The following is a 144,179-nucleotide window of genomic DNA, read 5'->3' on the forward strand; positions in this document are numbered from 1 at the left end:
GAGCGGGGAGGGTTTGGGGTGCCGGATTTTCACCTTTATTATTTGGTGGCACAGTGCTCATATGCGCACTCCTGGTTTCACCCCGACGCCAGAGTCCCTTACCTGCGGCTTGAAGCCAATACGGCACTCCCGGTGCCACTCCCCTCTGTTCTACCCAAGGGGCTTCCCCGAGACCCGCAGGACATACAGCCGATGTCCACTACGAGCTGGGCCTGGGATAAGTTGCGGAGACTGCTTCGCTTGGATAGGTTGTACTCTACTGCGCTTCCCCTCCCCAACCCTCACTGGCTCCCCATCACTGGAGAGGCGATAGTTGGCCGCACGCTGTCCAAATTTCAATTACACACGATTGGTGACCTGTTCCCAGAGGGGCATGCTTTTTCCTTGACGGAGGACACCCGCTTCGCTGACCGCACATTTATGGACGCCTTCACCCTGACCAGACTCTGATCCATGCTGCGCGCTGAGTTCCCCACGTTCCCATTGCCTCCAACTGAGGACCCTGCACTCACGTTTATTATACAAAATCAAACGGGTACTCACGTGGTGTCAAGGCTGTATAAACTATGCATGACATCTCTCCCCTCCTTTGACACCGCGGTGCGCGCTGCGTGGGAAGGGGACTTGGGCATTCAGATAACGGACGATCAGTGGGAGGCGTGCTGCGCTGTCACCAAAGACGTGTCCATGAATAGTAGGCACAAACTTCTTCACTTCAAGTTCCTACGGAGGATGTACCACACCCCTGCGCTTGCTCACAAGATAGACGCTAGCAGGCCACACTGTTGTCCCAGGTGCGCCGCTTCACATGCTGACTTCTCCCATTTGTCATGGACATGTCCGCGGATACATACATATTGGCTGGGAGTTCACAGGGTCCTGGGTGACATACTGGGCATGACTCTGCAGCCTACCCCCGAAATTGCGTTGTTGGGCTACATTGTTAACTTCCCACGCCGTCTCCGTAGACTGGCATCCCTGTGCTTCCTTCTGGCCAAGAGGGAAATTGCGCTGCTCTGGTGCGCTCGTCGCGCTCCGAAGGTCGGCGCATGGCTAAGGAGTGTGGCCTACTGCAATGTTAACAGCGTGGAATTTTCGACCGTGCTCCCGCCGGCTTCCCGTCCAACAGACATATGGGGTCCATACCGAAGCTATGTTGAAAAACTGACTCAGAAGGCGCAGTCCCAATCCCTTCATTCCATTGTTCCGGAGGGGGTGGGTTAGGGAGTGTGCGGCCCCGCCGCATGCCCGACACCATCTAACATGAACACTCATCAATTTGGGCTCTAAACTGCGGTCTGCTGTGAGTGGAGGAGTTGGGCGTGGGCGTGGAGGCCGGTGTGTTTCCGTGTGTAATGCTTGCCTCCTGTGGAGACTCGCTCCTTTTGAGTGGTGCACTAGACTAGCAGATCCGTGCCAAGTTGTGTGGGCTACGTTTATCACCGCGACATTCTAATGTTATGCCTGCTCCTGTGCTGCCCGACTTGCCTTCTTGATTCTCGCGCACTTATTGATTTTATTTCCTTTGGTGTAATGTGTTCCTTATTTTTCATTGCAGTTCGTTGATTTTTGTCTTTATGATTTTACTGTATTGAAAAATGGCACTCTGTATCTTTGCTTGAACCGGCCAGAACTTCTACACGCCTGCATTAATCTCCTTAGTTTGTTAAGTATTGTATCGCCACCTGGTACACATCTGCTGTTCTGGTTCGTTGATGACTACTGTGAACTGTATTTGGTGCTGAATAAAGTCTTTATAAAAAAAAAAAAGTCTAGGGATACTTTAATATCAAGTAGGATAGCCACCCACCTATCGGCATACTTCTCCTGCAGACAAGATTTTATGATTTACCTTAAGGAGCACTCATCTGCTCTAAAAAGATCAAGCCAGGAGTTAAGGAGCTGTTGTTTGTACTTAGATAGTACACTAGTGAGACCCAATTCTAACCTCCGGGCTCCATTTACAGTTCCTCTTGGTAGGCCAAGTTATTTCTTCCAGACATTCATTGTAATGATTTGCACCCTCCTCACATATATTATGGGCAACACCTCACACTCGTACAATAGCAAACAATTTTAGCATTGTATGTTTCTCTTAGTACTTCAATGGATTACAACTAATTAAGTCCATAAACTTAGATACCTCAAATAATATTAGTAACAGAAAATACGTAAAACTTATAAAGCCCATTAACATTTTTAATAGCAGGGGATATGAATGTATTTCAACAAAGGCAATTCCACTTTGATAAAAAGCTAGGCAACGATAGACGAGGTGATTCATGAAGGAACAGACAAAAAATGGTTCTATTCAAATGAGGCCAAAGTATCTTGAACGAATGCCCTGATCAAGGAAGGTCTGCCCCTCCCGGTTCAGCTAAAACCATCGTCAACCCTGATGTACCCTTTTCTTTCATTGCATTTTATCATACTTAATTGGCTAATTGTTGTACTTGGCCCTTTTTGCAGGGTCATCCCTAAACGTTTTGCCTTTCTCCTACCCTTTTTTCTGACATGGTGTTGGTGGTTTTAGGACTCTGGGAACTTTAGCACTGCTGTCCAGTGTAAAGTGTGTGTGCTCTCTGTGATAAACATGGTAAGATTGGTCTACACATGTTTGGCCTATTTAATTTACCTGTCAGTCCCTTGTAAAGTGGTATCTCATATACCCAGAGCTGGTAAATTAAATGCTACTTGCGGGCCTGCAGCGCTGATTGCGCCAACCACCAAAGTAGCCTTTCAAACCTATCCCAGGCCTCTTCCATTGCCTAAAGTGTGTGCCATGTCTGTGACCCCCCTTTTACTGCATGTCAGTCACCCCTAACGGTAGGCCCTAGCTAGCCCTATGGGAAAGGTGCATTGTAGGTAGAAGATAGGACATGTATCTTAAGTGTGTGACATGTCCTGGTAGTGACAAACTGCCATTTTGGCTTCTCACTGCTGTGAGGCTGCCCTCCCATAGGAATGTATTAGGGATTTCCTGATAAGTGTTTCAGTGGTAATTCCTGATATGAGAGGAGCAGCGTGGTCAAGTTTAGTATGGTTGGAATAGTAATAATAAATGCTACGCAATGGTGCGCGCAGATTTATTATAACTATTTTAGAAATGCAACTTTTAGAAGTTGGCATTTCTGTGTGCTATGTGTCTGCCTGCCTGATGTGGATTGCGTGTCTGGCTTTGGAGTGACAGGGGTTGGTGAGGTGTGTGTGGCTCCAGGAGGGGCAGGGTGAGTCAGCGCTAGGCTGAATAGGGCTTCTGCATTTGGAGTAGTGGGAGGAGTAGTCCCCTGACTTTGAATAGGGCTGTGCCTGCCTATGTAAATGCTGGCTCTGCCCCCTATGGTGTGTCTGATGACGAGCCCCCACCTGACAAAGGGGAAAAGGAGCCTTGTCAACAAAGTGCTCCCAAAAAACCCAGAACAAGTTAGGCCTAGTTTCCCCGAACCCTGTACCAGCGCAGACAAAGGAGAAATGTAATATAAATATAGGGGCTGTGACCCCATGGAGGTGTGCTGTTTTTGTGACGGGGGGCTTGTTGCTGCTGCTGGGCTCCACGAGGAATGAAGGACTGCCTCCCTGCTGGAGGGCCCTTTGTGCTGGCCTGCCTGGGCCTAGTCTTTGCCCCCTGGACTTCGGACTCTAGCGCCTTGTGATCACTTTACTTTTATTCTGAAGAGTGCGATCTTTCGATGGCTAAGAGGAGCTGGCGTCTGGCAACGCGCTGCTGAAGTCCCTGCCGAGGGAATCCAGAGCGTAGGGATTCCCCCCCCCCCGAAGAGCGCGATCTTTCGATGGCTAAGAGGAGCTGGCGTCTGGCAACGCGCTGCTGAAGTCCCTGCCGAGGGAATCCCGAGCGTAGGGATCCCCCCCCGCGCTGCTGATCAAGCAGGAGCCTAACACACATTTGCCTTTACTTTTGCGGGTGCCCACCCCGCATTTATGCAAATTATTGAGCGGGTGCCCTCCCCGTACTTATGCTTATTTACTAGCGGGAACCCACCCCACGTTTGTGGTCCTTTGGAGCGGTAGCCTACCCCGCAGTAATGCCACTTTTGGCAGGAGCCCACCTAGCAATGGTGTGAGTAGAGGAGGACTCCGGCTGCGATTAATCCAGAGCACATGGTGAGCGCTCGCACTACTGCTGCCTGGCCCGAAGGCAACCTTGGGGGCTCCGTCTGAGATTTCGCTCCGTACAGTGCCATCCTCGGAAGCCAGGCAAGTTGCCTGGTGCAAGGAGGGGGAAGCTGACGGCCGGCCGCGGCAGCCAATCGCAGCACGGCCAAAGAGGAAGCCAGGCAATCCAGTGCCTGTGAGGAGGGGCTCCCATATGGCTAAGACTTGAGCTGTTGGGGGGTGGTTTGAGGCACATTGTCAGTGCCTGCTCCCTCCATTGTGCCTTGTGAGTGCTCCCTGAGGCACCGTGGAGCCAGTGCTTGCTTGTGGCATCTTCACAGCTGCGCCGCCATTGCAGGCAGCTGCAACATTTGGGGGTTGAGTTTGGGAGCATGTTTAGTGTTCTCCAGGCACAGTGAGTGTCAGTACCGGATTCTCAGCTGCCCTGCGACAGCGCGAGCAGCAGCAGCGTTTTTGGGAGCCAGATTCTTTGTGATGAGAAAGGAGTGAGATACACTCCTGCCCTGCCCCAGCGCACTGCACCTCTTTGCTGTGCTGCTTTGGCAGCCCTATGGCTAATTGAGAAGCCCTGTCTACAAGCCCTGACCTTTCTCGACATAGGACATTTGAGCCCCAGTGGAAGGTCAGTTGGCCTGGGGTCATAGGTGTGATGGTGAAAGGGTGCATAGCCCTAAGGTGATGTATGCATCTTGCAGTAGTGTTACTGTGGTGCACTACTGAGTTCCTTCCTAATATGTTTATGCACCATGACTGAAGCGTAATGTGTTTATGCTTATGAGGTGTTGCATAATGTGTTTTTGCTGGTGATACCTAATGCATAATGTGTTTATGATAATGAGGTTTGGGCCTAATGTGTTTATGTCTAATGTCATGCTATGATATTTTAGGATGGTGTCCAACGCTAATGTGATAATGCTGAGGTCATTATGGTACCAGTAGTTACTGGTTATGTTTTATATTTACTTACCTGTTCTGATGGTTCTGACAGGTGCCCGATTGGCCCAGTCCTGTATATAATCCCAAGTAAATTTCTACCTGGTGCCAGTTGGAACAGTGTTTTGTTTGATTATGATTCTAATGCGTTTATGATAATAAAAAGCCTATTTTTTTATCTTACCTTGTGTGGAGTTTCTTTTGTGGTGTGCCTAGTGTGCTGCTGATGTGTGTGTTGCGCAAACGCTTTACACATTGCCTCTGGGATAAGCCTGACTGTTCGTGCCAAGCTACCAAGGGGGTGAGCAGGGGTTATCTTCAGCATGTAACTCCCTTGCCCGGACTAGAGTGGTGGTTTCTGCCTGCCTTAGGCGCATGCCCTAGCCAACCAGAAATTCCGTTTCTAACACTAATGCTGTACTATCTGTTTTAATTGGAGGGTTAGGTCTCGCCTACGCAGCGTGCATGCGCTGATAGGAGGAGACCTTTAGCCATTGGCCCCCTTTTTAAGCCACAACAGTGCACGTGTTCCATCGCCTTCAATGGCAACGCGTGCACCTGTGGCTATTCCCTTGCGGGCTCGAGCGCTGACACCATATGTTTGTAATTAAATTGCAAACATATGATGTCAGCCTTCGTTCCCGTAAGGGAAGCAGGCGCAGGCCCCCTCCTCTCTCCCTCCCCCCTGCTGCCAGCGCGAGGCACAACGCTCTTGTTTTTTTATGCCAGTCCCCCCGGGGCACAAGCAGGCATCCACTTCTGTCTTTTTTGCTGCGATCAGCTGTAATGACAGAAGTGGATGCCTGCTTGTGCCCCGGGGGAACTGCAGGACTTCAGACACAGCTCAAGTGAATCAAGAATGTATTTGCTGGAGAACAATGACAGTACAATAAATATTAAATATTTGTGATTATAATGTTGCCCACGACACTCCGCTGCCCCCAATAACCTTCCCTGAGGCCTGCAGTTATCCTCTTCCATGAAGGAATATCTGTCAAAGAGTGTCCAAAGTGTACATTGGACAAAGCCCCTTCCGGGGGTACATACAAGACGCCCCTGAACTCCCAGGACCTCAGGGTCCGCAGCTAAACTGGTCACTGGCCCCGGGTGCCCGGGAGGCTGAGGGCAGGAGGCCTGAGGGGGGACAGGAAGGGTCAGTTCTCAGAGTCAGGGGGGGCCTGGTGTCCGGAGATCCAGTGTCTGCCTTCCGCTGGCATGGGCTGGATAATATGAGGCCTGCTTCTGGTGATAGTAAAGGTTCTGATCCTGGTGCGGGTCCTGGTGCTGCTCCTGATACTGATCCTGGTGTTTGTCCTGGTCCTGGCCCAGTTGCCGGTGCTGCTGCCGCCGCTGCTCTTGACTCACAGATTTTTTTTCGGGTTTGAGTAAGTGGCGCGCTCTGTGGTTCTGGAACCAGACCTGTGTCCGAAGGGAAAACAGAGAACAGAGGGTGAGGGGTGGACAGACGGGAGCATCTAAAGAGAACTACAGACTCTAACCCCCCCCTCTGAACTCCTGCACCCCTTGACCTTGGACCTCGGGACTCCCCTCTGCTTCCTCTTTATCCTCTGCCCCACCTTCCCTCACCCTTCCCCACCAGGGCCTGTCTCTTTCTGTCCATTCTGGTTCGGTGCAGAATTAAACTCACCGTTAAATACCTCAGAGAGGCAGGGAGGCTGTGACAGAGAAACAAAGGAACAACCTTCTCTGGTATAAAAAGTTAGATTTTTCCGAAAATAGCTCGAAGAAGAGAGGAAGCGGAGAGAGAAGAAAGAGACACAGAGAGACGAACGATGCCACATATCAAAAAGAACAGGTCGTGTTAGGGGGTGTTCGCAGTTACATAACTGGAGAGAAAGACGTTTAGGGGAGCAGAGCCATCAAAAGTACAGATAACGAGAGAGATGTTAAATACAGTTCAGAAGCGATGCTGCCCCGGTTCAGACACCCGACCCAGGGGCCTGTGCGCCCCACTCACGTGACCCACCTGGACCGGGGACCCCGGTCACCTTGGAGATGTGTGTCCTGCTGCTGAAGTCAGGGTAGGGGTTGAGGTGAAAAGCTGCCCTCAGGAGGGCGAGCTTGTCTGTGCTGAAGCTGGTCCTCCTCCTGTAGCCCCCATCCAGAGGAGGGCAGAGAGGGCTCTGGAGAGGGCAGAGAGGGCCCGGTCATCTTGAGGGCATTGCCAGGAGACATCGAGGGCTCAAGAGAGGGCAGAGGGGGCCCGGTCATCTTAAGAGCTCCGCCAGGAGACATTGAGGGCTCTGGAGAGAGCATACAATGCCTGGCACTCTTGAGGGCACCGCCAGGAGACACCGAGGGCTCTTCAGAGGGCACAGCGGGCCTGGCCCTCTTGCGGGCACTGTCAGGAGACATCAAGGGCACTTCCAAGGGCACAGCGGGCCCGGTCATCTTGAGGGCACCGCCAGGAGACATTGAGGGTTCTTCTGAGGGCACAGCAGGCCTGGCACTCTTGAGTGTGAGTTGTAAAGGGGTATGCCCTGAAACTCCTAGACCTGGGTCAATAGATCAGTTAAAAAAAGAAGTGGTCCGAGTTAGAAATCAATTAATTTTCAGGTTATTCTGTATTGCTCCATACAGACAAATACCCCACATTTGTTTCGCTAAATATAACTGAACAATTTAAAGGATGAAATGTACAATGTTCAAATTCAAATTGCATTTATTTCTGCAATCGAATATTTCTGTGGTTTGTTCAAGATATTGGATCACATATATTCAACAATATTCAAAGTAATTGTAAATTCATTACATTTAAAGTGCTCTCAGTGAAAAAGGGAAGGGAAGTGCACGAGGTTGTGAGGGACTGGGTAAAGGTGGTGTGACATTAGCAACATCGCGTTAAAATCAGAAACGCCTTTACACTCAAAATATTGTCAATGTTCCCAAATTACATCACGCATAGGTTAAGTACATTTTTTCTTTAAATCCTATGGTGTGTGTCGGTTGGCGTAGTCTACGTTTCGACCCCCATGTGCTCTTAAGGGTTATTCATGCCTCATGTTGGGGTCTTCGTCAGGACAGCAAATAGAGAGCATCAAATGACAGTCAACGTCTGTACCGTCGTGTCTTGGGCCTGTGCGCGCTCCTTGAAATTTTGGAGAGTATCCTTTATCCGAGGATTGAAAACAGCATGTCACGTGTGTTGTTCGTGATCATTCTTCGGGTTCGGTGCACAGTACGCACCGTTCTGTACTGCGTTAATCAGCAGCCGTCAGTACACATAGCTGCACAATATTTTGAGTGTAAAGGCGTTTCTGATTTTAACGCGATGTTGCTAATGTCACACCACCTTTACCCAGTCCCTCACAACCTCATGCACTTCCCTTCCCTTTTTCACTGAGAGCACTTTAAATTTTATGAATTTACAATTACTTTGAATATTGTTGAATATATGTGATCCAATATCTTGAACAAACCACAGAAATAATCGATTGCAGAAATAAATGCAATTTGAATTTGAACATTGTACATTTCATCCTTTAAATTGTTCAGTTATATTTAGCAAAACAAATGTGGGGTATTTGTCTGTATGGAGCAATAAGAATAACCTGTAAATTAATTGATTTCTAACTCGGACCACTTCTTTTTTTGAACTGGCACTCTTGAGGGCACCACCAGGAGACATCCAGGGCTCTTCCAAGGGCACAGCAGGCCTGGCCCTCTTGAGGGTACCCCCATCCTCCAGCTCATGAGATGCTCTTGCAGGGTGGAGACAGAAGGGCTGTTAGAAACACTCCTCGTCTCTTATAAACAATAACAGACACCAATGATACAGCCCGGGGCAGGCTGCTGGGCCAGGACCAGTCCAGACACTCGCCTGTCAGGGTTGCTGGGGGCTCTGTCTGCTGCTGGGGGGTCTCCCGTGCCCTCTTGGAGGGGTAGGCTCGAGGGTAGTCATTCTCCAGAGACAGCACCTCACAGATCACCAGCTCGGTGTCTCTCTCCATCCTCCTTTCAGCTCCTGATTCTGTTCTGAGAGGCCAACCTCAGCCCCCGGTTATAGCTGCTCCTGGAGCAGAGGCTCATGGGAAGGGGCCACCGGCACGTGTATTCCAGGTATGGTTCAAAGGGTGCCAGGTGGGCAGTGCCAGTGTTTGATGCACCTGAAGTTGCCACAGCTTTCAAGTCTGGGTCAGAACTGAGCCCTGGCACCGGACCCGCCCCGCCCACTTTTCACACCTCTTCGGCACAGCCCAGCTTCAAAGAGATCACAGAGGGGCCGGACATTGAAGCGGTGTATGTGAGTCCTTCTTTGCTGTCAATACACTAATGGTCCCAACACGCATCCCTTCCCCTGTCCACGTGCTGGAGGGGAACAATAGCTAAATGTATTGTTGTTTTTGTCCTATTAAACTTATTACATATGCTGCCAGTAAAATACTAGAATTATTCCACAGATTGCGGATGAAGAACTTTCATCACTAGACAGTGAAATGAATGTGATACTGTCTGTGTGCTAGAACCCTGCGCAGAACGGGCGCAGCGTTGGCTTAAATGAACTATCTATTCCGAATATACTGTAGATTTAAGCCGATTGTAAAGGCAGGTCTTTTATTACACCAACTGGAGTGATGTGAGTATAACACGATCGCTCCCATTAGTGCAATAAAAAATTGCCTTTAGCATTAAGTACATATTTGCAATGTGTTCATAACTGTATGCCTGTATCTGCAGATGTGTGCTGAAGCGTTTAGGCCAGTAAAATAATATTTGTTTTTGTGTTGACATTTTTTATTAAAAGGTTTTAGATGAAAATACAGAAATACATACAGATGCAAATATATAAAAGATATTGATAAATGAATCACAATACAGATATGAAAATGATATAATTATACATAGGATATAATGGATGTGGAAAAGCAAACGTAGCAAATATGCTGTAAATTATAAAGCAAAGAAAAGAAAAAAGGAAAAAAAATGGCAGAAAAGAAGGAAGCGAAAGAATGAAAGGAAAAGAGAGAAGGAAAGGGAGAGAGAGAAGGAAAGGAAAGGAAAAAGAACAGAGAAAAGAATCCCAGAGTAACAAGGGAAAGGAAAAAAGGATGAGTCCGAGACATATGGAAAGGATTAAGTACATAAAAACAAAATAAAAATAATTAAGGAGAAATACCAGACGTTGTAGAAGAAGGAATGGAAACAGAGTCACTGCCCACCGTGGCTGCTAGGAATGAGGACCATGTTTGAAGAAAAACAGAAGCCTGATCTTGCAAATTATAAATTACACGTTCATAAGAGGCTGTTTGTACCATAGCCACCAGCCACTCTTCCTGAGAAGGAGATAAAGAGGACTTCCAATGACGTAATAGACAGATTTTGGCCGTAGCCAAAGCAGTATGAAGAAGACGAGTCTGTGGTTTAGACAATGTCGGGAGACCGCGAAAATCATGCAAAATAATATTTGCAGAAGTAAAGGGTAATGGTAATGACATAGTAGATGCCAAAGTCTTTCTTATAAAAAGCCAAAATGATCTAGTACAGGGACATTCACAAATAATGTGGGTAATATCACAAGCAGAACATCTCCAGCACAAAGAGTGTGTTATCAATTTAGCATGATGTAGTTTAGATGGAGACCAGTGCCAGTCATGTATGATTTTGAAAATGCAAAATTTGAGACGAGCCTCTCGGACACCTTTATGTAAACCTTCCAGAATTTGATCCCATTGGGTAATGGAATACGTAACTGATAAGCGAGATTGCCATTTTAATTGAAGGGCTTTCGAGAGGGGTTGCGAAAAAAGAGGATGCAGGAAAGTTTTATAAAGACCGGAAGTCACACCTTTAAAATTCCCCCACAACTATAAATACGACAAAATTGGAGATGCGGCCAACAATTCAGGTGGAGAACCTAAATGTTTCGTGATGGCTTGTTGAAGTTGAGTATATTGACGGGAGTGTGTGGATGGTAAATGGAATTCGTCACTAATTTGAGAGAAAGATTTAAAGTTGTTGTCATGGAACAGTTGTTCCAAAGAATGAACACCAGCCTCCTGCCACAGAGGCCATGATAACATGCGGCCATGAACACGAATAGCCGAGTTGGACCATAAAGGAGCTTTGACATGAAGCCGCGGATTAGATTTAAGTAAACGATGACTTCTTTGCCAAGATTTATACATAGCAGATAGGATAGGATTTTTAGGGTCGGAAGAGCTGGAACCCTTACCATACAAAAGGGACAAGCCAAGACTAGAAGATAATAAATGACGTTCAAGTAGGACCCATTGAGGTATGTCTTTAGACTTGGGCAAAAAGAAGGAAAGTTGTGAAAGATGGAGGGCGAGTGAGTAATGCTCAATAGAGGGAAGACCCAAGCCGCCGCATAATTGATGGGATTTTAATTTGGCCAATGTAAGACGTGGTTTAGCCGTACCCCAGATAAAAAGTTTAATTTTGGAGTCAATGGACCGAAGAATAGTCAGGGGGATGTGTAGAGGGAGCATACCTAGAACATAAAGAAATCGTGGTAGAGTGACCATCTTAACCGCCTGAACCCGTCCCCAAAGAGATAAGCCGAGGGCTTTCCATTTATCAAAATCTCTTTGCATTTGTGCAATCAGCGGTGTTAAATTGTCCATAACTATGTTATCCAATCCTCTGTTAACCAATACTCCTAAATATTTAAGGCGGGAAGGTTGCCAATGAAATGGAAAACCAGAAATTGCAGCTTTGGTAGTACCAATGGACATGGGCAATACTTCACTCTTGTCCCAGTTAATCTTATAACCGGAAAAAGAAGAGAAATCATTTATAATACGAAGGAGAGCAGGGAGAGAGCGGGAAAGATCAGTAAGTGTGAGAAGAATATCATCTGCGTATAAATAAATTTTTGAATGACCAATCGGAAGAGGAACTCCAACCACTGCGGGTGATTGACGTATTGCAGCATCCAGAGGTTCCATTACCAAAAAAAAAAGAAGAGGGGAAAGAGGACAGCCTTGACGAGTACCCCGTCTGATCTGAAATGGAGAAGAAAGGAAACCGCCACAATTAACTTGAGCTGAAGGACTATCATATAACAGACGCACTTTAGCTATAAATTGGTCTCCTAAACCAAATCGTTGCATTATGGTAAAAAGATACTCCCACTCAATACGGTGGAATGCTTTTTCGGCATCCAAAGAAAGGAGTAAAGCATCGCTAGCGAGAGTTTTAGCTGACCATAAAGCATGAGAGAGAGTACGTAAATGATTTCGAGAGGAACGACCAGGAACAAAGCCTACCTGCGAATTGTGAATTAAAGAAGGTAAAACCTTACGAAGACGTGATGCAAGGATACTGGCAAGAATCTTAACATCAGAGTTTAAAAGAGATATGGGGCGGTAACTACCACACAGCAAAGGATCTTTACCAGGTTTTGGTAAAACAGCTATGATGGCCTTGTTGGAGATAGAACCAAGAGAGGATTCCTCCGTGGCTTCCGCAAATGCGGCATGTAGAGTATCAACCATACTCTGACCAGTCCATTTGAAAAATTCAGGGGGAAAACCATCCTCACCCGGTGCTTTATTGTACGGTAAGGCAGCAATAGCTGAGGAAATAACCTCCTTCGTAAGAGCTCCATCAAGTAGAGCTCTACCATCATCAGAGAGTCGTGGAAGATGTACCGTATTCAGAAAAGTGGACATCTCTGAAGTGTCAATGTGAGTGCTTGGCGAGTAGAGAGATCTATAAAATGAAGCAAATTCATCTACTATTTCTTGCGGTCGAGTAAGCATATCGCCAGAACTTGATTTAATAGCGGGAATTGCCATAGCAGCCTCCCTCTGGCGTAGTTGCGCATCCAATAGCCGGCCAGCTTTTTCACCCTGCTCATAGTGACGTCATTTCATCTTTTGTAAGGCATATTCGGCCTTAGAAGTAAAAAGACTATTAAGAGACATACGTGCCTGCTCTAACAATTTACGGTTTTGAAGGGAAGGTTTTGAAACATATAATTGGGAAAGTCGACAAATGTCCTTTTCCAAATCAGCCTGTTTGGCAGCGTTTTTCTTGTTATATAGAGCAGCGTCCCGCATAAGTTGGCCTCTGATAGTTGCCTTAGCAGCTGCCCATACCGTACGTTTAGAGGAAATGGAGTCCTCATTATTCATAAGGTAGTCACGCATGTGCGACTGTAGAAGAAGTTTGCCTGTTGGTGTTTTATATTTATTGATGTTTAAACGCCAGGACTTGCGTCCCGGACTGGAAAGTCCCAAATCAAGAGACAAGAAAACAGGGGAATGATCAGAAATGGCTGCTTCTAGAATTTACGAGTCTGTAACTAGCCGGACTGTATGTTGCGAAAGAAGAAAGTAGTCAAGACGGGAGAATGTACCGTGAGTAGAAGAAAAGAATGTATATTCTTTATCTTGAGGGTGACTGAGTCTCCAATGATCCACAAGACCAGTATCAGAAAGAATGTCACGCAAAATGGCTCTATCGGATGCATTGACAGTATCAAGAGTACCTGTTCTGTCAAGGGCAGGATCTGGAGCCAAGTTCCAGTCACCGCCAATAAGAAATTGGGTAGCATTTATTTCTGTGATGAGGCGATTGAGTCGAAGGAAAAATTGCTTTTTAGAACCTAATGGAGCATAGACAGAGCCAAGACAAATGAAAGAATTTCCAAGTTTCAACTTAACAAAGACATACCGACCATCCGGGTCAGTCCAAGTCTTGATAATCGTAAAAGGAAGTGACTTTCGAAAGAGAATGGAAACCCCACATTTACGAACAGGGCTGGGATTAGTGGGGTCCGATTTAGAAACACTGCTATGAATGACTTTACCAACCCAATCCCTGCTAAGTTTACTAGACTCAATATCGTCCAAATGGGTTTCCTGTAGTAAGGCAACATCTACATGTTCAGAATGTAAATAAGAAAGAACCTTCTTTCGTTTAATATAATGGGTGAGGCCATGAACATTCCAGGAAATCACTGACAACGGATGGGTAGAAGACATGACAGTAAAATTGGACAAGAAGATGAAAAAGAAAAGGGAAAAATAAATAAATAGGGAGAAGAGAAGAAGTTTGTTACTCTGGGCAAGGAGGAAGAAAAGAGAAGGAAAAGAAGAGGGGAAAGTAGATTATAAAGGCAGAGTGGAGAGTAAAACAGGCACAGCAAATATGAATAGAGAGAGAAAAAGTATGAAAGGTGCAAGTAAGAGAATGAAAGAGAAAGAAAAGAAAAAAGAAACCTAGACTGTTAGCTACGGGTCTGGGTGCACCTACAGCAGCACCAAGGGAGAGACCGGACCCCCTCCAAGCAAGTAAGAATGGGGAGTCTGGGAACAAGTAAGAAAACTGAATCTGGAAAACGCATTTAGAGTATAATTACAACAAGAAAAATACAGAAGACCATATACCAGCATCATGAAATATAGGCAGTAAAAAGATAACAGGAGGAGAGAAATAAAAACAAGTGAAATGGAATAGAAACAAGACATATTACATCACGAAAAAAGGTGCAAAAGATAGAATGAAAGAAATATGAAAGAGAGGATTAGAGAAATCCAGCACCATTAGAAAGAAAGTGAGAGAAGAGAATAGAGAGTGCAGATAATAATGCATGAGAATAAAAGCACAAGAGAATACCAGAACCTTTTTTAAGAAATATATGAAAGTATCCAAAGCGGACTGACCACTGAAGGAAACGAATAACGCCACGTTAAATTATTATTATTATTATTATGCGTTCTTATATAGCGCTCGATTACCCGTAGGCATCTCGGCGCTTGCCTTAGGAACCCGTCCTGGTTTTTCCCTGTGAGATACCCGTACTGGGCTTCCCCAAGGTGAAAGCCAGGCATCCCGCCGCGGGGGGGCCGTAGTGGAGATTATGCAAGCTGATGCCCAGAGCTGCAGAGTGTGAACCCATGATTCGAGTAGGCACCGAAACGAGAATAATCGAGTCCGTGGATATTTGGGCTCAAGACCCTGCCGCGTCGGGAATTGAACCCTGGTCCCGGGTCTGACCTCTGCTTCAGGTCTGCCGCCTCTAACCAGTGAGCCACACTTCTCCACAAATAAATAAATAACGAGTACAATATCATAGAGAAGGAATGCATTGGAAAAATGACCACCATAGGTAAGGTGACAATTTTGAGTCAAACCTACAAACGAAGATATACTCAGATGAGACCGAACGGGGAGTGTAAAACCATGAGAGAACAGGGAGATAAAAAACACAATAGAAAACAAAGAACAGAAGTTATCATATCACAAAAAGAGAGACGACGTTATAATAAGACCTAGACGAGAATATTAGGGTAAGGAAAAGAAGAAAACCATGAAAAGGAGACAAACAACAATGGCACATAAAAAGAGGGAAAGGGATAGCATGTAAAAACAAGGAGTGAAGACCAGAAAACCATACAATGGAAGAGAAACAAAAGACAGTGATCAGAAACAAGCGAAACATAGAAAACAATTAAACAAATAGACATCATTCAAAAGCGAACTAGTTAATAAATGAAATATTGAGTGATTACTTGAACAATAACAATATCACTATAACAGGGAGAATGTATAGGATGAAAGGAAAACAACCTGCAGGAAGATAACATCCTTATAGCATATAATAAGCAGAACCTGAAAATGATTAAATGACTGCAAAACTGAAAATCACATATTAGAGCGAATATAGAATAACAATAGGTCATAAGGCATAATACAGAGCCCTAAGTAGAAGGAACCATATTGTACCATGCAGAAAAAGTCTCAGTGGAATAAACAACAACAAAGAACAAAAGTATTATGAACAACAAACACTGCTAGAAACTTAGAGAAAATATTACAGCATAAAAGAGAATTCGGTCAGCATCAGAAGGCGTCTTAAGAGGCGATCTAGACTTGTCTCTTTGCTGCGTGTTGGTATGAGAGGAGACAGAGTGTAGAGCTGAATCCCTGTCCTCCTGAGAGCGAGACAGACGAGTAAGATCCCTACCACGTTGTCTAGATTCAGGAGAGGTGTATAATTGAGATGTTGGTAGATTCTTAGAGGAGGAATTGGACTGATGAGGTTGGGCAGAGGGAGGAGACTGAGTGTCCATATCAGTGGATTTGATATCGTCCAGGAACTGTTGTAGAAGTGTCGGATCATAAAAGTCTTTGGATTCTCCATTCCTGGTAATACGAAAGCACGCAGGTTCGAATAAACCATATTTGATGTCCATTTGACGTAACTGGGTCGCATAGAAAGAAACGCTTTCCGCCGCTCATTCGTTTCTTTAGAAAAGTCTGCGGCCATTTGGATGGTATGACCTTGAAACAGGAAGGAGCCATGAGTGCGAGCCAATGTTAAAATCTGTCTGGTTTGCTCATGGCGGAGAAAACAAGCAATAATTGGCCTGGGCCTTGCCGAAGGACCGGTGCGTGGTGGGCCCAGTCTATGAGCACGTTGGAGCTCAATAGGAGGAGTAAAAGAAATTCCAGTCAAAGTGGGAAGAGCATTACAAAGAAAGGACTTCATATCTTGCTTTTCAATATTTTCGGGAAAACCAAAAAAGCGGATATTGTCTCTACGACTGCGATCTTCCAAATTGATGATCTTACTGTGTAGAAAGAGCAGATCTTGATCTGAACCCTGAACAGAATCCAGTCGGCTTTCTATAGCCACTATTTTAGAGTCCATGACGTCAATCCTTGTATGGAAAGTAGTGAGTTCTGCGCTGATATACTTGGTTTCTGCAGTTAAGGAAGTCATGGCAATATCCAGACCCTCTAGACGTCGGTTAACTCCAGAGAGTTCTTGCAGAATGCGTTGCATGGTGTCAGATAAGGATTTGTCACTTTGAGATGATGTAGCTGGCGGTGAAGGAGGTGACGCAGATCCATTACCTTTAGCTGTCGAAGTAGAGGATTGTTTAACCACATCAGTAAAAAGTGTTTGTTTAGGCCCACGACCACCATTTCTATTATTAGACATCTTCGAGTACTGCCGTAGTGATGGTCTGCAATAGCGAATAGAGGAAATATTGGAATATGAGGCAATGATGAAATATATCAAATAATAGGAAAGGAGGAAAATATGAGCAGCAAGTGAATGTCCAAAACGAACAGCATACAATTAATGCCTGAAATTTGAAAACATTATTACAGCTTTGTCACAAAATAACAAATAGCATGCTACTAAACCAAAGTAGTGCTGAAGTGTCAAATCATGCGTGCGAAAAGTACCACAGAAACAAAGCATGGAAATACAATAAATGAGTGCTACAGTGGATTAGCAATGTAAGAATGACAAAGTGATGGTACATATTATGAGAGTAGACTCTGAATTTGAAAGTAAAGCGCTTCTCAAATGGAGGTTAGTATATGAGAGACTAGAAATATTATACATTCAGGGCTACCACAAAGAAAACATGAGATGATGGGGCTGGCATACAAAGCAATGCACATGAGCTAATAACATATGATGGCGATCATAACTGAAAATTCAGCCCTTGTCCTATTACCCTCTATCTGCCTCCACCTGTTAAAGCAAAACTAACAGACCTAGGAAAGCGTCACAGTAGAGGAAGAGGGTGACATATTAAAAGAAATGATAGTCAAGTAACTCTGACCCAAATGACATATGTCTCGTAAAACGGCTGAATAAAAGTGCCAAAGTCAGGTGAGAGATGGAGCAGTACTATTACAAGTAAATCTGCCTGTACCGATGAATACTGACTCTTCAAAGGATATTCATAGCTGCAGCCGTGCAAGTTGTGCCATTTCACCTGGTCATTAGAACATATGTGACAAGAACGGCCTTCAGTAGAGTGACAAATGTGCCAGTCGTTCAAATGACTTTTCCTTATTTTTTTTTTACCCTTCACGGTGCCTATTCCAAGTAAATTTGCTGGTAGCTGCTAAATAAACTAAATAGCAAAATCCTGAGGAGGGCGCCGTGTGCTCTAAAATGCAGCCAAAGGCATTTAGGAAGGCAGTCCGTGGCCTCGGTGAAGCGCGCCCCCACCGCCTCAGGGGGCGCGGCCTACAACATGGAGAGGCGCGGCCCTGTGGTATGGAGAACGCCGCCCTCGCTGAGGAGAGGTGCGGCGTGAGAAGCGCGCGAACCTCGCAGTGCACGTCGCAGAAGCAGCCGTCTCACCGTCTCCCTGCAATCTCTGGAATGGAAGCCGCCAGTCGGGAAGGGAAAGCACCGCAGCACTCCCCATGAGCCTCCGAGTGCAGTAATCGCCCCAGAGACGACCCACACGAGCAGGTGAGAAAAGGAAGCTCGTCGGGGGTCCATCCCTCGGCGGAGCTGTGCTAGCAGGCGGCCATCTTCCTGCGTGGCCAGACCACGCCCCCCCCAGTAAAATAATATTAATCGACTAACAGGTTCTCCGTGTTCTGACCGTCCTCCAGCTCCTCACACAAGGCCCATAATGACATTTACAGCCTTCTGTGCAATCAGGCGGGCACGTGGGCGTCCTTTCATTTATGCAAAGATTTTATATAGCGCCTATATGATCCAAGGTCGCAAGGGCGCCTTACATGAATTGTTTAATCTATGTACAAATAATGCAGTGACAGGATCAATATACCATTGTCAGGAATCGACTGGAAGTTTCGCAGTCATACCAAGGAAGTGATGGAAAGATGTATACATATGATGCAAGTCCTCTTGTGACCAGCGGACATGTATCACTGAGTGATGTCGCACGGGTGTCAGTGACTTGGCGCTTCGGGGCACTCGGGAGCTTTAAATGAGAATAATGTGTGCACGAGGGCATCGACCAGGGCTCCGCGTGCAGTGAGAGGGCAGCGGGCCCTGATGTGGAATACAAGCCGCACAGGAGCCCAGTGACCCCGGCACAGCACCAGCTGAACACGAGAAGCGCCCAGCGGTGCCCCCCACCCCCCCAAGGGGCCTCAAGGCGCTTGTGAATGGCGAGAGGGAGGGGTCTCCGGACAAACAGCAGACTGTACATCGAGGCTGCTGCCCCCTGGGCTGCTGGGGGTCACAGGTGGGCTGCTGTGGGTGGCTGCTGTCTCTCATGGATGCCAGAGGCCGGGGTACCAGGAAGCAGAGTGTCACACCTCGCAGCTGTGCCATGATGTGCGGTGAGAGGGCTGGGAAGTTACTGTAAGGAAACTCGGTCCAGGCGGAATCTGAACATCCCCACAAGGGTCTGTTTCTTGGAAAGAACCTCTGTTTCGTTTCCAAACATTTCCTATTCCTTGAGTGGGCATTTAAAGCACGCGCACCCACACCACAGGGCAGATCCAGACCACCAGTGGACCCTCTTGAAAAACAAGCATTGGCATAGCCAATCGGTCTCACCTTTGGGACCTTATAAGTGTTTAGCCATTCAAAAGTTGATGTTGTTTCACCAAGGATATTGTGCTGCACAACTAAATATTTATAAGGTCCCAAAGGCGAGACCTATTGGCTATGCCAATGCTTGTTTATTTTGGTTACCATAAATTGCCTGGTTAAGTGATAATTATTCCTCAATTTTAAAGTGATGCACATTTTACTCAAAATAAATATCTGATGATGATGTTTTTAATTCCTTCAAGGGGCCCACCTGTTTTTTCACTTTGTTTAATGAACGTGATGCTTATGGTGCACCTTCCCCTTATGGCTCGTCGTTTAACTGCAGGAAAAGCTCTCGTCATTAATTGAGGGGAAAAACATGCTAAACTTTGCTTTTCGGTTCCTCTGTAGATTATTAATTGACAAATAACATTTCACTTCAGGGGACAAGCCAGTGGAACACTGATGGGAGTGGCTTGTTCTGGTGAGAGAAGGCAGTGAAAGGAATAGTGGCTGTACTGTTAGTGCAGTGATATTTATTTTGAGTTATCTTCTGCCATCAACTAGGAGCACGCAGAGACATTTTAAGGCATGGGCAAAGTGGGATCTGGCCCAGGGCTCCAGCCTTTCAGGATCCCTTGACGGAGCCAGCTCTGTTCTGCCCTGATGACCATTAATAATTGGGTGATGTTTGAGCGTCTATCTATTACACGATATTTTGCAGAGAAAATGTATGTTTCATGCAACATCCATTAAAAAGTTTCTTCAAGTTTAAAACAGGACGTCACATATGAGAAATGGGAGGGTGTCACAGAGATTATCTGTAGTAATATTAGTGAGCTGCTCCTTGCAGAGAAAATGAATGCTTCATGCAACATCCATTAAAAAAGTTTCTTTTAGATTAAAACAGAACCTCACATACCACCCAATTACGAAAACGCAGTCATCTCTTTCTTCAAAGATTTCACTTAAGCCGTACAAAAACAGAGACGATCCTTCCTTGCTGTCAAGAAGAGACTCAGAGATAAAGGACTGAAGTATGCAATGCTCTTCCCGGCTCGGCTGCGGGTTGAGGCGGATGGAAAGGTCTGGTTTTTCGATCACCCGGAGGCAGTGGCAGATTGGTTGGAGGGATGGAGAAACGCGAAGGAACGCAATGCCCGCTGAAACTTGACCAATATGAAACTTTGACTATGAGACAATTCCTGGCCTGATGAGCTCTTGTGCCTGTGTCACCCTTTGCCAAGTGCTGAAACGAGAGAGAACAGTTGGTGGTGACAGATGTCCTGGGGAACTCTGACTGGTCGAGTTGTATCACATTTCCTGTTTTCAAAGACACTGGTGACTGTCCCACTCGGGGAATAACTCTGGTTTGTTTGGGAAAATGGTGGTGGGGCGGGGGATAGACTGCCTTTCCCTACATTTAGCTACTTTTAGTTCATAAGTTGGGCGACAGGCACTCTGCAAAGTTGATCTCATGGGTAATTTTAGACCCAGAGTGCAGGGGAGCAGGGAGGGGGGTGGTCGGGCTTGGGGTTTGGGAGGGTGTTCACTTGTTACAGTACATTCGGCAGCAACAATTATAATGGCGTTTGAAGGCAAGATCACAACTGAAAACTTTAATGGGCACACGCTGGCATAAGAGCTTTTCTATACTAAACTGGAACGTTAATGGGCTCGGAGATAAGGTGAAACGCACCTTATAATACCTCAAACGCCACTTCCCTGATGTGGTTTTCCTCCAGGAGTTGCACTTGGTTGGTAATACATGTAAAGCACTAAACAGATGGGTATGCAGGCTAATGGCCCATTCTGGTTTCAGTTCCGGGTCCAGGGGTGTGTGCATCATGATCAAAAACTCCTTCCCCTTCTCTATGCAGTCAACGCGCTCCGACGAGTGGGGCAGATACATCGCTATCACGGGGCAGCGGGAGGGCAACACGCTTACCTTAATGTCGGTCTATGTCCCGCCTGGGTTACAGAACCAAACTTTCACTGATATGGGTTCCCAGCTGCTCTTGCTTCCTGAAGGTCTTTTACTGGTGGGAGGAGATTTCAATGCGGTGGCCTCCAGCTCCCTGGATCGTCAACCCCCGTGACATTGGCCCCACTTGTCGCTGGCTTCCTGACTTCCTGGAGGCCCTCGGCCTCTTGGTTGTATGGACGGCGTTTCATTCTAACAGCATTCAGCATACCTTATTCTTAGGGGCACATCACAGACTTTCCCATATTGACTACATCCTTATCCCAGTGTCTCAACCAACCCACATTCAAGAGATAAGCCATTTGACACTGGGTCCTGGGAGACACATGGGTGGTAATGGTCGCACCCATCAGCCCCTGGTTCCTCCGCAATTCAATTCAATTCAATTAATTTATATAGCGCGCTACATACCCAGAGGGTCTCAAGGCGCAACCCTGTGGTTCGCAAAGAACTCTTGCTCGCCATAGCCCACTACTTTCAGGAAAATCAGGATTCGGTCGAATCCCCCCAAATATTGTGGGAGGCGTTCAATTCGGTAATCCGGGGTAAGGCTCTCTCGCTTATTGCAGGAGTCAAGAAAGAAAAACAAAAAGATCTTGAAAACATCGAGGATGAGGGCTGTCTCGTTGAGGAAATGAGTCCAGAAAAAATTCACCTCCTGAAACTAAAGAGAGACGAGTATAAAGGTATTGCCACTGACAGGGCTAGAACTTGGGGGAGCGAGAGAGATGGTAGAGTGTATGAATGTGGAGACAAAGCTGTCAAGCTGCTGGCCTGGTTGGACAGGAAAGAATGGGCCAATAGGCTTGTCCCAGAGTTTACGGACGAAGCAGGCAGAGCAATCACAGTCCCCCTAAAAATTGTGAATGAGTTTGTCGCGCACTACAGCGTAATATATCAATTAAGCTCGTCCTTCCTCGAGGAGGACTCCATGGACCTCCTACGAGATATTCGCACCCCTGCCCTTTCTGAAGAGGATAAAAGTTTCTTAGAAAGCGACATCACCACTGATGAATTAGCCCAGGCACTCAGGAGCCTCTGCTCGGGGAAGGCGCTTGGCCCCAATGGGACTGCCAATTGTCCTTTAGAAACTATGCCCTGATAAAATAGCCCGCACCTCCGAGCCATGTTTGAAGAGAGTAGGAGAGTGGGGTTACTCCCACGGGACCAGCGTCTCATGTCACTGGTCGTGATCCATAAAGAGGGTAAACCTAGGAATAAATGCGCCTCCTACAGACCCATCTCCCTGCTTAATGCAGGACCTAAAATCCTTGCCAAACTCTTGGTGCACCCCCATCAGTCGGGCTTTATGCCCCACCGAAACACGGCCCTGAATCTGTAGAGGGTGCATGGAGTGCTGGGGAGGGTTGACACCATCAAAGAGGCGCCCGTGATTGTGTCCTTAGATGCCTCCTTGGCGTTTGATACCATCGAATGGCCATACCTTCTTGCTGTTCTCGACAAAATGGGGCTTGGGCCCGTCTTCACAGCATGGGTTAGACTCCTGTGCTCAGAGCCATTGGCCCAAGTGGTGGTCTATATAAACGATCGGACACATTCCAACTGAGTCGTGGTACCCGTCAGGGGTGTCCGCTGTCTCCCCTGCTATTGGCCCTCTCGCTGGAGCCACTGGCGGCCTGGATCCATGTGATTCAATGACTGAGATGTTCGGCAGATTGGAAGGACCGCATTTTGCTCTATGCAGATGATATACTCCTTTACCTAGCCTCCCCAAAATGTCTCTAAGATGCGTACTAGACATTTTTACTGCCTTAGGTAGATATTCTGGTTATTCAATTAATTGGAGGAAGTCTCTCATATACGTCCTGGGAGGTGAGTCTCCTCCTCTACCCAGGGACTGCCCAATGCAAACAGTGAGGGATGGCTTCCGCTATCTTGGGATCTTTGTCACAGCAGACGCTAAGCTCCAGTATGAGAGAAATCTGCTCCCACCCTTGCAGAGGCTGAGGCGGGATATTGCCAGGTGGAAGACACTCTCACTCTCATTGCTGGGCAGAGCGGCTTCATTTAAAATGATGTCCCGGCTCAGTTTTTTATATGCCCGGCAAAATTACCCAGATCTGGTCCCTGCGAAATACTTTACGGAAATTAATGGCTTGCAGAGAGAGTTGCTGTGGGATGGGAGGCCCCGAATTGCACTTAATAAATTGGTCTTAAACTGGCATGATGGTGGCATAAGTCTCCCCGACACTAGGAAATATTATTGGGCTTCTCACCTGCCCGCTATTATTCAGGGCACCTACCTAAAACCAGACGATCCAGGTCTTAACATGGATAGATGGCTACTGCCTGGCGGGGACTACAATAGAGCCCTGTATTCGAACCCCAGGAAATTCCCTCTAACCGGTCCAACCAAACACTCTGTTCAGGTTTGGCATGCCACTAATAAAAGTTTAGGTTGGGACCGGAAGCTCACATTGGCAACTCCCCTGTGGGACTCAGATCAGCTGGTAAACCTGCATACCTCAAAGGGATTTGACAAATGAGATCTCATTGGTATCTCCCGGATAGGCGACCTCTTGGTGAAGGGTGATATGATTGCGTTTGACACTCTCCAACAATTCGAGCTCTCCGGCTTCGAATTTTTCCGTTACCTGCAGATCCGCCATGCTCTTGTCACATCCCTACAGAAGGGCACTGCCCCTCCTGAGTCTTCTCTGCTAGAAGACAGATTGCTTGATGGATATCTCCCACAGAAAGCAATTTCATTAACGTATGACAAAATGATTAACAATACCCCGGATCCCCTTGAATGTCTTTGTGAGTGTTGGGAAAGGGATGGCCTTGAGATTAATGACAAGGAATGGCGAGAGGCGGTGGCCTCGCCCTGAGAGGTGGCGATTTCCGCTCGTCTACTACTGGTCCAACTTAAAATATTGCATAGAACGTACGTCACTTGGCCCCAGCTGGTTCATATGGGGAGGGTGTGGGGGGATTACAGAAGACGCTGTGGTCAGGTGGGCACTTTCCTGCACATACTCTGGGTATGTGAGCAGATACAGGAGTATTGGCGGGGGATACCTGAGGTAATGCGGAAAGTGCTACATAAAGACATTCGCCCGGAGGTTAAAAGTTGTCTCCTTAATGTTTGGGAACCCACTGATTTGATGGGTTTGGAGAGGCTCCTGGCTACTCTGGGTGCAATGGTGGCCAAACGTGATATAGCACAAATGTGGGGGGTGGACTCCTGGAAAAAGATTGGTGTATGTTCGGGGAGAAAATGGTCTATGTGGCACGGGGATGCTCTAAGAAGTGGTCCGCTGTGGGGTAAGTGGAACGCCTACCGGGGAGATATTTGTGCTGCCTATGTGGTCCCCTCGGAGGATGAACGTTTGTGTCCCTGAAGCCCTCTCGGCGCTAGATATGTGTCCCAGCATTCAAAGATGTCTAACTGTAATTGGTGGAGAAGTGTGGCTCAATGGTTAGAGCGGCAGACCCTGATGCAGAGGTCTGGCCCGGGACCAGGGTTCGATTCCCGCCTCGGTGGGTCTTGGGCTCAATTTCCCCGGACTTGATATTTCTCGCCTCGGTGCCTAGTCTAATCATGGGTCCCACTCTGTGACTCTGGGCAATAGCTTGCTTAATCTCCACAACGGCCCCAGCAGCGCTGTGGATGCCTGGCTTCACCTTGGGGGTGCCCAGGAGTGGACATTTCACAGGAAAGCCAGGATGGGTTCCGCAGCGGTATGAATACAGCGCTACGAGGCCTCCGGGTAGAAGTGCGCTATATAAAATACAAACATTTACTATATAAAATACAAACATTTACATATGTATCCTTACCATGTAAGTGCACGCTGCTTTGCCGAATGTCGATGTTTATGTTTAATAAAAAGATGTCTAGAAAAACAGGACCTAACATATGAGAAATGGGAGGGTGTCACAGAGATTATTTGCAGTAATATTAGTTAACTGTTGCAGTGTTACAATATTAAAAACTCCCATTACCATCCCTGAATATTAGATAAAAACACATTTAGAATTTGGATGAGTGTGCCTGTTCACTGTCTCTGACTTCGCCAAAGAGAGCATGAAATAGCTGAAATTGGATCGTAAACTTGGGGGGGGGGCCTGTTCTGAGCAAGGGCCCCCAAAATATATTTGGCCCATGGCCCCTAAAATACGTATGATGTCCCTGGGTACAAGTAATGTACTGCAAGGTTTCAGTCTGCAAAATATGTCCTTTATCCAGCCCTGCACATGTGACACAAATATCCACAATTTAGAACACCTCAGACAAAGCTAATGGTTGTTGTGTGACAAATGCTGATAAACTTTACATTTTAGTTGACATCCTGATATACTGATGGTGGGTAAATATGAATAGGAGCAGGCTAATGTCTTCTTCGATACTTGTAGTTCATAGCTGGTTGCTGAAGAGGACCAGCAGAATCCTTGGTACTTTCATCCGGATGTGTTGTTATTTGGAACAGATGTTGGCTCAATGGAAAACAGGTATTGCAAGAACTGGTTCCAAATTAAACAACCCAGCCTCCAAAGCTGAACACAGAGCCCCAGTTTAACAAACATTCTGACAAGCTGGATGATGCAGAACAATAAACTTTTGAGCAGGAGCATTGGACAGAGGCAGAGGCAATCAACTTGCCAAAGATGACTAGCACCATGCACCAAGTACAAACTACGAAAGAGGATCTACAAAAGTGTCCAGAATGTGAAGAGATTTGTGAACATTCTTATTTTAGACCCGTTTGATATTACAGTTCTATCCCTCACTTTGTAACAGAGTAAGCATACATACAGATCCTAGTCACCAATTCTGCACCCAAACAGTCAACTAGAGATCGCAGAACTGCAGAGACTGGGGCATGATTCTTTGCTAGACCATGGAAAAAGAACAGAATTGGTAAGGTTTCAAAATTGTAATTGTTTTCCAGACAATGCTATTAAAGTTCTGGCAACTCATAAGTAATTTTGCCCTGTTAAAAAATTTCTTTGAGAACATATGGTCATATGTGCAAAGCTCCCGTCTAAGCTACAAATTCAGCGCCAGGATACCCTCACAGGTGATAGTGCACTCTACAAATCTGCATAACATAACATATTGAATATACCAAATTTATGGTTCACATAGCACTGCACAGACTCTGCAGAATGGAATATTCTATCTAAATACAGTCAGTTGATGGAGCCATAATGGCTCTTGGCAAAGCTAGAATAATAGTACAGACCTGCAACACTTTAATTGCTTGTCGAATTCAGTGCAATCTTTTGTCATGAACGTTGAGTAAGATGCCCTCTCAGATTTTAATATTGGCTCCAACTTAACAAATAAGACTGTCAGCCCTCAAATGTAGACTCCTGAGGAATAAGGTTGTGGCTGGGTTAAACAGCTCAGGTGCATATCCTTACCTGCTATCACATACTATTCTGAACTTAAATGGATGTATGTAGGTGGGATTCATTTTGATAAGAGCTGTGAGGTTTCAGCTACAGCGGGATTCTGAAATTGTAAAGAATTAAATGATATAGAAAGAGACTAGAAGGCTGTGGTGTGCACTGGGAACACAGGAAACAGTGGTGTGTTAGTTAAACATCATATCCTGTTCGAAGGCAGTATGTCCTTAGTCTAGGCCAAACCTGGTAACAATTTTTAGAAACATGGCTCAATTTTTAGAACGACAAACTCTTGTGACCCATCTAGTGGTAATGCATATAAATGTTAGATTTTTTAATGTAACTAATGCATTGTGCGGTAGTGCACTATCATGTACAGACAACACATTTTCCATTGAAATAGCTCCACAATTTGCACAGACATACAGTTTTACCGATAAACCTGCACTGCACACAATGATACTGTGTGGACCTCGGATTTCAGTGAATATTTATTATTTGTGCATCACCAAGTAAAGTGTCTTTTTTTGTTCTGCTCCTATTAAAATCTTTGTTTCCATCACACATCAGAATCACAAAAAATTGCTTTATTTTTGCCTTCCTACCTGCTGAATGTGTACAGTGCATTTACAAGTATTTACATTTTGTTTTGTGTTATGAAAAAATTACATCCCACAGCCTTTCCTTTCACACTTTATGTACCCCAGCAAGATTATCACACAAATCACTTTACTTTCCTTCTTTGACTGCAAAGTAAGAGGAGTTTGTGAACACCTATCCCCATGTTAAACAAATAATCAGCAATTTGTCAGACAATACAACCTGACATCCTTTGGTGCTAGATCAGGCTTATAAATAAACTAGGATAAGTCAGTCCTCAGGCCGTAGTCTGAGTCAACTGACCACCCTGAGTCAGACTTTCCTCTCTAATGGCAGACGGATCCCAAAAGATACTTTGGTATCTGGTTCCATACCGATACAGAGACTCTGGTTAGGGAAAACTATGGGCAATGTATCGCCAGGCTAGAACAGCAAGTTGACAGATGGATCAAACTCCCTCTAACTCTAGCAGGTAAAGTCTCAATAATGAAAATGGTGGTTCTCTTCCAAGGCAAGTATACTTGTTCCAAGATCGCCCCAAGCTGCTCATGAGAACCTTTTTTACATACTAACGTCCCTCCTGACTAGACCCCCATGGGCTGTAGATCATCCTGGAACTGCTTGGGCTAAGTTGATGCTGCCATAAGAGATGGGGTGGGTTTTCTGCCCCCAACTTGGAACAATACTACTCAACTGTGCAGGCCCAGTTCACCCACTACTGGATGCATGACACACAACAATTGCCACATCGCAACTTAGAAGGGGGGCTTGCTGCTGCAGTTCTACTCAAAACTCCAATCATGCTATGCCCAATACGATCCCATTCCGAAAGTCGCACGGTGCCTTACACTGCCTGGATATGGTCCTGCTTAGCCACATATACAGGCTATACAGACATGTCCTCTTCTCAGATTCCCCTTATTATTAATCCCAAAGTACCTATGACAACATAAACTGTGGTGATTCAGCAACTGAAAGCCAAAGGGACGAAAACATGAGACGTATCTGTAAACTTTAAATTCCAGGCTTCGGGGAGATTTTGCCTGACTCTACTATTCAATAGACTATGTAGTACAATACGCAACATTTGGTTCTCCTGCCTGGGTAAGCCTAAGGAATGGCTGCTCCTGATGATGATAGTGACAAACCCCAGTCTGCTTAAACTTATTACCAGAATCTATATAATAACATCCTGTTGGAAACAGACTAAACAATACTCTTTCAATGGCAGCTTACGTCTCCTGCATGTTAAGTTCATACATAGGATAAACAACACCACCTCGATGGCTAGACATGGATCAACTACAGTAATAAAATGCTGGAGATGTGGTGCCCCAAATGCAGAGTTTTTACACCTTACGTGGCAGTGTGCACTGATCCCAGCCTATTAGATCACACTGAACCAAGAGATCAACAGCATGACATCTCTCATCTGACATTTACCCCCAAATTGCCCTTTTAGGATATGTAAAGGACCTACCCAACATATTTAGGCAACTTGTGGCACTCACTCTGATGATGGGTCCTTCAGGGTGACTTAAAAATGAAGAAAAAGACAGCCTCCTTTTGACAATGTAAAAACAGCTCTTTACTGTTGCAGCAGGGTTTACTCAAGTAAACAGCCAGTCTCAATTTGCTGTTTCACAGGCAGCTACTTTTATACACAGTCAAAGAATACTAGCAAAAAAAGTTCAAACAGGGGTCGTGGCCGGGCAAGATGGTCGAGCAGACGTGACCTGCTTCGGCTCCCGCGCGCTACCTGGCGGGCGTTTTTGCCGGCGCTCCTGTGCGGATTCATCCCCACGGCATATCCCCAGGCGGCTGATGAATTGAGGCACCGCCGACGGCGTTTTTGGCCGTTCTCCGGGGTCTCGGGGGTCCCCACGCGCTGATTTCGGAGACGGCGGGAGGCCCCGAGGACAAAATGGCGGCTGGTGATCGGCCTTGAAGGGCTGCGGGATTGCGCTGTTCTGCGGTGACAGAGGCGCCAGCGAAGACATGCCCGGGACTCCGAAGCAGCAGAGGCAATGAGGGTGAGTCCCAGCTCTACTGTGGCGATTTAGACCCCTGGCTGAGACTCTGCGGAGGTGAGCTCTCCTTCTGCCTGACCTTAAGATGGCGGCCCGGGAGGCCTCCTGAGACACTGAGGGTTCCTGAAGACTCTCCCCTGCTTGAAGACAACACTTTGGAGCTGTGGACGTGGGGAAGTGGCGTAATGTGATGAGCAGCGATGGGGGCAAGAGGGTCACTCTATGCTGGCTGACGCCACGCACGCAAGACGCGGCGGCGGTTGGGCCCCAGGGGAATATACTGCTGACCTCCCGGTTCTGCGCTGGAGAGTCCCTGCCACTATGGGCCACATGTGATCTCTGCTTCCCTCAAGTTTCCAGCGTTCGAGTGCGGGGCGCATAGCCCTTGAACGGGCGCCCACCCGGACGGTGAGTTACCCGGGGTGGTGGAGGTATGACCACCGTTGACTCCTACAGGTGTACTGAGCACTGAAGAACGGCCTCCTCCTGAGCCTACACTGAGTATCGTAGGGGTTGAACCTGCTCGACCTGGGCCGGCTGGGCCGTGTGGGTGCCCCCTCCTTATGCCGCCGAAGAAGGGCACGAACAAGGGGACAGACAAGGTGTCGGAATTTTTCGCTACCGCTGACAATCGGCCAGCTCTTAGGGGAGGCACCGACAAGGCGACCATGGCCCTCACGAAAGCGGATCTACTGTCCATGTTTAAAGACTTTAAATCCGAGATCCGCACTGAGCTTGGCCAGGACATTAAATCATCTATAGATGAACTACGCACAGACCTATCGGAACGTCTGGCCTCTCTTCAACAAGACGTAGATTCAGTGGGCACCAGAGTTCTGGACCTAGAGACACAACACCAGGAACACACGCAAACGGTTGAGGAATGCCGGGTCGACATCCAATCCCTTAAGGAACAACTACAGCAGACGCAACTTAAGGCCGAGGACCTTGAAAACCGCGCATGACGGGAGAATATTCGGGTCAGGGACCTTGAGGAAGGCGCAGAAGGGCCGGACTTGGAAGCCTTTATGGAGGGTCTATTTGCGGAAATCCTGAGCCCCCAGACACTTAAGATAAAGCTGGACAGAGTTCACAGAGTGGGCCCTCTGCAGAAGGGCGATCGGAAGAGGCCCCGTGATGTGCTGGCGAAGTTCCACTCCTATATAACTAAGGAGGCGGTATTGCAGGCGGCCAGGGCGAAGGATTCTGTCTCCTTCCAGAACTTCTCTTGCGCCATCTTCCAAGACGTTGCCCCATTCACGCTGGCGCGCAGGCAGACGATGAGACCTATCACCACCAAACTCCAGGAGGACAGTATCAGATACCGATGGACGTACCCTTTCGGTCTGAGTTTCGAATACCGCGCAACAAGAGGCGCCACATCACTGACTTGCAGGATGGACTGAATCTTTTGGGCCTCCCGTCGGAAGATGGGGGTACTTCTTCTGAAGCGTCTGGTGACCCTGCAAAGGGTGCGGCTTCCACTTAGTGCTGGGTGCCGAGCTCGAGAAGAGGGCGACGCTGACACCGGTCGAGGGACGCCCCATCGATGTGACTCTGCCTGCGGTGGTTCTGCTGGGTTCCGGGCCACCGTATTCGGGACTGTAAGATCTCCTGGAGTCCGGAGCCTCGACGGAGGTGAGACTAAGTATTTCCTATGCTACTAGCAGCGCCCCCCCCCAAGGCTGTCCGGTTCCAGCTCTCTATGTGAGTGGGCGAGGACTGCTATTATGACTCTGGGGACTTATGTTGCTAATAGAACTCTCAGTAGAGGCCCTGAGCCATATCTTTGCTCCGTTGGGGGGTGATGAGACGACTTCAATTTTGAAATGGTCAGTGCGACAGCAGCAATGGTCTTTATGTAGGGGTCCTGTGTTTTGGCTGCAAAGCCAGGGGTCAATTGACATTGAGCAGCCTAAATAACTTGATGATTCCGTTATGTGTTCTCGCCGAAGTGGGGTGCGGACTGGGTCCCAGGACCCGTTGTCTCCCCTAGTCCTTGTGGGGGCGTATTCGCCCTACGATGCGACTGAACATTGGTTCTAGATCTTGGTTCTGGTTTCTTCTTTCTTGGGTTTTTGTAGGGGTTGCAGGGTGGGTTGGGAGGGACAGTGGTGGTGGCAATATTTTGTTTGTTTGCAGCAAGGTTCTGATCTGGGGGTCTGCAATTGGGAGGATGAAGCATGGAAGGGTGAGGAATGGCAGGGGGGGTAATTACACGACAGGGGGGAGGAATGTGAGGTTTGGACGAATTCAGAGCACAGCAGGAGGTTTGGGGAGGAGGGATGTCAGGGTGGATAGCTACACGGTAGCCCCCCGGGTTGGGAGGGGAAGGGGGCTTCTTAAAGAGCAGCGTCTCTGCCTCTATCTCTGATGCCGCTTACTATTGGGACATGGAACATCAAGGGGTGAATTCTCCCCAGAAGCGCCAAAAGCTTTGGAAATATGTCATAGATCACCAACTGGATATAGTTGGCCTCCAAGAGACCCACCTTGTTAAAACGGAGGACGTGCGTCTCAAACACAAACAGTTCCCGCTCATTTATAGGTCCTCTGCCTCCACGAAGCACAGGGGGGTGGCCCTTATGTTCCGCTCAGCCTTGCAATTTCAACCTTTGGGGGTACAGAGTGACAAAGATGGACGCTGGGTTATGGTGAAGGGCCGACTGCGGTGGAAAATGTGTACCTTTATAGTGGTGTATGCTCCTAACACTGGCCAGACCGGGTTCCTCCAAGTTCTCCTGGGGAAAATTACAGACTTTGCTGAGGGGCCGTTGATCCTCATGGGCTCATGGGGGACTTTAATTTGGTGTGGCAGAAAGATCTCGATAGCACTCACCCGCAACGATCAGACATGGGCTCATTTTCTCAGGACACACAACAGAAGATTCACGACCTAGGCCTTTTAGATACTAGGCGGGCTCTGTACCCCCAATCTCGAGACTACACATTTTTCTCCCACGTTCATCGGTCCTACTCCCGATTAGATACATCTTTCTTAGCCAGTCCCTTTGGGAAGATCTTCGTGAGGCCAAGATCTTCCCGCTGTCCATTTCTGATCATACCTTGTTCTCGATTTGCCTTAACTGGGGCGTGAGGGGTCAGGCCACTCCTAGATGGTACTTTCCAGCATCCCTGGCCCGGGACAAAACCTTTAGCGATACTCTGAGGGGGCTATCACTGAATTTTTCTCCCTTAATGACCCGGGGGACACATCAGTCTACAACACATGGGACGCTTTTAAAGCGTTTTTTCGAGGGCAGTGTCTAGCTCTAAATGCTGCCCTCAATAAACAACGTGGACGGGAGAGGGAGCAACTGGAGGAGGAGCTGTCCTCTCTCGAGAAAGTCCACAAGGCAAACCCCACTAGACAAGTACAACGCAACCTGACGGCAGTTAGAGGCAAACTTCGGGCGCTCTATAATAACAGGGCAGAATATACCTTGTTGAAATTGAGGCATCTTTTGTATTCTCAGGGTAACAAGGTGGTTAACATCTTGCCAGGCAACTGTGAGACAAGAGAGAGCGCGAATATGTAGGGGGGTCCAGGACTCCTTCGGGGAAATCACACACAGGGACGAAGTCAAGGCCGAGCTTTTCGGAGCCTTCTACAAGACTCTGTATTCAGGAGACTCTCTTCACCCATCTGAGCAACGCGAATACCTACGGACCTTGCCACTGCCCCAGGTCTTGGCAGAATGGAATGAAACGCTTTCTGCCCCTTTCACTAGGGAGGACGTGGTGGCTGCCATTAAGGCTTTGAAAACCCCATAAGGCTCCTGGGACGGATGGGTACATGGCTATATTCTATAAGACCTTCTCCTCTGAACTCAGTCCATATTTAGTGCGTTTATTTAATCATATGGCTGACGATGGCGAGACTTCGGGAACTATGGCTGAGGCCCTGATTTCAATTATACCCAAACCCGGGAAAGACCTTAGTAGGTGCGCCTCCTACAGGCTATTTGCCCTCCTGAATCTAGATGCGAAGCTATACTCCTCCATAATCGCGAAACGGCTTAATGATCTGATGCTGGCGCTCATTCATCCAGACCAACCTGGATTCATCAAAGGTCGCCAGACCCATGATAACACTAGGCGTGTAGTGCATCTGATTGAGAAGGCCAATAAGTTTAAAATCCCGGCGGTCCTAGTAGGGCTCGATGCCGAAAAGGCATTTGATAGGGTGGATTGGGGCTTTCTATTTCAGACACTGACAGCCTTTGGCTTTTCCGCTAAATTCTTATGTATGATCCGTGCTAACTATCTGTTCCCCAGGTCTAGGGTCGCCGTAAACGGGCACCACTCCTCTTTTTTTGAGAACTCAAGGGGCACTAGGCAGGAGTGTCCCTTATCGCCTCTGCTTTTTGCCTTAAGCACAGAACCCTTGGCGCTGGCGATTAGAGCCAATTCCGATATCCGGGGCCTGCCCTTCACTGGAGAATCGCACAAAATCACTCTATTCGCGAACGATGTCCTTCTCTCCCTCTCTGAGCCGGCTCACTCCCTTCCATCTGTGCATGCGGAACCGGAGCGTTTCGAAGCAGTAGCAGATTTTAAAATTAACCTAGACGAGTCATACGTCCTTAATCTCACTCTCCCACATTCTGAAGTACTTAGGCTCAAGGCACTCACACCTCTTCCATGGGCAGAGTCTTCCATTCAATATTTGGGGGTTCACCTGACTTCCACGTTGGGGAAACTGTATTCGGCCAACTTTTCCCCCGATTCTGGCTAAGATCCAAGCCGATCTTTCTCGATGGAAGCCAATGTTTATATCCTGGCTGGGGAGGATCCACGCTGTCAAAATGTCCCTTCTTCCTAAACTGTTGTACCTGTTCCAAGCCCTTCCCATCGAGCTAGACGGGGACTTTTTCCAGCGAGTGAAATCTATGATATTGCGCTTTATCTGGCAGGGTGGACGGGCGCGATTTTCCTTCTCTATTCTGTGCTGACCAAAGAGAGAGGGAGGTGTGGGGCTCACAGATATTCATCTATACTATAAAGCAGCACATCTTCGGGTGTTGGTGGAGTGGACGCAGTTGGAATCCAAAAAACATTGGCTGCATATGGATAGAAGTGTTGCGGGTGGGACAATCTGGGATTTGGTATGGAAACCCAAATGCGACAGACCTAGTAATGTGTATATCAGCACCCCCACCCGCGCGACTTTAAGAGTTTGGGACTCGGTATCCAAAGACGATAGGTGGACCACCCTTCCCTCCCCATTTACACCATTACACTTCAATCCTGCTTTCCCCCCAGCGATGGGAGAGGGTCCCTTTGCGGCATGGAAGGAGGGAGGTTGCCGTGCATTAACACATCTTTTCCACAATTTCGACCCACTCACTTTCGAAAATTGTAAGCGGGACTATGGGGTTGGGGAAACTGAAAGGTATCATCACCAAAACTACTCCACTGGGAACTTTCCCCTCAGGTGTGGGAAGCAGCTACACGTCCCCTCACGAAATTTGAGGCATTTCTCACCAAGACCTCCTCGATGAAGGGTGTTATCTCCTTCATATACGAGTTCTTACTCTCCATGGCAATTTCCCCTAGGCCCCGATACATGTCTATGTGAGAGGGTGTCCTTCAAACAGGATATCACGGACGAGGAGTGGGCGCATTTATGGTCAGATATCGCAAAGTTTAACCACTCCTTGGAACTTAGGGAGGCACACTTGAAGACCATGATGGATTGGTATCTATACCCGACCAAGTTGAAGCAGATTTTCCCGGTACCTCCGATAGGTGTTGGAGGGGGTGTGGGTTCTTGGGGGATTTCCAACATATTTGGTGGGACTGCCCCATTATCCGGCCATTTTGGGAGGAAATTCTAGCCCACATTAAAGAGATGCTGGGTTACCCCATCCCCACGACAATGGCCACTACCCTTCTAGGCCTCCGTGATCCGACCTTGGAACATCAGACTAAGGCTGATAAGAAGATTATGTGGCTTAGCATTGGGGCAGCCAAGCTCACCTTGGTGGCGGCGTGGAAGAAGAGAGATGCACCGGCCATTTCCCTCTGGCATTCTCAGTTATGAATGCTATTGAGTCTAGAGCGCATGGCGGACATTTTTAGGGATGATTTCAAGAACTTTGAGTTTCAGTGGGGCCCCATGGTCGCTTTCCTCTCCAGAGGCCTCCCGTCTGCAGTTTGCCCTGCTAGTGTTAGAGCCCTCCACCTTTTCCAGCTCTGAATCCTTGACAGTATGTAAGTTTGACCTCCGATTTATGCTAGCTGCCACCACTGGGGTGGGAAGAGGGGTATGGGAAGGGGGTTGGGTTTTGTATTTGATCTCGCTTTTGTGTTTTTTTTTTCTTTCTTTCTCATTTCTCTTACGACAATGCCCTCAAGAAGAGCTACGCGGGGAGACACTCCGACTCACGTTTCACAATGAGGCGGATGTCGCCTTCTGCCTTAGGAATGCAGGACACTACCTGTCGTCTAGAGTGCGGACGCCCGAGGTTTTGAAACCTATCTTCTTCATATGTCTGGTTGCATGGCAAACCCCGTTTCTGTCAGAAGCTGTAACCCTTAGAGAGCTGTCTTGTAAGCCAGGGGTCTTCGTTCAGTTGGGGTTCGGGCCTCTTCCAACCTATTTTACTTTGGCTTTGGTTTGATTGCTCCCACCTGCATGGGAAGATGTGCAGGATTGTCGCATGTTTCTGGCTAAAACAATAAACATACCTTTGGAAAAAAAAAGTTCAAACAATGAATTATTAGGCAGTTAAATAATAGTTGTGAAGAAACATGAATTCACCTGTGACTCTAAACTTTAGCCTAATTCTCTTGCCATCCTTTTTTGCAGTTCTAACAGTGCTTAACAAACTATTCCTCTACTTTTGAATGGGTGCGTATTTGTGGTGAATGCATATTCATCTGCGTTGAATGCATGTGTATTTGTGTTTTGCTTTATCATTGTGCTCCTAAGACATCACATCAGATTCCGAGTGATCTTGGCTAATTCAATCTCCTGCTCCTACTGTCTAATAATGTTTCAATCTATTGAAAACATAGAATACCTGCCAGTGTGCCTGTGTACTGAGGCCATAAATTCCCTCAAGCTTGTCAAACATGAGTTTTCCTTTAACTACAACCTTACAAGTTACTCAATCTGTCTTAAAGTGAACTCATCACCATTTTCTCATTAGCACAAGAGTTTAGGCCTGCACTGTTCTTTCACCACGTATAGATGTGTGACACTCACCACTGTTGTTGCACCATTTCCCCCTCTAGTTAATATTTCAACTACTGGTTCTAAACCTTGATCAACACTTGGCACTAAGTGATATGTGTTGCCCTGAGCATTTACTACACCTGTTGGTGTCCTAACTGGAAACATCCCTCTCACCTTTGTACCAATCCTTTTAGAACATGCTAAGACTAATTGGACCACAATTGAGACAACCATGTCCTGAGGATGGCCCCGAATGACCGAGGACCGAAACGTCGTAGACCCCGCAGCGCAACTACAGGCCCATTCTCCACTGTGGCTATATTTAAATTGTGATTTGAGTTGTAAAGTCACTCCAACTGTGTCACTCACTGAGTCACCCACTGTATAAAACTCTCACTTCGTTCACTTTGCGCCATTCACGCTGTCCACCATATCACTTGTGTCACCACTGACCACTTGTACATATTTGAGCACCAAGTTTATTTCTGGTTGTCATATGAATTTCCCCACGCTGTGCTGCCCCAATTGTATGAATATGACCCTGCCCCTTGTCTTTTTTTGAAATACAAGAATAATTTCAACAATTATGTTATTTGAATAACTGTTTCCTTTATTCATGTTCGTGTAATGCTTCGTGCATACAAGAGTAATTGCCTGTTGGGATATTGTATTTTGCTACAAGACTAATTGGATAGCACAATAATAAACTAGACTAGTAAGGCCACAACGGCTGGCAACAAGGCTCCCAACAGTCCTGATATATAGGATGGCAGAAAAGAAAAACATCTGGTAAACTAATTATCTGGGGCGCCTCCTTCATCTACCATTTTCTTCTTGTGCATAGTTTGTATAGTCTCTGACAAAATTCCACTGTCTGCCATTGTTTTCTGGGATAAAAATATAGCAAGCAGTTCCTATCTTGGCATATACCCCTCCTTACAGGGCAATCATAAGGTCAAGTACATAATGGTGCTGCATTATTATCATTCTCATAGCACGCAGCTCTTCCTTTAGGGCATTAAATCCATATTTTGTAGTGTTAATGCAATTGAGTAGTTCCCATCGAGTTACCTGCAGCCATCAAGCTGTTGCCTTAGCCTGACAAAATGGCAGAATGCTTCCAAAGAACAACTGTGCATCATTAAAGAATCGATATTATTGAGGAATATCACTCCAAGTATTAGTGCCATAATACTCTGCAGTTCTTTTCCTTCAATGATGTTGTAACAAAGTCGTTGGACGGCTCATGGGATGTTCATGTAGAACTGAAATGTTAATTCCAGGAATTACCAAAACAAGTAACTGGGCAGTTCTCCACACTGCCAATAATAGTCAATGAGGCTAGAAATACCTTCCTGCATGTCTGCATTAGTGTGCCTCTATTGGTAACATTTTGACCTGCATTAACGGTGCATTTTCCTCTGACAGAAAAAGAAACAGAAGTTAGTCTCATGACTGTCTTAGGACTTACTGTACTATCTATCCAAGTGTAATGCACAACGTTTTCATTCTGTATAGGGGAAATTTATTTTACTCCATCATGACTAAAATCAGTACCATTACATAATGACATGACCCAACAAGAAAATTGAAGAAAATTCAATATCAGAATGGCATTGACTATGGTCAAAAACAGACCCAGTTTCTCTAAATCCTGGCGTATGAACACAATCTGGCAGTAAAGGATTTACTAAATAAGTATTTCACTCAGTAGGTGGGTGGGTGGGTTACTCCTAAAACCCCTAAATCTAAAACCATCTATATCCATTCTACAATAGAAGGACGACCTGTTTTCCTCATTCATGTTATCTCGTCCTTAATGTGCTATCTGTAAGGATATATAAAATGTCTGATAAAGAGTCATATTTTGTGGCATTGACTAAAAAGTGTGCTCCTTTAGCATGTGTTAGTTCAATTTGGTCCTTAATCCTACACAAGCTGAGATGCCAAAGACATGCAACTGTCCTTGAGGGCACTTCCTCAGTTGAATGTAGCTTTTCTGATAATGTGGCTTGGAGAATTAGAGAGCTGAAGAAGCATGATTCATTGGTACAGTGTATACCTATGTCTGACATATGCTGATACCACATATCTGACAATCTGTTATGAACATTATGAGAAACATTAGCACTAATAGAGAGTTCTCTTTGCAGGTGTGTAATGTTAGAACTAGAAGATAAGTTGCTATGGAATAGCAACATTAGAAAAGATTGAATTAAGAGACAAAAAAGGGAAAAGAAAACAAAAATGCATAACTTCTTTTCTATTAATCCCAAAAATTGTCCATGGGCAGAGTCAGTGTCACAGTGCATCAGAAGAAGGTACCAAAGCATGAACACTGTCGGGATGCACAGAAATTGGCTGCCTAGACTGAAAGAAATAACGTCACGTGGATCGGAGAAGGAAGGACTCATGGTTATTGGGACTCCTATGAACTATATGTCCCGTGATTGCTTGTAGGGGGAAGAAAAACCCACCTTGTTATATTCCCAAATTAGGCCCATGTAATGAAGCAGCTTATTTCTTACATTGTCCTCACAAATAAAATTTTCAGCTGGGACCTTTTGCACATATTTGCGTACATGACAATGTTGGATTAATTTCCCTGAAACAAAACGTGTTTACACATCTAGCTTCACACAACATTATCACAACGCGGGGGGCGTGGCCAACAACATGGCCGAGTAAGTCGGGAGCCTTCGCAGCTCAGACGAGCCGACCAGATCGGACATCTTAAAAGACGTCCAGAGGTCCCCTAACTGCTGCCACGAGACACAGGAGAGTCCCGTTGTGCGGTGGGCGAGGGTGAAGTCGGAGACAGAGGCTTACCGGGCGGTGAAATCCACCAGCGAGCTGCGACCTTCCTGAGGTACGTCCTAAAATGGCAGCGCCCTGACGTACTGAGGTGGCGGTGATAGAGACGCGCCGGGAGGACGGCGACGCAGGCGGGAGGTCCAGAGCCTCGGGACTGCCTGCGGGTAATTGAGTGGAGGCGGAGTGGTACCGGGGCTTCAGCGACGGAGCACCGTGCAGCCCTCTCTAGAACGGAGACACGAGGAGGTAAGCCCGCCTGCAGGTCCGGTGGGGTGCCAGCGCCAAGTCAGGCGGCCGGCCGGCTTGCTGGGGACGAACTGAGCTAGACGCACCCGACTGCGCCTAGTGGGGAAAGAGGAGCACACTCACCCGCTGCCGGCTGCAAGCAAGGAGAAGGCAGCGGGACTCGGGGCAGAGCAGCGAGGCCTGATGGCAGAACCCCTACGCTAGAGGAGGCCTTCGAACGGGCTAGACGGCTTGGGCCCAGAAGGTACTGGCAGTCGCTGCGAAGCCTGGGGAGAGCGCCATACGCCGGTGGAGTGAGAGGCCACGATAAACGGGGGTGCATACGGCCAACGAGGGGGAGCTGGACTAACGACCGAGAGACAAGGGCTTTCCAGCCGGCCCCCGGGACACCCTACTCTTGCCCATTTCTTCCTCCCCCTCCCAGCCTGGATGTGCGCGCGGATGTAGCGCCAAACACACAGAGACCTTTTAGCCCGGCCTAGGTTTGAGGAAGAGGGCGCTTGAGGCCCCTGTGGGCCCTCGAACGGGACGGCTGGGACTTAGCGCCATAACTACGCAACCGGAGCTGCAGAGAAGGGAGAGGCCGGGTGGAGTAGAGCTGCATTGGAGATCGGGGCCTGGAGGCCGGAACACAGGAGGTAGGGAGCAGTCTACGGGGCCCTCGCTGACATTGCAGATGCCCGTGAGTCCGGAATGGGCAAGAAGGAAGCGGCCGCCAAGGCCCCACGCCAGGGTACACTAGATCGCTATGCTACGGCCCCCCTGCAGCGGAATCAGACTCCTCGGGTCCACGCTCGGACACTGCTCTCCTGATGGGGGCTATACAGGCATCTAGGGAAGACATACAGGCCTCCAGAGCGGCTTTAGAGGTCAAGATTGGGGAAGTGGGCTCGGAGGTCACGCTATTGTGGCAGGACTTTCGCAATCTGACGGAGAGGGTGACCACGGCGGAGACCAGGCTGGGGGAGGCAGAGGATATTATCCACTCTCTGCAAAAGGATGTAAAGGAGCTCCGGGCCTCGCATACACAGCTGCAGTGGAAGGTGGACGATGCAGAAAATAGGGCCCGAGGCAATAACCTCCGCTTTGTGGGCTTTAGGGAAGGAATTGAAGGGTCTAACATGGTAGAGTTCCTACACGCTTGGCTACTGAAGACCCTGCCAAAGGCGACTTTTTCTGCCTGCTTTGTGATTGAAAGAGCTCATCGGGCACTCCTGGCAAAGCACGTGGTGGGGGCGAGACCACGGCCTGTCATCGCTCGATTCCTGAACTTCGCAGATCGGGATATGATATTGCGGGAAGCCAGAAAAATGGGGGAGATCCGCATGGAGAACTCACAGATCATGATCTTCCCCGATTACAGTCAAGAGGTACAGAAGCAGAGGCGCTCCTTTGACGCGGTGAAGGCAAAGTTGAGAGACCTCCGAATTCAGTACATGCTCCTTCTCCCGGTGAAACTCAAAGTTATTTATAAGGAGAAGACTTACTTTTTCACCCACCCCGAAGATGCGTGGCAGTGGCTGGAGGAGCGCCGACCCCTGCGGAGGCGAGCGAAAGGGATGCGGAGCGCTACTGAGGAGGAGACCACAGCCGGGAATCATTGGGAATCACCAAAGACCCAGAGGCAGAGGAGAACGCAGAGGACCAGGAGAGTGAAGACAACCCCCTATCCTACGCAGAACCTGGCAGGCAAACGGCAACAGAACTCCGTTCTCCCCGACCCCGGGGGTCAGGCATGGTCTAGGTTTCGCTGCCTGGCTGGGAACGCTTACTTGGAAGGGGAAGATGATCCTGGGGGCCACACAACGGGGAGTGAGGACTCCGATACACAGTCAATGCACCTGCTAGTGGCAGCAATCACTGAAATGGAGCATGATTCGGCCAAGGAGGCGGGAGCCTCGCAGGAAGATATTCAAGACTCTAACGCTCGAACAAGGGACACTCTGAACGGACACGATACCGGCTCATAGTCCGGGAGCACGCAAGTTGTTTCACACCCTATAAACATTGTTTTTCAATTTCTGTTCATATTGCACATATGAGTGGGTTTTGCGGAAGAAGCCAGTCTTGTATGCTTGCTAGATAGACTGTTTAGCGTTGGTTTGTAGGGGGTGAACTTGGGGAGGGCGACAGACCTTCTCCGCCTGAAAGTCCTATATCCCGATGTAGATCTCGCACGCCCACTGTTGATTTTCTTAGTCCTGGCCCTGGTGGTGGCCAAGAGAGATGTGGCTAGGAAGTGGGGGGTGGCTGCATTACCGCATCTGGAGGAGTGGAGGAGAGGTCTGGATTTGTATATGGCAGCTGAAGGAGTCACCTATAAGGCGAGGGGGTGCCCTAAGAAATTTGGTAGAGTGTGGGGCAAGATACCATGGCCTGGATGGAGGACTCTGAATCTGGAAGACTCATGGGCACTGGAAGATTCGCAAGGAGGGACATTTAGGCAATACTGATTGAGACCTGGAAAAATTATCCGCTGGGGCAGCCTGAGATGAAGGGGAGTGTATTGGTTTTAATGGAGATGCTTGGTGGGTGGGGGGTGGAAGGGACAGGTGTGATGACCGATGATGACATGATTGTTATGCTGTTGATTAATAAAATGCAAATAAAAATATTTTTAAAAAAACAAAAAACATTATCACAATGCCCTAACATAATTTACAAGGTCTTGTTTTCCACTATGTACAAATGTCATCACTATCTTCCTCCACGGCCCTACAGGGCTATCTACATATCCATAACATCACCAAGGACTTTGTCCTTAAATGCCACATCTGCCAGTAGATGAAGGGCTCCACTGCAGCATGTCCACCACAAACACCTTTATTGATCCCAGACAAACATGTGTATATTTGGATCACTGCGGACCCTTACACTCAGATGGGGCTTACAAGTATATCTTGGTGGCAATAGATTCATGCTCCAGATTCCTGTAGGTTTGGCCCCAGCGCTTGGCTGATGCTAAAACTGGTATTAAGGCTTTTCAAGTCTTTATTAGCACATACGTAATTGGCACAATACATCCCGACCAGGGTCTGGTGTTTAGCTCTTGGGCTTACAAAGAAGCCATGGGAAGTTTAGGTGTGGCCTTGCGTATTCCTCCCCGTACCATGGGAAATGTGGTCATTGAGAGGAAAAACCGTGACTTAAAGCAATTCTTGACAGCTAGGGCATTAGGCTTGGGTGGCAGTGGGTAAATCAACTATATGGGGTCCTGAGGGCACTTAACATGCCAAGAAAATCTCTGAGGGTCATACACCTTATGAACTCCTCTTTGGGGTGAGGATGTGGGTACCCATCCTCGATAGTGTCAGTGCGGTGGAGGCTGAAACCGCATTTGACATCAATGATCATTTGGATGTTTTACAGGACCTTAAAGAATACCGAGCCTTACAAAGCAAAGTACTAGTAAAACGCACAGCCACTGGGGAAGTGAAATACAGTACCAGCAAGACCGACCTGGGTCCCGAAGACTAGAGACCTGGTCAGAGAGAAAATTGTGGACAAAAAAGAATTTGGGCCATCCTACAGAGCGCCTGTAACTGTCCTGGCAGTCGAAGATACCAGAACTGTACTTCTTCTGCCGTTTGCCGAGACAAAAGGTTTGCCTCATTTGATCTGATCAAAACACACTGGCCCACATGCATCAAAGGTTGCGATTGCGATTTCTTATTTGCGAATTTTAAGGAATCGCAAATAAGAAATCGCAATTGTCAATGCATGAATATTTTCGCTATTTTTTTGCGATTCGCAAAAAATCGCAATTTTATGCGAATCGCACATATTTCCTCAGATTGCGAATTCGCAAAATGCGAAAAAACCACAGTTGATGAATTGAAGCACTCTGATTACAAGAAAGCAAAGGAAGGCAATCAGGTACACCTGAGTACTCCTTTGAATGAAGCTCTGGCAGTTGGTCTCAGAGCCTGTTGTGGAAGGTTGCTGGTGCTGCAGTCTGTGCTATTCACTGGGAAGGAGATGGAAAACCAAGAGGCAGAGGGGCCCTCCAGGAAAAGGAAAGTGAAATTTTCGGAAAAAGAGCTGGAAATCCTCATTGAAGAGGTGACTGACAGGCATGATCAGCTGTTTGGCAAGTTGTCTCATAAAGTGCCTGATGCTGTGAAAAGAAATGTGTGGCTAAACATACAGTCCAAGGTAAATGCAGTTGGTGTGGCGCACCGGGAAATCAGCAATTTACAGAAGAGGTGGTATGACTTGCGTAGTCGCGCTAAGGAGAAGATTGAGTCAAGAGTGAAATCTGCAAACAAAACAGGAGGTGGACCCCCCAAGGACATGCCCACAACCCCTTTGGAAGACCTTGTTGAAGGGACACTTTTGACTGAGGCAGTTGTGGGTGTCATGAACATAGACACGTCTGATCTTATTACTCCTTCTGAAGGTAAGTGGACATGTATTTGGTTTTGCAAGTGTTTTGTGTAAATTCATGGATTTTTTTTGAGAAAGGCAAGTCATGAGAAGGAAGTTTCTCACCACACCCAATAACAGGTCCATTACATTCACTGCAGTTTCTTGCCTCATTAAAGGGAACTGAACATACTTAAAACAATGTATTATGGGTACTGTAGTTCCTATTTGTCATTTGTAGAGAAAAAGTCAAATGTTCACAAATTTAAAACACAGACTCAAAATATTTGAAAAGAAGCAATGTTTATTAAGAAATTAACCATCAGTGTCATTAATTTTATTTGAAATTTATAACAAAACATTCTCCACAGTAAATATATGTTTCCACTTTTCTAACAGAATTGCTTCAAGAATTAATTGAACAAGACTTGCGAGATTTCAGTAACTTAGACATTCATGTAAATGAGGATGCCAATGTTCCAAATACTTCCACTGCAAATGTGACATTGAATGAAAGGCAAAGAGTACGCCAATTACTGCAAAGTGATTCAGAGGAGGAAAATAGTCCAACATATCCAGTTTCAAGACCAGACCCCACACCAACAGTCACCAATGCCAGGCCTAGTAGGCGAAGGAGGCAAAGTCAATTTTATAGACGGCGTCCTAGAACCTCAACCTTGTCCATGTTTGAGGAGAGTTCCACCACTGGCAGTGTTGTTGAGGATAAAATATTAAAGATACAGCGCCTGCAAGGCAAAGATATTAGAATTATGAAAGGCAAAATGGTATATATGTGCAAAGAAGTTGCAGGCATTCACAGCACTATGAATAAGATGGCAGAGGAATTTAAACATAGCCATGAGGCTACTGCTGAAAAACTGGACAGAATTGCAAAGTCTTTGGAATCAATGTGCACAGTCATGATAATGCAACAAAAGCACAGTGTAAATAGGCACCTTAGGCAACTGACCAGCTTACATGGTCAGAACAGACAGTTGTCACGAATTTCAAATAGTGCATCCAAAATGTGCAAACAAAATGTAGACATACATAAAAAAATGAATGCTGTTTTTGTTGAAATTACAAGGGGAATGGTGAGAGAGATTGACTTAGAGCATGCTTCAAACAGTGGTAACACACCTGAAATTACTTTATCTAAGGAAGACAGTGCTGTGGGTGGCAAAAATGTAAATCCACCTGATGGGACCATTGCTGGGTCTAGACGGAGTATTAGAATTGTAAAAGAAGGGTGCAAAATGTTGATGGATGAAGGAAAAAATGGTGCAAAGGCTTTGGGTGTGCGTGGGCGTAAAAAATAATATGAAAGCAAGGTATTTTTCAATCCAGGTCTTCCAGACAAATGTGTTGTATTTGCTAATTTACTGTTAGAAAGTTAATCTTTTTTGACACAGGTCTTGGACATTTTTTGAGTAATGATTGACAATTAGTTTGAAAATTCCTCACTTGTTTTTGGATAGTTGAAACACTATAACATTATGTATGGAAAAATACAAATAAAGCCTGGTACCTTTCTCAGAAATAATTCTGTGTAATCTCTGCTCTTCTTATCCGTCCTTCTGCTGCTTCTGGTCCATGTTGTCTTGCTGGGGGTTGCTGTGGTTCATTGTCATTTGGTGGTAAAATGTCTTCTGCTTCCAAAAGTATGCCTCTCTCTGTTGCCATGTTGTGTAGCATAGCGCAGACTGCAACAATTTTACAGCATGTTTTTGGATTATACTGCAAAGTACCACCAGTCTTATGCAGTATGCGAAACCTTGATTTAAGTACACCAAAAGTTCTCTCAATGACATTACGAGTGGATTTGTGAGATTGGTTGTAATGTTGTTCCTTTCTAGTTGCTGGGTTTAGGTATGGAGTCAATATGTATGACCTAACACCATAGGCACTGTCACCTTTAAAAAAAAGAAAAGGACACTTCATTTAGATATCTATTACTTGCTAATTTGGATAGATGTTAATGTTGTACCAAAAAAAAACTAAATACATATTTACCTAGCAAATACCCATCTCCAAACTGTCCAGCTAGAAGTCTTGCATGTATTCCACTATGTTTAAATATGTAAGAATCATGGGCACTGCCAGGGTAACTAGCCACTATGTCAGTTATAATGGTCTTAGAGTTACATATCACTTGAATATTCAGTGAATGAAAACTTTTCCTATTACGGTATATGTACTCATTTTCTGAGGGAGGACAAATAGGTACATGAGTCCCATCCACACATCCAATCACATGTGGGAATTGAGCCATACTATAAAAATCAACTTTAGTTTTCTGTAAATCATGTTGTGAAGATGGAAACTTTATGTAATGACTAATTCTAAGTAACATCGCATCCAAAAAAGAATTTAAAAATCTGGACAGCGAGCTCTGGGATACACCACCAGCAATAGCTACGACCCCCTGAAAAGAACCAGACGCTAACAGGTGTAGACAACACAGGACTTGAACATGAGTAGGGATAGCATTTGTCCTGCGAGTCTCCCTTTGCAACATGGGATCCAAATCATTAATTAAATCAATTATTAAGTTACCAGTAAGCCGGTACCTATCATAAATCTGATCTTCAGTTTGACCAAGCAAGGTGATCCTAACTCTAAAAATTCTCTCTTCTATCTGCCTTCCCCTCAAACCTGCAGCTAATCTCAATCTGTGGCGGCGCGCCAAGAAGAAAAGTGCTGCCATTGTGCAAGACTCCTGTTTGCTCTCTGAAAAACAGCAACAGTGGAAGCAGCAAAACCCTGCCTTATATAGTGGAGCTGGCAATCAGCAATGCCTTCACAACATCTGGTCTGCAATAAATAACAGTGCAGGCTGATATGGGAGTGCAAAATTCTAGAACACTATTCAGTGGAAAAACAACTACATTGAAAGTGATACCAACTCACTTACAAAGATAAAAAAGATTTTTCTTACAGCAGCAAACATCCAAATATGAATGTGTCCAACATCCACCAACATACCTTAAAATATTCACACATATGTGTGCAAATAATGATTTCTTTAGGGAATACCTCAATTTTCATGTCACATAACCAAAAGGTCAGAGGTCACAAATGATCAGCCCATGACATGACATGTCACATCATTTACACTATTTGGAAATGCAATCTGTCACTTTGAATTGCTTTAACAACTTCCCTAAGGCCCACAGCACAAGCTTTCCTATGCCAGCGAAAAAATAACACCATGTCTGACTTGTTCTAATTTTAAGAAATGCTAACTGCGATTTCTACAGCATTCGCAACCTGCTAACTGTGATGCATAGGCACTTTTCCTTATCACATACGATTCGCATCCATTGCGAATCATTTTAGAAGTCGCACATTGAAATACGAATTCTTAAATACTGAAAAACAAAAAAAATAATAATGCATCACAGACTAGTAGATTGCATTCGCAAACGGACGATTTCTAAGAAAAATACCGATTGCGAATGCAATCTACTTTGATGCATGTGGGCCACTATGTGGCCAATTCTCACCAGTAGGCCACGTGGGCTGCTAGGTAACAGCCGCACTGCTCTCGCTACTGTACAGGAAGTTCAGATGGAAGCTTTACTAATGACTGAAGACTCCACTTTCCAAAGAGAAGCTGTAAACGACAATGAAGTGAGATTTCTCCATCTTTGAAACAACAACAACTGTACAATCAACAAGTACAGAAATTTCAATAAAAAAAATTTGACAACATAAATGTAAACGTGCCACAGATCGAGCTATCTACCAGTTCTACAAAAACTGCTGAGCTGCCAAGAATGGACCAGACGGCATCTGGCTACTTCGTGCATTATGGCAAAACCGCCTCTTCCTTTCAAGCTACAAGAGTATGCTTTTTACCTTTGGCTGAAAAAGACTAAGGGGTCGATTAGGATGGCGGACGGAAACGTGTACCGTCCGCCGCGGAAGGTGGCAAGATACTCCGGACCTGTCGGCGGAAAATCCGCAACAGCAATTAGGATAAAACATGCAAAAAACGCCGACCACGGCGTACGGAGCACACCAATCCCCGTCCGCGGCGGTCGGAGTACACCTGAGTCCGCGGCAGGCGGACGGAACAGAAAGAACACCGACCGCCGCGTACGCACATGACCGCGAATACATCCACTACCCCCGCGATACCTGCGCAATGTCCGTGTCCGCAATTAGGATAACTCCGCAAGTACCCCGGTAGTCACCGCCATCCACGTCCGCAGCGGTACCAATGCACCGAGAATCCGTGCTCCACAGCGGAACGACAACACAAACAACATCACTACTGTCAAACCAATGCCATACATTGCCACGGAAGTTATCACCAAACACACGAAAAAAAACGGCCACCCACCGAAAACATCCAAACCAATCACAACACACAATGATCCACCGCCAAGCACCACACAATCCACACCTCGAACACTCCCACCTAGCACCTGACTGCCAATAACCATTCAGACACGGCCAAGACACACACCATAAAATAACTCCCACCCACTCCACAACTCCTCTGCATCACTGCATAGCTGCTAGCAGGATACACTACTGAACTGACACCAAAGACATATATCATTCACACAACCCACACCCAAACACACCCACCACACAAAGACCCACCACACCATTCCTACACACCACACACCTGCACCTCCCCATCCACGCAAACCCACACCCCGAGCACCACACACCATGGCACCAAAAAAAAAAACAAAATTCACTGACACCGAGTTAAAGGTTATGGTAGATGAGATAATCCGTGTGGAACCCCACTTATTCGGGGCCCTAGTGCAGCAGACCAGCATAGCCAGGAGAAACAGCATGTGGGACCGGATAGTCACCAGGGTGAATGCCTCCGGGAGCGTCCCGAGGACGAAGCAGGATATACAGAGGCGGTGGCATGATCTAAAGACCCGAGTGAAATCCATTCGAGCCAAGAACTATCTCCGGGCAAATCACACAGGCGGTGGAACACCCCCGGAGCCCTTACCCTACACCGAGTGGGAGGACAAGGTGATGACCATCATCCACCCTGAGAGCCTTGATGGACTTCCTGAGGGAGAAGAGGCTGGTAAGTACAAACCAAGCACCACGAGCACAACTACATGGTGTGCCTCACACAACTGTGAAGACACATCTCCCAGACCCCAACCCATGCATGCAGTCCACATACTCACCAACGTCGAAATGACTCCAACAGGCCCCCATGTCCATAGGACTGGCGGTGGTGGTGGTGGGTGGTGGTGGGTGTGAGGGGATGGAACTACAACTCCCAACAGGCCCCCATGTCCATAGGACTGGCGGTGGTGGTGGTGGGTGGTGGTGGGTGTGAGGGGATGGAACTACAACTCCCAACAGGCCCCCATGTCCATAGGACTGGCGGTGGTGGTGGTGGGTGGTGGTGGGTGTGAGGGGATGGAACTACAACTCCCAACAGGCCCCCATGTCCATAGGGATGGCGGTGGTGGTGGTGGGTGGTGGTGGGTGTGAGGGGATGGAACTACAACTCCCAACAGGCCCCCATGTCCATAGGGATGGCGGTGGTGGTGGTGGGTGGTGGTGGGTGTGAGGGGATGGAACTACAACTCCCAACAGGCCCCCATGTCCATAGGACTGGCGGTGGTGGTGGTGGGTGGTGGTGGGTGTGAGGGGATGGAACTACAACTCCCAACAGGCCCCCATGTCCATAGGGATGGCGGTGGTGGTGGTGGGTGGTGGTGGGTGTGAGGGGATGGAACTACAACTCCCAACAGGCCCCCATGTCCATAGGGATGGCGGTGGTGGTGGTGGGTGGTGGTGGGTGTGAGGGGATGGAACTACAACTCCCAACAGGCCCCCATGTCCATAGGGATGGCGGTGGTGGTGGTGGGTGGTGGTGGGTGTGAGGGGATGGAACTACAACTCCCAACAGGCCCCCATGTCCATAGGGATGGCGGTGGTGGTGGTGGGTGGTGGTGGGTGTGAGGGGATGGAACTACAACTCCCAACAGGCCCCCATGTCCATAGGGATGGCGGTGGTGGTGGTGGGTGGTGGTGGGTGTGAGGGGATGGAACTACAACTCCCAACAGGCCCCCATGTCCATAGGGATGGCGGTGGTGGTGGTGGGTGGTGGTGGGTGTGAGGGGATGGAACTACAACTCCCAACAGGCCCCCATGTCCATAGGGATGGCGGTGGTGGTGGTGGGTGGTGGTGGGTGTGAGGGGATGGAACTACAACTCCCAACAGGCCCCCATGTCCATAGGGATGGCGGTGGTGGTGGTGGGTGGGGTGAGTACCAGTGCAGACAGAATCGGCAACAAAATGAAAACAACCTGTCAAGTCCACATTACTCATCCTCACATTTTGGTTTTGCAGGTCATCCTAATCTGACAGCTGGAAGCAACACCCGCCCTCCAGACTCGCCACTCACAGAAGTCTCAGGGGACGATTGGGCAGCCACCTCCGGGGCAGAGGATGATCCCGGCACAAGCAGGCAGCCAGGGCCATCTGGCTCCCAGGTCACACCTGCACCAACGACTACGGCCTCTGCCATTGTCACAACACCGGCCACTGTGACCTGCACAGCCACCACCAGCACCACCTCCACCACCACCACTACTACCACCACTCCTGCCCCTGCCACCCTGCCCAACCCAACGGCCAACGCCGTGCCAGCGCCATCCCAGCCACGCAGGGAGAGTGTGAGGCAAGGCAGAGATGCAAGGCCAGATCCGGCAGGCAGGAGCATACGCCAAAGACGACATGAGGATACCAACACACCCAATCCTGTGCAACAGTCATTGGAAGCACTGGGCAGGGTGGAGGTGAGCTATCAACGTGGTCAGGCACAGGCAGACCGGGCCCACCAGGACTTTGTTGACAACACTGCAATGTTGGGGGCCATTGAGAGGCGGCTTGGCCAACTAGTGGACATCTTCACCAGGACAACCAACATGCGGATGCCATGTACATCCGCTAACACCACCCCACAAACAACGCCACCGCCACCGCCACCGCCACCGCCACCGCCACCTGCGGCGGATGTGGTACCTGATGCCCCAGCGCAACCAGCTGACTCCGAACCGGCACAAAGACGGAGGGGCCGTCCGAGGCTGGAAGTGGGCGAGAGCAGTGTGGAAGCAGCTGGCACACGCTCCAAGAGGAACCGAAAATGACTATACCAGTACCTGAGCATGCCATTCACCCTGCCAACTATCCGGTCCCACCTGCCACAGGCCTGCTGTACTAGGCAGACACCACCCTATGTGGTGTCAGCACGGACATTTCATCTGCCATAACCTTCTACTCTCACTCCCCCACCCCTTCACTCATTTGTAAATATGCACCTACACCCATGCACAATTTGTAAATAAAAGCCACTTACTCACTCAATCATGTGTTGCCTCCATGTTTATTCACATGAATGCATCAGAAACAGATGTTACTAGGTACAGGTATCCAACTGGTACAGAATCATGGCGCTGCGGGAGTGACCTAGGGAAAATAGAAACCGCAAAGACACGTCAGGAAACATGATCACACTCATCAGAACACACTGCAGTGCAACATTGAACAACCCACACGCATCACAACAGTAATGGATGAGACGACACACATCATGGAGACGTGCATTGGCCACAATTTAGCACACACACACACATGCATGCATCACATAGCAGAACACAGAGATGAAGCACACCACTATGCCACAACACCAGCACACATTCACAGGGCATACCCAAGCAGCACAAGAGGAGCACACTCACAATCAAGGGAAGTAGCGATCAATGATCTGGCGCCTCTGGTCCACACCTTCCTCCTCACCACTATCCTCATCAGTTGACATGGGTGGGTCGGGAGGGCGAGGAACTTGCAGTTCATCAGGGTCCAAGAGCAGTTCAATGTTATAGCGCACAGCCAGGTTGTGGAGCATGCAGCACGCTATCACGATCTTGCATACTTTGCCTGGTGAGTAAGGCAGGGCCCCTCCAGTCTTATCCAGGCACCGAAACCTAGACTTGAGCAGGCCAAATGTCCGTTCTACCACTCGACGTGTCCTACCATGGGCATCATTGTATCTCATTTCTCCAGCTGTAGTGGGGTTGCGTATGGGACTGAGCAGCCAAGGCCTGTTTGGGTAAGCCGAGTCGCCTGTGTTGGTGGAAGAGAGAGAGAGAGAAACATCACAACCTGCATTGTGGGGCACACCATGCCACACAGATATCACTCCTGTCACCACAGCATACTCACCAACAAGCCACGCTTGTGCCGGACGCAGATTAGCCATCAGTTGGGGGACCATGCTGCTCCGCATGATGTGGGCGTCATGTGCAGAGCCAGGGAATCTTGCACACACATGTGAGATGATGTTGTCGGCCTGGCACACCACCTGCACGTTCAGGGAATGGAAGTGTTTCCGATTCCTATACACCTGCTCACGTGCCCATGGTGCAATGATAGCGATATGCGTGCCATCAATGGAACCCACAACGTGTGGTATACGACCCAGGGCATAGAAGTCAGCTTTGACCGCTGCCAACTCCGCCGCCTGAGGGAAATGTATATAGTCATGCTTGTACAGCATCATGGCTGTCAGTACATCCCGGAGTACCGTGCTGAACATGGCCTGTGACATTCCCCCGGCATCTCCAACTGTGTACTGGAATGTGCCTGTTGCAAAGAAATGGAGTGCCGCCATCACCTTTTGCGTGGGTGTCATGGAACCTGGATAGGTTCTTCGCGGCTGCAGGTGAGGAGACAATAGGGTCACAAGTTCCAACAATAGACGGCGATCCAGCCTGAATTTCCGGATCACCTCCTCGTCCACCATATCCTCCAGCACAGTGTATGGGCGAAGGACATTTGGAGCCCTCCTGTGTGGGAGTAGATGGAATGGAAGTAAATTCACATACAACGCATGTGTGTGCAACTCAATCACATGTCAACGCCCTCTACCAACATGTAGTATCCAGTGTATGCTTGTCATATGTGTGACTCCTCTGATTGTCAGGACAACATGGATTGACGTAGCAACAATGTGCATCCACTAGCAACATGATGTTTAGCAACATGTGCAATGCACAGTGTCTCACCTCAACATCACTGCCAACCAGACATGTGACATGACCCACATGTGTAGGCCCAACATCACATGCACACATGCAAGTACATGCACACATACTAAATTAAACACCCCCCCCACCCCCCCATTTCATGATGCACCAATGGCAACACCAGTAATGGTGGGCATACGGACATCACATGCATGGGGACACAATAGGCAACACACATGTACAGTACACAACAGAACCCCCACCATAGTCATCATCTGACACATACCACTCACTGACAACTGATTCACAGGTGCCCATACATACGGGATCTACTGTGTACATGTGAGGTACGACAAACTTGTGTAGGGTACTACCCGATGTGGACATGGACACGTGATGGACACTTGTGGCTCACCGATGGCCATGGTATGGACACACATGGGATGGAGCATGACATGTGTAGCCACGCAATCACGCACACAACCGTGAGCAGGCAGCTGCAGACAATGGTACAAGGTGCATCATCGGCTAAGATGCAAACATTGACCACGCCATGGCGGTGCACTGCATCCGCTGTTTACGTCTGGGCATACGCGGGCCGCCTTCGACATTCACATTGTCTGCACGTGCACAGACCGTCACGCTCACACACCGGCAAGTGCATGTGCAAGGTTCCGGGACGGATGGTCGATTTGCAACAATGTTGTATCACTGGCGCCAACATGGCGGGGCACGTGATCGGCGGGGGACGTGCAGGCCAACACATCCATTAGCTGATGTCAATGCACATGGCAGGTCATGCCCCCCCGTACAGTGCCATTGCATCATCCAGCCTTCACCGGCCGGCCGGCCGGCCGGCCCTGCCCTGCCCAGGACCGCCGTGCCGGCCATGGCAACCACCGCCATTGCACGGCCCTTCCACTACCGCCGTGCCAGGCCCTGCCCAGGACCGCCGTGCCGGCCATGGCAACCACCGCCATTGCACGGCCCTTCCACTACCGGCGTTCCCTGGCGGTCCGTGCAACGGCCGTGGTTTCCATGGCCGGCACGGCGGTCCTGGGCAGGGCCTGGCACGGCGGTAGTGGAAGGGCCGTGCAATGGCGGTGGTTGCCATGGCCGGCACGGCGGTCCTGGGCAGGGCAGGGCCGGCCGGTGAAGGCTGGATGATGCAATGGCACTGTAAGGGGGGGCATGACCTGCCATGTGCATTGACATCAGCTAATGGATGTGTTGGCCTGCACGTCCCCCGCCGATCACGTGCCCCGCCATGTTGGCGCCAGTGATACAACATTGTTGCAAATCGACCATCCGTCCCGGAACCTTGCACATGCACTTGCCGGTGTGTGAGCGTGACGGTCTGTGCACGTGCAGGAATGGGAGGTGCGAACAAGGGCGGCGTGTGCCCAATAGAATGTACCGTATGCTGGACAGCGCAACACCAGGGCCAGTCATTGGCCCATTTCCAAACATGCTTCTAGGGCTGCCCAATGGCTGTCGCCGTATGCCACTGACATGGCCACAGGGCCCTATAAATGTGTCATGTGCAATACCACACATTCCACGATCACCACCGACTGCTGCCTGTGACCATCACCTCCAACTGCTGCTGCGGAGCTGACCACCGACTGCTGCCTGTGACCATCCCCTCCAACTGCTGCTGCGGAGCTGACCACCGACTGCTGCCTGTGACCATCACCTCCAACTGCTGCTGCGGAGCTGACCACCGACTGCTGCCTGTGACTATCACCTCCAACTGCTGCTGCGGAGCTGACCACCGACTGCTGCCTGTGACCATCACCTCCAACTGCTGCTGCGGAGCTGACCACCGACTGCCGCTCTAGTGCCCTACTCCGTGACCTTGCCATGTCGAGAGGCAAAGAGATCCGGTCTCGTCCCTTCACCGCCGCGGAGCTGGATGTCCTCGTGGACGGTGTGCTCCGCAACTACGGACGCCTGTACGGCGCACCCGGACAGGTGGTAAGTGCAGTGGGGGACAAGTTGGTGTGCATGATGTGTACCATGACACCTGGGCTCTGGGATCTTGGCGGTGTGATGTGGGACCAACGCATGAATCGCAATGTGCATGGCTGCTTGAGAGTAACGTGTTGCCCCAATCTGTGTGACTGGCCAACTGTCCACTAACTTGCACCCTTTTGTCTCCCATCATGGTAGGTCAAGCTGCACCTTTGCAAGAACGTGTGGAGGAGCATTGCACGTGATGTACAAGCAGTGGGGGTGTCCAATAGACGACATACACACTGCCACAAACGCTGGGACGACATTTCCAGGCTGAGCAGGAACGTAGCGGAAGTGACACTAGGGATGATTCCAAGAACGGCACGACTGGTCCGACGCTCAATGACCCCTCTCATGCACCGTATCATAGCTGTGACGCATCCTGCCCTGTCCGAGCGGTTGCGTGTGGATGACCAGCAACGTGGCGGTAAGCATACTGTCAGTGAATGTTGCTTGTGAGTGCAATGCATGTTATGTTGGCCAGACACATTAGTGACTTCCGTGATTCGTGCGTCTCGTTGCAATGCCATGTTGGTGACATTGGCGCAGTTAAAAGTCACTTTCCGGTGCGGCATATTGAGACGGCACTCGCTAAGCAGTTGAGTGTTGGTGCACATGCTGTAGTGCTCCGTCACCCCATGGCAAGACTGGTGTGCAGATGTAGTTGCTCATGCCCTGTCCGCATGCTGTACATGTCGCACGGACAACGCCACTTATTTCGTGTGAGGATGACTGGTAGGGGTGGCCCGTGTGTAGGTTGGGGGATCGAAGTACATCGTCAGCAATGGCAATAGGGTTTCCGTACCAGTACTGTACGTGAGTGTGGCCGTGACTTACACCTCTTTCCTGTGAATTTCAGCTTTGCCAGTGGACACTCAGCCACAGACCGAGGAGATATTTGAAGCCAATGCATCCGGATCAGACGTCGGGCACACGCAGACTGACACAGAAGGGGGCAGCGCCGGAGAGGGGGACAGGACCGTCCCGGAGGACTCGCATGTGGAGACAACATCGTCAACATGTTCCGACAGTGTTGGTGAGTCAGCACTGTTGTCACAGACTGGGAGTGGGCAATTCACACCTTTGGTCGGGACACAGCACACAGGGCCCACCCTGCCGCCAACTGCACCATGTACTGTTCGTGCACGCAGGAGTAGGGGGAGCAGAGTAGCGTTCGGTGCCGGAACCGCTGCCCCGGCCTCCGTGAGCCAAAATGCTCTTTGTGCTGAGGCTGTTGATCTGCTGCGACAGCTGTGTGTGGGGCAGACCAATATGATTAATGCTTTGCAAGACCACGATAGGAAGTTGGGGCAGGTGGTAGCTTTCATGGAAGGTATGCATGGCGATCTGGCTGCTCTACACAGGACAGTGCAGTCATTGGGGAACAGTGTGTCGTCTGCCATTGTACAGTCGCAGGGACTGGGTGCAACTTCTGTTCCACCATCTACAACACTGGATGTCTCAGGGGGGAGTCAATTGTCTGACACAGGTCATTTAATTGATTTAATTTAATTTAATTTAATTTAATTCAATGGCAAGACATGCTGCACAGGCATCCCACACACCTTACTCCCAGTTCCATTGACACTACCTTGGACATGGACAGTGAGAAGAGGAAGGCACCTCATGAGAGCAGGGACCCTCCCAGGGGCAGGGAGACTAGGAAGGAAGGAGCCACTCCCAAGGGCAGGGAGACTGGGAAGGAAGGAGACACTCCCAAGGGCAGGGAGACTGGGAAGGAAGGAGCCACTCCCAAGGGCAGGGAGACTAGGAAGGAAGGAGACACTCCCAATGGCAGGGAGACTAGGAAGGAAGGAGCCACTCCCAAGGGCAGGGAGACTAGGAAGGAAGGAGACACTCCCAAGGGCATGGACAAGGACAGTCACAAGACATACGCACCTAAGAAGAGCACGGACACTCCCAGGGGCAGGGACACACACAGGGAGAAGGTGTGTCCTGGGGATGTGTACACCAAAGACAAGTCTGCTGCCTGGGACAGGGCACCATCCAGGGAAGAGGGAGGATCCACAGACATCATTCCTCCTACGGAAATTGGACATCCAAGGGCAAAGGCATCTCCCATGGACAGTGGTGCTGTCAAGGACAGGCATACATCACCCCTTGATGCACTGCGGTTGCTGTTTTCTGGGAAACGGAATACAGATGTCTCCGCAGTGGAGTCACCCCTTACCTCCACTCCCATCAGGGCCCGTCAGGAGCGGATGGAGGTTGACCCTGTAGTAGCATCCCCCATGCCACATGTTGCTGAGGCCAGAAGGCAGCCACACAGCAAACGACAAGCTGGCTCAAGCACGTCCCCAGAGAGCATTCCCCCGCCAGCAGATACACCTCCCATGGTGGGTGATATTTCTGCCCAGTCAGGCCCACTTGCCAGTCCTGTCCTGTCCAGGGTGCAGTCACATGTCACCAAGAAACGGAAACACACACCATTGACACATGCCCAACCCGAGGTCGGCCAATTGCAACTATCCCCCGCTCCCAGAGCCACCCTGCCTCCTGGCCCATACAGCCCTGTGGCTCATCATTTCAGTGGTCCCAGTGGCACCGCTGCAGTTGACTCGCATGTGTCAGGTAGTGGCACTGTGTCTGTTGTTTGCTGTCATGCATCATGTAGTGCCACTGTATCAGTTGTGCCTCATCCTGTTTCAGGTGCTGGCAGTCTGTCTGGGTCTGTGGCCCATGTGTTGGTCACTCGGGCTGTGGCTGTGTCTCACACTCCTGTTTCAGGTGCTGGCAGTCTGTCTGGGTCTGTGGCCCATGTGTCGGTCACTCGGGCTGTGGCTGTGTCTCACACTCCTGTTTCAGGTGCTGGCAGTCTGTCTGGGTCTGTGGCCCATGTGTCGGTCACTCGGGCTGTGGCTGTGTCTCACACTCCTGTTTCAGGTGCTGGCAGTCTGTCTGGGTCTGTGGCCCATGTGTCGGTCACTCGGGCTGTGGCTGTGTCTCACACTCCTGTTTCAGGTGCTGCCAGTCTGTCTGGGTCTGTGGCCCATGTGTCGGTCACTCGGGCTGTGGCTGTGTCTCACACTCCTGTTTCAGGTGCTGCCAGTCTGTCTGGGTCTGTGGCCCATGTGTCGGTCACTCGGGCTGTGGCTGTGTCTCACACTCCTGTTTCAGGTGCTGCCAGTCTGTCCGATGCGGGTACTTCACGCAATCCACCTGATGGTCTGATGTAAGGTGCTGTTGTCTTCACTCACATGTAATTGGACATGGTGTGTGATTTGTCCATTGTACACAGTCTTCCACTGCTGTGGACCTTGTTACAGGTTGTTGGTGATTCGTACTTGTGGTGCCTCAGATACTGCTGTATGTCCTGTGATGTACTGCCTCTGATGTACCTGCTCTGGTGTCCACACTGCCCTGTTGCTGTTCTCTTGCTGCTGTATGCCCTGTGATGTACTGCCTCTGATGTACCTGCTCTGGTGTCCACACTGCCCTGTTGCTGTTCTCTTGCTGCTGTATGCCCTGTGATGTACTGCCTCTGATGTACCTGCTCTGGTGTCCACACTGCCCTGTTGCTGTTCTCTTGATGCTGTATGCCCTGTGATGTACTGCCTCTGATGTACCTGCTCTGGTGTCCACACTGCCCTGTTGCTGTTCTCTTGCTGCTGTATGCCCTGTGATGTACTGCCTCTGATGTACCTGCTCTGGTGTCCACACTGCCCTGTTGCTGTTCTCTTGATGCTGTATGCCCTGTGATGTACTGCCTCTGATGTACCTGCTCTGGTGTACACACTGCCCTGTTGTTGTTCACATGCTGCTGTATGCCCTCTCATGTGCTGCCTCTGATGGACCTGTTCTGTGCAATGGACTGTTGATGCACTTAGCCCCTCTCACGTGCTGCCTCTGATGGACCTGTTCTGTGCAATGGACTGTTGATGCACTTAGCCCCTCTCACGTGCTGCCTCTGATGGACCTGTTCTGTGAAATGGACTGTTGATGCACTTAGCCCCTCTCACGTGCTGCCTCTGATGGACCTGTTCTGTGCAATGGACTGTTGATGCACTTAGCCCCTCTCACGTGCTGCCTCTGATGTACCTGCTCTGTACTCCACAATGCCCTGTTGATGCTCTGATACTGCATTCTGCCCTCTCGTTTACTGCCTATGATGTACCTGCTCTGTACTCCACAATGCCCTGTTGATGCTCTGATACTGCATTCTGCCCTCTCGTTGACTGCCAATGATGTAGCTGCTCTGGTGCCCACTTTGCCCATGCTCACGCATACACTGTGATTATACCCCTATTTTGTACAATAAAGGTAGTCTATCAAGTCTCGTGGTCTGTCGTTGTCATTCCTGCTTGCGTACTACTAATGTGTATTCGTATTTGCTTCTCATCAGTGGTTTCGGTAACATGACACTCCCCCTCCCTACGTCACGTCCCTTACTGGTATTCCCCTGCAGACAGCCAATGGTTTGTGCCTTACCTGCGTCGTCGTCCATGGTGGGCCATGACTAGGACGTGGTGGATCGCGAAGAGCATCGGGAAAGCGTGTAGCGCTGGGTCCATGGTGGTGGTCAGCTTGCGGTGGGTATCTCTGCTATGTCACCTATGTTCGCTGTGGGGATTCCGCCGTGTTCAGACAGGTTGTTTTTCCGCTGCGGTTTTATGTGTATTTTCCGCCATCTTGATTTGGGGGACGGTCTTCGACGTCAGTACGTACGGCGGGGCCTCCAGATGTGTTCCGTCCGCCACGGTCTCGTGTGTAGTTCGGCGGCGGTGCGTGCTTTTCCGTCGCGGACGGAAATTTGACACGTTTTCCTATCCTGATATGGCGGACGGAGTATCCGCGGCAGGCGGACACGGAAAAGGCTTTTTCCGCCTACTCCAGGGCCGCGGTGGCTCTTCCGTCCGCCATCCTAATGAGCCCCTAACTTTGTTGTTCCCTGTATACATCTCTGGATTACAATTTGATTACTTTTAGTGGTACTTTGGATTGGTATATTGACTGTCTTTATCCTACTTCTGAATGTACACTTTCTCCCAGAACGCTCTGCAGTACAACTCGTGAACCTGGTTCTTAAACCACATGCACCATCACACGTGAACTAATAGACTTTTTCCTAGTGAACATTACAGGGGTTCCAGTTTCTGGAGGAATTGTATGGGACAGGGTATCGTATGATGTATATGTCCTACTGAATTATTACAAATTCTCTGATTGTTTAAAATGTCCTTAAATGATATCACCTCCAGTACTTTCTCTCATGATTGGGACATTGAAGCTGAGCATAAATCTAGAGCAATCAGCTGCATTTTCTAATGATTAATTGTATCATGGAACAAGTAATTTTGGAGACATGTTCTTTTACCAGCATTATGGTCACCATTTTTACATAAACCTAATATCCCATGTGCTGTGTATATTTATACACAATGGAAACACTGTCCAACACCTCCGAAAGGTAGCTCAAAGACTTTTGCACAGAAGTTTGCTTATTTTTCCGGGCTTTGAAACATAAGACGCAGGCTCGTGTTACTATAGGCTTGCACTAACACCTACAAAGAAAAATATGTTAACAAACACCAAGCTGATATACTCAGCTGACTTTATTTTCCAAATGTCCATTCAGGGTTTCGACTTTTGGAAAGAGACCATAGATACTAAATCTGTGTGGGGTACAAAGAAATTGGCAGGTTGAGAGAACAGAGGTCTTATTCAGAGCATGCCTCATACCACATCCAATGATTTTCCTGAGCAAAACAGTACAACAAGCTTCATGTCGTGCTATATCAAAAATGAAGAATTTGAACCCACCACACATTCCTGCATTCTCACGCTTGGAAAATTGGCAGTACTTAACACACTACAGTGAGGATACATTAGATACCATAGTATGTAATGGTTCTTTCAATTCATCAGACCCCATTTGGAAGGGATGGTTGGTTTGGCCTGTGGACACAAACAGGTGTCAATCTATATTCCTGGGTAACACCAAAGGGTTTAGAATCAATAGGCTTGATCAGTGATATATACAAACAGAACACTCTGGCAGTGGCGTCAGATAGTGTTGGGAAGTTAAACCTAGATCGGCTACAAACCTCAACACTCTCCCAGGTCAAACAACACTTGGCCCTTCTTTCTGATGACATCGATCTCAGAGATTTTTCATTATGCCCCCAGAAGCCACGTCAAAAGCATTTTTGTTGTACGGAATATACAACAAGCTGTGGAAGATTTCTTAACAGGAAGCTGCCGACATATTGTGCAAAATTGATAGGGTTAATTTAGAAGAGGCTTTGGCTGTGATTGACAATGTTATAACCACTTTATCATCCAGAATTTACTCACTGGGAAACAGCGTCTTCTGCACTTGACATAATCCAGCAATACATGTCTATATTATAACTTGGAAAGTCACAATAATGGTCAATAGTAATACTGAGCTGGAGGTTACAAACGTTACGTTCTGGCCAAGTGCCATGGCGTTACATCAACAGTACATGGCGTGTAGAGATGCAAAATATACCATGTTGCACATTGAAAAATTACACCAATTACCTTTCACCGTGGCTGAAACACCATTCAGTGACTGGATAATCCATAGTTACATCACCCTACTGTTCACAACCTTTCAATTCCAATACTGTCTCCAATATCAACAGGTAGGCAGATATGAAACGCTAGGGGAAGGATATGTGCACGGGTGTTGGGAATTACCGTTCAGGTTTTAACGCAGCACTTTTCTAAGTGGCTTACTGTCAAGATAATATGAGTGTCTCCTTGGTTTGCAAAGACATTTCTCTCCACTGGGCATGCAATGCTTCAGTGGCAAACGTGTCTTGTTATCTGAAGGGTTCCACCAGCCCGCACAGTTAGAGAGACAGCACTATGGCCTTCAATAAATGTTTCCAACATAAAATTTGATTCCCTAAGCAAACTGAGAGCAATGCTCTTACAAAAAGATGTGGTCTTAACTTCAGCCAAAGAGACGCTTGATCTCCAAGTTGCAAGGTCCTCGTCTGAGGTACTGACACTACTCCACACTAACTTCCCGCTGCATTTTGGGGAGCTGTTCCATCGTATCCTTAACATGTCTGGTATGAAAGTAATAGGGCAACTTTTTAAATGTAGCAGATCTGGTTAGGTTAACACCTTTTAGATGATTTTTGGAGTTATACCATCTTTCATACACTCCGTGTTGGAAAGTGTTTTTGGAGGGCTCCCGCTTGTCCTGCTGCATGTGGCGGGAATTCAGATTTTATTTTAATGCCTTCAATGGATGTCGCAGTTCAACTCGGAATGGAGGCAGCACTGCTAGGGATGTGTTGCCGTGACCGCATGATACACTGCTTCGGCACACTTCAGCTTCAACTAAATGAGCATTGGTTCTTACCGTTCATGCCGGTCTAGCTTGACTGCATACAAATTGCCTTCGCTGCCTGCTAACAAGAGCCAAACCGGTCCTGGGTCATTTAGGTTCAGAGAGGACCTGGCCTGACAGTTGAGGCTGGACTGTTCCTATGAGGAACAAAGTCAAGGCTGATTTGCCCATGCTGGGTCCAAACTGAGGTGCCATGGTGGGCGATAAACAATTTATTGGGATGCGGCCTGAGTAATTACCAGTGGCTGAGATTAATTCAAGCATCTCATCCATCACTTTGTTGTTGTTGCAGTGTGTCCTACATGCCTGTGGGATATTTAGAAGAAGAGTACTAAGTAGAACGATCTGTGGAACCCTGTGTCTATGGACCTGCTGTCTTTCTGTGTCGGTTCCAAGTGGGAACCACAATGATCAAGATCACAATTGGTGAGGCCCTGCTGGGGCTTTTTTGGCATATTGGAGAACTCCACCTGTGTGCGGCCTCATTGTCCTTGAGAAACAGCCTCTCAGTGGCTGCACCATGGCCAAGAAACCAGCCTGGTTATTTCCACATAATGCCGCAGAAACCAGCTTATGCTTGTTCGCATCTGCCTAGGGAACTGGCCTATGCACAATCTCTTCTGCTCAGAGATCTGGCCAGTGTGCGGTCACATCTGCTGAGAAAACCAACTGGTATGTGGCTGAATCTGCCCTCAGAAACCAGCTTTTGCATGGCCTCGGTTACCTACATCATGATTGGCCTACTCCTTCATCCCTCATCAAGGCTCTGTAGAGAAGCGGCATCCTGCGGAGGCCTGAATGGAATTGCAATGAACAAGGGCGTTTGACTCCATATCTGCCAAGGGAGCAGGCCCAGCAGACGTAGCAGAGCACACGGATGGAGCTGCTGGCTGGCGTCCCACTTCTCAAGATTGAATGAGGGGGCAAGAATGCAAAGGAGGAAACTGGGAAGCTCCACTGATTCCACAATGACTAATCCACTGAATGTGGTAAGATAGACACTGACCCGAACTGATCTTAAAGCATTGAGCACAAGCAATTTAGGAGTGAGAATTGTACAGAGCCATAATCACACGAACACCTCTTACCTCGAGGGTGAGGTGGAAACCTATACCGGTAGGGGAAGACCAGGGAATGTAGTGGATAGAGGCAGTACTGCCTAATGGCACACATTAATACTATTGTATATTCAGTCGTTTTCTGCCCAACTCTCTGATAACAATAACTAGTCTAAAGATGGAATTCTATATCTAATTCTAAAAACAATGCTGAGCAGAATGTTAAGGGGAATTGAGAATCACTGTCACGTATCAAAATCGTTGGAATTCCATGTAAATGAATAATAATTGTAAAGATCAGTGATCAGTCATACAAAATATTAACCTTAGTAATGCAATGAAATGCCTAATTTCTGTCAAATGATCTAACACCACCAACATTACAGAACAACTTTGGCTTCTGGGTAACTATGGTAAAGTCTATGGATACTTTATGACAAGGTTTAGGTGGAAAAGGCAATGGTCTCAAAAGCCCCATAAGTCTAGTAAGTATGTGACCTTTTAATCTGAGGGCAACTAGTACATATCTGCATGTTTTGTTTAATATCGGCAAGGATAAATATTTTTTTACTGCAGCTCAGATTCTAGATATGTCAGAATGCCCCGCATTCTTAGATTCGTGAAGCTAGCTCATAGAGTGATTTTTTAATGGAGTAAAAGGTACATCCATAATGTCTCTTTGGTATAATAATGAATCTTTATCTGCTCTGTCTTTGTTTTCCCTAAGCAATATATCCTTATCAGTAGACTGTAAGTGTGTACGGACTAGTGTTGGGATGGTATCAACAATAATCACTGCTATTGTATCTCTGTTTGGCAATAACAAAGGAGATTCACTAATTGTTATATTTACATTTTCATGTTGGTTCTGTTGAGGTAAGTCATCCGCATTTCTATTGTTTGGACCATGTTTAGATATAAGAAAAACAGTGCCCATCTAAGTTGTCTGGGAGCTAAATAATTGACTGCCTTTAAGAACTATACATTTCTGTGATCGGTGTAGATGCCTACTTTGTGTCTAGCTCCAAATAAATAATGTCACCATTCTTCAAAAGATCTCTTTAATGCTTTAAGTTCTTTGTGATGACGTCATTTTATTCTGCTCAGGAAAACTTCTCAGAAAACTATGTCATTAGATGTGTCTGTCCAGTTACAGGATTTTTCTTGGACAAGAACCCTCCAAAAACATGATATGATAAATCAAGTTTCCATATTTAAATAGACACAGACTTATATGGGACATAGTCTTAGGTTGTAATGGTAGCCTTCAAAGGGGCCCTCAAGGGCCATGTTTCTGCCCAGAGGGTCGCAATCTGAGCAGGAAACCGTCAAGTCAAAAGTTCTGTGTAAAAGGATTGCAACCCTTCTTATACCTCTGGTGTGCCCCACATAGTATACCCAATAAAAGGGGTTATTGCAGCATTAGGACTGCAGGGGCGTGTCATTTTATGATGCTTGGAACCACCCCTCTCTTAATGCAATCATTTAGTCCATTGACATTCCATGTAATGATCGCAAACCCGCTCTTTTTGTGGCATTTGTGTAAATCAGCACTGCCATGCAATCATTTAGTCCATTGACATTCCATGTAATGATCGCAAACCCGCTCTTTTTCTGGCATTTGTGTAAATCAGCACTGCGGTTGGGCCCATATTGGGTCACTAATGTCCAGCATCTGTTATTAAAGATGGAATGAGCGTACAAAGAGGTCCAAGGGGGTTTCCTATTGTCACGTGGTCCAAGTGGCCATTGTCGTTTTCCCTATGTTAGCATGAGCCTGTGGCAGACTGTCTTCTGCTTTGCACACGTTACTACACATACCTATTTTGCTTTGTGCCACACTGCAACTTATACACAGAACATACTGTTGGTTTTGTGGTCTGTTCTTTCCTGGGATTTAATCTGAACACTGCAGACAAGGTAGAGCAACAATGTTCCTATTTATTTTGTTCTGGCCAGGCCCTAGCACCTAGACAAAACATGCAAATGCAGCGGTTGTTTGGGAACATGTACGTAGGTCATATAGGTATACACAGGTGGGTAAAAGAGAGTTTGAGAGGTATATTTCCAGAGAAGGGAGCGTGACAGCACCCGTTATGTAGATCTTCCATCTATAGACTGAGGTACGGACTCTGCTGCTAACACCCAGAGATCTCCTGATATATAACCATCTTGCTTCTATAGACGGGGAGGGAGGTTAGGCTAAACTGTCATATATAATGACAGCACCTTTTATAATTTACAGACTACTTGCTATGCTAACCGTTTTTGTGATAGGCATTTTTCTTCTTGTTGTGGCACGTATACTGCATACTAGAGCACAATAGTTAAAATAAACATTTGAAACTTTTCTTGTGTCTCTACCCGATCTTATTGTGGATTGGTACAAGAGTGAGAGCAAAAGGGTGTGTCCAACCACTGAGATTCTTGAGAGGGTTGGGGGTGTTGTGTTCTGAAAGTGAGTAGGAGGGCAAGTGAGACAATATAGCTAGTCGGTCCCTAGGCTCATGGGTACTCAGGGGGTAAGATGACTCAGTCCCTACCTACTAATGTTCCATGATCCCAAGCATAGTTCTGTGACTCAGCAGAATCCCTGCAACACCATAAGTAGCCCACATGAACCTAAGCATATTGTACATTGTATAAACTGAATAGAAACAACCAACTAAGTCCCTTCCCTCAACTTCCCCCTTCCTCATACTTCCATTCAAGTAGTGTCTGTCGCCCTACCTTGCACATAAAATTATAAGTTAGTTGTGATATGTACTCGCAGTCTCCACTCCCTTTCCTCCCCCAGTCAGCCCCCATATTAGCAGAAATCATAGACAGGATATAATGTTGCTGGCACAAGCAGTAGCGTAGCTGGGGGGTGGAAGGTCCGCATCAGGCAGGACTGTTTTTGGGGGTGGCTGAGGTGAGCAAGTCCCCCTGCCCCTCAAAAATAAGTTGGCCATTGGCGGCCAGACTCCCCCCTTCAAGAACAAGTCGGTGTTGAGAAAGCAGAGGTTCTTTCCCACTGTCTGGGTCTGAGTTTTGTCCATCTCCTTGGCTCCCCTGTCCAAGCCAGAGGAGTCTAATGTCCCCCCCCCCTGGTGAGCCTCACCTCAGGCTTGCACCGACGTGCCGCACTGAGTGACCCGGCTGCTGGTGGCCCTTGTGAAAGGGGGCAGTGCCCCATCGTGGGGTCGGGTTGCAGTTGACAGATGACAGATGATCGCTCAGTCACCCAGTCACTCTGGGGTCTCAAAAAAGAAGGATTTAGAGTCATGAATCACCTTGGGCTTCGCTGGGTAAAGGAGCATATATTGCAGTTTCATGGCTCATAAGTCCAGAAAGATCAGGATTTGTGCCAGCTGAAATAACAACTTCTGCGCCTGTGCTCCTTTGAGGACAGCATACCTGCCCCTGTAGTTTAAAAATGTTCTGACCATGGAGACGGAGTGTCACCCGGGTAGGGGTTTCTGAGCCAGTGATCAATGGGCCCTTTCCACCATGAAGTATGGGTATAACTGACCTTTGTGCATCCAGGATGTCATCCACTCTTCAAGAAAATCTTCAGGGTTAGAGCCCTCAATTCCCTCAGGGAACCCCCACAAAGTCCAGGGTGTTCCTCCTTGCTCTATTTTCTGTATCTTCTGCTCTATTTACCAGTACTTTGGATGTCATGGAGAGCTGGTGAACCGTGGCCTGAAGGTCTCTGACTGTATCCTTCAGTTCGGATATTCACCTCTCTGCATCAGACACCTGTTCACCAACGATACGGAGATCATGACAGAATAGGTGTCCACCTCTCCAATTCTGTGTTCAAGGGCGGACCTATATGCTTGAATAGCTTGTAGGATTGTCTGACGGATCTGGGGCCCGGTTCTGTTGACCCCTATCTCCTGACGTGCCCTGCGCGTCAGACACTGAGGCTGTAAATTTGTAAATCTTGGATTGCGTCTGTGATGCATTGGGCCTGTTGTGTCGTATTGTGATCCACTTCACACAGGACCAGATGCACTAGTATTGCGGTACCCTAGGCAGAGACGGTCGATGAACTGTACTGGCCAATCGGAGTACCTTCAAAGAGGCATCTTACTTATTACTTTGTCTTCCACATCTGTAGCCTGGGGTACTGTAGGTTGTCCCCTTAGACCTATCTACACTGCAGCCCTTAGGAGCCACAGGCAGCTTGAGCAGTTCTACAGACCTTGAACTGGTTTCCCATTCACTACAGACTCAGGCTAGGTGGCAGAATGAGCCCTGTAAGTGTGGAAGGGGCCATGCTTCCAGGATGGACCCCTCTTTGACTCGACACCAGGTTACAAAGTTGCGTTGCCCCATTGATGGCCACAGAATATTGAGGTCTTGTGGATCACCTGGGCCTGCTGGTGGATAGGCTCATATGCTCATGGAGAAAAAATAAAACTAAGCTGGGTGGGGTCCTGAGCTCAGTGCTACGTAGAATTGATTGGCAGGTACCCCCGTGAGCAGAGGAGACACAGCAGCCTTTGCTATCGGTATGGGTAGAGGATAGACGGTCTGATCCCCCTCTGAACTTTATAGCAGCCAGGTAAGAGATTGATATAAGAAATGGGCTGCTGGAGCTCACTCATGGGCATCTGTCATACTGGCATACCCAATTTCTTTTTTTTATTTCAAAACTTTTTATTAGGATGTATGGAGTACAACAAACAGGGTATATGCTATATATGAAAACTGTACAGCATGATGGTACTGTTTTTAAAAACTGTATTTTTACACACATATTAGAGTCAGTCGTCACCAGATGTACCTAAAAGATTAAAGTAGATAAAAGTGGAGAGGGGGGAATATAAGGGATGGTGGGACATTCATGGCTAAGGTCATGCGGCAGTTTGAAAATGGGTTTAGACCAGATAGAATATAATATTGGATCTACAAGTGGAATTGGATTAATGAAAGACATTCACAGTGTTTTGTTTTTCTGAAGATAGATGTCGATGGAATCCCAAAGATTACTGGATGGGCATAAGTGTTTGTTTTTTTGTAATACAGTTTTATCTCCACTTCTGATATAACACACCCATGTCCACAAAGTGTGAAATGAGAGGTTGGTTGAACTCTTCTGTCAGCCAGCATCAACTTTATACTCATTGCTAAAAGTAGGTCTATTAGGAGGGTGTCAGCATGTATGACTTGTTGGATCAATTCTGCTGCAAAAATGCCGATAATGCAGCGTTGGATTTAATCTTGAGATGTATCTGAAATATTTTTTAGGTAAGTGATTGGATATGTAGCCATAAAGGTTACAATTGTAATGTATGTGGTGCAGATCTCCTATACCTGAGTAACAATTCCAGTAGAGGTTGGATTCTCGTAGTCCCATTTGTGGAGTCTTTCTGGGGTCCAATAGGCACTGAGCATTGTCCATGACCTAGTTTGGCTAGTGCTGGTGACATTTTCTCTTTGAAGGGCGAGAGCCGTCATTTTTACCACCATGTGGAGATGAGGTAGTCTTGGTATTTGTTCCAGAAAGCTAACACCGTGCAATGTCACTCTTGCGCCCCGGTCCACCGCAGCTCTTTGGATGATTGATGTGGAGGGCATAGGCAAGAGATAAGACCGGAATACACCACTTCCGGGAGCGCGCCATTTTGGTCGGCGCTCTAGTTGCTGCACGCCGCAGATCTCTATTTAAAGCCCAGAGGCGGCGCAGGCAGACTGTTTACTGCAGATCTTTGATCTTGCTGATACGGGGTAGTTTTGCTACGGCTAATTTCGGCACTTTACTTTAGTTCAGTGGGTGGAGGGAAGTTCCATTTTATGTTTTACTGGTTTTAAAACGGTGTGAATAACCCTGAACACCTACCTGAATCACTTGTCACTCTTGCGCCCCGGTCCACCGCAGCCCTGTGGCTGATTGATGTGGAGGGCATAGGCAAGATATAAGACCGGAATACACCCACTTCCGGGAGCGCGCCATTTTGGTCGGCACTCTAGTTGCTACACGCCCCCTGTCACATCAGTTTGTCGCCTCTTGCCAGACATGCTGGCCAAAATCTGCCGGATATTGGTTTCTACTCTAGAGAGGATCTGGTTAATATGCGCCCTCCAAATCACCACTGTAGTATGCCCCCTCTGCACCCCTTGAGTGGCCCGGTAAACTGTTCGTGTGGCCTGTTTGCTCTTCCTAAACTTACAACCATATTTGCCCCTCCTAACATATTCCCTCAACAACGGTTAAAAATACTACAGTTAAATGTACGGTCATTAGCTAAACATCATGCGGAAATATATAACCTCATTTCTGATGAAACCCCTGATATCTTCTTTTTGACGGAGACATGGTTGAGTGATGACATGACGGCCATATCGAATTTGGCATTACCCCTTGAATACTCGATTTCTTTGGTGAATAGAGTCACCAGGGGAGGTGTTATCGCTGTGATCACCAGGTCTACCTATTCCTGCCTCTTTGAGAAAGTCAATATGCAGGGTGGGGAATGCGCACACTTTAGTATTTCCGTGAGCACCCATTTTACCCTTTCCGGGCTTTTAATATACAGACCTCCCGGACCCGCCTCTGGTTTTAACAACATCCTCTTAGAGACAGTAGGGGCATTTGCCGTGGGATCAGCTAATTTCAGCATTTTTGGCGATCTTAATCTCCACTTTGACTTAGAGCAGGACCCGACTATTCGCACTATGCTTGCTGACTTAGCTACTTTTCAGCTTTTTCAATTAGTTAAAAACTCTACACATGGGGGGCGTGGCCGGCGATCAACCAAGATGGCCGCGTTCTGGTGAGGCTCCGAGGGTGAGATCGTAGCCCAGCAACAATCCGGCCAGTTATCCTGCCTAGAAGTAGCCCAGACTCTATGACCCTGTAGCGGAGGTGAATCGGCGCGCAGCGGCCCCTCTCCGAGCTCGCCACGACACCGGAGCCCGGAGCTGCGTCGTGCGAGGGCCTGAGGCCTACATCCGCGCCAGAAGCACCGGCCTAAATTTGGAGAGGCCGCCGGAAGAGCGCCATTCACTATCCTCGAGTGGAGGCGCGAGGCGGAGCTAGGACGTCCGGCGGCGGGTGAGTGGTGACTCGAATGACCCACCCCCCCACCCCCCCGCCCGGCTTCACCTCTCCGGCGACCACACGAGCGGGATCGCTGATCCCCCCCCACCGGCAGGCCTGTGTCCGAGACGCTAGAGGACCGCTATCAACGGCAGGACCTGCCACGGCCAGACCCGCGGCCCCAGCGGCCCGGTGCGGCGCGCAAAAGCGAGGAGAACTCCTGCTCCCGCATCAGCAGCCAGAGCCCACGCCTGACGGAGGCCCCCCTCTGATAAACAGTGCCAAATCGACCACAGCTGAAGCCTGGGAATGGTGTCCCCGAGGGGCGCCTGACCACGTGTGATGGGAGTGGCCTGATTTCCTTGCTTAAAGACCTGACCCAAACAACTGTGCATCCCTTCACCGACTCCAGTGTGACCCGAGGCAGCACCCCCTCATTGACCCACAATGGGCGGCAGGGGCAATCGTGGGACCCAGCAGAGAAAATTAGATAAATTTGCTTACGCCAAAGACTTTCCCCCGCTGACGGAGCAAAAAAGGACCAGCATTAAGGGCGCAGAGGGTGGGACGGTCCCTGCCATAACCCTGGAAGACATCATGGCGGCCCTGAATCAGGTGCAAACCACGGTTGGCTCCATCTCAACGGATGTCACACTTCTGCGGGCTGACCTACAAAAGATGTCATCGAGAGTCTCAGCGGTGGAACAGGTCACTACGACCCTCACCTCAGACACGACATCACTTGTTGTTTTTGCTATTGCCGCCCTAAGTGCGCTGGGGATGCCCAGACGTGGGTCCCAGGCACTCCACACCACTTGGAGTCAAGCTAGCCGGGCTGAAGAGAGGTGTTACCTCGAAACCGGTCCGGTCCTCGGATGCTTGATTCCGTTCTGGGAAGGACATGGCTTTTGTAGTTCGGACTGGACTGTTCCCATGGGGCAACAGGGTCAGAGCTGATTTGCATATCGCCATTGTCTAACCCAGGGTGGTGTGGAGTGCAAAAAAACGATGGATTTGGGCCCAGATCTTTTGACTGGGGGAGTGTGTGACATTGATCCACATTCAGTCCATCACTTGTTGTTTTTGCTATTGCCGCCCTAAGTGCGCTGGGGATGCCCAGACGTGGGTCCCAGGCACTCCACACCACTTGGAGTCAAGCTAGCCGGGCTGAAGAGAGGTGTTACCTCGAAACCGGTCCGGTCCTCGGATGCTTGATTCCGTTCTGGGAAGGACATGGCTTTTGTAGTTCGGACTGGACTGTTCCCATGGGGCAACAGGGTCAGAGCTGATTTGCATATCGCCATTGTCTAACCCAGGGTGGTGTGGAGTGCAAAAAAACGATGGATTTGGGCCCAGATCTTTTGACTGGGGGAGTGTGTGACATTGATCCACATTCAGTCCATCACTTGTTGTTTTTGCTATTGCCGCCCTAAGTGCGCTGGGGATGCCCAGACGTGGGTCCCAGGCACTCCACACCACTTGGAGTCAAGCTAGCCGGGCTGAAGAGAGGTGTTACCTCGAAACCGGTCCGGTCCTCGGATGCTTGATTCCGTTCTGGGAAGGACATGGCTTTTGTAGTTCGGACTGGACTGTTCCCATGGGGCAACAGGGTCAGAGCTGATTTGCATATCGCCATTGTCTAACCCAGGGTGGTGTGGAGTGCAAAAAAACGATGGATTTGGGCCCAGATCTTTTGACTGGGGGAGTGTGTGACATTGATCCACATTCAGTCCATCACTTGTTGTTTTTGCTATTGCCGCCCTAAGTGCGCTGGGGATGCCCAGACGTGGGTCCCAGGCACTCCACACCACTTGGAGTCAAGCTAGCCGGGCTGAAGAGAGGTGTTACCTCGAAACCGGTCCGGTCCTCGGATGCTTGATTCCGTTCTGGGAAGGACATGGCTTTTGTAGTTCGGACTGGACTGTTCCCATGGGGCAACAGGGTCAGAGCTGATTTGCATATCGCCATTGTCTAACCCAGGGTGGTGTGGAGTGCAAAAAAACGATGGATTTGGGCCCAGATCTTTTGACTGGGGGAGTGTGTGACATTGATCCACATTCAGTCCATCACTTGTTGTTTTTGCTATTGCCGCCCTAATTGCGCTGGGGATGCCCAGACGTGGGTCCCAGGCACTCCACACCACTTGGAGTCAAGCTAGCTGGGCTGAAGAGAGGTGTTACCTCGAAACCGGTCCGGTCCTCGGATGCTTGATTCCGTTCTGGGAAGGACATGGCTTTTGTAGTTCGGACTGGACTGTTCCCATGGGGCAACAGGGTCAGAGCTGATTTGCATATCGCCATTGTCTAACCCAGGGTGGTGTGGAGTGCAAAAAAACGATGGATTTGGGCCCAGATCTTTTGACTGGGGGAGTGTGTGACATTGATCCACATTCAGTCCATCACTTGTTGTTTTTGCTATTGCCGCCCTAAGTGCGCTGGGGATGCCCAGACGTGGGTCCCAGGCACTCCACACCACTTGGAGTCAAGCTAGCCGGGCTGAAGAGAGGTGTTACCTCGAAACCGGTCCGGTCCTCGGATGCTTGATTCCGTTCTGGGAAGGACATGGCTTTTGTAGTTCGGACTGGACTGTTCCCATGGGGCAACAGGGTCAGAGCTGATTTGCATATCGCCATTGTCTAACCCAGGGTGGTGTGGAGTGCAAAAAAACGATGGATTTGGGCCCAGATCTTTTGACTGGGGGAGTGTGTGACATTGATCCACATTGATCCACATTCAGTCCATCACTTGTTGTTTTTGCTGCTGAAAAGGGTGGCGCAACCCCCTTTTCTGTATCGTTTTTGGCCACTATAGGTGTGGCAGGGTATACTCAGACATGTGTCCCTTTCTCACTGCTCCATCAGGATTCAAGCAAGCCGGGCCGAAGAGGCTGAAATGCCAGAAACCGGTCCCCGGTAGCTTGTCTCCTTTCTGGTGAAGAATTGGCTTGGTAGTTTGGTCTGCCCTGTTCCCATGATGCACTGGGCCAGGGACAGACTAATTTGCATATAGCCAGGTTCTGAGCTGGGATGGGGCAGTGAGATAAATAACGGTGATGGATCAAGCCCTGATCTTTGGACTGGGTAAGAGTGGTCTGCTTAATTCAGACACTCTGTTCATCACCACCCCCTTTTCTGTATCGTTTTTGGCCACTATAGGTGTGGCAGGGTATACTCAGACATGAGTCCCTTTCTCACTGCTCCATCAGGATTCAAGCAAGCCGGGCCGAAGAGGCTGAAATGCCAGAAACCGGTCCCCGGTAGCTTGTCTCCTTTCTGGTGAAGAATTGGCTTGGTAGTTTGGTCTGCCCTGTTCCCATGATGCACTGGGCCAGGGACAGACTAATTTGCATATAGCCAGGTTCTGAGCTGGGATGGGGCAGTGAGATAAATAACGGTGATGGATCAAGCCCTGATCTTTGGACTGGGTAAGAGTGGTCTGCTTAATTCAGACACTCTGTTCATCACCACCCCCTTTTCTGTATCGCAATTGGAGGAGGACAACAAATTCCTGGCAAACAAGATGGACGACCAGGAAGGGCGCTCCAGGCGCAATAATATCCGCCTTATTGGTCTGCCAGAATCGGAAGGGGGACCTGCCATGGACCTGTATGTGGAAGACCTCGTGAGAAATGTGCTGCAACCAAAAGGCCTCTCCAAGTTCTTCTCGGTGGAGCGGGCGCACAGAGTCCCGGGGGGGCGTCCACGCACCGGGGCACGACCGAGACCTGTTATAGCGCGCGTATTCAACTTTAGGGATCGCGATGCCATCCTACAAACGGCGAGGATCGCGCCGCCCATACGGATACAGAACTCGGAAGTTTTAATTTTCCCAGACTACACGACGGCGGTGGCGGCGAAACGGAGAAGTTTCATCGAGGTGAAAAAAACGTTGAGATCTCGTGAGTTGCCATACTCCATGCTCTTCCCGGCGCACCTCAGGGTGGTGGCTGATAAAAAAACTTGGTTCTTTGATACGCCGGAGGAGGCACACGACTGGCTCGAGGGATGGAGACCGGCGGAGGGCTCGGGCAGACAGAACAGCAGACGCAGACGGCAAGGACAATCCGACGATGTTTTATGTTGTTAGTTTTGTTCTCTGTTACTGCGATACACCTAACTAGACTGAGCGGCATGAGGTTTGGAACCACGGAAACGATTGTTTGTCTACTTGACATGCTGATCCAAGATGATGGGGGCTGACACACACACAGTTCAGCGGGGCGGTGGGGCTAGTGTGACACCATCTCTGTCGATACTCTCCTGGAATGTCCGGGGCCTTGGGGACAAAATCAAGCGAGGTCTGGTCCTGAAGAGCATCAAAAGGGAGGGGGCTGCAGTGGTCCTCCTACAGGAGACGCACCTCACTGGCACGGCTACGAAAGCCATGGACAGATGGGGGTTCCAGATGATGGCACACTCCGAGTTCACCTCTGGGTCCAGGGGAGTCGGCGTGCTAGTGAAAAAGCAATTCCCCCTACTCATACAGTCTGCTAGGTCAGATACGGCGGGTAGATTTGCCGCTATACACACACAGTAGCAGGGAAAGCCCGTTAACATCGTCTCCGTCTACATTCCACCTGCATTACAGGCGATAGCCCTAACAGATCTTAGCGCTTTAATACTTGGACTCCCTGAGGGAGATTTGCTGCTGGGGGGAGATTTTAATCTGGTAGCTGATAGCCTGAGAGACAGGGTTCCCCCGAAATTGGCACCAGCTGGCACAACACGACTGGGGGGCTTCCTGACTGCTATGGGACTGGAAGACCTTTGGAGGAAATACAACCCCCAGGACCAACAGTACACATATCACTCCAGCGTCCATAATACTCTCACTAGGCTTGATTATTTTCTTAGCTCACAGGGGGGTCCTGGTACTGTGTCCAAGGTAGAAATAAGACCACGAGGTATTTCAGATCACTCTCCACTGCTGCTTACCTATTCACATCACCAGCCCACACGGCGTCGGATTTATCCGGTCCGCGCTGCATACCTTCACAATTCCAAGGTCAAGAAGGAGCTGAGGGTGGGAACCAAACAGTACTTCCGAGACAACACGGGCTCGGTGTCTTCTGCTGCCACTCTGTGGGAGGCCTACAAAACAGGGATTCGAGGGCGTGCAATTGCTTCCATTACAGCGCTTAAGCGGGAGGGGAGAGCGGAACTGTTAGCTCTAGAAACAGCGGTGGCTGGGGCTGAGGCGAGGCATGCGGCGGATCCAAACCCCACTACAGCGCACACTTTGCAAATAGCACAACATCGTCATAAAACACACCTAACAGAGGAAGTCAAGCTGCAACTGACTGCAACGCGACACAAAATTTACGAGTTGGGCGACAAAGCAGGCAAGTTATTGGCTTGGCTGGACAGACGTTACAGACGAGACAGGTGGATAGCACAATTGACGTTAGAGGGAGGTGACACCATTAGAGATCCCAGTACAATAGTACATGCGCTGGCTAGTCACTACGAAACGGTGTACTCGTCCGCATCCACGATCTCGGAGGATGAGGCATACACTTACATTAAAGATCTCAAAATGCCAACACTGACAGAGGAGGAGACTCAGGCCTTAGACGCAGACTTAACGACTGATGAGATACAACTGGCGATTAAAGCCCTGCAGACGGGTAAGGCACTGGGACCCAATGGAATACCAGTTGACTTATATAAGCAACAGGCGGACACACTTGCGCCGCACTTGCTGCATATGTTCACGGACAGCCTGGAAGCAGGGGAACTCCCATTAGATCAACGCACGGCCACAATTGTGGCAATCTTAAAACCAGGGAAACCAGCGGACCAATGTACGTCATACCGCCCAATTTCCCTCATTAACGCTGAGGCTAAAATACTTGCGAAACTATTGGCGCAACGCCTCACGCCCCATCTGCCCAAACTCATACATAAAGACCAGTCCGGCTTTATGCCGGGCAGGAACACGGCGCTTAACCTGCGCAGAGTACACGTGCACTTGCGCACGCGAAGTATCTCTTAGAACCCGCGGTGATACTATCCCTCGACGCCCATATGGCGTTTGACACGGTCCACTGGCCCTTTTTATTTGCAGTACTACGTCACTTTGGTTTCGGCCTGAAATTCTGCTCCTGGATCCGTCTGCTCTATGCAAAACCGATGGCACATGTAGCTGCCAATAGCCACATCTCGGCAGACTTTCCGCTGTTTAGAGGCACGCGCCAGGGCTGCCCGCTATCCCCGTTACTGTTTGCCATGGTCCTTGAACCTCTGGCCGAATGGATAAGGTGGGAACCCACGATCAGTGGCATCCGCTGGACGGATGAGTGGGAAGATAGAATATCCCTACACGCCGACGATGTTCTGATATATCTCACCTCTCCCAAGCGCTCGATCAACACGTTACTAGATGTTTGCACGGCCTACGGACGGGCTTCCGGCTACTCGATAAACTGGTCCAAGTCCACCATGTACATACTGCGCGGTCCCGCACCGCACTTGCCGGACACCTGCCCGCTACGGATCTCTGACGCCGGGTTTAAATACTTAGGGATACACATTACAGCTGACCCGGCCATTTTCCATACGCACAACCTACAACCCCCTCTTGACCGCCTCAAGCGTGACATCCGGCACTGGGAATCACTACCGCTGACACTGCTAGGTAAGGCAGCCCTGTTCAAAATGATGGCCCTGCCCCGCTTCCTCTACGTTCTAGAAAACACACCCTACCCTGTCCCTCCCGCGTACTTCAAAACCATGGCGGCGCAAGTCTCGGTGCTACTGTGGGGCACTAGACCTGCCCGTATAGCGCAGGCCAAGCTCACGCGCGGCTGGTACGACGGAGGCATAGCGGTCCCAGACGTCAACCTTTACTACTGGGCGTCGCAGTTGAAGATTGTTAACCAATGGCTTCATCTTCTCCAGTCTGAACCAGCTCTAAAGGCGGACAGGACGCAGCTGGGACTCTCTGGAATGCTGGCTCCCCTGTACGATAAATCATTGATTACCACGAAGATCGGCCCACTACGTCACACACTCACCGTGTGGCATGCGGCGCTGAGCAGGCTGAAATGGCAAGGAGTGTTGACGCAGCTGACTCCGCTGTGGGACATAAAACAACTGGGACGATTGAGGCACTCCAAGGGCTTCGACCGTTGGGATGCTATTGGCATCTCAGCCATTGGAGATCTATGGCAGAGGGGGCAGGTGCTACCTTTTGAGACGCTGCAGCAGCAATATGACTTGGCGCTGACAGAACGTTTCAGGTATACACAGGTGCGACATGCGTTGACAACAGCGTTCAAGTCTGGTACAGATATCCCAGAGGCGTCCCCACTCGAGGACAGGCTTCTGACTGACTTTATGCCTTCAAAGGCGACGTCTCTAACGTACAGGAAACTTGTAAACAACTTACCTGACCCTCTAGAGGCCCTGCGGGAGAAATGGATACATGACTGTGGAGACATGGATGACTCAGAGTGGCAGGAGGTGACTTCGTCTCCGAAAGAAATAGGTGTCCCCTCACGTCTTCGCCTGGTACAACTACGTATATTTCACAGATCATACTATACGAGGGATGCACTACACAAGATGAAAAAGATCGCGCACCCGTACTGCCTGAGGGGATGTGGGGAAATAGGCAGCTTCTACCACACGATATGGGAATGCCCCCGAATTGCACACTACTGGGTTCAAGTGATGCGCACCATGTCTCAATCTGAGGAACTCTCAATACTGCCTGACCCCAAGAGATGCCTTTTAAATATATGGGAACCCAACGACCTCACGTGATATGGGCAGAACTGGATGACAATAGGTATGATGGTAGCGAAAAGGAATATAGCGCAGAGGTGGGGCGGGGGGCTGCCGCCTTCAATAACGGCCTGGAGGCAAGATATGGACGCTGCGATGATTGCAGAACGGGCTGTGTATCGTAATAGAGGATGTCCCAAGAAATGGAATAGGATCTGGGGGGCATGGAATAGATACGGGGGAACATTTGCGACCCACCTTCTGATACGGACAGCACTAGCTCTGATACGGAATGAAACTTCGAACCATCGATTTTGGTTAACAACCCATGCTTTGATTTGTAAAAGAGACTGCTCCTGTGTTAACGATGTACTGCCGCAGGTTTCTGGTGCCAAACTACGGTGCCTCACTCATTTTGTGTTCATATGCATCAATGTATCGCATTGTTTCGAAATGCCAATAAAAATGATTTAAAAAAAAAAAAACTCTACACATAAAGGAGGACATCTGCTAGACCCTATTTTCACTAATATTGAGATGGCCACTGTGAGTACTCCTACTCCTATGGCCTGATCCGATCATCTTCTAGTAGAAATGACTATTCTTACACCTATATTCGTACCTTGCAACATTCAACGTTCGGTATTTAAAAGACCATGGCGCAAGTTTCGACTGGAAGATTTCCACGCACTTTTAGGATCAGACCCTCTAGGCTCATTTAGTAATGTTGAGATAGGATATGATTCTTTTTGTGCCTGGATTACCCGGGCACTTATGTTTATGTTTATGTTTATGTGGGGATATTTATATAGCGCACTGTCGCTCCAAGGAGCATCCTGGCGCTCCGACTCCATTACTGATAAGATGGTATGCTTTTACTAATTGTCGATGTTTTATACACAGAAAGGTTAGACAAGTGATTTGCAAACTGATTCGGCTAGCCCGTAGATCCATGTTTTAAGGGATTTTTTTAAATGTCTGTTCAGAAGTAATTGTGCGAAGGTGGGAGGGCAGTTTATTCCATGCTTTGGCTCCTATGACTGCCAGAGATTTTCCTCCCTTTGTGGCCAGTCTAAACTTGGGGACAGTCATCAAGTTGGCAGTAGCTGACCTAAGTTCTCTTGTGGGATGGTATCTGTTGAACTTGTTATAGAGATATTGTGGGCCACGCTTGTGGAAAGCCCTAAAGGTGATCACAAGGACTTTAAACAGAATGCGCTTCTGAATAGGGAGCCAGTGCAGTATGTCCAAAGCGGCCGATGCTGATGATTTTCTGGGCCACCTTAGAACCAGCCGCGCCACCGAATTCTGTACCATCTGTAGTTTGTGCAGGGTAGACTTTGCAACCCCTGCATACAGACTGTTACAGTAATCTATCCTTGATGTGATCAGTGCAATGCTACAGTACGGCGGGCTGATAGAGGCAGAAAGTAAAAAAAAATTCTGAGGCCTTTTATGATATTAAAACATAGGCCGGCAACTTCTCTAGTTTGTTGTTTAAAGGAGAGCATCTCATCGAATTTTATTCCCAAATTTCGTGTTGCACTAATGGTGTTAGGTGGGGCTTCCGCATCAGATGGCCAACAGGTGTGCGGGGAGAAGAGGTTGTTTTTCCCAAATGGTAAAATCTCTGTTTTAGCAGAGTTGCATTTGAGATGATTGTTATGCATCCATTTGAAAGTCGCAGTCAGACACTCTTTCAGAACCTGTTCGGCTTTTTCTGAGTTTTCATCCAGAACAAGGACTAATTGAGTTTCGTCTGCGCAAGCTATGGTGCTGATGTCATAGGAAGCAATAAGGTTGATCAGGGGAGCCATATATAGATTAAACAAGGTAGGGCTCAAACTTGAGCCCTGAGGCACCCCTGAACCAATCTTCTTCTCTTCCGAGTGGAATTGTCCAAGCGCGGTTATCTGTCTTCTGTGCAACAGGAAGTTCTTAAACCATTTTAACACGGTGCCCCCTATGCCTGCCTTGATTAGGCGATGTAATAAGATGGCATGGGACACCGTGTCAAATGCTGCAGATAGATCTAGGAGGATTAAAACTGCCTTCTTACCTAGATCCAGTGCAGCTCTTATGGTTTCCGCAGTTGACAGAAGTGCAGATTCTGTGGAATGGCTTGCTCTAAACCCTGCCTGGTTTGGATGAAGGATGTTATTTTCTTCCAAGAATGTTGAAAGCTGCTTATTGACAAGGGTTTCAGCACATTTACATATGGCAGGGAGTTGAGAAATGGGCCGCAAGTTAGATAGTACTGATGGATCATGCAGGATCTTTTTTTGCAGTGGTTTGACTACTGCGGTTTTCCATGAGGTAGGAACCTCTCCAGTTTGGAGTGATGTATTGAGGATATCATTAATCACGGGGTTTACTTCCTATTTAATTGCATGAAGCAATGAAGGGGGACAGGGATCAAGTGGCGAGCCAGATTTAATTTTTGAGATGATTTGCGAAGAGTCTGCAAGACTAATCATAGCAAAGGTGTTCCAATTGGCTGACCCAGACTTATTATCTTGTGGGGGATTTGGGGAAAATCTTTGGTGAGATTTATAATTTTTTGTTCGAAATATGTTGCAATTTCATTACAGAAGGTCTGTGAAGGTGGAATTTCCTGGGACAGAAATTTTGAATTTCGAAAACTATTTACAATTCGGAAAACTTCCTTTTGTTTGTTATGTGAGGCTTCAATCCGGTTTGTAAAATAGTTTGTTTTGGTGCGTTTGATTAATGCATGGTATTTCCTCCTAGCTATCTTAAAGACTTCCTGATCATCATTATTATAGTGCCTACGCCATTTCCTTTCTAGCCTTCGCACTATTTGCAATGTATCTCTTAGTTCACTAGTAAACCAGGGAGCTGAAATTTTCCCTTGACTAGATTTTAGTTTACGTACTCCCCCCGAGATCAGTTTCTCCCCTATGGATCTCATCCATCTCTCGTAGCTAAGATTATCAGAGATGACTTCCCCGTGCATGGATGGTTTGTTTTCTTTTACCCAATTTGATAAGTCCGGGTGATCAATAATTTTAGCCCAGCATGGGGTGGGTTTCTCATTCCTCACTATATCTGGTTTTACAGCCTTTATTTCATCGGTTTTGAGATTAAATGCGATGAATTTATGGTCGGTCCAAGTTAGGGGCAGGGGATCTGAAACCCTGATGGTATTAAGATTAGAACAGATACAGTCTAAAACATGCCCGGCTATGTGTGTAGGATCTGTCGTGAGTACTGTCAGTCCCAACACATGCATAATATCTTTAAAATATAACACATTGGGGTCGCTAGTGCTGTCCAAGTGCAGATTTAAGTCTCCCAATAGGGTGAAATTAGCAGCTTTTAGAGTTAGATTGGTGAGGACTTCACCCATACTTTCCAAAAAGTGGCTCGCTTGACCTGGTGGGTGGTATATTAAGGCTCCGGAAAACATAAAGGAGTCATGGGCCTGTAAACTGAAGGCCAGACATTCAGCTCCTTTTATGTCGGATAATTCTGAAATGTTGGATTTGAGGGTATCTCGATGAATAATAGCCAACCCCCCCGCCCTCTCTGTAAGGGTCTATCTAGTCTCTGTATCCGATAGCCGGGTGGCAATGCATGTACAATGTCTGGACTGGACCAGTCTCTGAGCCACGTTTCAGTGACTAAGAGACAATCCAGCTTTGTTTCCGAAATTAAATCATACATATGTAATGCGTTTTTACACATCGAGCGGGCGTTGATTAGCCCTCCATTAATGACCCTATATATAGTTTTCTTAGGCGGTCTTAGGTAGGGTTGTAAAATTTGTTTACAAATAATGCAACAGATGGGCCCTAACCATTTATCAACATTCAATGCATACAACTAGGGTTCAGTGACAGTAACTCTTTTCTAGATAGCTGACCTGGTTTAGCTCTCTGAGCAGAAGGAGCAGCCCCCAGCCCGTCCGTAGCGCGGACGGGTGCAGACGGGCTGGACTTAGGCGCGACTTCGGCGCGACTCCGGCGCATCCGCTGACCGCGTCCGCTGCGCGGAGGCACCCCGTATGTTTTTATAGTGGAGCCTCGAGCGCTAGAGCGCTGGGGCAGTGTCTACGCCCAATATGGCCGCTGAAATGCCGCCTCCCACTCAGCACCTCAATCGGCTGAATACGGGGCGATTCAAGGCAGCAAAGTTAGTGCGAGTAGCAATGTGCAGAATTCTTGTTTAAAAAGCAATGCTTGGCGGCGCAAAATAAGTTTACAAAACACAAACAGATTTGGATTTAAAAGCGCTAGTAATGCTATGATCAATCTCCCGGCTTCCGCCTCAGGAGAGCTATGGAGTCTTGATACTTGATACTCTTATACCGGCTACCTGGATTAAGGGGCGCACTCAGGACTCAAATCCCTGGTATAATGACACCTTGGCTGTCCTGAAAAGGACCTGTAAAAGACATGAGCGGGAGTGGAGGAAAGATTATTCTCCTGTAAAGAAAGCTTACTATTTAGCCAAACTTAAAGCATATCACAGAGCTATATGCAGGACTCGAGCGGAGTACTATGCTTCTGAGATTAAACTGAGTTCCAACCCCGCTAAAGTAATCTTTAAAATTCTCAAAGAGCTCAGCGTCAAAAAATCTCCAGCGCTCATTCCCAAGTCAGAATCTCAATGTGAAAAATTGGCCTCCTTCTTTGTGGAGAAAATACGAGCCATTTATCAATCTTTTTCTCCCATGAATATGTCCAGCCCAGCTCCTTCTATCAGACCAACCCTAGCCTCCAATCTGATGGTTATCCCTGAAATTTCTTGGGAAGAATTTAATAAATTAACTGTGAAAATTAAGTCCGGCTCTCCGGCGGATCCGCTCAAGCCTGCCCAGTTTAGAGAATCTTCACTGCCCTGTTTGGTCCCGCTTCATCAGCTGATTAATGCCTCTTTTTCATCGGCCATTATTCCAGTGTCATCGGCCATTATTCCAGTGAAATGGAAACAAGCGTGGGTCTCTCCTATTCTTAAGAAACCTAATCCAGACCCCTTGAACCCTGAAAATTTCAGGCCCATCTCTCTTCTTCCCTGGATTGCAAAGATTGCTGAATCACATGTTAATACTATACTTACCAACGTGTTGAGCTCCAATAACATTCTGGATGAAACTCAACATGGGTTCCGCGCCGGTCATAGTACATAGACTGCTCTCCTGGCCATGACGGAACACCTCCGAACTACTCTTGATCATAGTCAAACGGCGGCACTGATCCTATTGGATCTTAGTGCCGCCTTTGACACTGTCTCCCATTGGATTCTGCTCCACCGGCTTGAGGAGGCAGGGATCACTAACATGCCCCTTGCCTGGTTTAGATCCTTTCTAACCAAGAGGTCATTTCGTGTCTCCACCCCTCCCTTCCTATCTCAGGCACATCCTATTGAGCAGGGTGTTCCCCAGGGCTCGGCATTGAGCCCTACTTTATTCAACCTCTATGTCCAGCCACTAGCTGCTGTCGCCAAAAAATGGAACCTCACCATCGTCTCATATGCTGACGACATGCAGCTAGTGGTTGCCCTTACGGAAGGATCGGCCCCTGATCTTGCCAGGTTTAAAATTGGCCTGACCGCCGTGGCAGACTGGATGACATCTAACTGTCTGCAGCTGAATGCTAATAAGACGGAGGTGCTACTGGTCGGAAACAACGCCTGTCTATGGGGCGATCACTGGTGACCCAATGCTCTGGGCAAAGTCCCAGAACCCAAAACTGAAGTTAAAAATGTGGGGGTTTGGCTGGACTCTTCCCTTAGTTTCTGCACACATACTAAAAAAGTCTCCGCCACATGCTTTGGCATTTTGCGCGGTCTAAAACCTATCTTAAAATTCGCTGACCCAGCCACAAGGCCGCTGATTATCCAGTCGACGGTTCTTTCCCAATTGGATTATGCCTGTTTCCTGCTGTTAGGTGCAAATCAAGCAGAAATTACCAGAATGCAGCGCATTCAAAATGCGGCTGCTAGAGCCTTAGTAGGCCTCCCTCGATTTTGCTCCATCTCTGATACCATCCGGAGGCTTCATTGGCTCCCGGTGGCTCAGCGAATTCAGTATAAGACCCTATGCCTCTCCTTTAAAATCTTAAAGCTTGCCACCCCCAAAATGCTTGATAACCTGTTGACCTCATATGTTCCAACCCGCGCACTACACTCTGCAGGTCAACACCTGGTCAGATTACCCCAGATTAAGCGCTGCCGAGCCGGAGGACGTTCCTTCCGCTTCTTAGCAGCAAAACTGTGGAACACTCTACCAGCTCATATATGAGAATTGGAAGGCCTGTTAGACTTCAGGAAGGCAATTAAAACTCATCTCTTTCCCCTAAATTAAACTCTTCTGGAATTATGCCCCGTTGAATTCCTCGGAGTCAGCTATATATCTGCTAAACAGCGCCGGGACGCCCCTTCGCTGGGGCAGCTGAGCGCTATATAAGCTAATTTAACATAACATAACATAACGTATGTGTAGTCTATGTGGGGGCCGAAAGTTTTTTTTGGGGAAGCGCCTTGACTGTTTGAGTTTCATCACAATACTTGGTACGTTGGGTGAATGTAGTCTTCTAATCTTTTGTAGGACAACGTTTGTAATAATCTAAATTGAGTAAGTTCTGTTTAGACTGCAGTTCTGCAGAGGTTTTAGGATTCTCTATGGAGGTTAATGCCTTTACCTGTCCATTCCTCCTGAACATTGTGAGTCCATCGATTCCAATTACTTTGTTTTGCCACAGTGAGGTTTTTAGGAACTGGATAGATCCTCCTTTTATCAAGAGAACAAAGCTTTCCTATAGTATTGAGGATAATTGTATCTGAATGAGGGATTTCCCTTTAATGTCATCCACCAAGATACCTGGAGCATCAAAAAGGCTGTTTGGTATCTTAAACAAAAACTGTTAGTTTGATTCCGCCTTTAATTTTTATTTAGTTTAAGTTTATTAAGGGAGATTCTTGCTTTTTTGTTTTGCCATACGAATCTGAAAAGAGTCTGTTAATGGTTTTGAAGACTTTATGTGAAAGTAGTAGTGGGAGCATGATGGTAGTAAAGTTAATAAAAGAGATTATCATCATTGTCATAGATTCTATTGTCTGCCACCTTTTTATGTATTTTGGTGATCAGTTTGAAAACATTTCTTGGGATTTGGTGATCAAGATTCTTTAAGCATTTGTCGCCATAGATCAAGATCGGCAATCGGAACGACTGTTGCTGTTATTGTTTTTCCTACACTTTTGTGAACACCCCAGTGATCATTTTCATTTTATTACAGATGGACGATTTTGGCAGCTCCTCATTTAAGGCTCAATTGTATGGAGGAACTACCAGTCCCATAATTCCTGTGATGACCTATTTCAGGATGAATAAAAAGAGATAAAGGAAAACGCTGGTGGTCTTTGCGTGCCGTCCATTTGTTTCAATACCGCCCATGAAGAAGGGGAACAGCCCGAAATGCGTCAGCGATGAATTTGGGTTTGACCGCGAGTGTGGGATTCCAGCAATGATTGATGTGCGCCTCCACCCAAGGGGAAACTCTCTTTTGCATCATAGTGACCGCCCGATCACGGATGGCACCCTCCCTTAACTTGTGGGTCCCTTTCCGCCATAGATCAAGAGCGGCAATCGGAAAAACTGTTGCTGTTATTGATTTTCCTACATTTTTGTGAACGCCCCAGTGATTATTTTCATTTTATTACAGATGGACGCTTTTGGCAGCACCTCATTTAAGGCTCAATTGTATGGAGGAACTACCAGTCCCATAATTCCTGTGATGACCTATTTCAGGATGAATAAAAAGAGATAAAGGAAAACGCTGGTGGTCCTTGTGTGCCGTCCATTTGTTTCAAGACCGCCCATGAAGAAGGGGAACAGCCCGAAATGGGTCAGCAGTGAATTTGGGTTTGACCGCGAGTGTGGGATTCCAGCAACGATTGATGTGTGCCTCCACCCAAGGGGAAACTCTCTTTTGCTTCATAGTGACCGCCCCGGTCATGGATGGGACCCTCACTGAACTCGTGGGTCAATTGTCGCCATAGATCAAGAGCGGCAATCGGAACGACTGTTGATGTTATTGTTTTTCCTACACTTTTGTGAACACCCCAGTGATTATTTTCATTTTATTACAGATGAACGCTTTTGGCAGCACATCATTTAAGGCTCAATTGTATGGAGGAACTACCAGTCCCATGATTCCTGTGATGACCTATTTCAGGATGAATAAAAAGAGATAAAGGAAAACGCTGGTGGTCCTTGCGTGCTGTCCATTTGTTGCAAGACCGCCCATGAAGAAGGGGGAACAGCCCGAGACGTGTTGGCGGTGAATTTGGGTTTGACCGCGAGTAGGGGATTCCAGTAACAATTGATGTGTGCCTCCACCCACCCACACACAACACACACACACACACACACACACACTTACTTACCTTAACAACTTTCACCAAGTAAATGCCTTTACCGCGCATGCATCTGCGTTGTAATGGCATGCGTGGTAAAAGTTTGCATTGTAATTGCAACACATTCTAACAACACTTGCATTGTAACAACCGCAATGTAATGGCATGCGATGTATCGTCATACATTCTTCTGCAACACATGCAGATGGTTGACTGCACTCTGTCTGAGCCTGGAACATACAATCTGGCTCTGATGTGACTACGTGCACACTTCCAGCACAGCTGGAAACAGAAAAGACATCCAACCTGAAGGTCACATAGGCACCAGGGCCGGCCAGTGCAGCGCCTCTGCATAGGGAATGTCTTGAGCCAAACTGAGCCCCTCACTCCCTCTTCCTCTACCCAAAAAACTTTATGGATTGAGATTGTAAAGAGACCTACAACCTATCTAAACCTGAACTAGTAACTCAAAAAGCAGAATGCTTGCATAGTTTGAGCTGTGCCATGAAAGTCTGTCTTGAGTTCTGTAGGTGATCTCTGAACGTCACTTATGTTGATCTGGGGTTGTATAGTGGGGTTGGATCTCCCTTTACTAATATTTGTAATTGCCTTTACTGAGATATGGAGTTGCTTGTGAAGTTGATCTCTTTGTTAGGTGAGAGGAAGTTGGGAATAATATTATTAAAAAGCCTTCTCTTAACTTTGTAATCGTATTCAGAAGCCTTCTAGTGTCACTTTCATTTAACATGCAGTGCATATATATACAATTTACAATGCACTGGTTGAAGCTCCGCAAAGAATTAGAGACAAAGCATTTTTCTTTGCTAACTATCTCCTGCACGACTACTAATCTGGCTTCAGATCACAAAGAACCGCACCGTAGATTATGCCCTCCTGACCACAGATGAAGATGACCCCTGCTTCCTGTTATGGCTGGACCTTTCACCTGCCTTGAAAATAGTTATTCATCCAACCCTAATCAACACCCTGGAGATTCGATTGGGATTCACTGCCAATATCCTTACTTGGTTAGCCTCCTATATTTCCAACAGACATCAGTTTGTTCACTCCTTAACCACGGCCGTTATTTCGCTGCAGTGCGGCGGTTCCGCGGAGTGTGCGGGGCCGCGTCAGCCGTTCGCAGCACCAGCGAGGTAGTGCTCGTGACGGCCAACGGGAGCACGGAAGGGGTTAACATGGGCATCTACAGGTCCAAAAAGATCCCATCACCTGCAGAGTCTCCAAGGGTTCTCATATTGTCCCCTGCCATCTTCAACCACTACATGGAGCCCCATGAATCTCTACTCACAGTTAACAGTATCAATATTCACCAATATGCCAATGATACACAATTTTACTTGAAAGCCTCCACTGCTTCAGACATCCAACACCTCAAACTCTGCCTTCAACTTATCCAGACAAGGAGTCCCAGTGTTAAACTGAAGCTCAAACTAATCAAGACAAAATTCCTGCTATTTGCCAAGAACAACAAAAAAAAGAAATAGCACAAGCCTGGCTCAGACAAAGGCCATGCATGCAGCAAGAAGGCCCTTCCTACTCCTTCCCTTTCGATCTCCCCAACTTGTATGAAGTTGAGTTGTTGGGATTCTGGTAAGTAGGGGAGAAATGGTGTGTTTATTCAGAGGCCAGTAAATGCCTTATTTGTTCACAGGTTAGTCAGGGACTGACTTGAGAATGCCCCCCCCCCCCGTTGCCTCATTTTACCCACCATCAGAATGATGGCACCATATTTAGTTCCGCCCAGGGAATTATCCAATCAAAGGCTGTCGCTAATACTTAGTTCCCTAACAGCATCATTGGCAGAACCGCACCGTAGATTATGCCCTCCTGACCACAGATGAAGATGACCCCTGCTTCCTGTTATGGCTGGACCTTTCACCTGCCTTGAAAATAGTTATTCATCCAACCCTAATCAACACCCTGGAGATTCGATTGGGATTCACTGCCAATATCCTTACTTGGTTAGCCTCCTATATTTCCAACAGACATCAGTTTGTTCACTCCTTAACCACGGCCGTTATTTCGCTGCAGTGCGGCGGTTCCGCGGAGTGGGCGGGGCCGCGTCAGCCGTTCGCAGCACCAGCGAGGTAGTGCTCGTGACGGCCAACGGGAGCACGGAAGGGGTTAACATGGGCATCTACAGGTCCAAAAAGATCCCATCACCTGCAGAGTCTCCAAGGGTTCTCATATTGTCCCCTGCCATCTTCAACCACTACATGGAGCCCCATGAATCTCTACTCACAGTTAACAGTATCAATATTCACCAATATGCCAATGATACACAATTTTACTTGAAAGCCTCCACTGCTTCAGACATCCAACACCTCAAACTCTGCCTTCAACTTATCCAGACGAGGAGTCCCAGTGTTAAACTGAAGCTCAAACTAATCAAGACAAAATTCCTGCTATTTGCCAAGAACAACAAAAAAAAGAAATAGCACAAGCCTGGCTCAGTTAAATGAGCCTGGATGCCTTCAACCCCAACTTTCACTGAAAGGCAAATCACTTGGATTCATACCGGATGCCAACCTCAACCTCAGGTAACATTACCAAAAACAGACTGTCTAGTACCAGCTCTCTAGCAATTTCAAAACTGCAGTTGAAGACCTTGTACTCTAACATGTGGATGATGGGAATGCCCTGCTCTCCCAGACTCCACACTGGCACCTCTGAAGAGCATTCTACATGTTTCATCCAGGGCCTGAAGAAATATCACATTACCCACATCCTAATGAAACTCCATTGGCTCCCCTTGATGGCCCGCATAATCTTCAAAATCAGCTACATAATTTACAAGGCCACAGTGACCAGAACTCTGGCTTATCTTGCAGGCCAGCTCATCATCTCTGGCAACCACAAGACTGGAGACTAAGAACTCTAAAAAAGAAAATGAAAAGCAGCAAGACTTTTCCAACTAGGTATCCAGAATGTTGGACAACCACCTGGTATCCATCAGGACCGCCCCAATGCTGCTCCAATTTAAGGAATCGTTGAAGACATGCCTTTTTAAAGAACACAATGTCAGAAAGCATTAACAGTGAATAAAAGCAGATACCTCTGTATTGTTTGTTGACTGTAAGCTTGGCTGTGGCCCTGTACAATACTCTGCTACCTTTTGGATAGGTTTGTGCTATACAAATACAACATATACACGAAGTACAATGGGAAAGCAATACAGAATTGCACAATGTGAAACCAGGAAACCTCAGAGCAGTCACAGCCTTGTTGCTGATCACCTGGGGCCTCCTTTTACTTAATCATTGCGCCTTACAGTTACTTGAAATACATCTCCTCGTGATAGGCACTGTACAAAATCTCCACATGGACATGGTTTAACAGAGTATACATATACCACTACTCCATCTAGAATAACAGCTTCAGACTTATTCAGGGGCACAATTCCCGACTTGTCTCTTGGCAGGACCAGATTATGACATGGGCGAGCTAGGCCAATGCCCAAGGCATCAGACAAAGGCCATGCATGCAGCAAGAAGGCCCTTCCTACTCCTTCCCTTTCGATCTCCCCAACTTGTATGAAGTTGAGTTGTTGGGATTCTGGTAAGTAGGGGAGAAATGGTGTGTTTATTCAGAGGCCAGTAAATGCCTTATTTGTTCACAGGTTAGTCAGGGACTGACTTGAGAATGCCCCCCCCCCCGTTGCCTCATTTTACCCACCATCAGAATGATGGCACCATATTTAGTTCCGCCCAGGGAACTATCCAATCAAAGGCTGTCGCTAATACTTAGTTCCCTAATAGCATCATTTGCAGTTCATGGATGTTTGTTTCACATCAGGAACCATCCCTTGCAATAAAAGGCACTCAATGCTGTGATATAATCTAAAGTACTAAAGTGAAAAGCTCCTGCATTACAAAAATATATTTTTAAAATATTGTTTGCTTCTTTATCATATGTAAACATTATGCTTATCGCACAGTGTTCGAAATGGGCAGGATCGGCAGGGTACGGCATGCCCCTACTTCTTTTATTCAATAGATTCCGTTCCCCTACTTTTAAAAAAACATGCATCACAGGACGGCAGAAATAGCCAAGGGCTACAGCTAAGGCATGGCATTGGTGGCCGTTCAGGGACGGGTGGGCAGGCAGAGAAGGGAAAGGACTCTGTCTCTTCCTTCCTGCCCAGAGAAGACAAGGACAGGGCCCACTTTTGCTCTTCCACTGGCAGCTGCCCCCCCCTCTTTCTTCCTCTTATTCCCTCTCTTTCGGTCTAGCTCCTCTCCACTTACTGAACATCCTCACTTGAAGAAATGGTTTTCACCTTTCTCTTTCCTTCTTTTGTTTATTTGTTACCCTGTGAAATGGATCCGAAAACAAAAACAATTTTGCTGGAAATGTCGCCTGTTTCTGATATTTTTCTATTCCAAAGTGCAGCCTCGGGACGGAGAGAAATAAAAGTTCAAAATATGAAAAATAAATACATAACTAAATAAAGCAAGACAGAGTGGTTGCAAAGTGGCCAGACTGACTTTATTCACACCCAACCACATTAGCGCCACTTTACAGAGTTTGCCAGTGAAGCGCTACTTTTGTTTTCTCCTCTTTCTTTGAACAGCATTGTTTTCCCTGGGTGGAGAAGAGCACCATTCATGGAGGTACTGTAATACCTGGTTAATGGGTGGATTGGATAACAAAATGTGTACCACAGCCCTGTGTTAATGGTCCTTTTAAACCATTCTGCTTATGTTTTGTAAGGATATAAGCAATGGACATTGAAAAGTGTCCTTTCTGGGCCGGTAGTGATTTCCTTAACTTTTCAGGCAAAAGCAATCACTGATTTCTGAATAGTGTAAAAGCGTTAAGGTAACCATTTTGTTCCTGCTTACATTTCACATGCTTTACTTAATCTTGCATGCCCTATGAGTGTTTGCTTTTTCCAGTTTGTTGTTACTTTTTTTTTATTTCAGGCAACATATTACTCTGTGCATAATTTGAATTGAGTCGCAGCAGGTGTTCATAGCAGGACATCATTTGGTTGTAGCCGAAGGCAGCATATGTTTTCACCAAATGGGGCAGTATGCGGTTCAGTGGGGGAGAGGATGTGGCACTATGGTCAGATCTGCCAAATTTGGAACTGGGGAACCAGGTTCAACCTCCATGACCTGTCCCCCAGACCACTCTCCTGAGGGAGCACATTCTCATGCTAGACTTTAGAGGGCCCCGCAAGACTGTAGAAGCCCTGGTGTCTTAGCACCAGCAGGTGGCAGTGGCATAGCAAGGTGGGGCGGACCGCCCAAGGTTTTGGGGCGATGGCCACCCACACCCGCTCTTACCTGTGTCCGTCTCGACTGCAAGAATCGGCAGCACCTCCCCTGCTTTTACCTGCGGCCGTCGCGGACACATGAATCGTGAATTGCCAGCAGCCCTCTCCCCTCCCTTTTAGATTAGGCAGCCACGGGCGGCAAATGCAGGGGTTGCTACTGGCAGCCTAAGGCCTAGCTAGGCCACTGGCATGTGGACCTTCGCAATGGCAAGTGGGAGTTAACCTTGAAGGCCTGTCCACTACAATCCATACTGAAGTTCACCTCCAGTCTTGCGGGCAGGCCTATGAGCCAGCACACCCTAAAGCAACAGGGACTCTGTCATTGGATCCTTGAGCAGGTTAGGACGGTGCAAACGGTGTGACCGCACCGGGCACTGATTTCGGGTGAAGGAGTAGTGTTTGCAAGTATATTATGGTTTTAAAAGCTCTTGCTTGTCGGGGGCTGACTGTGTGAAGGGGTCCCTTCGCCCTTTGTTCTGTCCGGCAGCCCTGGACCCCGCGCCTGGCTCTCGCTTGTGGGGCCCGCCACTGTTCGGAGGGGGCCCCCCTCCCCATTGAGCGACGGCCCGTTCTGTGCCGGTGAGGCCATTGTTGGGAACCTCCGGAGGTCTGTGAAAGTCCTACATTTGAGAACTGTTTGGGGGCCCGCGGTGGAGTGCGGGGCGGCGAAACTCACAAAATGGCTACCAACAACGTGGGGGGTGATCCGCTCTGCACCGACGAACCTTGCTGGCCGGATTGCGCGGAGGCCTGGGCGTGTGCTCGAGCGCCCACGCTCGGAGATGTCCTGGACGCCTTGATGTCCTTGTACGCTGTCTTGGCCCCCGGTGCTTCTACCGACCTCATGCGGCCCGCCGCCATTTTGGGTCGTCGCTCTTTCATGCACCCCTATCGTCCTGATGCCTCCATTGCTTTGCCCCCTTCGGCTGCGCCAGGAGTTGCTGTCGCTGTTCTTCGGCCGCTTGATGGGCCGGTGGCTTTTGAACCTCCGCTTTCTCACCGCCCGGACTTCGAGGACTTGCACACGACGCGGAGATCTGCTCCTTCCCGGACAATTGGGAACTATGGTGGGCCGCTGTTTGCTCCCGCTTCGATGGATTCGAGCTTTGGTCCTGGTGGGGTACCTTTGCATTGTCGAACTGCGAAACTGGCCTCCGGCTTGCTTTTGCTTGCCCTGTCGTTGCTGCTACAATTGACTTGCTTCATTGACTTTTTGTATTCCATTAGTGTGGTGGCTCTCCCTACTCTACATCACAGCCGTAACCCTGGTCAACATTACGATTATTCTGTGCTGGGTGGCCCGCTCCATGTTATCCTTTATTGGGTTGGTTTTGTGATTAGGAAGGGCTGGGGGTAAGTTGCAAGACACTGATAGACTGCTGGTTTATCTGTCCGTTGCACTGATGCTTGTATTCTCGACATTGTGAAACGGAGGGTCGTAGCCGAGTGTGTTTGTTCATATCCTCTGGCTCCTCCCTCACATCTTATTTTTGTTTCATATTCCCTTTCCTCCTTCTTTTTGTTTCCTTATTCTACTTTCTTTCTTTACTATATTTCGGGTTTCGGATTAGGGCGACAGGCACGCTGTTTGGAGGGTTGGCCATAGCCTTCTGCAGGGATGCGGGGTGGGACGGGTGGGCGGGGTCTTTCAGATGTTTCCTTTTTTGGTTCTATGGCCCTCTTCTATCCCTTTATAGCGGTGCCGCTTCTGTCCTCACTGCTCTGGCATGAGTGGGTTGGGGTCTGTCGCTATGCCACTTTGGTCTGTTTCGATGCTTTGTCGCGACTGCCATACCCTTCTTCTCACCAGCTCTCTACTTTCTTCTGTATTATTAGCCGCGGGATGCCTGGCCCGGGGTGGCGCCCATCTTGCACGATTGTGTTTCTCCTTTTATATTTCTTCTATTTCTTTTTCTTTTTTCATTTCTTTTTTTTTTTCTTCTTTCTCGTATATTTTAGATCAGACGGGGGGTCGGGTGGTGTTCCTTTTGGGTAGGATTTAGCACTCCGTGCTTAAGTTGTTTGCACTGTTTATTGGAGTTTGTGTGTACGGCGTTGATATTAATACACAGCCATTGAATGCTCGCATATCCTGTTTACACTTCCCGATTATATTTCTTAGAGGGCCTGTATCCTCCTACATGGCTTGTTCCACATAAAACTCGCTTTATTGTATGACACTGGATCCTTTCTTCCTGCTGTAAGACTGTGCCCTCTCACGTCCTGCTATATAGTGGTTAAGTTTGCAAATAAATCCTGCAGTGATATATTGACTGGGTGGGCACTGACTGGCGCGGAATGAAGTATAGTGTTTATGTATCCTGCCTATAATGTTCAACGCACAACTCCTAACTATTGCTGCTCTTTTAGTTGATACTATGTCGTATGGCTCGCCCTTTCGGTTGTCTGGTCTGAATGTATGACACCTCTTTAAATTTATAAAATGAAACCTCCGCTATTCTTCTTATGTCTGCTGCTAATACACCGTAGCGGTCTTATTTTTAGCTTTTCCGCATAGTAAGACGACCTGGAATGTTGTTGATTGTCATAGCGGCCGGCCCGTAGTGGTTGTAGGCAGACGCTGTGTAATATGCATAAGATAAATAAAGGTTTTCCACAAAAAAAAAAAAAGAAAAAAGCTCTTGCTGCCTCCTTCCTACAACAATAAAAATCTAATGATAACTGCAGTGATTAAAGTTTTTCCTAGAGAGAGATCGGAGAAACTGCATGGGGCAGAGACAAATGACTTGTGATTCCACTTTTAAGCATATTTGGAACATTCTGTGATTGGAAACATATCCCACTTTGAGAATGTATTTAAATGTCAATAACTCACATTATACCTTAAATAATCATGAGAATCCATTGTTTGAATTAAATAACATAATAAGCTGTAACTGGTTGGTGAAATGCGATCCATTAACCCTATCAGTGCTGCCGTCGGCCGCTGAACGTTCGGAGCACTACCTGGCTGGTGCTTCAAACGGGTTAATACTAAAGATTGGGATGTTTTGCACATTTTGGCCACACCCGCCCACTGATCCAATCCTCTGGTTATTCCCGCCCTCTGATTCTCCACCCACAGTTCCCTACTTTTTAGGTCGAGACTAGCATAGGCTGCGCCGACATGCGCAGTCTTGCAGCGAAACTTCATGTCTCAGAGTAGCGAGGGTAAACCCCGCCCCTCTTCTCCATTGGCTGGCCTCCTAAACGGCGGCCAGCCATTGGAGAAGAGGTCTCTGTGACATCATTGTCTCGCTGTAAGCCCCGTCCTTTTCGGATTGAGGGGCGTGTTTTTTTCGTTTCTTTTGCTCCACGAAAAACACGCCCCTCAATCCGAAAAGGACGGGGCTTACAGAGCACGGCGAGCGCTTGTTAGACTCGAAACGTGCACCACCGGCGCAGGTCTGCCTGGGAAACAGAGCAGATCAGACCTCTCCATTGGAAACCGAATCAAACTACACGGACATAGACTGACAGAAAGTGCGCCATCTTGGCCTGCTTTACGTGGACCAAGACGTTTGTTCACTTGTGTCAGTAACTCAAGGGGACCGGAGACCCGACGCAACTGCGTAAACAGACCGGTGACGGTTCTGCCCTCAGTGCCTGCTTCACCCAGACACCTGGCACTTGTCCTCATGGGAACAGAATGTGAAGCAGGAGATCACGCCTACCACCTGTATGCTATGACTGAACTTTAACTGAGCAAGCTAAGCAGCTCAGCGGAATGACGGGGGCGGCATCACGATCTTGGCTTAATAATATATAGTGCATAGGCAGGTGCGCAGAGTGGGTCTTGCTGCGTAATATCACTGCTGAGTGTAGTGAGGGCCCTGAGAAGCACTCAAATATGGAATGGCAGTGAAGACTTGAAGTTAATTTGAAGAAGCTTTATTTTAATCTTTTAGAAGAACACCACTGGAGTGCATCCATCCGCCTTGAAGTCCGAGTTGCCAATGTCAGTTACCGGCATTCGGACTTCAAAGAGAAATAGTATGCACAAGAATGCACATTCAATTGAATACAAGAACATAGTGAGCGAATACAATAACTAAGTATTTTCAAAGATAAGCAATAGTGTGCATACAAGCACGTGAGCAAGCGCATGCACATAGGGAGAACAGATGACAGAACAATAAAGTACATGAGAGCGCGTTCACAAATGGAACTCAGGACTCATTACAGAGCCATGACTCAGAAAAAGTGACGCCTCAACTGGATCATGACGCCCCTCCCTTCCCTCAATAATGGTATTCCAAGCATATTACACAAAGTGAATCTGCATCTAAGGTTGAGACCCTGGCATTTTTTTCTTATGTATTTGTTTGAAAAGTTAGTTTTTGCTCATTGCTTTTGGAGAGGCTCTGTAACGTGCAGCCTGCTTATATCTTCAGTCCCCATGACCAGATCTGCACTAAATTTGGCACCAGTTAGGGTAGACAGCTATCGAATTTTGTGCATGTGGGCATGGCAAAAAATGGGGGACGGGGATCAAACCATTTTCTTTCTCATTTTAGTTGTCCTACGAAATTTTCCTCAGAAGCTACAGCAAAAACAAAAAACACTGAACGAATTCAAGCCAAACTTGGCATGAAAGTAGAAATTTATTCAGAAAGTGTGTGTTTCCTAATTTGGTGTAAATCTGTTCAGTAGCGTTTGAGGTTATCAGTTTTTGAAAAAGTTGAAAAGAGTTCACACTCTTTGCGTATTTTGGTTGCTGAGTCCTCAATCTATCCTCCAATGCAGGTTGAGGACAGTTCGCAAACTCAAATTCAGAGAAAAAAAAGTGACTGGACAGATTCCCTTTTTCCTCATAGTTCAATCGGGTCCACATACTCAAACCTGGGTCCACAAACCTAAGAGCTCAATGGGCTGGCCACATAACAGAAAATGTTGTTGTTGCCATCAATAGTTCACGTCTTCATTTCTCATAGGACAGTCTGTTCACTGTTCCAGAAAAGAAAATGCTGATTTACACCAATCCTCGCACGAAACTGTAACTTTACCCAGAATATGGACTATTTTGGTGTGATGTAAATCCCTTAAGTATCTTTGAGATATTGGAGGTAAAAATGTGTTGGGCTTGCTTTAAAGGGTTAATCTGAGAAAATATTTTACATAGCTCATTCATTAGTTTGCGAACAGGTGGCATAGCCAACAGGTCTCGCCTTTGGGACCTTATAAGTATTTAGCCATGCAACACTGTTTAGACTTTACTAAGTAAATACCTTTAAGGAAAAGGAGAAGAAGAGGTAGTGACTCATTTGAAAATTTCATGAGCAGCAGTCAGTGGATGAAATTTGGTTTCTCCATGTGAACTGTTTGTGTGATCCTGATTAAATGGAGTTATCACTGTGTGTCCCAGTTCCATTACCACATTGGTATCCCGCGAAGTGTTTCAGATCATAGTTTGCCTCCTCATGCGTCCACCCTCCAACTCCAACTTCCAAATCCAACCTCCAACTCCACCCTCCAACTTCACCTCAACCCTCCAACTCCACCCTCCAACTCAAACTCCACCCTCCAACTCCACACTCAAACTCCACCCTCAAACTCCACCCTCCAACTCAAACTCCACCCTCCAACTCCACCCTCCAACTCTAGCCTCGCCCTCCAACTCCACCCTCATCCTCCAACTCCAACCTCCAACTCAAACTCAACCCTCCAACTCAAACTCCACCCTCCAACTCCAACCTCCAATGCCACCCTCAAACTCCATCTCCACCCTACTCACTCTACTACTATCTACTCACTCTCTACTAATCACTATACTCACTACTCACTATAGTACTCTACAACTCTCTACTACTCACTACTACTCTATTAATAACTCTATTACTCTCTAGTACTAACTCTAATAGTCTACAACACACTCTCTACTCCTCTACTACGCTCTCTCTACTAATCACTCTACTACTCACTATTACTCACTCTCTACTACTCACTTTCTACTACTCTCTACTCACACTCTACTAATCACTCACTACTATCTACTACTATTCACTATCTTCAACTCTAACTATACTACTCTACTCACCACTACTCTCTACTACTCATTCTCTACTACTCACTCTCTACTACTCTCCAATCACTATACTACTCACTCTCTATCTATTACTAACTCTACTACAACTCACTCTACTACTCACTCTCTACTAATCACTTTCTACTAATCACTCTACTATCTACTACTCACTATCTACAACTCTACTAACTCTATACTACTCGTTCTACTACTCTCTACTACTATACTCACTACTACTCTCTACTACTTGACTACTCACTACTACTCACTCCACACTACTCGGACTTTACTACTCACACATTACTACTCACTCTTTACTAACTCTCTACTACTCCCTCTAGAACTCTACAACTCTCTAATACTCCCTACTCACTCCACTACTCTACTCACGCTCTACTATTCACTATACTCACTACAGTACTCTACAACTCTACTACTACTCTCTAATAATAACTCTATTACTCTCTAGTGCTAAGTGTAATATTCTACAACACACTCTCTACTCCTCTACTATGCGCTCTCTACTAATCACTCTACTACTCACTATTACTCACTCTACTATTCACTCTCTACTACTTACTTTACTACTCACTTTCTACTACTCTCTACTCGCACTCTACTAATCAATCTCTGCTATCTACTACTCACTTTCTACAACTCTACTAACTGTATACTACTCTACTACTCTAGTGTGTACACAAAGCTTTATTTCGATATAAAAAATATCTTAAAAAGCACAAAACAGTTAAAATACAGTACATGTTTTTAAGAATACTTCATAAATAATTAAAAAGACAGAAATAAAAAATCATTAAACCATTTTACAACTTTGATCGTAATTTAAAAAGACAGTAGCCTTATAAAATTTTTATCTTAGATCTTTAAGTCTGATCACCCATGCCCAGCTAAGAAATTTAGCTACCCCACAAACCAGTGTAGTACTAGGATCTGTCTGAAGGATTCTTGGGGCAGTGACATGGCTCCTAGTCTCAAGCTGCCGACAGACAGGTTTTAGCCATTTTGATCTTGGTTTATTGTAGGCGCTACACACAAAAAAAACGGCTTACTGTTATCTGGTGCCCCTGACCCTTCATAGAGCCTCCTGAAGTGGTCAAACCATTCCCCATCAGTAATATGATTGGGTATTGGATCAGTGGCACCACCATTTGCTCTTCTTACTAAGGCCCAGAACTGCTGGCCATTTTTGGACTGGCTAGCCAGCTTCAGCTCCTCCCAGTGGGAGTCATCCCAAGCCCTCTTTGCCACCAATAATGCTCGCCTGTACTCTGCTCGTGCTAGGCGAACCTCGGCTGTATCTCGGGTATGGATGGCACATATCAATTTGGATTTAGCCCCCCTACAATCTTGGTTGTACCACTTGGCTGTGGGTTTCCTGCTCTTTGATTGGCTTGACCCGCGAGAATCAAGAAAGAGAGCGGCCATCCTATCAATTGGCTCCGCATAAACCACATCAGCCTGGGCAGAACCTAAGTCGTTAGTACAGATTGCAGAGCTTCTCCGTCTGTGCTCTTACAATCTCCCCCAGAGCACTATTCTTTTATTCATTAATGACAAAATTTTGCCATTTAATGAATCTTTTACAGTTTGAAGGTACAATTTCTCTGGTCACCAGCCTCAATCTGTTACTGGACAGGGACTTCCCCTCACTTATGAGGTTCCGCAGACTAAGAGATAGGGGGTTGTGGTCGCTATGGATAGATGGGGTGACAATCATGTCACCCACATGTCTCCAGAGTCTCCTATCCATCAAGATGTAGTCTATTCTGCTGGGGCAAGTAATCCTGTTATAGGTACAGGCACCCGAAAAATCTGATGGCGTGCGCCTGTTCACAGCTACCAGGGCATGCTCCATTACCAAGGCATTCATTTGGATGACGACCGGTGTCCATTTTTTAATTGGCACAGTCGTCAGTTGGGGAATTCCCCATCTAGCGTCCTCGTCAGAGAGTCCTCCAGCACCGTCCACCGCCAGCGGTTCAAAAGTGCAATTTAAATCGCCGGCAATTATGGGCAGAGAATCTGGGGGGCAAGTGAGGAGTGAATCGGCAAGCAAGGAGATGGTCGGGGATTTGGCCCCCCCTTGCAGACCTCTGGCATAGATGTTATAAAGCTCCAGAATCATGTAGCCTGAGGAACCCGAATCGTTAACCTCATCATGTCTGATGAGGCACAATGATGGTGGGTAATTTTACAATTTAGCGAGATTTTGACCCAAATTAGCAGGCCGCCAGACGGGCGATCCCGTCCAGAGGGAATGGCTGGGACATAAAAAGAGGAATAACCAGACTTATACATAGGCTCAAGGCACCAAGTTTCTTGAAAAATGCACAGGTCATATTTTTCAATTAAATTATTCCAGTCGGGAAGTAATATTTTTTTTCCCAAACCCACTATGTTCCATGAGATGATATTCAGGAAACTATTTTGGCTGTCAGTGTGTATTGGGGCAGGGTCTTTGCCACTACTGTCAGTTAAAAACGGATAGCAAGGTTTTTCAGGTACTATGGGCTTCATATGTCAATATTTTCCATCTTCTATCAGGGCAGTGTGGTCCTCAGCGGTCAACAAGCACATGGAGTGATTTAAGCCCTGGGCATTAAAATTATTATCCCCATATAATGAGGAAGGCAAAATTGAAAGTGAACTATCACAACCTTCTGGTGACCTAGATTGGCTTCTGTCAATGATGTCAAATACAACAGATGGGACAGGGGAAGTCTGAGAGACCTCTACCTCTACCGAGAGTCAGTCAACAGCTTCCAATTCACTATACCGGTTGTGTAAATGTGTGTGTCTTGTAAAGCGCACTGCTACCCGGAGGCGTCCTGGCGCTATAGACCGCTGGGGAACCCGTCCTGGCTTTCCCTGTTGAGATGTTCCCTTTCTGGGTATCTCCATGGTGAAACCAGGCATCCCCGGCGTTTGTGGGGGGCCGTTGTGGAGATGAGGCAAGCTAATGCCCAGAGTTGCAGAGTGTGATCCCTGGTTAGGGTAGGCGCCGAGGCGAGAATTATTGAGTCCGCTGACCTGGTTCACGACCCTGCCGCGTCGGGGATTGAACCCTGGTCCCGGGCCGTCTTCTGCTTCTGCTTCCCCTGGCAGGGGATAAAGGATGGAATAAGCTGTGGGCCTAACCATTCTCCACTGCGCTGGTTACCACCTTGATTAATCCTCCCACCTCTCTGTTGTATTAAGTTCCAGCCATCATCACCCCCCCTACCCAACTATAGAGGTTCGAGTCCCTGTGCACCTCCCGCCTCCTCCCTCCCCTGGCGTAGTTGATATCCCTGGTTCAACTCCATCCATTGTCTGGTTGCTCCACAGGCGTGTAAAAATAAGATAGGGGTCTAGCCACAATCGTAGTTCCGTTATTTCGGGAGACCCCCAAGCAAATATGCTCCACCGTACGGGGGTCTTCAAAGGTTACAACTACACAATCCCCCTGTGATCTTTTCCTATTGTATCCCACCCAAGGGACTCTCTCGACCATTAGGATGTTACTAAATATATTTGGTGGTAGAGGGTGATTGTTGTCTAACCAGTGGGATACCTTATTTTTGAGTGCCCAAAAGGGTTCTTCAGTTGAGGGAACAAATTCCAGGACCCCTGTCAAAACAACCACAAAGGGACAGGCATCTGGCGGTAGATTGATATTTCTACGCTTTCGGGTCTTTTCTTGTTGGACTATATCAGGGTTTGGGGCGGGAGTATTGGGACCAACTGATTTTTTATTGGTGGGCTCGTTTGCTACAGGGGGTTTAACACATGCATTGTTGCCTTCTAAGTTAGGGGGATTCAGCAGGGAGGTCTTAGGTATTGTATTTTTTACCACTGCTGGACATTTATTCGATGACTGGGGTTTGCTAACTGGTGCAGTTGCATGGTTTGCTCTTTTAACATGATTAATATTCTAGGATCTAATATCCTTCTGCAATTCATGGAGCTGTTTTTCTATACCATGAAGCCTTGCTTCTAAAGGAGTGAGTAGGGTTTTGATAAGTTTCGTCAAGGTGCATACTAGGGGATCTTCCCTTTCTTCTTTTGCTCCTATACTATCGGCTGTATTATCAGGTGAGGTACTATCAGCAAGAATGTCAGCTAAAGTATTATCCAGAATAGTATCATCTATGATGCTCAGGTGTAGCAATGGGGTTTCAGGTCTAACCTCTACTATCCCTGTCTCTTGCCCATTAAATTCCCTCATCACCTCTGTGCTACCCTTATCACTGGTGCTCCCTGTCTTAGCTAGATTTACTTTCCTTGCTCCAGTGGTGTTGTTGTTGGTGCGCTTACGTTTGGGAATTGCACCCTCCCGTCTCCCCCTCGTTTGACTATTGCTGTCCTCAGCTTGGGTATCAACTAATGTAACTACCGGAATAGTTTCCGAAGGGACCGGGGCCTGGGGATCAAGGAAAGACAGGTCATGGAGAACTGGTTGAGCACTAGGAGGGTTATGGACTTCAACATGAGTCTGCAAAGGATTGGATATAATTTTAGAGTTGTCAGGGGTGCGCGCAGAAGCAATATGGCCCAAGGATGATCTTTTAGCTAATGCAAGGTCTTGAGAGACCCTTCTTTCCATCAGTACAATTCCCTGATCAATTAATGAGTTGGTACGTATAATAAAGTCATCCAATGTGCCCGTCAACTTTGCACCACCCGCCGCAGCCTTGCTTCTAGTTTCACGGGTTGACATTTCCCTTTACTAAAGTTAAAAAAGGAAACAACAGGAACAATAAACAAAAAGTCCCGAACTGGTTCCACTGTAGAATGGCGGCTAGTCAGTAGTGAAGGTCCAAACAATGGATTACAGATAGTTAAATAGGAGCAAAGGTATGCTTACAGTTCTGCTTACAGTTCTGGTGTCCGTAGTAAGAGTGAAGATCAGGGTTCAGGGTCCCTGGCCCAGTCCAGTCTCCTCATGCCTCAGAGGGCCCGCCCTTCGTCCGGCAACGCTCCCGCGCAGCGGGGGCCTTATGCAGCTATATACTATTTTATGCGTCCTGGGGGCGGGGCAGCCAGGCAGCGCGTGCCAGGTGGTGGATGTCGGGCAGGGACTCCTGGGAAAGTGAGTCCCTGCAGCGCCACTCACAAGGCTGCCTTAATGGCGGTGAAGCGCCCCCACGGCCTCCCGAGCAGCGAGTGCAACTCCCGCTGATACTGCTCACGAAGCGGAACCCGCGAAGCGGGTGCGGCGAGAGGTAGGTGCTAAGTCAGCAAATCCAGGGGCAAGGTTTCCTCCAGGAAAGTGCAGCAATGTCTACTACTCACCCTCTACTACAACGTCAGGAGTGCAAAAGGGCGGAGAGGGCTTGGAGGCGGGCTTACGACCCTATTGAGAAACTGAAATTTCGGGCAGCCATTAAAGCCTATCATCATTCCATCTGGGACGAAAAAAAGGCCTATTTTGAACATCGGATTGATAAGGCTGATAATGTCTGCAAAGAAATTTTCAAAGTGGTCCAGGATTTTACTTCCCCTGCGGTCTGTACTTCCAACCACACTCATACTGATGCGTGGATACAACAACTTGCCACCTTCTTTGTCAGTAAGATTACAGCCATCCAGGCCTCTCTCTCTAGCGCGCAATCTGATTTGAGCCATCTAACGCTACCCTGTTCTGAGGAAGACCATGGCCCTTTCCTCACTGTATTCCCTTCTATGGATCTTAGTACATCTTTGGAGCTTTTGTCCAGCCTGAAATCTGGTTCTCCATTAGATCCATGTCCGGCCAAATGCTTGGGGAAAGTGGCTTCCGCCATTAACATCCTGGTGAACCCCCTGCTGAATACATCTTTGTCGACAGGGGAGGTGCCTCAGGCTTGGAAGCGAGCCATGATCCTTCCGCTGCTCAAAAAACCCACCTTGGACCCCTTGATACATGCCAACTACAGGCCAATCTCCCTTCTCCCTGCTCTGGCTAAAGTGGCCGAGCGTTATGTGCACGGGATAATTTCCAGTTTCATCGAAGGAAACGACCTGTTGCACACTTCGCAGTCCGGCTTCCGTGCAAATTTTAGCACGGAGTCGGCTCTGCTGGAGGTCACTGATGCCATCAGGGAAGTACTCGATCTGGGGGGAAAGGCCGTGTTGGTCATGCTTGACCTGTCGGCGGCTTTCGACACCGTTCCTCATGATGCCCTCCTTGTAAGACTCTGGGAGTGTGGCCTGCGTGGAACGGTGTGGAACTGGCTAAAATCATTTCTGGCCGACCGCCGACAGACGATCTGGGCGCCTCCTTTTTCCGCTGACATGGCTCCGCTAGAGGTGGGAGTCCCGCAGGGTTCCATTCTCAGCCCTATGCTGTTTAACATCTTTATGGCCCCTCTGGCGGAAGTCGCGGAATCCTTTGGCGCCCAGATCGTGTCCTATGCCGATGACACCCAACTCCTGTTCACATGTGACAGGGGTGGGTCGTTTGATGGCACACAGATCAGGGACTGCCTGGGTGCGGTGTTTGAGTGGTTTAGAGGTCATGGCTTAAAATGCAACTCTGATAAGTCAGAGTTGCTCTTTTTCGGTTGCGCACCGGAACAAGACTGGAAATCCTGGTGGCCGCAGGATATGTTTCCTCCTGACAAGGTCGCTGTCCAGGCCAAGAATTTGGGAGTGATAGTAGATTGTGACCTATCCTTTGGACCCCACATCTCGTCCACTGTTGGGAAATGCTTCGGCATCTTACGGATGCTGAGGAAATTTCTTCCTCTACTATCACTCAACCACAGGAAGACAGTTGTTCAGGCACTAATCGGGTCGCGTTTGGACTACGCAAACGCGCTGTTTTTGGGTCTACCGAAATACCTTGTGACCCGTTTGCAAGTGGTCCAAAATTCGGCAGCCCGCGCCATCTTTGGACTCCCGAGGAGAGCTGGTGCCACTGCCTTATTGAACACCCTTCATTGGCTGCCTATCTCCAAGCGAGTCCTTTTTAAATGCCTGACGGTGGCCTTTAAGGCCCTACATGGTATTGGCCCCAAATACCTTGGGAAACGTTTTTCTCGGTATGTGCCAGGCAGGACTCTCAGGTCATCGGGTCTGTCTTTACTGACTGTCCCTGCAATCCGTCGTGTACGCTTGGGAGGTCGATCTTTTCGTTATTTGACTCCCAAGGCTTGGAATGAACTGCCACTGTCCCTGAGATCGGCCCCCTGTCTTCTTGCTTTTAGAAAGGACTTGAAGACATGGCTTTTTAGGAATTAGTCCTTTTATCTCTTTTTCTGTTGTGTGGTTGCTTTTCATGCTGTTCCTTTCTTTGCCAAAGCGCCGGGATGCTCCTCTGGAGTTGCCGTGCGCTATAAAAGAAATAAAGTAACATAACATAACATAACAAATCACTATACTACTTGCTCTATCTACTACTAACTCTACTACAACTATTCACTACTCACATTTGCGAGAGATTAAGCTATTGTAATTGTAAATGGCAATGCCATTTATTGATCTGTTTTCAAAAACAACACATAGAATTTGTCATTTACAATACCAACAGTTCTAACTTTTGCAAAGGCGAGACTGTTGCATTGTAAATGCTTGTTTTCCCCCACTTCGATCAGTGTTATTGCACGATTAGAAAGACAAATATCACAGCCAGGCCAGACACTTGGCTGAGCTCTCCCATTAGATTTGCTGGCACGCCCACCTTACAATCCTGCCTAATTACAAATGGCGCGCCCACTTTACAATCCTGCCTAATTACAAAACTAGGCATTCAAACTGCCGGGTTTTTTGATTGTGAAAACGTGTCCTTTCCTCCACTACACTGATCGGTTCACATGGCACTGCTAGAGCCGTCCTTTTCTCCTCTTGAGACTTTCCAGCAGGCGGAGCTCAACACAACACAGTCTGCATCTCCTCGACTGACTCATTCAGCCTGCGCCACAAGAAACACGTGCAAAGACTCCAAGCAGATTACCGGCTCGCGTGTGGCTGGCTCACATTTCTTCGAACAGCCGGGAAGTCTCTTCCGGCTCAGCAGAGAGTGTCGACGTTTGGGAGAGCGTTTGTTGTAGCCAATCGCAGAGGTACCTGCCAAGAAAAAATATATACAGACCCTCATAGTCCCGCCTCTTACCCTGTCAATCAATTTGAAATCCAGCTTTCTGGTCTCACACCCCCACTTCACTTTCGCACATTTAGTTGGTTTGAGCGGAAAGAAATAGAAGTCGGATGGTCGGATCTTTGAGATCGCTTGACGGGCAGTTGGAGGTAAGTCTCTTGTCAGGAGAGTCCTGCGTTATTTGGAAGTGTTGACATGTAAGAAGTGAAATTCGTGTATATCTCTCTAGAATAGTTTTCGCTTTCTCAAATGAACCAAGACTGCAGTATAACTCCCATCAGAACACCGACATCACCTTTCTTTCCGTAATATGGGTTTCTCAATTACTCCGGTATGGCCATCCTGCCACACACATCAGTCCACTAATAGAGATTTAACAAGGCTGTGAGGTATTTCATTTTTGGGAGAACAGTGCAGGTTGTCCATGTGAGGGTTATCATTGAGGAAGTTATATCTGAAAGGGATATCAATAGATTACAGAAGTATGTTGTTAGGTTTTACTACATTTTGTATTGTTTCTTCTGGTTTCAATCGCTACTTTTAGGCTAAGGACAACTTGGGGACATCAGGAAAGCTTCCATGGGAATGCATTCCGCCCTTTGTTTACCATTTGCTTTGTAACTCACTGTTGCTTGCTTTCTGTTTGCTGGCTTTATTTGTTTAAAGCTATCCAGGTTGAGCTCGTCCCTTCCGTTTCATGTATCCTAATACTGTATCCTCCCACCAGTACAGGATTTCTGTTAAGGGGTCTTTTAATCTTGTTCTTATCTTGTTGCATTTGGAGATATATGTCAAATGTCAGGCTATGTCTTCCAGGCAGCTTGGTGTTTACTTTTCTTTCTCTTACTTCAAAATGAGAGGATGTATGTAGATGTGCTTGAGAAAGGCTGTACAATGTTGTTATTTTTTTTCCTTGCACACAACAAAATTTAAATGTCAGTAAATTAACTGTGCAGATATTTCAGAATATAGCAGAATTAGGACAGCACAAATGAAGCACATTTTTGGTAATTCTGAAGTGTGATGAAACAAATATTTTAATCTGATCAGTTCAATACACTCGGTTATTACATTGCCACACATCGTTTTGTGTGCTGTATACGTTTATTATTTTATCAGTAAAACTGTACGTCACTGCAAATGATAATGGTCAATTCAATTGTTGTGTGTCTGTAATGGCAGTACGCTACCACACCATACATACTCCACTTTACCCAGCTCCACTCTGCACCACTCCACTGCGATCTACTGTGCACCACTCCACTCTACTCTGTCTCTCTACTCTACTGTATTCCATTGCACTCTACCCAACACTAGTTTACTCTTCACCACTGCACTCTACAATAATGCATTTTATGCCACTGCACTCTGCCAGTGTACTTTGCCAATCCTCTTTACGCCACTCTAATGTCTTCCACTACTGCACTCTACTCCAATCTAATCTATGCCACTGTATTCTACAGTGCACCACTCTACGCCACTCTGCCCCACTCCTCTCTACACCACTCTGCCCCACTCCTCTCTACACCACTGCACTCTTAAGCACTGCCCTCTACACTAAATGCACTCTACAGCCTTGTACTCCAAACTAATTAACTCTGCCAGTCTACTCATCCTTGCTGCACTGTACACCACTACACTCTGCCACACTCTATGCACTGCACTGTAAGCCAACTCCATTCTATGACATTGTACTCTAAGTCACTCTGTTCTCCTCTGCACCACTGTACACACTGTACTGTACACCAAAGCATTCTATTATAGACCACTGCACTCTGACAGTCTACTTTGCATCACTGCACTCTCTGCCACTGCACTCTAATCTGCCCCACTGCACTCTAAGCCACTCTACTCTGCATCACTCTACACCACTGCACTCTACCCTGCTTCACTCTATGCCACTTCACCTTACGCCACTGTACTCTGCAGCACTGCATTCTCTGCCTCTGAACTCTGCACCACTCTACTGTGCACCACTGCACTCCATGTCACTGCACTCTACTTTGCGCCGCTTTACACTATGGCACTGCACCCTACGTCAATCCACTCTAATGTACTATTCACTATTGCACTCTAAGACACTGCACTTTATGGCACTTTACTCTGCGCCACTCTATTCCACTTTGCCACATTCCACTAGGCCACTTCACTCTAGGCCACTGCAATCTTCCTGCACCACTCCAGTCTATGCCACTCTATTGTACGCCACTGCATTATACACCACTATACTCTAAACCACTCTCACTAAAATGTGATGCATTTCAACTGGTAACCACAATGGCAAGGACTTTAACCCCCTCATAATTCCCTGGTAAGATGTACCCTGGGTATGGGAGTTAAAGGGGTCACCAGGGTCTGAAGCACTGATTGGTCCACCCTGAGTGACTCAGGTAAAAAGATGACAGCAGTCCCCCCAATGCAGACTGCATGAGCAGTGCAAACTGCTCAACCTAGACTTTGCCCTCACTGTGCGCAAAGTCACAGCACTATTTTAAATGTATTCCAGTCCCCCCTTCGGTAGGCCATCTCAGCCCAGTAGGAGGGTGCATTATATTAAAGGTGTGGACATATAAGTGCAAGCTTATATGTCCCTATAGTAGCCTCCTTCCAGTATGGGCTACTATAAGTGTTCAGGGGGACCATAGGATAACAATGCCTAGCACCTAGGCATTCCCAGGGTCCCAGCTCCATTTTGGTCCAACTGAAAAGTGTCCTGTTCGGTACCAAACAACCGGTCTCATCAGCCCCGACTTTATCCCAAAGTTGTATATAATTTGACATGCACCCAGGTGGCTTTAGAGCGACCTTAGAGGTTGACCACCTGGTTGTCCTGGCTGACAGCTGCTTGATTTTTATAAATTGGTGTTGGATTTCTTTTGAGTCGTGTCAGTTATTTATAGTCCATGTTGGTGCTCTGAAATGCTTAATTCCTGTTCCTCTAGGAAAACCTTACTGTTCTGTGACACACTACTAGGACTGAGTTAAGGATTTATTAGTGTGAATCCAAGGACCTATTTGGGTAATGTGAAATTATTGCATAGTGAAGCCTAACCAGCCCCACTGCTTAATAATCCACTTTTCTACAACCGCCTTACTTAAAACCAGTGCACTCTATACCACTGCAATCTACGCCAACTACTCTGCACCACTGCACTCTACTCTGCAACACTCTACGTCACTGCATGCTACTCCTCTCTACACCATTGGGCTCTAAGTCACTACACTCTACGCGACTCCTTTCGACTCTCCTCTCCGCCAGTGCTTCCGACGCCACTGCATTCTATGACACTGCATTCAATGACACTGCATTCTATGACACTGCATTCTATGACACTGAACTCAACACCACTCTACTCTGTGCCACTCTACTCTGTCATAATCTCAATCCACCAACCCTTCTGGAAAGTTCCATCCGGTTCATTTTAGAAAGTTCAATCTATCTCCCATGGTTTAAAAAAATACCATCCAGCCATAAAAGCCCAATTTGTATGCCCTCTTGAAATCCCTGTTGTAATTAATTTACCTCTACTTTCAATCATACCTTGTCGCTGCTCTGAAGCAGTGGAAAAGCTGCGAGAGCGCTATACACAAACCACAGATAAAAATATTGTAAATAATCAAGATTGCATAAAGTAACACCAGGCACTGCTGAATTTAAAAGCCAGAAAGAGTCAATACAGAGTATTATTTAGTAAAAAGAGCGTACTACTACAGCAAACTGATGAGCTGGTGATCGCGAAGAATTGAAAGGGGAAGCAAGTTTTTTTTTTTTTAATAAAGGATTAAGGTTTTGGACAAGCTGCCTCAGAAACTAAGGCCATACTTCTTAAACAAATAGTAAACTTGATGACCTAATTTTTAATGGGATTACGTTTGACCAGTTGCTATTTGGCATTCTTATAGAGCATCCATGAGTGCATGAAGGAAATGGCACCTAATGTACACATTGAGCTAATATGAGTGGGAAACTAGAAGTCTTGGAAGACTGACTTCAACTTTGCATCTTTAATTCATGTTTCTCCATGTACAATTTATAGTGATTAAAACACATTAGCAGCTACAGACATCAAGCACACTGCAGGGCAGTAAGCAGTATATTAAAAAAACGCCAGATAAAAATGTAATGTTTTGGTGCATATAAAGTTTGTGCTTGGCATATCCTAAACGTTTGGCTCAGTATTGGGAATAGAGGAATAAAATGCAAAAATGCATCCTGTTTTTACTTCCAAGCACACTAAAAGTCTGCAGACTGGTGTGAAGTGAATTGCAAAGTGCGTTCTCAGCACAATGCTCCGCCTCCCTGTTCAGGCTCACCCCCAAAGGTATTTCTGCAAGGGGAGGGGCCTCTTCTTTACCTCGACCGAGTCGTTTGCAGCACAAGTCAACGTCCTCTAAAAATAGGGGCAAAAATGCATGCCACTGGGGGGACATGGACTGACACACCCCTTTAGATGACTCTGCGCCCCTCCCCCAGGGGGGCGCACCCCTCAGTTTGAAGACCACCACACTACGCCATTGTACTCTATGCCACAGCAATCTGCACTCCACCACTGCACTCTGCGTCACTGCACTTTATGCTCATGCACTATACAACAATCTACTCAAAACCAGTGCCCTCTATGCCAATCTATTCTGTACCACCCTACTTTATAACCCTTCACTCTAGGCCACTCTACGACACTCCACTCAGAGGCTCTACCCCAATAACTCTACTCCACTCTATACCACTCCACTCTACTCTGTGCCCCTCCCTCCATGCCACTTCATGCCACTTTACCCCACTCTGTTCTATGACGCACAACTTCCCTGTGCTCCACTCCACTCTTACACTCTATGCCACTCCACTCTATAACTCTCCACCCAACCCCACTCAACCACACTCTACTCTACGCCATTCCGCTCGCCTAGGTACTCCGCTCTATGCCACACTACTCTATGACCATGTACTCCACTCTATGCCACTGTACTAAAAAAAACCTTCACACAACACCCTCTATGCCACCATACTCTGTTCTACACCACTCCACACATTCTGCTCCATTCTACACCACCCAACACTACTCTGCTCTACACCCTTCCACTCTACGACATTCTACTCCCTCCACAACACTGTACAACACTCAGCACTGCTCCATTAAACTCTAGGCCACTCCATAACAGTCCACTATACTCCAGTACTGTCCACGCCACTCTACTTTAACCCACTAACCTTTAGCCATGCTTAACAGCAGCTACGCTGGTGTACAGCATGGCTAAAACGTATTGGCAAGCCAATAGCTCTTGCTTAGGTGAGACCTATTGGCTTTGCCGTTGCTTGTTTTATTTGTAAGTAGATCGTTTTTCCTAGGATAAGGTTTTACATGCTTGGTGTTCAGGAACATATTTGTATTACAGAATCAAGGATAAACCACCTGATGAATGTACCATCTGGTCTTTGCACCAGAGCAGTGTTTTATTTAACTTATTGGCATTTTGAGGATTTGGGTGATTCAAAGTTGGATATCACATACCCCCCCAGGAGAGTTTTGAGAAATGTTAATTGTTTTCTATTGACCACCCAACCCTGAGTACATCTGGATAATGTGATGTTGCGGACTCCTATTTGGCGTTCTGTTCACCTTTCTCTTTTTTCCTCGTTTTACTTACTAATAATTGCTATCAGATGTTTGTTTAATTAGGGCAATGGAGGATATCCAAAACCGCAGTAATCGAAATGCATTAAATTGTCACATGACAGCGTCCAACTTGAAAAAGTGTCCCTAACCACCCATAGTGAGGGGGCCACTTTTCATACCACATATTCATTAAGGTGCTCGTATGACACCACATGGAAATCTTGGTTAGTTTTGGTTCACGTTGTGAGTGTACGGAGGTGAGAAGCCCAATCAGTCTGCATTTTCCTCGTTATCAGCCTCCTCTCCACCATACTCGTTTACATTCTCCAAATCTAATTGAACGACGTATAAATGTATATCTACAACCTGACAGACTACAAATGTCTTTGAAATTGCCCATTTCTAATGTTTTCCTACTAGGAATTCGAAAAATTGAAATACAACGATACTCCTAAACACCGCGGGAAAGATGGCTGACCCTGTAATCCTCAGCTTTTTATCTTTGTGGATCCCACTATATGCAGTCCCACTTAAGTGGTCAATTATTTGTGATATTTATCCAGCCTATTTTTTAAAAAATATATATTTTTGTAACCCAAAATTCCAGTCCATGCTCAAATAGCATTACAAGTCATGCTGTTGTGTTTTGGATTTATGTCCTACAATAAAGATATCATCACTGCTTCCCGAATCAGGAGCCCTGTCTCAGTAGTTTACAATATACATCACTTTTGCATCAGACTGAATTGCGTTAACACTAAGGGCCAGATATATCATGGGTCTTCTATTTCGCAAACAAGCCGATTTACAGAGTCAGCCCATTTGCGAACGTGAAAAGGCCTTTTGGGATGTATCATTCCAAAAGGCAATTGCAAAATTAGGATTTGCAAAATTTGCGATTTCCTATTTTGCGAATGCATTTAAGGAATCGCAAATTACGATTTCTTAAAAGCAATCTTGGAAGCACCCAAAATTTGCGATCTGGCCTTAAGGAATCGCAAATTACCACCATCTTGAAGTTGGTGGTAATTTGCGATTTCCTAGAAAAATGCACTTTTTGCATTTTTGTAAGTGCCATGTGGCGTACATACATGCCCTTAGGCATGTATGTGCGCCACATGTGTACACATGCATATTTCAGGGGTGCAACAGGGTGTTCTTTGACACCCTTGAAATTGCATTTGCTATTTGCGAGTACCTATTGGGCCATAGGAATGAATGAGAAGGTATTCCTTAATTGCGAATCCTAATTTGCGATTCGCAATTAAGGCATATGTAGGAATCGAAATTATTATTGCAAAACCTTCATACTTTGCATTTTGCGAGTCCTTAATAGCGAATTGGTAAAATGTTTGATGACTCGCAAAATACAATGATGATACATCTGCCCCTAAGTGAACTAACTCCCCCTTCCCCCACGTGCTCCGTCCATTACTCAAAGCTCCAGTCAGGAGGACTCAAGGTGTTGTGAAGGAGTCTCGCTATACATTTCCCTAGTTGTTGTGTACATAACAATCTCATTATCCATTTCCGTGTCTTCATCCTCTGGGACATGTATATCCAGGAATTCTGCCCCGGTTCCCAGCATCCACCTCGTCGGGGGTGATGCAGGCTCTTGTCACAGTCAAGTCATGGACCATAGCTCTTCACGTGAGAAGGTCGTCAGCTAGTTTCTCATTGCGCCTTACTCTTCTCATATGGACCTCTTCCGCCCCTCCCCATTCGATCATGTCCCTTTGCCAGTCTGCCACCTGGGGAGGTCTCGGGCTCAACCATATAATGGCTATGCACGATTAGCTAAGATTAATCCAAGCAATACACATTTCTTGCTGAGTTTCCTGTTTTAACTTCCCGGTACCAGGACTGAGAGGCAGTGGTTTATCCCCTAGGATCACCCAGTCCACGGCCTGATGGAGTTGGTCCAGGACCCCCTCCCAATTGTGTGCAACTTGGGTGGAGCTCCACACCACATGAAAACAATCCGCTGGTGCACTTCTACAGTACACAGCCCAAGTCTCTAGAGTGGTAAATTGCATGCAATTGTTTGGGAGAGAGGTAAGCGAGGTGTACAGTATTGAAGGAGTTTAAACCTTGCATTAACTTACACCTCTTGCTCTCCCCTGTGTACTCTGGCCCACTCCCCGGCTGTAATAGGGTCCTCGCTAATCTGCTGTCAAGTCTCCTCAATCTTCATGGGTGACATTGGTCTGTCAGTCCGTAGGGCGCTGTACAAGTGCGTGATAACCCTCCGGCCATGGACAATAACATGACCAAAGTCTGGGTGGATGCATGGGTCTATGGGAAAATGCCATATTTCTTTAGCCATGGCAGCTATTTTTGCACACGGAAAGAGCTGCCCCAACCCCAGGCCGAATGTCTCGAAAGAATCTTGCATTGTCATAAATCGGGCTCATGGATATGGATCATGCAGACCCACAGCTGCCACTGGCCTCCAGACATGGTCTGAGCTATCTGCGCAAATTGTCAGAGTTATCCGTAGAACTCCATAGGCACGGGAGCTGGAGGATCTGTGTACTGCTCTTTCTCAAAGTCTGCATAATAGCTGGATAACATGTGGCAGAGTCCCAGGCACTGTATTGCCATGCAGGAGTAGAGCATTCAGCTCAGTATCCTTGTATGTGCCTGCCAGTAGGGACTTTTCCCATTTGGCTCCCTCGTCAAAATAATGGACTGCATGTGGCAGTCAGTTGAGCCGCAAGATAATGCAATTTGAAGTCCAGTACCTCCGTTCCTCCTTTGTCTCATTCTAACTTGCGTGTGGCAAGTCCCACTCTACATCTTTTACCAACTCATGGCAGGTCAACCAGAAGCTGGTCCATCTCCCAAAAGTTTCTCCTCGGGATCTCCTATATGGTGCCTTTATAGTATGTAAAAGCAGCGGGTAAGCACCACCATTTTGATCAGTGCTAATATCCCCATCATAGTCCATTTTCCAGGATAGTCCCGCCTCAAGGGAGCAAATCTGTATGTATTCCTATCAGCTGTCCCACAGGGAACATCCCAGACTTTGACTAATTCACAGGAAATTCTACAACACTGCACTCTGCACCACTGAACTCTGCACCACTACTCTATACAACTCCATTCTCCCCTGCACAACTCCACTCTACCCTGCACAACTCCACTCTACTCTGCAACACTCCACTCTACACCACTGCACTCTATTCTGAAACTTTCTACTCTACGCTACTCCACTCTGTGCCCCTCTACGCCACTGCAATCAGTGCTGGCCACTCTATACCACTCTACTCTATGCCCCTGCACTCTTCCCTGCAACACTATACCCTACAACACTTCACTCTACTCTGCACTGCACCAATCTATGCCTCTGCAGTCTCCTCTGTCGCTGTACTCTAAACCACTGCCCTCTATTACAAAGCGCACTACACCACATTACTCTAATCAAATGCGCCCTATTCCACTGCAGCTGCACCAACTACTTTGTTTTGTGTATTTTATGCCACTATACTCTAAAACATTGTACTCTATGCCACAGCACTCTACATCACTCTATTATGCACCTCCTGTTCTCATACGCCCCTGCTTTCTGCGCCACAATGCTCTGCACCACTCCACTCTGCGACTTTGCACTCTTCCACCGTTCGAGTTTGTGACCCTGCACTGTACGACCCTGCACTCTGACACTCTATGCTGCATAACTGCACTCTTTGCCACTGCACTCTACTCTGCACCTCTATGCCACTCTACTGCACTCAACACCACTGTACTCTGCAGCACTACACTATATTCTCCTGCACTCTACACCACTCTACTCTATTCCCCTGCACTATTCCACTCTATCCTGCACCATTTCATATGCTACTTCACTTTACACCACTCTACTCCATTCTGCGCCATTGCACTCTATTCTACGTCACTGCACTCTACGCGAATGCACTGTACATCTCTTTACTCCAAACCAGTGCATTCTATGTCAGTGTACTTTATGCCACTTCGCTCTACGCCATTCTAAGACACTCCACTCTAGAACACTCAACTCCAATATACTCCACTCTACGGTGCTCTACTCCATTAAACGTGGCTCAACTGACACTTTACTCCACTCTATGCCATTCCACTCTACTCCACTCTGATGCTCTACGCAACTCCCTGAATGCCACTCCATGCCACTTTAACTCCACTCTATTCTATACACACTACTCCAGTTTACACCACTAAACTCTGATAATCTACTCCGCTCTACGCCACTCTACTCTGCAACACTCTACTCCACTCAACGCAGCACCCTCTTCGCCACTCCAGATCGGCTCTACACCACTCCACAACACTCTCTGCAGCTCCACTCTACAACACACTGCTCAACTTGGACACTGTACTCCACTCTGCTCCCTTTATGACACTCCACAACACTGCACTACTTCATAACTCTCCACTTGACTCCTCTGCATGCCAATCAACTGTACTGTATGCCACTCTACGCCACTCCATAGCATTTCACTCTATGCCACTCTCTTTTACTCTCCCCAAAATACTTCATCATTTAACATTCCCTCGACCAACCCTACCAACCCCTCACCACTTGGTAGAATATGCAGAACTCCTTCCTGCTGAACCTACAGCCAAAAGGGTACCAGTGATCAGACCACCCTCCCCTCCCCCCAACTAAATCAACTAATGAACCATTGGAGTGTAGCACAGGCCAAGGAGCTGTGTCCCCCACGAGCCTCAAGACCAAAAGAGGTACTCAGCAGACCGTAAGAGGATGGGCCCTCCAACATCTTCTTTTGTGGAGTGCAATATTGTTGATCAGACATTCACAGACAATCTTACCCAACTGGGTGACCATGAGACCCTTCCACCCCCTGAGGAACATAGTACCTGTAGCATTTAGGCAAAAAACTGTTATACAGCATTTCAGCATTTCGACTTAAGAACTGGCTATTTTCACCTTCCACACCGTACCGGGTCTTTTTACCTATCTGTGTGTCAAGGTCTATACCACATCCACAACAGTATTTAAGTCTGTTGGTCTCATTACCCTCTGGCTGTAGAACAGGCATCTTCAGCCTGATCCTCCAGAACTAAACCCGAATCCCTCAACAAAGTCTGAAGTGTCTAGCTGGTATCCACACTGATACTTATTGTGTCCGGCGCTAGTCTAATTTTTGAAAAAGCGATTTATTCCAATCACTTCTGAACTTCCGACCTCAAAGTTACGTTTGGGCACACCAGGGTGCAATCTCGGTTACAAGTTTTTTGTCCCTCATTGGTCCCCAGCAGTGTCCTTCTGTTCCTGCGAAATCGTGTCACCGGACAGGCATGGGTCTCCTGCTGTATAGGCGGAACAGCAGTTCATTTCTTTTTTTTTTTTAAATGTGTTTGTTAGCATTTTCAAAATTGAACAAACAATACAGAAGCATGAGTAGCACGTGTCAAAAGAATATACATTCCACGTGTAATACGTTATCCATAGAAGACTTATTAACCTAATAATATACATTATGAGCAAAACCCTTGCCCAGCTTATCGTGGGTGTCCATAATAAGTGCTCTGCCTCTGCAGTAAACCAAGAACAAGCCCCCCCCACCCCCTTTCCTCTCCGGGTCGGTAAATTCTCTAACCCCAAAATCAAATCCTCGATCCACTCTGGCCACATCCTGCGTCGAACAGAAGGGGATACTTGTTGCTTGTTCCATAAGTCAGACAGGTGCAACACTCTTGGGTATTTGGGTTGTGTTATTTCATTGAACTCATACGAAAGCAGTGTTAAGAAGGGACTCCAAACTTTCTGGAAGGAGTCTGCAGTGTTTTGTGGAGTAGCTGAGATTCATTCCATGCCCAATATATACCAAAGCCTATGCAGCCACCCAACGTGTGAGGGGAGAATAGTGGAACCCCCGTGTGACGGTATATTTTGCAACTCTGCCCCCAGTGCTAACCCCATCTGGCGGCATCTTATACTTTTAAGTGGGAATGTGATTGGGTTGGGAAGGCCCAAGATGTCATAGACCGGGAGCCTTGGGATCTGTGTGTCGAACAGCTCGTCTATTGCGTCCAAGATTTTAGGCCAGTAATTGGACGGCAGCAGGCAGTCCCACAGTATGTGCAGCAGTGTACTCTCATTGTCACAACCCCGCCAGCATGTAGGGCTCTCTGTGGGTTACCTCTGTGTAAGCGCGCTGGTATAAGATACCAGTTGGAATTCCCTTTCGTGTCTGTGCAAACCTACTGGCTTGCATGTTTTAAGGGTTTTCACCAACTCTTTTATAATCTTTTCCCATACTGAAAAAGGTTAGAAATTTACTCCTGACAGTGGCAGACATAAAACCTCTTCCGGGGTTAGAAAAAAAGTGATTGGAGGCAAGGTGAACTTGAAACATTCAGATTTTCACATGAGCAAATCTACACATGCACATTTGCTCATGCTAAAATGCAGTTCACAAATGTTTTCTAGGAGTACTACTTCTTGGCCAACTTCTTGGCCTACTTCTGTAAATTCTTGTGAAATCATGGAAACTGTATATATGCACTTAATGCAAGAATATATACCATGGATGCACTTTTGAGACTTTCTTTAATAATTGGGCCTCCAATTAGGCCTGGCGTTAACCATGACCTTTTGTGTTTTCAATAAAATTCTGTCTCTCTCTCGGTCTATCAGCTGGCTTCACTGTGAGTGACCGTATTCTGCTCTTTTACAAGGAGCATATTGGCACACAAAGTAGCTTTGTTCAGTGCCCGGAACTGCTGTGGCCATGAGACCAAAAACAATTTTTGCGTTTGCCAATGCTTGTTAGAATGGTGAGGGCTCAGCAGCTCTCACACCGATAAGGTTTTACAAAAACCATGCCTAAACAAGTCACGCATTGACAAAACCAAAAGGCTCACCACCAATTTCAGACCTACTGGCTTTGCCAATGCTTGTTTATTTTTGTTTCCCATAATCCTATTTCAACTGGTTACACTGATTTTCCATTATGAATATTTTTGGGAAATACAAGCATACATCAACATGTTACTAAGTGGTGCTGCAAATATATGGTACCTAAAATCTTACAGTAGTTTAGCAAAATGTGTTTTTTCCCTACATTTTATTGTGAAAGCCAAAAATAATCACTTGTGCTTTCAAGCTTCTGCACATTTTTGCATATAATCATAGAGCATTCTGGGAGCATTATACATATATTTATACTGGAACCACCGTCAGTAATGCAGGCAGTAAATGTAAGTAAGCTTAAATTTACTTTTAGTGCTCACCCTAATAATAAAGGCTTTGCATTAATGAACCATAAATACAAGTTTGAACAGCATTAACACATGGACACACATATTCCCTTAACTGTAGGCAATGCCCTTCCCTGATCCATAATGTGGTACGTACTGTAAACTGGCAGCTAAAGGGTTTGTGCTTTAGGGGGTTGGGCCTACTTGTCCCAAGGACATAATACACATGAAAACTTGTTGCCCTGGACCCAAACAATATGTCCCGGGCGTCTGGCTAAAGGAATTCCACATCCCTGTCCTTTGACTCGGTGTGGCCTGTAGGTGTGGGCTATGTCTGATCAAATTGTATAAATCTGTTATGAGTCCTTTATCTGAGGTTTTAGTGATCAGCCATTTTCCGTATTTGGTCATGTGGCGGGACCCTTGTTCTTTAACTCCCCCTTGAAGTACCCAATGCCGAAGTTGCAGATATCGCAATCTTTCGGGGATCCCGTAGTCGAGTTTCAGTTGAGTAAAGGGGATTAAGCCCGTCAGGTCAAATAAATGGCCCATGGAGCGTCTCACCATACCTGAAAGGCTTTAGCAGACATCCCGGGTTGCCAAAGAGAGGGGTCAAGGGAGATGGGAAAGTAGTTACTTTCCTTGCTACCGCCACTCCATCCCAAACTGACATCACTGATTGAGTAACGGGTTATCCCATCAAGCCACTCGGACGTTGGGCTTTCTTTAAGAAGGGGACCTTCCAGAGAGGGATCCCAGCAAGTGCCCTATCTTGGAATAGCCATCTTTTCTCAGATTCTGGCCACGCCCATTCCACCAAGTACCTTAATTGTTCAGCTTTATAGTAGGTAAGGTGGTCCGGGATTTCCAGCCCGCCTGCTTCGGACCACATATATCCAAGAGCCTTACTCATCCTGAGTCTCTTTCCTGCCCAGACAAACTGATTGATTCATTTCTCTTTGAAGCAAGACAAGCACTCCTGGGGGTGGAGGGGCAGTCAGCGCCGGCAAGGTCTGGAACAGATAAAGTTCTTTAGGTAGAAGAGACATTTTAACCGCTGCTATCCTCCCCAGCAGCGAGAGGCGGTGTTTACTCCAAGCACCCAAATCTTTTTAGGTCTCGCCTGCCATTGCGCTTGCGCATCGTTTGGTTTCTCTCTCTAGGTCTCTGCTCTGTTCTCTCTCTCTCTCATCTACTTCTTCCCTGTTCACCTCTCTCCTTTCTGTTTCCTTTGTCTCACACTCTAATATCCTTCACAATAAAGTCTCCTATGCCAGACGCACTTCCCTTTCTCCTTCACACTGCAAGGGCTCTTTCCCAACACCCCACCCCCACACACCTTTACCCCCCACCCTCACCTGACTTTACTCACTCCCTATTTGATCTTCTTCTTCATACTCATACACTCGCATTCAGGAGTCTCACCTTCTCTACTTTCTACGCCTCGCACTGCTGCACGCCTCGCACTGCTGCACGCCTCACACTGCTGCACGCCTCACACTGCTGCACGCCTCACACTGCTGCACGCCTCACACTGCTGCATTTCTCACACTGCTGCATTTCTCACACTGCTGCACGCCGCACACTGCTGCACGCCGCACACTGCTTCACGCCTCACACTGCTGCACGCCTCACACTGCTGCACGCCTCACACTGCTGCCCGCCTCACACTGCTGCCCGCCTCACACTGCTGCCCGCCTCGCACTGCTGCACGCCTCGCACTGCTGCACGCCTCGCACTGCTGCACCCCTCGCACTGCTGCACCCCTCGCACTGCTGCACCCCTCGCACTGCTGCACGCCTCGCACTGCTGCACGCCTCGCACTGCTGCACGCCTCGCACTGCTGCACGCCTCGCACTGCTGCACGCCTCGCACTGCTGCACGCCTCGCACTGCTGCACGCCTCACACTGCTGCACGCCTGTTGGACTTGGCCCTTCTGGCAGGTTCACCCCTGAACGTTTTGCTTTTTGTATGTGACCTGGGGATGGTGATTCTTGGTTTCTGTGCACTTTCACTGTGTCCCAGTGGAAAGTGCGTGTGGTGAGATAGGCCTGCCCTCCCATTGGCATGCATGGGGAATGTATGTGTCCCTGGTAGTTCCTGATGTGTGGGGTGTGCAGGCTCGAGTCTGGTATGTGCGGACTCGTGTGATTGAATGCTGCGCAATGATGCATGCAGCGTGTTTGTGTCTAATATGGAAGTGCCACTTCTAGAAGTGTGCCTGTCTGTGCAGTGAATGTGCTGGCTTGTAATTGGCTGGAGCTGACTGGTGTGCCAGGCTCCATGAGTCCTGATGGGTATGCCCCGGTGGTGAGTGTTGAGATCAGCATGTGTGATGTGAGGGAGTGGTGCACCTGGGACCTGAATCGGGCTTGGCTTTCCCCACACAATGCTGGCTCTGCCCACTGTGGTGCGTCTAATGTCCCTAGCCTGGCCAGTGAAAGGAAAGGGTGGTTGAGCACATCACAGTGTTCCAAAACCAGCTGCGACCGGTTTTTCCCCTACCCTGCACCCTGAGACAAAGGAATTCACTGTATAAAAAGGGGCTGTGTCCCCTTACAAAATGTTCTTGTTTCTGACTGGAATCTACCAGGGGCATGCTGCTGCTGGGGCCCAGGGGAAGGCTTGCCTCCCTGGGCCCTGCCCAGCCCTTGGATATCCTGGATGCTTGGAAAGCTCTCTCCCTGTGGGACCCCTCTGCCTTTCCTGGGGGAGCTGGAGGACTTTTCTTTGTTGGGAGCAGCTGTGCTCCACCTTCTTTGCCCCAGGACTTTTTCTGCTACTTTGGGTGTTTGGTGCCCTAGCGCCTGGGAGCGTTTTATTTGGCCCCTAGCGCTTGAGAGCGCTGTATTTGGTCCACTAGCGCCAGGGAGCGCTTGATTTGCCCTTTGGTTTTGATTTAAGGAGGCAGGTGCCCCCCTGCACTTCGCCGCATTGGGAGCCGTCTTCTGCCCCTTTATTTCACCCCTGGCGGGACACTACTGTAATTAATTTATCGAGGGTGCCCACCCCTCATTTTGTGCCCTCGAGTGGAATCACCGCCGCCGGCCCGGAGATCGTGTAAGGAGGCGCTGTGCCCGCCTCCCTACCAAGGGCCGCCATTGGCGGCCCTCATACAGGAAGTCAGGCGGCATCGTGCCTGGCTGTAGGCGGGAATTCCGGGTTGCCGAAGGAAGTCCCGCCCGCCGCCGAGACAAGACAGGAAGCTGCACCGGTGGTGGTCTCCTGCGGCCCGGGGCTCCCAAGAGCCCCGGGCTGCCAGCAGCGAGAGAGGAGCGGAGGGGCTCGAGGCACATTGCCGGTGCCTGCCCCGCCGCCTTGAAAAGAGAGAATGCAGCGCGACGCTGCTACCCCATCCCCGGAGCCCGGTAAGCGAGGGCTTGGGGGGGTTGCCTTTTTTGTTGTTGTTATCTGGCCTCATTTGGTTCACGGGCCCCGTTGGAGGTCCCGGGGGTCCGTGTGTGTACCCTGAGCGGACCCGCCGTTGCGGTCCGCCCCACCACCCCCACGTTTCCTTAATAAGTTAACAGAGCCCATGCGGGGCTCCAGTGATGGGGGCCCTCATTATCTCCAGAGCCGGCGGGCTCCCACGAACGTGGCATTATTGATTGAGCGGCCCCGTCCTGCAGAGGGCCACTCCAACGGGGCCCCAAGTGTTTCAGGGCCACAGTGCTCCTTCACGTGTGGCCCCATTCTTCCTAGAGCCAGAGGGCTCCACTGTTGGGGGACATTTCTTTCTTTGAGGAGCCAGAGTGCTCCAGGCGACACATGTATGGTTAGAGGCCTAGAGGGCTCCAGCGATGGGCAAGTGATGTTCTAGAGCCTAGAGGGCTCCCACGTATTGCGCCTTCTCTGTCCCAGAGCCAGATGGCTCCTACAGTTGATGCTGTTTTGTTTCTAAGGGCCAGTAAGGGCCCCTGTTGCAGTTTTCTACAGCTGCCCAGCAAGTAGTGGGCAGCTGCACCGTGTAGGCTGTGCTTTCTAGGGACATGTACTTTGGACTCAGGAGTGAGTCGCACCTCCTTCATCCCTACCTTGGCCTTCCCCAGCTGCGCAGCACTTAGTGCCAGCTGCAGCGTTTAGGCCCTGTTCTATCCCTGTCCTCAGCTGCCAAGCAAGTAGTGGGCAGTTGCTACGTTTAGGTTTTGGCGCAGTGGCGCAACCTGGACTTTGTTGTGAGTTATGTGCTTCTTAGGGTGCTAGGAAATGTACTGTGTGTTGTATGTTTTGCGCACCCTGTGTTCTGGTACCTCTGAATGTGTTTTTATGCATCATGTACAAAGCTGCTTTCCTACACCGCTGAATGTGTTTTATGCATCATGTGTTTTATCTACACCGCTGAATGTGTTTGATGCGTCATGTGTTTCCTTCCCTACACCTCTGAATGTTGTGATGCATCATGTGTAATATTCCTATGCCTATACCCCTAAATGTATGGTGATACTTAGGTGGTTGTTTTCTCCTAGTACAGGTGTTCCTAGTGAGGCCCTGTTTCCCTGCGTGACATTCTCCTAAGGTGGTTAGGGTTGCGTAGGTGGTACGTACCTGTTACCAGTAGTTACTGGTTGTGTGCTCTGTTTCATTTTTGTCCTACAGTGATTATTATTCTAAAATCTACAAGTGCATATTCCTGACAGTGGTCCATGCGGCCCTGTCCTGTACATAATCCCCTGTAAATTCTGCCCGTGCCTATTGGCACATTGTAAAGTGTGTGTTTCTATCTAATGTGTTTTGGTGTAATACAAAGGCTATTGTTATACATAACCTTGTGTGGAGTTTCCTTTGTGGTGGGCCTTGGGTGTTGTTGCGGGTGCGCGCGCAAACACTTAACTCACATTACCTCCGAGTTTAGCCTTACTGCTCGTGTCCCGTTACCAAGGGGGTGAGCAGAGGTTATCTTGGCGTGTAACTCCCTTGCCCTGACTTAGAGTGGTGGTTTCTGCCTGGCTTTGGCGCAAGCCTCAGCCAGCTGGAAATCCCATTTCTAACAACGCCTCACACTGCTGCACGCCTCACACTGCTGCACGCCTCACACTGCTGCACACCTCACACTGCTGCATGCCTCACACTGCTGCACGCCTCACACTGCTGTATTACTCACACTGCTGCACACAGCTGCACGCCTCACACTGCTGCCCACTGCTGCACGCCTCACACTGCTGCACGCTGCACACTGCTGCATTACTCACACTGCTGCATTACTCACACTGCTGCATTACTCACACTGCTGCACACTGCTGCACGCCGCACACTGCTGCACGCCGCACACTGCTGCACGCCGCACACTGCTGCACGCCGCACACTGCTGTACGCCGCACACTGCTGCACGCCTCACACTGCTGCATTACTCACACTGCTGCACGCCGCACACTGTTGCACGCCGCACACTGCTGCACGCCTCACACTGCTGCACGCCGCACACTGCTGCCCGCCTCACACTGCTGCTCGCCTCACACTGCTGCTCGCCTCACACTGCTGCTCGCCTCACACTGCTGCTCGCCTCACACTGCTGCTCGCCTCACACTGCTGCACGCTACTGCGTGCTGCACACTGCTGCACGCCTCACACTGCTGCACGGTGCACTCTGCTGCACGCCGCACTCTGCTGCACGCCGCACACTGCTGCACGCCGCACACTGCTGCACGCCTCACACTGCTGCACGCCTCACACTGCTGCACGCCTCACACTGCTGCACGCCTCACACTGCTGCACGCCTCACACTGCTGCACGCCTCACACTGCTGCACTCCTCACACTGCTGCACTCCTCACACTGCTGCTTTACTCGCACTGCTCCATGCTGCACATTCCTGCATGCTGCACATTCCTGCATGCTTCACACTGCTGCACGCCGCACACTGCTGCACGCCGCACACTGCTGCACGCCACACACTGCTGCATTACTCACACTGCTGCATGCTGCACACTGCTGCACGCCTCACACTGCCGCACGCCTCACACTGCCGCAAAACCTCACACTGCCGCAAAACCTCACACTGCCGCAAAACCTCACACTGCCGCAAAACCTCACACTGCCGCAAAACCTCACACTGCCGCAAAACCTCACACTGCCGCAAAACCTCACACTGCCGCAAAACCTCACACTGCCGCATTACTCACACTGCCGCACGCCGCACACTGCCGCACGCCGCACACTGCTGCACGCCGCACACTGCTGCACGCCGCACACTGCTGCACTCCACACACTGCTGCACTCCACACACTGCTGCACCCCACACACTGCTGCACCCCACACACTGCTGCACGCCTCACACTGCTGCACGCCTCACACTGCTGCACGCCTCACACTGCTGCACGCCTGGCAAGGCTTAACACCACCACATCACTCTGGGACACCACCACATCACTCTGGGACACCACCACGTCACTCTGGGACACCACCACGTCACTCTGGGACACCACCACGTCACTCTGGGACACCACCACGTCACTCTGGGACACCACCACGTCACTCTGGGACACCACCACGTCACTCTGGGACACCACCACGTCACTCTGGGACACCACCACATCACTCTGGGACACCACCACGTCACTCTGGGACACCACTGGGACACCACCACGTCACTCTGGGACACCACCACGTCACTCTGGGACACCACCACGTCACTCTGGGACACCACCACGTCACTCTGGGACACCACCACGTCACTCTGGGACACCACCACGTCACTCTGGGACACCACCACGTCACTCTGGGACACCACCACGTCACTCTGGGACACCACCACGTCACTCTGGGACACCACCACGTCACTCTGGGACACCACCACGTCACTCTGGGACACCACCACGTCACTCTGGGACACCACCACGTCACTCTGGGACACCACCACGTCACTCTGGGACACCACCACGTCACTCTGGGACACCACCACGTCACTCTGGGACACCACCACGTCACTCTGGGACACCACCACATGACTCTGGGACACCACCACATGACTCAGGGGCACCACTCAGGGGCACCACCACATCACTCAGGGGCAGTACCACTTCACTCTGGGACACCACTACATCACTCTGGGCCACATCACTCTGGGACACCACCACATCACTCTGGGACTCCACCACATCACTCTGGGACTCCACCACATCACTCTGGGACACCACCACATCAGTCTGGGACACCACCATATCACTCAGGGGCACCACTGAGGGGCACCACCACATCACTCTGGGACACCACCACATCACTCTGGGACACCACCACATCACTCTGGGACACCACCACATCACTCTGGGACACCACCACATCACTCTGGGACACCACCACATCACTCTGGGACACCACCACATTCCTCTAATACACCACCACATCACTCTGGGACACCACCACATCACTCTGGGACACCACCACATCAGTCTGGGACACCACCATATCACTCAGGGGCACCACTGAGGGGCACCACCACATCACTCTGGGACACCACCACATCACTCTGGGACACCACCACATCACTCTGGGACACCACCACATCACTCTGGGACCCCACCACATTCCTCTAATACACCACCACATCACTCAGCCCAACCACATCATCACTCAGCACCACTACAGCATCACTCAGCACCACAACAGCACTGTCCTTGCTTGCTACCAACAAGCATTGCCATAGCCAATAGGACTCGCATTAGGAAAGTGTAAGCTATTGGCTTTGTGAATAACAATGCTATTAATTTATATATTTTCAAAGCCAACACATATTAAAAAAAAATTGTCATTTACAATACCAATAGCTCACACTTTCCTAATGCGAGACCTATTGCTTTGCAAATGCTTGTTTCACTTGTTGGGTCAGCCTGGTGTAATTCAATTGAGATGACCGGTGTACCGATGCCACCAAATCGAGGCCCAGGTAGGGGATAGAGTCCACCATCGGGATTCCGGAAAGCCCTCCCTCCTCGAGACCAGTGGTTGCGGGTGTGGGATTCAGATTTAATATTAATGATTTCCCAACGTTAACCCGGTATCCTGACACCCGGCCAAATATGCCGAGTTCTTCTAAGAAGGCAGGAAGGGATTCTTTATTTATTTATTAAGTTTTATATAGCGCTAACTTGACCCAAGAGGGTATCAGAGCGCTTTCCATTTAGGGTCCTTGCGTTAAAATTTTCATCAGATACAATAGTAAGATACAGTACACATAAACAATGTTTCAAGATTTAGTAGGAGGGAGGGGAGGAAGGAGTAATAATGGGGAGACTAGGAGGAACTGAGCCCAAAGTCCGGCTGGGTAGGTCACAGTCAAGGGGGAAACCAAGGCCAATCTCCTCATTAGCTGCCTAGCAGCTCCACCGGTCATCAGCCATGTTGCTCAGGTCTCAGTGTTCAGGAAAACCAATTTTTTGTTTATTTGATTTCCGCAGGTTATATAGATCTGTCCGGAGGTATCAGAGCGCTTAACCAGAGGATTGTTGCATTACAGGGTACATCAAAAAGGATTATGTAGCGCTGGCTAGACCCAGAGGTATCATAGCGCTATAACAGGAACATTGCGTTACCAATTACAACAGTTACAAAAGCGTAGTAAGGTACAGTAAATAAACAACGAGGTTGAGAGAATTTGTGGGAAAGGAGGCGAAGAAGGAGCCATAACAGGGAGACGAGGAAGAACTGTGTCCAATGTCCGGCTGGGTAGGTGATGGTCGAGGGGGAAAACCAGAGCCAATCTCCTCATTAGTTGTCAAGCAACTCCACCGGGAATCAGCCATGTTGCTCAGGTCTCAACATTCTGTAAAAACATATTTTAATAGATACATAGGTTACGAGGGTTGATGTAAAAGAAGCCCCACTGGAGGTGACATGGTAGGGAGCAGCAAGGCCTCCAGTTGGATTGGGGGAGTACAGGAGCCAGCGCAGCTGCACTCACCGGATGAGCCGTACTCTGTGCAGTTGCCGGTTCTGTTGCATTCCTAGGGGAGCCGGTGAGGCCTCGCAGGGCATGAGGCCTCAAGGGTGGCAGACAGTCCAGAGAGGCAGGTCGGGCATAACAAGCAATGCAAGGCATCGGTCTTGCCACTCTGAACTTTGGTTCGTGCCTGGTGAGGGACCAGTTGGAGGTTGAAGAGCACCCTCGAGCTGAGGCAGTCCGGCCATCTTGCCCGGCGTTGTCTTTGCATCGGGACGAAATGGCAGCCTCACCAATACTGTAAGGAGGTCCATTATGTAATTAGGCAAGGTGGAAGGGGTAAGGTCGCACATCGAACGCGGGCCCAAGAATTATGCTACCACGTAACACCGGAGACCCAGGGTTGTGCGACACGGTGCACCCAGGCACAAAGGACGAGACCCCCCACACTGATATCTCCTCACCGCTTGTCCCACACAGTATCCACATGCTCCGATGAGCGCAGCCCCGATTCGTGAATGGGGTGCGCGGGAAGTAAAAAACACACCACAGTCAACAATCCAGGCAGGCAGCACTACACAGCGCCGTCGGGACCATGCAGCCCCAGCACCACGCGAAATGGCCGCCGGAGGCCTCGGGCAGGACGCAGAATGCAGCAACTTGTAGTGCAGCAACCAGGGACAGCGGAGCTTCCAAACTTCCCACATACGCTCCCTGCTGCCACCGACGCTGATATCTCAGTTTTTTTGGCAACTAGCTAACTCGAAGGTGCAGAATAATTAATATTTAGGTTCCGTTAATGCCGCGATTACGTCAAGCAGTACATTTCTAATCCAAGTTGTCGAGCCAGTCCAAGACCTCCTGAGAGGACTCGTAAAAGTGTACGAGACTATCATGTTGAATTCTTAACTTGGCAGGGAACATTAGACTATTCTTGATATCAAGTCTTCGACCATGCGAGTACAGTCAGGATATATAAATATTTGCTTGTCTTTGATTCTAGGGGACTATGCATGCGCATGTGTTGAAGATGGTGATGGGGTCACATTAATTGAACACCCTGGGTGGCACCCCAGGGCACGGTGCCGCCACTAGTGTCCTATGTACCCACTCTATTGTGAAAAGGTTAGAATTGGGCAGAGTCTTGAGCGTTTTCGAAATCCAATTCCCCAAAAACAGTTCTGCAGGGGGTCTTACCTCATGTTCTGGGAATCCTACAATGCGTGTGTTGTTTCCCCGAGATTTCCCGTTGGCGTCCTCTTAGTGCTCCTCCATTTGCATGGCACTGCATTTCAATCCAGCCACTGGGGTCCTGAATGACTGAACTTCCTGTTTCGGGGCATCCACGTTATCTTTGACAGTACGATCTGCCATCTTCCGTGGGTCCATTCGCAAGTGGTTCATCTCAATAGCCATTAAATATGTTTTTCCCTCCAGTGCAACTCAGAACCCCTGAATGACAACCAGGAGCTTCGTCGTAGTAAGTGCTGGGCCAAGGGTCTCTGATCGCTGCTCCTGATCATGTTCCAGGACTGGGGTCTCTGGCCTCGTAACCAGGAACTAGTCTATTTTATTCGTTTGCACTGGATTTGCCCCCCTTTTCTTTCTCCATACTGGCGGTTTTGCAACAGTCTGGGCGTCAGCCACCAGCAGGAACAGAGGCTCGTTATTTTATGGGTTGCCGCTGTTTCGTCTCCAACATTGGACATTAAGGCCTCAGTCTAGTCCTCCCTGGGGCACTCTGGATGGACAGCGTGTACTGTAGTGCCTGTGTTCCCATTGGGGCTCCCACTGCTGTTCGCAAGCATGTTCCACGTCCCTCAGGGTCACATGCAGGATAATCAGGGGCCCCCTGCCTGAGCAGCCCAGGGCCTGCTCAGGCCTCAACAAATCTCTGCTCTGTCCTGCCCTAATATGCCACTCACAGGGCCCCTGGGATACAGGCGTCTGCACTTTCTTTTGCCGTGCAGACCTGCCACTTTATAACGCCCGGCGGGGATCGGTAGTCATTCATTGCACTGCCAGGGCCCGTTGCCACTGCCTCCTGTATTCCGACCAGGCCCCTGGCTGCTGGAGTCGCTGATCAATGTTGCCGGGTCCTGAACTCAATCGGCAGTTAAATTGTGGCCCAATGCTGCCCCCTTTAACGACGTCATAGGCCGTCTCCACTAGCCTCAGAGGCTCCTGTGTCTGCTTCCCCACACCTATGGCCTTGGCCCTCCCACCACATAGGCTGCAAGGAAGGAGGCAGGCCTTTCAGTGTTACACTACCATGTCGGTGCAGGCTGCCATGCTCCCGCTAGGCCATCTGCTTGGTCAGGCCTTCCTGCTGCCAGGTCCGCCTTGCTGCAGGACCCCAGTCATCAGTTTGCCTTTGGAGCTGCTAGTCACCTGGGCCACCCATTTCTGTACTGCAGCGTGGCTCAGCTGACTTTTCAGCGCTGCAGTCTCCTGCGGCGGCCTCTTTGGCCCGGCCTCACTAGTTCACCAGCTCCGCCAGCTGAGGGACAGCTTGTTTACGGCACCATGGCTGTCAGTGGCTCATGGGCGACCCTCTTGGCAATCGATGCTGAGTAGGGTACGCAGGATGTTGAAAGATTTCAAGCTCCACAGCGGGAGCAGCTGGGAGTCGTATCTAGGTGGCCATCTTGGCAGCCACACCTTGCCTATTTGTTTTTGGTAATATACAAAAGTAGTGTCTATGTACCCTATCTCTATTCAGGAGATTCTTATATGACTATGAGAAGATGGTATACTCCCTGATGGGTTTCCTTCCACAGATACAAGATTTACATATCTACCAATGCATTTTGGGTAGAACGCAACATCCCTCCTCCCAAATGCCTCTCAATGGTATTTTTCTCACGAGCAAAGACCACGTTTAAGTCTCCTGCCTAAGTAATCTCCCTGCAAGTATTTACCTAAAGTATACCAAAAATGTCATTCATGTGTATATCGTGACCCATGTTAGGAGCGTAGGGATACCTGTGTTAAATTCCTGCTTTTGAGTTTCCTCAGCAGTATATTGTTTTGACCCTCCCTCGCCCACCCCCCCTTGTCCACCATGGTCTCCTCAGTCTCCAGTAGCCAAAGCTTATGGATGGCTAACAAAACACCCCTTGTTTTTTAGGTCGAGCCTGTCCCATTCCGCAGGAATGGATAGGATCGAATTCAAGTGCTCGATCGGCTAGTGAAACCACTGGCGTTTCTTCACAGTGCATGTGAGGTCACGTGGCCACAAAGCGGGTCACGTGACCACACAAGCACGAGCATCTCCGTAACCCGCCTGCCCCCACCAGGCTCGCATTCCCGCCCCCTCACCAGGCCGCACATCTGCCTGCCACACTTCTCCTCCCCTAATTATGTGGCCGGCCGTACTTAGTTTCCTGGCCGCTTCCCGGCCGCTCTTGTTTTTAGCTCCCCTTACCATTTGCTCCTGCCTCCGAGAGCTTCAAAGGGATCTGCTTCACACTTCACGGCCGCCGTGACTCACATTTCTCCTTCCTTCGTGCCCAGCCCCCCTCCCAGCGCTGCCTTGTTTTTCATGCTCGAATCCTTCACCCTGCTTTGGCCTGTCTTTCGTTCTTGTTCTCTCCTGTCCTCTATCTCCCACCTTTATGTTTAATCCTTTCTGCCTCTTTCTCTGTCATACAGATTTACATGCACTTCCCAGAGCAATGGAGAAAGCCAAAGCACCCCTCCCCACGCCCCTTTATGTTTCTCTTACTCCACCTATCTCTCCTTCCTCTCGCTCGCTTTTTTCCCCTCCCTCCCCTTTCTTTCTTCCTTCCTTTCTTTCTTTCGTTCTTTCTTCCTTCCTTGCTTTCTTTCTTTCGTTCTTTCTTTCATTCTTCCCTTCTTTCTTTCATTCTTCCTTCCTTTGTTCGTTTCTTCCTTCATTTCTTTCTTACTTTCTCTCTTCTTACTTTCTTTCTTCCTTTCTCTTTTTCTTTTTCTTTCATTCTCTCTTTCTTACTTTCTCTCGTTTTCTTTCTTCCTTCCTGCCTTCCTTTTTTCTTTCTGTCTTCTTTCTTTCTTTCTTTCCCCCTTTATTTCTTTCATTCTCTTCTTTCTTTCTTCCTTTCTCTTTTTCTTTTTCTTTCATTCTTTCGTCCTTCCTTTCTCTCGTTTTCTTTCTTTCTTCCTTTCTTTTTTATTTCTTTCCATCCTTCTTTCCTTCCTTCCTCTTTCTTTCTTTCCTTCTTTCTTTCTTTCTTTCCTTCTTTCTTTCTTTCTTTCCTTCTTTCCTCTTACCCTCCCTATCTCCCCCTCTGCTTCTTTCTCTCCACCTTTCCCTTCCTGTGTCTCTCTTTCACCCCCTCTCTCTACCCCCCCCTCCCGCACACACACATTTCCATCCACTCCACAGTTCAATGAAGAACAGTCAATTCCCCATTTCTCACAGATTGAGGCTGCAATCATTTCATTATAAAGTGCAAAATGTCTAATTATCTTGGTGATTGCGAGGGGGAAAAACCGAGAAAGCACATAATATTGAAATGAATAGTTCAGATTCTTGAATACGGAAATAACTTGATTAGTGCTGGGGATCCGGTGTGCGTTGTCTGGCAGAGAACGAAAGACCCACAAGCGAGACCTATTGGCAATGCCAATGCTTGTTTCCCTCCTGGTTAGTGGTTAAGAACTGCGTCACAATTAGCTTTTATCTCATGTATCTTGTGTCTTTTGCAAGAAGGTGCATTTCCTGCAAGCACACCAGGGGCAGTATTACACTTTGTGCGCCCAGGGGCACTTTGGTATTACATAAGGGGTTGCAGATGCTTGTGCTACCCCTTCTGTAATACCAATAGCGCTGACTCGCATAAAGCGCCAGCGCAATCTCCTGGTGGCATTTCCTCATTTGCATGAGGGCCGTGCCACATGCAAATGAGGGAATTCCTTTGCTTCTGCGCCCTCGTCGTATTACAGATTAAAAGGTGGTACACTGTCGGCCTGCCCCCTGATGGCAGCCCCCGCGAGAGGTTGAAGGGGGTCCCTAGGACACCACCAGACATCCCCTTGCAGGCGGGTGCTGTCACTGAAAATCATCAAGCAGTGTAGGGAGACCTTCCTACCTCCCCTGCTAGAAATAATGAATCTAGCTATGAGAGATGGTATCTTCCCCTCAGAGTGGAAGAGCGCAGTAGTGAAACCTCTGCTAAAGAAGGCCTCCCTTGATCCGGAAGTCCTAAAAAACTTCCGTCCAATCTCGCTGCTCCCAGCTCCAGCGAAGATGCTAGAGTCACATCTAAACAAGCATCTCGCTGCCTTTGTGGAAAGCTCGGGTTGCCTGGACTCCTCCCAGCACGGATTCAGGAGGGAACATAGCACCGAGTCGGCCCTCACCATCGTGCTTGATAAGATCCGCACGACAGTGGATGGGGGCCAGACCACCCTCCTGGTCCTACTAGATCTAACTGCGGCCTTCGATACCCTCTCCTCCTCAGTACTTACATCTCGCCTGAGAGATGTGGGGGTGAAGGACGCAGCTCTAGATCTATTGACTTCCTTCCTTGAAGGGCGGGAACAAAGAGTCAAGCTGGGGGAGTTCCTATCTCCATCCCAACCAGTGCTGTGTGGGGTCCCTCAAGGGTCGGCCCTCAGTCCGACCCTATTCAACATCTACGTGACCCCACTAGCCAGACTTATAAGAACTTTCGGGATGGAGGTAGTTTCTTACGCAGATGACACCCAAATACTCGTCTCTCTTCCTCATTCAGATGTACAAACTGCCTCCAAGTTTAGATCTTGCATGGAGGCGGTTGGTCATTGGATGATCCAGAACTCTCTCAAACTGAATGGGGAGAAGACTGAGGTGATGGTTTTTGGAGGGAGAGAGAACATCTGGTCAGCCAGCTGGTGGCCTGACTCGCTAGGAGAGTGCCCTTCCCCCACAACATCTGCTAAGAATCTTGGGGTGATGATAGACCCTGCCCTGGATATGGGCAGGCAGGTGAGTAGGACCATCTCCACCTGCTGGGGCTTAATCCACACCCTGCGAAGGATCAGGAAATACCTCTCATTACAGTCCAGAAAGCAAATAGCTGTCGCTCTCGTTGGCTCTCGTCTGGACTACTGTAATGCGCTGTATGTGGGGCTAAATAGGAGCCTCCTACGGCGCTTACAGGTAGTTCAGAATGCCACAGCCAGATTTGTTCTGGATGCTCCCAGACGCTCCTCGGCAACGTTGGCCAGGAAAACGCTGCACTGGCTTCCGGTAGAACACCGAGTACGGTTCAAAGTCCTATGCATGACCTATAGAGCCATTGCAAAAAACAGCGTTAAAGGAGTTGGCTCCATCATCTCCCATTACATTCCCGGAAGGAATTTGCGCTCCTCCGGGAAATCGCTCTTGACAGTCCCCCGCATACGAAAAGCCAAGTGGGGTGGCAGGGCCTTCTCTACCCTAGCTCCCAAATGGTGGAATGATCTCCCTCTGGACCTTAGGTCTCTATCTTCCCTACAGAAATTCCGAAGTGCCCTTAAAACTCGTCTCTTTCTGCAAGCCTATGTGTAGGGATGTATGTCGCAATTTTCTGATGGTATTGTTAGGCGCCTTGATACCTGCGGGTTATTGTTTTGCGCATTATAAATTGTTTTCAAATCAAATCAAATCAATCACTGACTGCACCCGCCTGCAAGGGAATTGCTAATCTCTTTTACAAGTGCAGGCAGGTTTCCTCCTGCACTGTAAAAACACGGAGCGGCTTTAAAGCAGCCACTCTGTTTTTTCACAGGAATATGCTTCCCTGGGGGCAGCACAAGTTTGTGGTTGCTCTGGAGGCAGTACATTCCATGGAAAAGGGCACACTTTTCCTGTGTGCACCTGGCGCACCTGTTTTAAGATGCTCCCTTTACATAATAGAATCCCAGGTTTCGGAATTAATTTTGAATATACCGGCACACCTTATTTCTCTTGACCGGTGAGTTCACTGCCCTCTTATGTTCACCTTTGAAACTTTATTTTCGATCAGAGATCTTGTAAAGTACATCTATATACATACATACAAACACATGTAAAAACATAAAAAAATAATTTAAAATTGCAAAGTAGCCTTCTTGCTAACACGAGACCAATTAAACAGTTAGCAAGGGGGTACAATCTTTACTTTGTTGGACGCTGTTGTAATAAAGTTACATATGTACAGAGAGGTACTAAGAGTAGACAATTCATTTCAATAATAATAATAATATCTTTATTTGGATATAAAATATCCTTAAAAGAATACATCAAAAATACCAACAGCTATACACATTGTTAAAAAAGAAAAAGGGAAGCGCGACATAAACACAATGATTAGATAAGAACTTCCAAATTACAATAGAGAGCTTCAATAGCATACGAGTGACTAAAAAAAAACATGTTCTGCATGTGCAATTCATTTCAATACAAATAATGAATTAGTTAAAACACAATAAAAGGAGGGAAAAAAGCAATACTAAAAGGATATGCATCCATAATAACAGTGAACCAAGGTTGCCACACAATGCACTTTGAGCGTCTGATCCATAAGGGCATCAGAAATTTAGCTAAACCAAATACCACAATTCTCCTTGTAGCTGTTCTGAGTATTCTAAACACTTGCAGATAATGTCTATGACCAATACACCTGCCAAGCTGGATAATCTACTTGGTCCTCAAGTTTTTATAATGGATGTAAAAAAAATGGTAAATGGGCCAGGGTTTCGGGACCCCCTTTACATGCTGGACACATGTCATCAAGAGGAGCTTGGCTTTTCCATCTACTACAGAACACCTTGGTTAGGAGTGACCTATCTAAATTGAAGGATCAGTTTCTGCGCCAAAGGCGGGACAATCTCATTGATAGTATTTACGAAATGGGGAAGGCTTTAAAGGCACTGAACTGCTAGGTAAGCGATACCTTAACATTAGACGCACTCTCCACCTTAGTGATTTCCCAGTAGACTTCTTTAAGCCTGCCTCTTGCGCTTAGTGATTTCCCAGTAGACTTCTTTAAGCCTGCCTCTTGCGCTTCAGGACATTTTCTCTTGTCAGTCCAATAGGTTTCTAACTCCAATTTCGCCAGAAGTACCCTGAGGGAACATAACCAATAGATTTTACTAGCACTTGAGATACCATGAGGTCCAAAATTTCCATTTGGTATGGGACCAGACCTTTAGTAGAACAGTCTATGCCAAAACATTAGGAGCCTACAGTCCATTTTGTGGGCAATCTTTCTTTTGGCCAGGTCGACAAAAATTAGAATCAGAGGAGAGCTTGCCAGAAGATTGAGAAGGGATCTTACAGAGTGTTGTTCCGTTACAGAAAGGCCAGCAATATTCCCACAACCCTACAATTCTGCTCCATAGATGACTGAGCCTTGGACTTTGGTATTATTCATTTCTAATGCTGGGGCCACTTTACCTCCAACAGTTCTTTTATGAATCCTAGTTTTGTTCGAAGTTTGTTGGATGAGTGAGAGATATGCTTTCTCAAGGTGGGGGGCCCAGCTCAAGGTCTGGGTTAAGCGTATCCCTAAATAATCAAAAGTGTTCTATGAAAGTATTTTAACTATCCGTCCCTTTCAGAGGGGCGTAGCCCAAGCAGCTGTGACTGAGCCCAACCGTGGTGGGTGTGGTGTTTGATGCCTTTTACTTCTGGTGTCCTGAGGCCTTACATACTAAGGGTCCTAAGCAGCTGAGCTAAGTTATCCCCTCCGCCCTTAACTCTCAATGGTAGCACAGGTCAAGCAATCCACGGCTTCCAAGGCAGGTGGGTGGAGGTAGGTCAAAGGTGAACAAATGCTCAAGACTCATAATACATCCAGAAACCTCAATAAATGAATGTCCAGCCATATAATCGCATGTAGATTGGCTGATCAGCATGGCACAATTGTTTCGTCTTGGTGTTTCAGATCCACTCACCAGGATCCCCCCACTGGAGACTGCTGCTTCCAGGCACTCTTCTACTCCTCGCAGGGCCCTCTGGTCTCTGGGGCAGTTAGGCTGATGCTGGTGCACCAGGCTTCAGGGCAGGTAGTCTTGATTTTATTTTTTCCTGTGTCATGCTTGCTCAGCCAGCCGGGAGGCTAGCGGCCCTTTATCACCATTCCTGGTCACACAAGACAGAAGCCTTACTAGGCTTCTCTACTGCGAGGTACAGCCACAGTTAACTGCTTGATGATTGACAATTTGGGAGACTGAAGTGCCCCTTTTTATATTCCATTTCCAAGAAAAGTTGTGATTTAGTGTCTCATTATTTGAAGTTCATGCTCAGCGGGTGCCTCCCTTGAAGTACCCGCAGCTCTATCCTATTCTTCGCCCAGGAAGCAGTCCCAGCAAGAGTGATTCCAGCCCAGATAGCCCATCAGCAGAGGCCATGGGAGATTCTCACGGATCACACCTGAATGTCAGCTTGACTAATAAAAGCTTAGGCTCCAGCCCTACAGTTTATTTTTACCTTTATCAGCCCCATCTCATTCCTGAGATGTGGCAAGGCCCCATTGACCAGTGACCTTTCCGGAATCAAAGAGACCCTTTAAAGTACGTAGGAGAGCCTGGCTTTCCTTTCCTCCACTGTGTGTTACGCCCAGCTCTCAGGAATGTAGCAATCCACAAATCTGTTTGGGTGGATTGTTTCACCTCCACATGGTTTTCCAAGGCTCTGTGTTTCCTAAATGGAGCCCCCATACTTCCTTGCATGTATCCCCCTCAGGGCACATACCCCTAAGCACGCATAAGTGCAAGCACTCTTTTTGCAAAGCCCTACATGTTAACATAATGAAGGGTGAGTTAAGCACACCGAATCGAAACTTTACATGAGTGGGCCTGTAGGCCCCACTCCAGTGACACAGAAAAGAATTCCTGATCTTAATTACAAAATCAAACTATGCTGATACAACCTCGCTCCTGCTACTGGTAAGGTCTGCAGCCCTTCACAACTGTGAGGTAAGTGCTTTGGGTACCCCTGCGGTCTAACAACTCCTCAAGGTTTGAGACCGGCCATGGTCATGGCGTACATGCATGATGATCCCTGTTAACCCATGACTGGAAATCAACATTCTGGATGCAGATATTGTTGCAGTTGGGGCAGAGGTTTATATCAATCACCATGTGAGGGACTTTTCCATCTCAACAGGAGGTATGTTATCATGGTCTGTCTACAAGTGAGTCCTGTGGTTTCTGACCTTCATAGCTCCCATTGTCCTTGCTAGTCTCCTGTCTGGCTACTAGCCACCACCTACCCCTTCCTGCAGGATAAGATCTGGGTCTCTGTAACTGAACAGGATGGAAATTACTGGCAGGGATCTGTTCCAGGTGGTGGCAATCGTCCTGGGAAGTGATGCGCCCTTTAAATGGAGAAAATTTAGGGAGGTGACTGCCGAGTACTGTGTCTCATAATTTTTTTTCAAGGAACAGCTCCATGTCTGAGCCTTCAGCTCGTTTGGCTATGCTTAGGATACATATATTATTGTGCCTCGAGCAGCCTTCCGTGTCTTCTGTTCTCTCTTGTAGTTGAGTCACTTCCGTTTGCAGGAGTCTGGGTTAAGACTGCACCTCTTTCATGTGGGCCCCATCAAGATGAGGGACGATTGCTCCTCATCCAGACACTCCATTAATTTTTAATGGTCTGTAGATTCACCTCTACTGTAACCACACCAGTTTTGGATTCCATGAGACCTGTTTGTCCAGGACTGCGTGCAAGAACTTCTCACATTGTCTGGAATGTTTTTCATGGGTGAATTTCAAGGCACTCAGCGGGCCAGTGGCTGCAGAAGTCTGAGCCGCAAGAAGATTCCTGATATCCCTGGTTGCTGCAGTGGGCAGTTTCCCTGTTTGGATTTTGCCACTATTGTCTGTAGGTGCGTAGCTTGTGAGCCACCGGGGGCCACCATCGTGCATCAGGTAGTTTCTAAATGGTCGCAACACCCAGGCTTAGTTTGCTGCAGCAATAGTCCCCTGAGCTACGCTCCCCTGGTGCTGCTGCAGCAGCGTGTATTCAGTGGATCACAAGCGGCATATAGATTGTGGATGTCCGTCTGACTGCGAGGGTGACCCCCTTGTCAAGAAAAGGACGCGGGAAGGCAGCAAATGTACACCCCAAATAGCATCTTGCGACCTGGGGTTTCCCTCTCTTTGGTGCCCACTTGCCGTTAGGTCAAATGCGGGGCACGTATACAGTTCAAGCAGGGCTCTCCTCCGTGTGGTGAACAGTACATTAGTCAGAGCCTTTGCTTCCAGTTGTGTTCCACAGAGTATTGTGGGTCAGCATTGTCACCTATGGGCCCATGATCAGCCCCTCAGTTCTGACTCACTTCTCCAGTGGCGCTGGGGGGGACAGTAAAAGGCCCCTGTGGGCCAGGCAGCATCGCTCTCTTCCTCCTCACAACTCTGTCCAGGGTCCCTGAAGGCCTCTGCAGACTCAATCTGCTGAGGCGAGTGCATCGCACCCAGACCAGCTGCTCCCACAGCAGGGCTCCAACTGCCGATTCAGTACAGGGCCCGCGAGCTGCTCAGGCCCACTTTCACTATGCCCTCCTGCATCGCTCACGATCATAAGGCGCATCACCACTTTCTACTCACTGGCCACTTTGCAGTCCTCGCGTTCAGGACACTCCAGTTTCTAAGCCAAGGACCCACTGCAGACTTGACTGTGCAGTATATTTATACCCTTCCACGGCACATGTAGATGCTGTAGGTGTGTTGATGTGTGATGGTGCGGTTAGGATTAAGCAGGATATTTTAGCAGGTATGGGACGGAGCTCAGGGATTCACGTCTGCTCCGGTCCCCATCTTGGCCATGCCCCCTGAAATCTGCACTCAGCTTGTATGGATTTCACATTATGTGTGTGCTAGCTGGCTCTAAGGTCACATTGTGCTTTTGCGATATCAAAGTTCTGCATGGAACTGGGTATTTGAAGCTACTTTTATAATCATGTCCTCTCAAAAGGTTTCGTGAGGGTTGCATCTGCTTCACATGTAATCGGAACAGTGTAAGAAGGTCATCGTGCTTCATGATTCCTGCACAATATATTTAGCACTGCCAGCAGGTCTGTTGTGTGGCCCAGTGTGCCTCCAATTAGTAGTGCCAGTGTGGCTCAAAGCTTTATTAAGGGAGTTTCAGGTAGTCCCGTAGCAATTGGTGGTTGCCTGGTTTTAACTAGTGTGCAGATATGTCTATGCCATTAGTGAGTTCATGCCATGCATGTCGGTATTACAAACTAGTATCCTCTGGAAATAATCTTGTGCTCCGTGGCGCTATACTCTTTGTTATTGCTCTCTGAATTTCCCAAAATGGCTGGCTGTTGCAGCGTTTTTGGGGTTATTACAGTATGTTCAAAGACAAGCAAGTGATCACCTCACTCCCTCGGCCCTCATGCGATATACTATCCCAAAGCACTGGTTATTTCCACTTCTGGTCCCCATTTGATGACAAAGTCCAAGCGGGAATATGCCCCTTTCCGACAGTTTCTAACTCCAGAGAGGGTTCGGGGATATTAGTGTGCCACTTGGTCTCACTGTTAATCTCCATCAGAAACAAGTGTGGTCCCGATGAACCCCGAATTTCCGGGTCCGTCTGTGATGCCAGCAAATAGAGGCCTGCAGGGAGACAGTGGTTTGTATTTTCAACAATTTACAGTGGCTTTTGGGACCCAAGGAACTGCCGGGGACTCCAGTTGGCGAGTCTTCCCTCGGTAGAATATGTGCCCCATGAACTCATATACGGTTCGATTCTGGCGCCGGTGCTGTCTACTGGCCCGGCGTCACCCTCTGCCCTGGCTCCCTGTGCATCTACACCAGTGCCAATGCTGCTAATGCAATGCAATGCTGCTAATGCCGTAGAAAGATTTACAGACTGTTATGTTATCTGACTCCCAAGAAAAATCCACCTTGACGAGATCTCGGCCGACACCAGAGCACAGCCAATAGGCAATACTTGTGTTTCTGATATTTTTCCCTTACCACGTGATACAGCACAAACCTTTCAGCACTGACTCGGACAATGTCAATTTTGCTGAAGGGGATTGTTATGCCCCTCAATATGATGAGGGACGAGGGATGAAGAACTCGAAGATGCCAGTGGCCTAGATACATCTTCAGATACTGACTTTGTATCTCCTCCTAGTCTTGGATCTGAGAAAGTCTCCTTTGCTGTCATTATGCAAATGCTGGCAGAAGTATTAGACCCACAACTTCCAACTATGAAGGTGAAAATTAATGTTCTGACTGAGGTACTCCAGCCGGGTCAAGACCTTACAGAACATAATTTGCATTTAATGAGGACCGTGCAGATTCCTTTAAGGGCACTTGGGTGAAACCATGCTCAGGCACACCATTTAATAGGCACCAGGCGAGGTGTTTCTTATACAATATCCAACTAGAGAAAGTTTGGTGGTGCAGGCGTTCAGCAGTAAGGATAATCCCAACACCTTCTCTACCGCTCCACCTGATCGTAAGGCAAAGAAAATAGAAATATTTGAGAAGTGGGTCCTCTAAGTTATACATCAGGGTTACGCCCACCCATTTCTCTCCACCTGGCACACCTTCCACCACAATCAGTGCAGCTGACAGAGAATCACCTGTCCATCCCGGCATAGAGAGCGTTCTGGCCTTGGAAGTAAAAACTGGGTGTTATTCCCACTGCTTCCTTATACCGAAAAAGGATAGACCAGTTTGTCCCGTTTTGCATTACACCCTCTCAATTCCTTTCTGGTGAACAACAAATTCAAGATGCTGACACTAGCCGAGGTCCTATCTGCCCTAGACCCTGGAGACCGGATAGTAGTGTTGGACCTGAAAGATGCTTATATCCATATCCCCGTCCTGCTGGCCCACCTGTGTTAAATGGTTCACAGTAGACTAGGAGCATTTTCAGTTCACATTGCCCCCTTTAGTCCTCACTGGTCCCCCTCAGGTGTTCACGCAAGTGATTGCAGTGGATGCAGCAAACCTTTTAGAGGTCGTGGATTCTAGTCTTCACCCTACCTCAGCACCTGGCTGCTGAAGATGGACTCACCCCAGGCATTTGTCCATCACCTCCAGACAAAGGCGAACCTCCTAACATTGTCAAAGTGCCAAAGTCACACCTGACTCTTCACAGATGCTCCTTTTCATCTGAGCTACTCTGAATACAGTAGGGTTTCGTGCTTTTTTCCCATAAAGCGTGCTGTCATGGACATTTGATCTATGATAACAGTGTTTTAGACTCTGTCCTGGATCTCAGTGCTTATGATCTCAAGTCTGTTGGGGTGCTTAACCTCCTTTATGTTAAACATAACAGATGGCAAATGCAGGCTCTGCTGTGGTACCCCAAGACCCAGGGGGTACAGCACCAAGGAAATCTGTCAGATTCTATCTAGATTTTGGCAAAAGATCTGCAATGGTGGCTATCGGACCGCAATTAGGTCAGTGGCAGACCTCTCTCACAACCCTGACCAGATTTGGCAGTGAAAAAGTCTAGTCACAACCTTGAAAATGTGTATTTATTTTTTCTTGTTCATATTTACAGGTATCTTGTCCCTCCCTACACCCCTTGTTCCTTTTTCGCCCTGATGAAGGTGTAGCCCCGGCTGAGGCAACACACAGAAACGCGCGTTGGCGTTTTTCATGAGGGGGAAGCTGGATGATATCTATCCCTACCCCCATCACCAAGATGATTTGTACTATCCTGTCTCAGGATCATCTTGTGGCGTTTAATTATTTTCTTTATTTTTGAATGTGTTGAATTGTGTGATTGAGGTATGGATGGATATGTGTGATGAGTCTTGGGAACATGTGAAGGATTGAATGTGTAGTATGAATGAGGAGTGCTGGATTTGATATATTGGAATATTTTGTTACTGATGTCTTATGTACTGGTCTGTATCATGCCAAGCATCTAACTTTTTTTGAAATATGTGTCAAAAATCAATAAAATTATCATATTTTTGTATAAACTGGTGTGACTGACTTTCTCTGCACTTAATTTGCTCCGGTGACTGTGTGCTTATTTCAGGACCCCATTTTGGGGCCTTTTTTTATGAGTTGGAGCAGGTAGTTTTCTTGCTTTAGGTGCAGATTTGGCAGTCGTGACAGATGCATTGTTTCGGGGTTGAGTAAGCCATCTGAGAGAGGTGGAGCGGAGACTCGATTCTACATCAATTTGTTGGACTTGATGATAATTCTCTTGGTGTTGAAGGCCTTCCTGCCCATCATCAGAGAAAAGCTGGTCCAGGTGCTCACAGACAACACCACCACCATGTGGAACTGCTACAAAAAGGGCGTGGTGCGTTCTTGGTCCCGGTGTCAAGGAGCTTTTTACTTATGCAAGTGGCTGGACTGCAAGGAATTTTTCTGGCGGTGAACCACCTTGGTGGGTTCTCCAAACGCTGGGGTCGACAAACTTAGCTGCTGATGCTTGGAAGATCATGAATGGCAGTTACACCTGGAGGTGGAACAGGTTGTTTTCCATCAGTAATGAGAACCCTGTCTTGATCTTTTTGCCACAGCCTAGAATGCTCAATGTCAACACTTATGTGCGTAGGAGTTTCCCAGGCAGCTCTCTGAGATGCATTCCATTTTGAGTGTAGCTCCAGACTCCTGTATGCCTTCCTGCCGCTGCCTCTTCTTCACAAAGTTCTGTAGATGATCAGGAACTGGCGATCCCAAGTCACTCCAGTAGCACTGGATTGTGCCAGGTGGGTAGGGCACCAGGAACTCCTTGGAGTGAGCATCTGTCCTCTGATCAAGCTACCACGTCTGGAGGATCATCTGTCAAAGCAGCAGAGCAAGGAACCTGGGACTGCACAGTTTGCATCTTCATGCTTGGAGATTGAGTAGTTAAGTGTGTGGCAGTTGTTGGGATAATCTGGTGGCTAGTTGCAACCCTTGACACATTCACCAAGTACAAACAAAGTTGTCTGAAGTTTTGTTCATGTTCCTGGCCCAACAAGGAATTATCTTGGGCAGTGTTAAAGTCAAGTCAAAAGGCTTTATTTCGATAAAAAGGTTATCATAAAAGCAACACAAAAATCACAGTGCAACAATTAAAAGCAAACATGAACATTCGATAAAAATGTAACCTATTTAAAAAGTTGTCAAAACAATACAATAGGTAATCAATATGAAGGAAAATTTACACAATCAATATTAACCTTTTAGTTCATTTGGTTTTTAGTTTTTCCAATTTGCAAAGCAGTTCATAAGAGAGTTCATTCAAACAGTGGATTAAAAATAAAATTAAACAGTCAATTTTAGCCTTTTAGCTCGAATGGACCAAGCCCATGATAAAAATGTGGCTATAGCACAAACGTAGTTTGCACGGCTGTCGGACATTAATATCCTGATTGCAGCCGCGTGGCTCCTAGTACCCAGCTGCCGACATAAGTTTTTGAGCCAAACCCTCCTGGGTATTGTATACTCTGTGCACTCAAACATAAGATGTGCCAATGACTCTGGTTTGTCTAGGCATGCAGGGCAAAGCTCTGTAATTTGTACACGAGATTTCCTGCGTGAAGTAAAAGAATAGAGGGGAAGAGTTCCTATTCTGAATCTGAAATACGAAGCCCTATCAAAAGGTTTTTCAATGATGTCAAGGTACACTTCCCGTTTAGGTTGATCTTTAAACTT

At 47.9% G+C, this 144,179-nt stretch overlaps 1 protein-coding gene and 1 long non-coding RNA gene across 3 annotated transcripts in view; both read left to right on the plus strand.

Annotated features, from left to right (window-relative positions):
- The first annotated feature begins 18,082 nt into the window (after nucleotides 1-18,082).
- On the plus strand, nucleotides 18,083-85,932 carry LOC144771603 (uncharacterized). 2 transcript variants are annotated; one of them, XR_013599384.1, is made up of 2 exons: nucleotides 18,083-18,286; nucleotides 85,394-85,932. It is a non-coding gene; the product is annotated as an uncharacterized LOC144771603 (long non-coding RNA). The 2 variants fall into 2 exon arrangements; XR_013599383.1 differs by lacking the exon at nucleotides 85,394-85,932 and adding an exon at nucleotides 44,325-45,468.
- Nucleotides 85,933-105,933: 20,001 nt separating this feature from the next.
- ATM (ATM serine/threonine kinase) overlaps nucleotides 105,934-144,179 on the plus strand; it is a 1,424,234-nt gene continuing 1,385,988 nt past the window's right edge. Inside the window, exon 1 of the mRNA XM_078657051.1 lies at nucleotides 105,934-106,066. The gene's annotated coding sequence lies outside the window, so the exon portion shown is untranslated. The remainder of the gene's footprint in view (nucleotides 106,067-144,179) is intronic.

The sequence above is a fragment of the Lissotriton helveticus genome, chromosome 8, assembly GCF_964261635.1.
Source record: "Lissotriton helveticus chromosome 8, aLisHel1.1, whole genome shotgun sequence".
Taxonomy (NCBI): Eukaryota; Metazoa; Chordata; class Amphibia; order Caudata; family Salamandridae; genus Lissotriton; species Lissotriton helveticus.